Source organism: Lepisosteus oculatus, chromosome 20 (assembly GCF_040954835.1).
Source record: "Lepisosteus oculatus isolate fLepOcu1 chromosome 20, fLepOcu1.hap2, whole genome shotgun sequence".
NCBI classification, from domain to species: domain Eukaryota; kingdom Metazoa; phylum Chordata; class Actinopteri; order Semionotiformes; family Lepisosteidae; genus Lepisosteus; species Lepisosteus oculatus.
The window spans coordinates 16,225,742-16,329,254 of NC_090715.1; the positions used below are offsets into that span (position 1 = coordinate 16,225,742).

Genomic DNA, 103,513 nt, shown 5'->3' on the forward strand with positions numbered 1-103,513 from the left:
AGAAACTTTGTCTATACTTTTGTTTTTTCTTCTAATCCTTCTGCTTTCACAGCAGGTGCTGCACGGTGCTTTTCTGCTGTGTGAGGGCTCTCAGCCCTGCAGTGCTGTGGGTGACAGTAAGGTGGCTTTTTTGGAAATAGAAGAGTTCATAACATATTGCACATGTTCACAAAGATGGGCTCCTTTGCCTGAAAATGGACAGGAAATTAAGGTAAACCCTTCCCTCAATACAGCATTTTCTTTGTACCTTTCTCTATATGACTGTATTTTGGGTCTAGTTATTTCACATTTTTTAGCATTTTGCACTGTGCACCAAGGTACCAGTGTGAGCAGGCATCCGAGGCAGGAGATGGCAGAGTGCGGTGTCCCCCCCGATCTTGTCTAGCGGTAGGAGAAGCTCCACGACCTCAGTGCCTGGGAGCTCTGTGGCACTGGGGAGGCTTTCAAGACCCTGCACTAACGCGAGGAGTAAAGTTGCAGGCCGAGCAACGTCAACATGCTGAACGCTGGGAGATTCAAAGCTCTTTTGGCTTCTGTGCTCCAGGAGAAGGATATTGATATCTCTGATATTTTTGTCTTCATTTTTGACTAAATCTCACTCTCCATCCCCACAAGGGGAGCTCAAGTCAGTATTCAACTATTCAGAAGTAAAACACACTGTTTGCTGATGGCACTTACGATGTGGGTTGTGATCTGGGGATTTTCAATTTGAATAAAGGTGACATAGAAGCTGTTCATAACAGCTCACCTTAACTCTACCCCTGACCCTACTCAGAGCAGTTGTGGGGTAAGGAATCAGGTTTTTCCAAACCAAAACAGATGATTATTCTTTTCAATTGAATTTTATTATCTTACTTGTAATCTTTATTTATCTTAAATAGCCTAATTTCACTGGGATTTCAGAAAAGTTACAAACGAGAGTTGGCCATCTGGTCCCTCAAGCCCCTTTGCTTGTAGCTAACCGATCTGAGGATCTCATTCAGGAATTTCTTAAAAGAATCCGGGGTATCTGCAGCAACAACACAGGCAGGCAGCTTGTGCTCTACCTCCACCTCCAAGAAAAGCCTCCTGTTCTCAGTTTCAAATGCATTTCTACGTAGCTCCTGCCTCTGTCCTCTGGTTTATGTGTCGTCGTGTGTTCCGGAGGAGTCCTCTGGGTTGTCGTTGCCGGTGCTTGTGAGAAACATTTGTATCAGGTCTCCTTGTAGTCTTTTCTGTTCAAGATTAAAAAGGTTGTTATTTTTAGCCCATCAATGTAGGACACTTCTTTTGTAGGATCCTGTTTTTACTGCTTCCCAACAATGTCTGTGATATGTAAATGACCTGTACTGCAGCTGCGCCACTTTGTTTCCCAGAACATGTTCTCACTCACTGATCAAAAATCAGTAAAGAAATTTGTGTTTTCAATGACTTCCCTTCTAAAAATGTTGAGTCTATGGGTACTACCCCTGTCTTCAGCAACAGCTGGGTGTGTTTTGTTCATGACCTGTGAATATATTTCTTGCTCCTTCAAGTATAATTAGTAGATTGCCTTAAAACGGTGGAGATTGGTTTATGTCAAGGTCTTCCTTGTAACACTTCTGCCATTTCTAGGATATATTATCCAATACAGGGCGTTGTCAGTGGCTTGGCGGTGATTTCTTCCTTGCCAGACACCTGGGTGGCTCGAGTTCAGCTTTCTTGGTTGGATAATAGTCCTGTTCTGTGGTCAAAGGAGACTGGAAGCAGTGAGATGCCCAATGGAGAACACTGCCTTCCCACAATCCCCTTTCCCAGAGTTCACCTCTTGGGTGACCTTGCATGACCTACCCGAGACGTGGCCTCATGACATGCCAGTCCTGCCCCAGCTTCTCCTTGTGGTGAGAGTGAGCGGCACCGGTGTGCAAATCTGCGTGTCGATGATGTACGGGGCGGGGGGAGATGATCTGAAGTTCTTCTTAGCACACAACAGACGATTCCTGCCGGGGGCTGAGAGAAGTTTGTGTTGAGTCTGCTCTAATCAAATGAAGACCTGAAGAAAAAGGCCACAATCTGGCAGAGTGGTGTTCAAGGTGAATGAGGAGGCACTGAATGTGTGACTGTATGAATGTGGCACATGTTAAATAACAACATGAGGTTTTTAAATAACAGGACTCTGCTCTTCCTAAGAGCACCACATCTATGCACAAATTAATTGGTTCACGGCCCCCTCTCCTTGTGCGAATGGAAAGCCATTTAGAGACACGCGTTTTCAAAGAGGTTTCTAATTGTCATCCCCCTTACAATCACGAGGAGCCAAGAAATTGCATTCCCCTTTGCCGCACAATACGGTGCCCGTGTCTGACGAAAGTGAAAAATGTCGCTGCCATTAGCATGACAATAGCAGCTAATTCTGCTCCTTCCCTCCCCTCCCCCCCGGCTCTAATCCTCGGTTTACAAGGTCTTATCAGGAGGAAGCTATGGAAGAGGCAGGCCGTCGCTGAGACTGCCCTGTGCCCGAGGCGGCGGCTCCCCTCCCCTCGCCGGTTGTCTGGTGGAGAGCCTCGCAGCCCCGCGGCCCGGTGCTAGAAGATCAGCCCGTTCCTGGAGCGCACACAGTTCAGCACGGCAGCGACGCTCCAGGATCTCTCTCCCACAGCAGCCCCAGACAGTGCTGGAGCCCTGAGGCCACTGCGCCCCACAGCGAGACCTGAGCTGTCTTTGGAAGGCAGGCCGGGTACGGAGAGCAGCGGTTCGGCCCGCTCCTGGTGCCATATCAGGGAGCCCTTCGGACGCGGTCTTAGAGATGTGCTCCAGCTCACAGCGCCCCGCCATGCTTTCGAGCAAAGAACGCAAATGAATTCGTCACTCTGTTTCTGTCGCATTGTGAAACAGACATGAGTTTGCTGTAATATGTGTTGGGTGGAGCGGTGGCATTGCTGCCTCACAGGACTGGGTTCAAATCTGGACCTTGGGGTGCTGTCTGTGTGGAGTTTGCATGGTCCCACAGTGTGAAGACATACCGGTAGCTTACTGGGCTTCTGAGAAAATCGGCCCTGGTGTGTCTGTGTGCCCTGTGAGGGACTGGCGTCTCATCGAGGTTGTACCCTGCATTATGCCCGCTGCTTGCTGGAATAGGCTCCAGCTCCCCGGCAACCCTGAAATAGATAAAGTGGTTACAAGAGTATACAGGAACATAAAAGCATATAAAAACAGTAGACAATTGACCCAAATATCTCATCCAGACAACCCTAGGGTATTGGCTTCAATAATGTGGCCAGACAGTAATAATGTACAGTAAATAGTGGCAGCTTGTTCCACACTCCCACTTCTCTTTGGGTAAAGAAATTCCTCTTTTAACTGCATTTCCACGCCGTTCCCCACTGGTTTCCTCTGGTTTGTGTTTCACTGTTCCTTCTGCAGAAATCGTCCGTGTTGACTGTATCGATGCCCTTGTAATCTATGGGAATACAGGACAATGACTACATTACAGCTACCGAAACTAACACTGAAAGACAAGATAAAAAATGAATGTTTAGTACAAAAGATGAATATTCCATCCCTTCCTGTCAAAAACCAAAGGGCACCATGTTTTCCCATTTCATGAGTTAACGTACTGTACTCTGTCATGAATGGCTCAACAACCAACAGAGTCTCATGCATTTAGCATGATGAGGGCGGGTGAAAGTGTTCAGTCAGTAAATGTCTTTATCGTCTCATTTCTACAGGTGTGCAGATGACAGAGTCTTGCAACGCCGGTCTGACTGTCAAGGCAGAGTAGGTGCCACACAAGTCATTGAGCACAACGTCAGACGTTTACTCACACAGAGCAACCTGACGGGTCATTCTGACGCGCTGTCTTCAGCGCATTCAAAAGCTCTCCTCTCTTCAGCCACAGTTGTTAAAAAGATGCTCTGACTTTCAAATATGAGGAAGGGTGTTTCGTTTTTTTAGAGGGAAAAAAATGAATTAAATCAAAGAAACTCCAGCACAGCAGCCGGAGATGACAGCGATCTGGCCGAGCGGATATGAGCATGAAGGATGTTCAGATTGAATGAAGTGTCAAGATACATCAGGGTGGATTAGCAGACACCCACTCCTCCCCCCCAGCTCCTGAGGAGAGATATTAGATTGAACTAGTCAGGCTGAAGCTCGGGAATGATAATTGAATCTGTTAATATAAATCAAAATCAAGAAGAGACTGGTTTGGAGGCGCAGGCCGGACGCGTATACAGGGATACTGCTTATGCCTACAACTGGATTCAAATTTAAAAAAAAAAACAGCATTCAAAACCAAAATATTTCGTGTGGCAATGCGGACTTATTAATCAATTTACTGTGAAATTTACAACGATCATATTGACTTAAAATGTAAACACTAGCAAACACACCATCATCTCCCGCTCAAGTTAGTTATTTTTTTGTTTTTAGTAGCATTAAACAAATTCGTGCAAACAAATTAAACGCGTCTAACGGCGGAGGTGTTCAAAAAAGAGGTCATCGATGATTATTGTACGTTAGGAAAAAAGTGCTTGGTTACGCATTCCGACCTCGGCCGAGATGAATCGCACAGCAGCCCCCCAGCGCTCCCTCCTCCTCGGCCCGATTCCGGCCGCCTGTTCGGCGGGGTGTCGGGAGGGGCTGCACCAGCACCGCCGCCTCTCCGGCACCGAGCGGCCAGCCGGCGGCGCAATAGGAGCGCTGATTGCGCTAATCTAGCGGGCCGGGCTGTTCGCTGCGCTCCCCGGCTCGCCTGATAAGAAAGCTCCGCGCTGCGGATTACACCGTGTTACGGGGGAGAGGTGACAGTTGCATTAGCCGCCTTTGTCATGGAAACTGCCCGTGGTTCCCTGCGAACCGGGGGGGTTTGTCAGCAGACCGCCCCGCCCCGGCTCCAGCCTGCAGACCGCCGGGAATTCACCCAGCTCGGCGGGACACCCTGCTCCGCGCTGCCCCCCTGTCTCACTCGGTAGCTGCATATTCGGATGAGTATCTGAGCGAAACGAGCGTTTCTAAAATAAAAACCCAGCAATCGGAAACTCACTTTAAAGCCGGCCCCCCCACACACACACACACTTTTTTTTGCCAATTTTGCAAAGTATAAAAAATGCAAAACTCCGGGTCGGCGTAATGCTCTTCATCATGAATTGTTGCAAATGCACAAGAAATCCAATAATATTGCTCAAAGGAAGATCATCAATCATTTTTTTAAATTTATCGATACCATTTACATGTAAACTATTTAAAACTCTGGCACTGTGCTATAAAGCCAGAAAACTCATCTTTTTATCTTACATAGAGAGCGCAATCAAATCCATTTACTCCTTAATGCAGTGTGAACTGGTGCTGTAGTAATCGCAGCTGAAATTAATGAAATCTCGGAGCATAATGGAGAGAAGCAGTGATTGTATGGGAAGATGAGAGAAACTCTGCACACTGTACTCGGAGTTAAGCCCTGCCAAATAGTACCTCAGACAATGCAGGCAACAGCCCAATGCAAAGCAGTCTAGTCTGAGTATTATCTGCAGTAATTTGTTATTTTCTATCTGGAAAACTGGCACAGTGAGTGAGATAAGGATTTATCAGGGGGGGAAAAACAAGACTCCTGGAGTAAGGAGTATAATTGATTTGGGGAAATAATCTATATGGTACTGGTTTTTTATTATCTACAGTTTACAGCAATGCAGAGACAACAAGGAGATTTCCTCTGGTTTTTGTTAACCCCATTTCTTTAGAAGAAGTTTGAAGTCTCTAGTCGGAATGCTACCCCAGCACCTGAACTTTTCGGAGAACAGGAAAGAGGCTGGTGTACTCATCAGTCACCTTGCAAGAAGGATTCTGCTCCTGCTTTTCATCTCAGGAGCAACAGGAATTATTCATCGCTCTGCTTGCAAAAGAATCTGCAAGCCAGGAGTCACAGTTTCTAGGGTTCTGAAACAGAATTCAGCCCCAGGCTGAAGACCCCACCTCACCTGCTGTGTTATAATGACAGTGTTCAAGGCGGAATCTGTCGGTCATATGCAAATGTTTTCAACGCCATATCCTTAATGAACTTGAATTCATTAGCAGTCCGTTTCAGGTTTGTAGCCTTAGACCCTAACTGAGCTTCTCTTCAAGACGGCTTGTCTTCCTTTGATCAATCTACAGCCACAGACTCCACCGGAGACAGTACGTCCATCAGCTGTCTCTCAGTTACTGTGCAGGCACAGAGAAGGTGTCTGTGCAACAAAACCCCCCAAAGAAGCGATATATGGAATTAGATTTATTTAACAACATCTACAGAAGATATAATACAACAGTGGTCATTAAACACAACCATTTCCTGGGTGGGGCATTAAAAAATACAAATATTAAATACTAAATCCCAGTGAACCCCTGATATCCGTCTCTCAAGATTACTATTTCTCTCGCCTTTCAGGCCCACTTGGCAACTTTTAACAACGACTATTTTTGGCAGTACATCACAGATTCATTACACCACAGCACTTTCTGGACTGTCTGTTGCTTGTGAACGAAATTAATATTTTGTATCTTATTACTTGTCTTATACACAATAACAATCAGAACATTGAGCATAGAAAAATCGACAAATACAAACAAATGCACATTCTAACACCCCTGTTTGTCTAGGAAGGAGATGTCTACTGGGGGGTCTTCGGTTTCAAAGGCACAGGGGCTCAGTTTCACTTGGAGGGAAAGTGTGTCGGAGATGGAAAACCGAGTTGCTGCCGCAGTGAGAAACTTCCTGTCCATCACAGCCCATAGCCCAGCAGTGTGGTTCCCGAGGTTTACTGTGCCTTCCGTCCCTCAAATACGAGTGAGGCAGCTCAGGTCAGCACCTCTGGATAGGTGCAGCCACACCACAGCCATGTGGGTATCTGGCTGCATGAATAGAGTGGTTTCGAGCTGACTACTGAATGTGAGCCTCTTGGAGACCTGGAAACGTCAGCAAGATGCAGAGGCACTGTGCAGGGAAGGCCAGGGTGGTGGTTTTGTGTGGGTTTGGCTAGTTTGACGACGCCTGCCCGAGAGAAGGGTGATCGTGTGGCAGAGAGTGCCAGTGATCACTAACAGGCTAAGCGCCCTGGAGAAGAGAGAGCCGACGGGCAGGTGAATGTGCCCGCTGTCTTGCTTCTGTACGCACTCTGTGCTCTGAGTGACAGCCACGGGAACAGGGTAAACATGAAGCACTGTTCACACAAGACAATACAAACAGCACACCAGCAGCTGCCCTCAGCCATGTTACTGTGGCAGAGGGCCTTGGCTCTACAGGGAACACTACAAGAACACGTATTAGATGATTGCAGGGTGGCTCAGGCACCGTGGCAGAGAACTGCAGGTACTGCCCTCAGTGTGCCCGGTGGTGGGTCAGCAGGGTGTGTCTCCATATCGCCCCCTAGGGACTCAGATCTTCATCCGCAGGCTGCAGCCCCTCACTGGCCAACCTCCCAGAGGGCTATGTGCTCTGGAGCTGTGGACACACACACAGGTGAGTGACACCTGCCTGTCTCTATACTCGCACCCAGAGACCCCGCTGGCAGCTTGTGTAAAACTCACACACAACGATAAGTGATGGAAGTGAAAATGCTGTCTTTGTTTGAAAACAAAAAGTGACTTTCTTACGAAGTCTTATGGCGTACAACTAACATGGCCTGAAGCCTATTTATAACACAAAACTCTTGTTCCTAAATTGTATCTGCACTAGTTATAGTTAGATTTTTGGACTGATTGGAAAAACAAACTTAATACGTACAGCTACTAACAATCTTTGATTATCAAACAGAGCTGCTGAGGAATAAATTGGTAGTTTTTCCTTTTGACAAAATCCAGTGTGATATTCATCCTGACACACAGGTCTGTACAACCCATGTGGACATTTGTATAGCCAGGCTCTCACAGTCAGACTCTGCTGGTTTTATTTCTGAGGCCCCAGATACTTAACTGAAACTTTAACTGGTCGAAATTTTTCATTTATTTACATTTCACATCAGTTTTAGATATTAAACTGTTAGAGGCTCCATATTAACTGTTAAATGTTATAAGAACCATAAAGTTACTAGAAATAATTATGAAAAGGGTTTGTAAATTGCAATTCAGCAGCTCGGTTACAACCTCAGGTAAGAAACTGATATCTCAGCTGGATAGATGGGGCTAGGATTAATAAGCCCTGTCCTGTAGCTACCATGCCTCTGTCTGCACAATCTACTTGCTGCTGTGTGCTCCAGGAGGAATGGCTCAACCGGATTAAACTGCATCTTCTGACTTCATCAGCCTTGTCTGGCTTGACAGTCAGTGGAGGCCAGGCTCACCGAACTGGCAGATATATCTGTTACGAGTTTTACAGCGCTGGTCATTCCAGTTGAAGGCACTGGCTGCCTGAAGCTCCACACAGTTCCCGAAGCTGCAGGGGGGAAAGGGACATCTAGTGGTAAGATGGGAGAACTGCACACTGAATCATTTTATTAACGAAGAACAGGGTGTAGCTAAGAAGGCTCCACAGCCGAAACGTTGTGTTTCTTTTCTTTTCTTTTCAGCATGGAATAAACCCATTACCTGTTGTATTACTATATCTATGGAGCCTCAATAGTTTGGCTTTCTTCCCTAATCCCTAAACTGTAATAAACTATTAGATCTTTTTCTAATGAGCTGAAAAAGCTTTTTTAAAAATTCAAATAAGGGATAACTGAGTAAAAGCCCTGCCCTTCCTCGAGAACCCATTACTCATTACATCGCTCTTTCCAGGCCTCCTCACTCACCCCTGGTTGTCTGGCTGCCCAAAAGCAAAGCTGGTGAAGCCAGGGGTCTCTCCGCTGTCCCAGCGAAAGGAGTCCTTGGACATTTTATAGGTCAGGCCTGGCAGGAGAGAAACGACAGCTGACACATCTCCTCTACCCTTGTTAGTGCAGGCTTGCAACAGAACAGCTCAGCTCACTGCAGGTCACAGCGCGACTGAGGAGCACAGCCTACAACCAAGACAAAGAAATGCTCACGTCTGCCCTTCACACTGCAGCTTCAGGCTTCCCTTTGTCCGGTAGAATCACGACCATCAATCACTTTTATTCTCAAGAATAATAATGCGCCTGTCGACACAGAGCATACTTACGGCACTTAAATTACACAAGAAGAACAGTACAGTGCACAGGACATACTTTCAAAACCGGCTATAAATGAGAAATTAAACATCAACAGAGGCTGTGTTTTTGATACGATCAGGAAGCGAGTTCCAAAGACAGGGAGGCTAACACTGGAAGTGCTTGAACTGCCTAGAGCCAGCGGGCTGCAGTGAGTGTACTGCAGTGTCAGGGAACAGTACACAGGACACAGGCCACGCAGAGGTCAGTCCTGGTAGACTGGTAACTAGTGCATGTTTGTCAGCACAGGAGAAAAACGTTCAGATATTGCATGTTAGTCATCAAAGCTGTGCATGCCAATGCCGAGCAGATACTACAGGCCACAAGAGAAACAGAGAGACAGAGAGCAGAGAGATGCACCACCTATCCAGAAGTTCCGGGTTTCAAAGTCAGGGTCTGTGACCTCATTGGTGGTCTCCAGCTGGCTGAGATAGAAGGCCAAGATGTCCTGAACCTTCTGGTTGTGAATGTGAGCCAGGATCCCTCCTTTTTCCTAAGGAACAGCAAGAAAAAGCACAGAGGACAGAGGGTTATCTCTGTCCCTGCAGTACGCTCACAGTGAGAACGTCTACATTCCGACATTATCAGGGAAAAGTAAACAAACCGCTCATTATTAAGATCCACGAAATAACCTTATCAAGGGAATAAAGCAATTGCTGTAAATGTTACTTGCTAGTCCAGCTTGGATTGTAGCGCAGCAGCGCTCCGTGACTGTGACTGCTTGTTGAAGAAGCGGAAGAATTCAGCCCTTTATCCCACAGTACCACACCTGACACCTGAGTTTGGCTCCATAGTAGGTATCAGCCTCTGGAGACACCATGAAACACTCGCCGTCGATGCGCACGTCACAGCTGTGGAACGGGAACTGCAGCTTCTCTGGACACAGCAAACACGAGTTACTGAATTGTTCTCCATAAACGTGAAAAGAAATGCTTTTTCAGTGCTTGTACTTTTTTATGTACTTTTTTGTTCTTAAATGAACACAGCAGATAAAAAAGATCGTTTTAAAGGGGAAAAAACATGAAAAGCATTTCAATGACCGAAACATACAGAAAGCAAGGTATTTTGTAACACGTGAGTAGCGCAATAGCTCCCACTGGTGGACACTTTGCAAACTGTAAATCAAAAGCCAGCAAGGTGGAGAGAAACGCTACCCTGCTGCTGACAGGGGGAGAGGGGGAGGAAACTCAGTAGAACTCCTGCCAGCTATCAGATCTCCTGTCACAGCCTGAGGAACAGACAGCGAGCCTGTTCCTCAAGCTTCTTTGTGATGCCCCTAAATGTCCAGTAACACGTTTTTACTGTAAATATCTAGGGTGGCACAGTGGCACAGTGTTAGCCAGGCTGCCTTACTGCTCTGGGGCCCTGGGGTCAATTGCAAACCTGGGGTGCTGTCTGTGTGGAGCTTGCGTGTTCTCCCTTTGTGGGTTTTTGCCAGATGCTCTGGTTTCCCCCCACAGTCCAAAAATATACTGGGAGGTTAATCTGGCTTCTGGGAAATCTGGCCCTGGTGTGGGTTTGTGTGCTCTGGGATGGCCTGGCGTCACAGGTCCCCAGGCTGCACCCTGCCTTGTGCCAGCTGTTTGATGGGACAGGCTCCAGCTCTCCTGCGACTCTGAATGGAACAGGGCAGTTGGATACATGGGTAAATGGAAGAAAATGTCTAGACATGTTCTGCGAGTTGCTCCTGAATTGGTAACACTGTAAGTCACTGGTCCTGCCAGTCAAGCCCTTCGAATCTGAACGAGTCCAGCTGCCCACCCACACACCCAGGCCCACCCAGGTCTCTTACCTGCGCACTCAGCTCCCCCATATCCCACGTCACACACACAGGAGCACTCCTCCTCCCTGTAGCGCCCGTGGACACACTGCACGCTGCACCTCACTGCGACACACAAACCAGCCAGCCCTGTCAGCCTCAGGAGCACACCCCACACCCACACCCCACACCCACACCCCCCACCACACACCCACACCCCACACCCCACAGACAGAGGCTGCACCCCCCCGCTCAGCCCACAGTGCAATGCATGCCACCTTGCCAATCCTTCTTAAAGTGCCTTTCAGTGCCAGCGCCCCTGCATTTGAATGCCTGGAGAAGCAGGCCGCCGGCTGGCTCTCACCCTGGCAGAAGCGGCCGGTGAAGCCGGGAGCACACTGGCACTGGCAGGTGGAGACGTTCAGGCGCCCGTGCAGCCCGCAGCTCATCCGGCAAGGGTTCCGGGGGGTCTCTGCAGTGGGAGGAAGATTCGGTTTAGGAAAGCATCGCTTCAGGAAGATGTTTGCTTGCAGCGCGGGTCGAGTTCGCTGCTTTGGGCATCCCGGGTTCAGGCCTGGGCACGTCGCTAGCTGACTGTGACTGGGATTCCTCCAGCAGCAGAGTGCAATTTCTAAGCGTCGCCAAGGCTGAGGAGAGATTAGCCACCCGAGGTTAGCCGTCCTCAACTGCTGAAGGCCCACACTGCGTGCAGGCTCAGCTGCACAGTCATGGGTTCGAGCCTGGTTCATGGCACTAGCTGACTGTGACTGGGATTCCCCTGGCTCCTGTGCACAGCTTGCTGTCAGGTGAGGGAGGGGATCCATTGGCTCTCCTGGGCTTGTGACAAATGTGGGACTTGCTGAGCACCTGCAAGCCTGGAGCCACCTCAGTGAGGAAGGTGACCTCCTGAGATGCAGAACGGGCGTCAAGTGATGAATGACCCCTCAGGACCACATCTGTGTATCTCATCCTCACCTCTGCTCAGGCGCGGGGATTGGTGTTTCCAAATCCAGCAGGTGTTTGAGAAACAAAATGTGAATCCGTATCGGAATATATGGTATTGGGGTACCCCAGGATTAAGGGGAGGCTCTCACCGCACAATCCGCCCACGTGGCTCCACAGCCGGAAGCAGCCGGACATGGCAGATGTGCAGAGGGTGCAGTACGCCCCCGTCTTGTAGGGCACCACCAGCCTGCCATTCACTTTCCAGTTCCCCCTGGACAGAAAAAAACAACACAACATGGTACAGATGGGTACACCTGCTTCTTTTTAACATATTTTTTTCTATTTATTACTCAACCAATCTGGAATATCACCAGTTGTTTACGTCTCCGTTCTCAGCAATGACAGCTGTAACCCATATGAGGAGAGCAAGAAAGATAAGATAGGCTCCTTCACACGTTACAAGCTCAGCAGCAATGGACAGGCAGAGAAACGTGTTCTGCAATGACACTGTGAGCCTGCAGGTACCCAACATGTTGCAGGCAGACAGGAGGAGATCTAACTGATTGATCGCAGCCCTGCTCCTGGAGCCACTGATCAAAATGTGCGCTGCCACTTGGAGAATCCCAGTCACAGTAGGCTAGTACATGACCCATCCTCAAACCAGGACACCTGGATCATACGACACAACCCACACTTGGAGCACCTTATTGCATGAGCCACGCAGAGCCCATAGTCTTGCTGCTTTTTGACATATAACTATTTACAGAAGCAGAACACAAAACCACAGTGTCACGTTCAGTAAATGAAATATCACTTTGCTTTGGCCAAGTTTTGAAGTCATGATAAAGCTTAACTATTTCACATGGCTTTTTTCATATTAAATCCGTCTCTATTATTTGTTAAATGCTCAGTGGAACTGGTCTTTGTAGACCTGTAGACCTTATGACATTGTACTGTATACACCTGGTTGTATAAAGCAGAAAAAGTCAAGGTCAATTAAGGTTGACCAAAGCTGAAAAATGGCACACTAGAGTAAACCAGCAAGTTGGATCCAACAGCATTTGTAATACCCTTAATGCCATAATGCAAATGTGAAAAATAACCTGAGTAATTTAAACTTTTTATCCCTTATGGTGTTGATAATTGAGAACACTGGAGACATACTGGATATGCTCAGGCAAATGCAAAGACATGGACCAATTTAGATACCGTACATATACAGAAATACAGGAGAACAATAAATCATGGCTCATAGTTGTCATTCACAGCAGTCAGTTGCGTTTGGAGTTCAGATGAACTGCACATTTTCTGTACAGAGTCGCCGGAACAAAACCCACTGAAAGGGTTCCTTCAGACCATGCAAATCTTATTCCCAGGCCCTCCGAGACATCTGTAATCTGTAAAGCTAATGAGCACTTCATCTCTCGCCCATCAGTGTAGATTTAACCATGTGTGCCAGGCTGTATTTGTGCATGCTCCAGACCAGAGGGAGAGAGTACTGACACTGCGTGCTGCAGCAGACTCACCCAGGTGAATAGGCACAAACGAACAGCTCTCTCTGTAACCCAGCTCTCTGACAGACATCCTGCGCACACCCCACTCGGCTGGAGGTGGCCCACACCATCTACAACACAGAGTAGAGGGGGACAGACAGATCATAACCTTTTACTGAAGACTAATGCCACAGAGACATGTGAAATAGTGCAACTAAGCACGAGCAAACTTTTTTCTTTAAATCTAAAAACATTTCATTTTTGCAATGCTTTATTCCAGTAACACAAAACCTCCTTTTCCAAAACCTGCAACTTCAAGGTTAATTTTCAAGTTTATGTTTTTAATTCTCGCCAATTTGATCTTTAAAATATCGTGCTTTTTCAAGGCTATATTTGCAAAATTACTTAATGGAAGAAAAGTTGATAATGTGTGGCCACTGTGATCACAAAATGAAATCATGAATATAGCACAGGCTTTATTGCTGGAACTGTATATGACATTTGCCCAGATAGGTACTCCAATTCGTTCTCCAAGTTCAAAAGCTGAAATAAATACAGGATGACTTTAAAAAATTTAGAGCCTGAAAAAGGATAATACATATTGTATGTTTGGCAATACAGAAGGCTATGACAGAAATCCATATTCAGTTTTGGAGGTTTTGAAGTTCAGTAAGACGAGGGCAATCACATCTGGCATGCTCACCTGTGTGTAGTGGTGACACGTTCTGTTCACTCCACATTGGCCACTCAGGTAGTTGTAGTCCTGTCCCTCCTGGAACCAGAGGCCAATGACCTCAGGAAAGGAGGTGGAGCCGGAGGCGGAGTCATGGATATTCCAGCCCATGTGGTCAGAGTGTTCCCCCTCCAGGGCGGAGTCCTCGGGGCAGGAGGCAGCCCTGTCCTGCGCTAAGACTGCCAGCTTCTCGCTCCACTCCTGGGAAACAAGCAGTACAGACCAACCTACCGCTCAGATACTTTTTTATACCTCTTGAAAATGGAAAGGGGAAAACTGTCTTTTAACATTTCAGTATCGGCGTTCCAGAGAAAAATCTATTGCCAAACTAGTTTCCTAATCCATCAGCTTTCCAACAGAAAATGTTGGAATAATGTAAACAGCTTCAGCCCCTAGGCCTTTTGACCATGTGTTAATTAAACCAGATCAAATAGGTTGTAAATAAAACTCCAGCGAACAGCCTGTCTTAGATTACAGAATACCTGGCTGATGAGGTAACAAAGCCCCGTGAAGCTCCCAGGGGAATGGAGCTCTGATTCCACCCCCTGAAGGAGATCTGATCTGGGAATGTAAACACCTCCATGTGTTTCACCATCTTCCAAGGTAATGAGGAGGAGCGTAAACCAAGTGTGTATTTCCCAGCCTTTCAACATCTCGTTAACTTATTTTTGATTTCAGTCCCTAACTTGGAGGTGAGGAAAGAGGGGTTAGCCAGCCGACAGGCTGCAGGGTCAGCTGTTAGCAGCTTGGAGTGCTGGGAATCCACAGTCTTTGCCAAGTGGGAGATTCTCAGGCCTCAGCAGCTGCTCACTGGGAACACAGTCAGACACAGCGCACTGCAAGTCTGGCTCTCGGGAGAACCTAGCAAGACTACGGCGTCAATCTGCAGAACAGACCTTCAATTAACACCCAGTCTGACAAGAACCGTGAGATTCTGAAGGAGGCGCTTCAGAAAACATGAAGATGCAGACTTCTCCCACACTGGACCCCTTCATGACCACTGCATTACATGGCAGCTGCTGCAATGTGATGTTTTGTCAATTAAGATGAATGATAAATTGCCACCATTACTATCTGTGTCGATCAACTGCCAAGGAAGCCTCTTTGACAAAACCCGATGGCTGTGTCTTTCTCCTTTTTTCAGCAAAATGCAGTCTTTTTGCTAATGAAGTGATGAAATGTAATTTATGCTTTGGAGCCTACTCTTATTGAAGTGCAAGTTGCATCAATTGCATAAGTAGCATAAATGAAAATTCATTTCTCATGCAATTTTAAATGATCTGAAGATGCAGATCTTGGTAACCTGTACATTTTTTAGATACGGCTGATTGTCCTTTCCTGACTAAGATGAAGGAGGCTTTGTTTTTTGCTCTTTGGATGTGATAATGAGGACACGCAGGCAGGAATGCATAAACAGCTGAGAGAAATTCCCTCTCCTCAACTGTTTCAAGGTCACAACACAAAACCCATCTGTTTTCAAAACAACTGTAGAGAAGCACAGAGGAAAGTGCTTTTAAATCGGGTCAGCCAAGGGGTGAAATAGCCCACCATCAAACTGTGCCAGGGCGAGCTTTTACAATATCAACAGCCCAGGCTGCAAGCTGCTAGATCCAGGAACTCAATTATACTCCAGGTCCTGGGCAGGACCTTCTTAAACACCAGCCGTGCACAGATGACAATCTTGGCTGTGCAGACAGGGAATACCTCGGACGATATAATGACTGCACTGGAAAAGTGCCTCAGTATCACAGTGTCAGAAAAACTGAAACTGACATAATGCAGAAAAACTGTTTTTCTGCATTATAATGGTAAGTGTGCATCTGCTCCAATGTGAAAAAAATATAGAGCATTTATTCTCAAAATGACGGAAGAAGGCTTCAGTTTGTCAGAACTGCTCACCAGAGCTACGTCAGTGTGCCGATGGCCAAGTTAAATGACAAACTGCCGAAGTGTTTCAGCCTGGTGTCTTAGACTCAGTGTGAGGCGGCACTCTGTGTATTAACTCATGCCACTGGGTTCCAGGTCAACATGAAGAGCTTTGCAGAAGATATAGTTTCCTGAAAGGTTTCCCATTTTATAAAATGGGAGTCGACAGACAGCTGGAGAGGCAAAGGACTCTGCCAGAGAGCAGGGACAGTCATGCACATAATCTGACTCCCACACACAGAAACCAGAACTATGGGTATGCTGTCATCATCTCCTTCCCAGAGGACATGCTTAGGACCTCTGACATTTTTCAGGAATCCTTTCTCAGCTCTTCAGTGCCTCAAAGAAGCATCTTCTATCAACAACGTTTTTTAATCTCATGAAAGTATCCTATTACACCTTGTTCTGCACAGTTATCTCTCTGCATTTCTGTTTAGATTGTCTACTCCTCTGACTATCTGAGTTAAAAATGTAAAAATATCAATGCAACACAGGTCGTTGCACATACAGTGCCCTCCTTGAGTATTAGAACACAGTCAAAATGTACTACTTTTACAGGCAGACAATTCTTATTTATGATCATGGGATTAATATATCATGTGTTTTACTTTAGGGGAATTCCAAGCATAAATTTGATCATATCAGGATTAATTGTGAGGTTTAGAGGACCATCCATCCATCCATCCATCAATTTTTAACGGCTATATCTAATTCAGAGTCGCGGAGGAGCCAAAGTCTATCCCAGCAAGCAGCAGGCGCAAGGCAGGGTACACCCTGGACTAGACGCCAGTCACACAGACACAGACACGCACACACTCACACCAGGGCCAGTTTTCCTGTGGGCAGCAATGCTCTCCACTACACTGTTGAGAGGAACATGCTTCCATACCAATTGAGAGGTGCTTTACCATACAGTGTGACAGCAAGGAGAAAAGAGTGGAAAACCCCAGGCTGGCCAAGTCAATGGCCAGATGTAAATCCAATAATACATGTATGGAACAAGTCAGAACACCCCAGGAACAGGCAAGAAGCGAAGTGGCTGCAGCAGAGTATCCAAAATGATCACACAAAATGCTTGTTGAGCTCAGTGAGTCATGGCTCACATGCAGGTATTGCCTCAAAAGAATATGCAAGCAAATACAGACTGTACTTCAATGTACTTATGTGTACTAATGTGTCACAATATTTATGGTCACTTGAAAACACTGTGTAGAGCACAGTGGTTTTGCTCTATTATGATCAAATGTATGCATGAAATCACAAAACAATAAAACATATATCATATTGTCCTTATATGAAGGCCCTTCTTAGTCAATGTTGTTCAGACCACTGTAAACTGCTCCTTAAGGAAGCCTTAAAATGTGTTGGGAATTAAGCACTTCTTGTGATGCGCTTTATCACAGAGAGCAAAACCAGACATACATTGTGGCTCTGAAGAAACGTGATCTGATACACATTATCCAAAACTAACTTTATAGTCTTACTTAAGAATTTCCTAGAGTGTTTTCTCCCGATTCCCTCACTCACTTTGTTTTAGATTCCAATAAAAGGACTTGGTCTTTAAGCGGTTAATTACTGTGCAGGAAAAGAGAAACCTTGCTCATATAAAAGCACCTTTAGTCGGTAGAGGCCCATTAACTTGTTAATCATTCCTAACAGAAGCAGACACACTCAGCTGGGCCTGTGTGTCTGGAGGGCTCTGATAAATGGCACTGTCTATAAGGAAGCACAGGAAAGTCTGAAATAAAATATTAACCCAGTCTTGTGTGGAACTCCTTTGTGTGACAAGGAAAATGAACATGAGTTTTATATGGATGCACATATTTTTTAATATACACTAGAAATGCTGAATGCAAGATGTTTTCCCTTCCAATCCCATATTAGGAGGAGAAATAGCAGTTATACTGTATTATCTTAATATATATTTTATATTTTTATCATTTCAAGTTCAGATGTCAGAATATCACATTTCAAATATGGTTCTTCCATGCACTTTAAAATACATGCAGTGTTGCAAAGTTTGATTTCATTGATAACATGCAACCAAACTTTATTAAATAAAAATCACTGTGCACAAATCAACAGTTCTTCCATTCAAGTATATTATGGTAAAAGACATCAGGTAAGGTTGTGCTGAATGTTGCATGTGTCAGAACACATCCCAGTGCCAAAGGATTTATGTACCTCAGTTTTCAAAACAGAGCTTTGATTGCATAGTTTTAGTGTTGAATGTTTTACAGCCAGCAGTAAAACTATGAAAGTTTTACTCACTACGAAGAAAGCAGGGTCTAAATCTTGTATAGATGTTAAACATTCAAGATCTAAAATATTCAAGTCATTAAAAAAACCCTCCCCTCTCCATCCACTCAGTATATTCTGTTAAGAATTGTGTGTTCAAAATCCTCCCCACCTTTATCCAGGAATAAGACTGAGTTGGGTCAAAGTCTCGATGAATCATTCTCAACACAGATAGATTTTAGACCCCCCACTGCTGCCACATTCCCATTATAGTTTAATTCTCAAGAAGTCCTAAATTAAAAATAGAAATTGAATGTAAAGTAAATACTACTAGATAGAAAACCTGTAGTGGATTTTCAGCTGTTAAAGTTCTTGAACTCAAAGGTGCGTCATGCAGCAACAGTTTAATGAAGCATGAACATTTCTATGGAGCATGACAGGTTAGTAAAAAGACTTTCTAAAAGGGTGTGAAAAAGACAAAGCAACTGACAGGACATCAGAGCTTTTCCATAGATCCCCCATCACACCCACATGCCTTCCGTGCTGCGATCCGTGGGAAACCCAGTGTGGGCAGCAGGAGAGCCCTCTTCCACACACACTCCAGGCTGGAGAGAGGCACTTTCTTAAACTGACCCGCTACACCCCACACAATCAAAACACAGCAAGAATGTTCCTGCTTAGATGATGTTTCATTTAAAAGCTCTTTCTTTCAGTCTTTAAGTCAGAAATGTATAGGATTTGTTTCCCTTTCCAGTGTTTTTTTCTGAAGAAGATACAGGAAAAAGAAGCAAAGATGTTAGAAGTAAAGAACTTCTAAAGAAATGGGGGGAAAGACATCTAAAATGGGTTTAACATAGTAATCTCTGTACTACAGGCACAGACGACGATGCGGTTTTTAAATGGATTTCTGCTCACTCGTTCCACTGACAAAGCAGTAACAGCCCTCAGCAGTGTGAACAGTGAAGCACAAGTCAGAGAACACAAATGGAAACTACGTGGAAGTGAATTTACATTAAAACGCTGAACAGAAGCCACGTCTTTGCCCAAAGAGTTGTGGGAGTATGAAACAAGGTACCCAGCCATGTTGTTGTGGCTTCACTCAAAAAAAAGCTGAATGAGATCCTTGGATCAATTAACTATTAACTATTAACGACCCAATTGGCAAGATGGGCCTCTCTCTTCTGTAACTTTTCTTATATTCTTAGCAGCAATTTTAGAACTGATCTAAGTACTTAACAATCCACTTAAGTTGCTCTGAATTCCACAGGGAAAGGTTTTCAAGAATAACCTGATGAATTCTGCCCCTTGAGCACCTTGACTGCTTTTAAAAATCTGTGCATAACGATAAATATTTAGGAATACAACGTGTAATTCTTAGAACAAAGATATTATATATATTATATATTATATTATCTAAAATTCTATGTTCTATATTGGAATAAAAACAATGAAACAATAGGAAGATGAAAGTGTAAAATGTAGCATGTTTTCTATATAAGCAGTAACCAGTAAGAAATTTAATGATGGGTCAGATATTTTATGAAAATGGCTGTGGTTTTTGCAGTGTGAAATGTAGCATATTAAAATGGCATACAAAATTTTTTTTTATGGCTGCAACAGTATAGCAATGAATTCCACTGTACAGGTCACGGTATCTGTGTTATGTAGTTTTCCTGGATCACTATAACAGGTGGCAGAACTGTGCCCAAAATAGTTTTGATATGACACTACACCATATGTTCTGTATTGTAAATCGAAAGTGTTTACAGAACAGGACAGATTTATCACAGGTATGTAACACTATTGACTGTATTTTAATGTAACACATGGGAACAGAAACCTTCTGAGTACTCACGTTGCTGTACGGTTTGCAAACATCATTTTACCTTCCTATTAAAATCTAAGAAGGGATTTGTTTTCATTCTTTCAAATTAAATAATTCAAAATATATCCACATTTAGGGCGTGATCATTCTTGCCTTTCATTTAATGCACTGAAGGGCATTGTGTCCACGGTGCGAATTTTCACTTGCATGCCTAGTCCGTTTCTATTGACCTCACACTGAGCTCTCACAGCTCTGTTGAAGCCGCTGTGTTTTCAGTGTGAACAAGCCCTTCACATGCTTAAGATACTCTCCCTTTCTTCCGAGCTGCCACCTTTTCAACAGCACAAAACTGAAATACAGTAGGCTTTTTTCCCACACAGGGTGGCACAGTGGGGATCGCTGCATTGCAGCGCTGAGAACCAGGGTTCGAATCCTGTGTGGAGTCCGTATGGTCTCCTCGACTTCACATGGGTTTTTTCCGGCTGCTCCGGTTTCCTCCCACAATTCAAACACCTACTGGTAGGTTAATTGGCTTCTGAGAAAAAACTGCACCTGGTGTGAGAGTGTGTTTGTGCCCTGTGATGGACTGGCGTCCCACCCAGGGTGCGCCCTGCCTGGCACCCACTGCTTGTTGGGATAGGCACTGGCTCACCTGCAACCCCGAACCGGGAGAAGTGGATCAAACAGGATGAATGGCTGGACATTTCCACCCAATAGGGCTGTGTTTGCAGAGTCAAATTACATAGGAATGTCACAGCCACCCTTAACATAAAGCAACTGGTAGGTTTTTAGTCACTTACCTCCTTGTTCCCTCATTTATTTTCCTGTCCTGCGTCACCTGTGGGTTATATCTGGTTCTGGCACTCAATTCACAGTGTTTTAGAAATCTGCAAATATGTCTGTCTGAAGGGCAACGTGCAGCAGGTCAATTCAGCCTGCTTCTCTCGGGACGGGCGGAAATGCATACTGAGCTTTTATACCAAAGTAAGGGCCTGAAAGCAAAGAGGTGCCATGGAAAAACAAGGGCGGTTTTTGTGCTGTGCTTCAAGCACCTGCTAGCCCTCCCACACACACATACCCTTCCAGCAGCTAACGGACGTTGTGGAGGCAGACGGAAGTCTTTGCTTTCATGCTCTCTATCAGCACAGCAGCGTAGGGAAAAAAATTCGCTTAGGCAGTGTCTTATACTGTATCAAAGGATCAAACTCTGCATTCATCTTCCAACTTTAAATTCCCATCTCATAGCCTCAAGCAAATAGTTTGTTTTAGTCACATATTAACAATCCAGAACAAATCTGAATTCTCAACTGGAATGACTTTCATCCTCGGCGTTTGAGTTTCATTGGTGACTGTGCCACAGATATGGGTATCTCTTTCCTGCAACCCACGATCTCTCATTCAGAAGTGCCCAGTGTGACACTGCTGTGGGTCCACAGTGGCTCTCTGGCTACACCAGATCACTACAGGGATCATGCAGTCTATCCGCGAAAGACGATCTCGTCACACCTGACAAAACGCTGACAAGCATGACACTCTTTTACAGGTTTAGTTTGCTTGTATCAGGCTCTGCCAGCACAGCCAGGGTGCTCTGATCTGGGAGTTTCTTCTGAAATGTAGCACCTCCAAAACTCAGCTACTACAGGGTTAAAGCAGAGAACCCAAATGGTTTCTAAAATAGTTTTGAAAGAGCTACTCTGCATAAAATGTGTTAACTGGTTCATATCCATATGGCTCTCTTACATACAGCTTAGCTGTGCTCATTAAATCGTCATTTGAAATTGGACAACACAACAAACTGGTCATAGAACTGGACACCTGAACGTCTTCGGACATGCCGATGGTCATTTCAAAGCTCAGTGGCACCAAAAGCTTTCAGCTAACTCTTTCATCTCTTCGCTGATACGTGCACATTGATGTGCCAAGTGCGCGTCCGTCCTCAAACACTGAAAGCAGCTGAAACGTACTAACAAGACAAGTACATAAATAACAAAAGGCGACGCACGCACCATTTTCTGCATGTTTGCTGCCGTTGGGGTGACTCGGCTTCTCAGCCGGTTGTGCAGTGAAACGATACGAAAGTGCTCCTTAACTCCGAGCTCTGGCAAGAAGGAGAGCGCAGAGTTACAACAGCGCGGAGGGTCCGAGGTCTTCCTACAGATCTCCATGGAAACGGAATGCAGGGGATTAAAAGAACAAGAAAGATACCGTAGCAAAAGCTTGACTTGTTTTTGTGGGCACAAAGGACTTCCATTACGGTGTTTATCGTTTAAGTCCTGTAAAAAGTTTTCATTTGTTTCTGAATTCAGTAACTAAATGTAGCAAGATGTACTGCAGCAGCCGCGAAGTTACGTTTTTATTGAAAAAGTCTCGACTGAATGCTGTAGGTTAGATGGTTTTTCTTTTGTTACATAACTTTTCTACAACAATTTACCGAAAGGGTTAAGAGTCCGAGAAGGTTAGAGTCTCTGTTTTATTCGTCTCAAAGGGCAGAATTGCCATTAGCACTTTTCCAGGATTGAATTAATGAATCTATAAATCAGTGATTAAAACCTTAAAACCTAATGAGTCAACGAAAATCTACAACCATATAGACATATAATATGCAATGCAGTTTAAATAGCCCACGAATTAGAGCTTTTCAAGTTTCGATAACAGAAATGAATTGAGAGTCTATTATTAGAGCAGTATCCCGTCACTGGTGCCCCGTGTTTAACAAGCAGGCGAAGTTTCCAACTTTCTCCGTTAGTGAGCCGCAGCCCCATCACTCCTCGCTTCACGCTTCCCCGCTGTTTACAGTGAAGTGGTGCTGGAAAAATTAACAAAAGCAGCGATTTTTCCGCCTTACCCCTAACAGGTGGGCTTGCGCTGTCTCCTTTCGCCTCTGATACCGAGCTCCCCTGGGAAACCGACAGAGAGACCGTAAGAAGAAGGAACATCCACCCTAGGCAGTGAGTCTTGATGTCGCCCATGATCAACACCGTAAAACCGGCGACTTGCGCCAAGCGCCTGTTCTCAGACTTTGGATGTGCGACACTGTCTTCTCCCCTCTCCGGCCGCTCTCTGCCCCCCTGCTCGCTCCCGCACTCGCGTCGGGTCCCTCCCCGCCGCCGCGTCCCAACGCCCCCAGAGAGGTGAAACACTAACCGCACACCCAGCAGCGGGCCGCTGGCCGTGAGTTATCACCCATCCGCGCTGCCCGGTGGTTCAGAGTGCGGTTTGGATGCTCCGATAGGGAAAGAGGCTCCCAGGACAAACGAGGCTTTGTGTGAATGTCGGTCGGTCCTTTCCGATGGAGGCACTAAACACAGAAGCTAGGCCTGTTAATTGCTAGGTGCCAAGAGAGGGGAGTATTTTTATTGATCTCCGCACTTTTCCACCCGGTTACTCAAGCCTACATTGTTGCTTGTAACAGTAATAAAGGCTGCTTTTTATTTTTTCCTACCACATTTTCACAAAAATGTTAGTATCACCCGTGTAGTGCTGTCGAAACCGTTGCAATGTTAAAGTCATCTGTCTTTATTTTCTTTTTAATATAGGCAACTCTGATGTGACAAAAATGTATGGCACATACAGTATATCGTCTGCTACTATTGGCACGGTAACTAAAAACAACAAAGATGTTTAAAATACGCGGAGTAGAAATCTTTTTTTCTACTTATTTGGAGTTTGTCTTCTGAATGTTGTCCCTACATTTATGAATAAACTGCAAAGTTTATTCATCTGCTAAAGATAAAACTAAAGCCACTAAAATATGAAACTGCAAACTTTTAAAGCACACATTAATTAAACAGGTTTCATTTTGAATGAAGAGGAAAAAGATTCAAAGCCTACGCTGAAGTTTTTTCCTGAAGACTTTGATATGTCAATAGAAAAGGCTGGTCAGGTGTGCCCGGCCGATCACATGACCAGCAGAGCGCTTGTGCCCAGGAGTGAGCTGTCCCAGGACACTGACATCTTCACCTGCACACTGCAAACGGCATGCAGATCGCTCGATTCCCAGAGGTCACCTGGACACAGGAGTGGGAAAGGCGGTGCTGAGAAGGCACTATGTCAGGGCTGTTCACTCCTAGTCCCATCTCAGCCCTAAATGAGATAAACCACCTCGGTTCTGTTCTAACTGAACCAGTGCAGCATCTTTCCCCAGCTTATCAGGTGCTGCTGTTTTAAAAAGCCCTAATCTGCCCACAGACAACACATGTCCTCCTGGAGCAGGACTGGACAGCCCCACTCTCGGCAACACAAGATGAAAGAGGCAGGATGGCACCCAATGCTCTGGGTTTTATTCTTGTATTCCCTGTGGAACAAGAAAGGAATAGTCAGATCTCCCTTTTTCTTCCCGTTTGAATTGCACCATATGGCACTGAGGCACAATGTGCGTGCCTACACTCCAGAAAGGATTCTGACACTCCAGGACAATATACAGTAGCTAATCTTGTTCCACATCTCCCTCTCTGCAAGTCAGACGCATCAGTGTACACATCACTTGGAAAAAAACAGGTATGAGCATGACAGGCGGATGTGAAATTGTACCCATCATGCTGAGTGAAGGAAGTTTGAGGAATACAACAGCCTCCCACACCTCAACTCCTTAAATCTGCAGACATTACTGTGGGTCAGGCTGTACGGAGACTCACTGACAACCGACCATGCAGTCTCCTGGTTATAACTTTGCTTCTGGACACTGGTCCTGGATCAATTATTTACATCCTGTTCTTAGTTGAATGTGATGAGACTGCAAATAGTAATTCAGCCGCCTAAATTTAAAAAATATTCATTAATAATTTTAAAAATATTCAGAGCATTTTCTTCAGATCCACTTAGTTTGGAATAGCCGATGGCATGTTTTTCACTCAGTGTCTCGGCTCAGCTATGAACCCCCGGTGACGGGAGAGAATGAGGAAGTTCACGCAGAGCGCTCTGATCAGCTCTCCTTGGAGCTACAAGTCTTTTAAGACGATGCAGCCCACTGGAAAACCTCAGGGGGGCGCTGTATTGCTGACAGTTCTGGCCACTCATGTGGCCCAAATTATATTTGCTCCTAAAACACTCTAGCTAAGTGCTAATTCCCGCATCCGTGACAATTTCCCTACAGTTTGATTGCCTATTTGATACTTGTAGTGTTAAAATAACGAAAATAATGAAGCAAAGACTTACCGGAATGGGAGCGTGATTATTTTTTTGTACTTTCGTATTTAAATCTGCAATGCCAGCGTCTACGCGAAAAAAAGGAAATAGAGAACAACATTTCAAAACTGCACACACAACGTATGACGTGGACTTTCGCGATAAAAGTAAGTTATGGAAAAGACAAGTGGACAAATTCAAATCTCAACTAGCAGCAGTCGGTTTTCACGAGGCCTAATACAAGAGGGAAACCGGCAACCGCTCCGTGTGAGCTACGTCCTGGCTGAACACAAGCCATTCAGGCATCGAGAAGTCATAAAAAAGCGTTTGTTGAGGCTTCTGACTTGCTGTTTGGAGATTTCCAAAACAAACATTTTTGGCGAGGTTCAAAGACCTGTTGCCTGAAATGAAAGAGTTTCTCAAGGCGTCTAAACATCGTGAATATGCCCAATTGGAGGATGACCAGTGGCTTCTGGATTTAGCCTTCCTCACAGACTCGACCGAACTGCTGAATGAGCTGAATGTCGAGCTGCAGGGACAAAATAAAAATGTCATCGACAAGATCAGCAGTGTCAACACATTCAAAAAAGAAATACAAGTGTTCTCAAGTAAGCTTCTCAGAGTCAATGCTCACATTAAGGTAGGATATTCTTTTTTCTAAAATGGGGAACATTACTGGTTCACTGTAGCCTGAGTCACTTGCTTTTATTTGCTGTCATTTTAGTGATGGGTATCGTTATTGTACTGATGGGCCCACAGTCTGTTTTCCCCATATCAGAGTTTCAAATTCACGCTGGTAGATCGGGCTGGACAGGCAAATGAAAAAGTAGATCTTACATTAAAAAAGGTTGGGCACCCCTGCTTTTACTATTGCATAAACACTATGTTATGCAATAGTAAAAAGTTATGTTACAGAAAAGAACCAAAATGTCTTGCTAACGCCTTTGGGCCTCTGGTATGATAGAGGCCACGTGGACTGTAGTTGCTTGTTGTCTGTGGTGTTCACAGTCTGCAGTTTCTAACCTGGCAAGATATTACAGCCACACAGGATTCGTCAGTGATTGACAGGCCACGATCTGCAAGACCAGGAATCATGACATCCTGCGGAGATCGGCAGAGAGGCCCGAGTACAATAGCAGAGGCAGGAGTGTCTAGTCACGACAGAGCTTCTCCAGCCTGACTGCAGGGCGGTATATACTGTAGATCCTGGAACGTCACTTACTGTCTTTCCTGTGGGCTCGTCTACAGTAGATGTGACGACATTCCAGACGGACAATAGACAGCTCATGTAAAACAACTTTTAATGACAAGAATTCATCTCAGTCTGTTTTGCTGTGGATACCCTACATGCCAGAAATGAGTTGCATTGAAGGTATGAGGGATAGCACCTGGGGCACAGAGGCCAGTGGAATGTGATAGCTCCCAACAAGACAGCACCTGCAACCTGGAGCAAAGCATGCATCACAGATGTGCAGCTTGCATTGCGTTCCTGGTGCCCTCTTTACTAGACCGTCTGCTTCGCAGGAGATTCCTGCAGACCAGCGCTTACAATGATGATCATGTCAAGCAGTGTAATGAATCTACCACTGCCATGCCTTTTCGATAAAATGTCAGTGCAGGTATTACAAAACAGATTTTGTCATCTTCCTCCTAGATTGGTGAATTTGTTCTGCAATAGGTGTTGGGTTTCTTTAGATGCTCTGGTCTCATTTCCATAATAGGACCTACTACTGCAGATGGAATTGCTTTCAGGACAAGACTGCTGTCCTATAAGATCTGATACATTTGCCATTTTTAGTGTACTGTGTCATGTGGTCTGTGTATATAGGGATGACATTAGGAATGTCAATACTTCTTCAAAGGAGATGTTTAATAAAACAGTCCTGGTAAGGAAAAAGGTTTGTGTCTTTTAAACACAGTTCACTGAAATACCCAACAATGAAGTGGAAAGCTTTCTCCTGTAATAAAAGCCTCTTGAGCTGAGAAGACATCTGCTTGGCATCCATCCTGATAAGTTATTTTTAGAGATCTGTTAGGAGATACAGTATCATGCATTTTGAAAGATTTTTGTTCGTGGACTAATGGGCATGCCTTCAGAACTACTGGGATCATACTTATTGTATATAAAAATCCAAAGACTGTGCCTCAACTCACGTGGATCTTTCCTCTTTGACCTCAAAGGAAAACCTTGATTTTAACATTCAGTCATGGGCAACTTTGTTTTCAGAAATGTCTTCTACAGCTTTTCATTGGTCAGTTCAGAACCTCCTGTAACGATGACAACTCTGCTTGTTTCAAACATAGGAACATTATGTTGCTATTTATGGAGAAATGAGTCCCACTGCTTTTAACAGCTATTCTGTAGTCTTGTCTTTTAACCACGGGGTCTCGTAGGCTTGCAGGTAAAATGTCTACACTGCTGGTGAGAGACAAGTTATATAGGACCTGTCAGGTTCCAGAATGTGAAGATGCGTGAACAGTTCAAACAGGATAATTTCCATTGTAATTAACATTAGTAATGATATTTAGGGATTCCTAGAAAGAACTACATCTTTGAGACCCTTTAAATACTTAACACCAAGCATTTAGCAAACATGGACATGGAGATATTCGATGATGTGGGGGCTAAATTGCCTTTCAGATGTTGTCCCAAAGGGCAGCATGCTGGTGCAGTGGTCAGCATTGCTGTCTTGCAGCACTGGGGCCCTGGGTTCAAATTCAGACCTGGGGTGCTGTCTGTATGGAGTTTGAATGTGCTCTCACAGGCTGAAAACACAGTGGTGAGTTAATTGACTTCTGGGGAAATTGGGCCTGGTGTGTGTGTGTGTGGTCTTTGTGTGCCCAGTGATGGGCTGGTGTCCCCTGTCTTGCTCCCCCATGACCACAAAAAAATTGTCAAAAAAATTGTTTGGCTGCTTAATTGCTGAGTGGAGAGCTCCTAGTCCTGGTTATCCCTGCACGGGTGTTCTGCTTTATGAGGTCAGTTAATACACACGGCATTTCTCGCAAGCAGCAGCTTTCCCATGTTTAGGTTTTCCAGTTAGCAAATAGTGGCTGAGAACTTCAGAATGACAGCTCCTGGCAAAGCTTTTAAGAAACAAGTTCATTCTTCAGTTTGCTTTTCTTTTGAAAGTAATATCTGGGCACTTCATATTTTAAACATGAGAACAGCTCTCTGTGGTGTCCTAGGGACAGATGACTAGATTATAACACTGCATGGGTTTTTTTTAACTACAGCTGCAATTTTCTGTTTCCAATTATGGTGGAAAATAGGTTCTTTAAGGTACAATCTCTTATGACTAATCCTAGAATAGCTGAAAACTAATAATCATTCACAAATATATTTAAAATCACTCAATGATTCAAGAGAGAAGGGTAAAAGGTATGAAATAATATAAATACATGAGAAATTATATTTAAATTGAGCCCATAAGGAAGCCAGTCTAGCAGATTAGCTATAATGAATATCAGTTCATGCATAATTTTTTTTTTATCTGCAGACTTGGAAATTTGGAAGAGAAACGTTATTATTTACTTGTTTCTTCCTTGTAAAAGACGAAAGACAGGCTTAGCAAAGCTGAATTATTCTGGTGCAGAGCAGCAATGCAGAGAGGCCAGTCAGACTCCAACAACAGAAACCAGCAGTTTCAGCTCTTCTCTAAAGGCCTAAGGTCGTGTAAAGGAAAAATCCCTTAAAACTAAGAAAGCTGACCCAGGAGGAACATGAACCATCATGGATCAGCCAGAGACCAATTCAGTCCAGCTATAACCATTTCAAAGTTAGATGTAACCATGATTGACATTGCATGGTTATTCCATCTATCTGGTTTCTAACCGCTTCTTCCAATTCAGGGTTGCGGGGGAGCTGGAGCCTATCCCTGCAAGCAATGGGTGCAAGGCAGGGTACACCCTGGACAGGACACCAGTCCTTCACAGGGCACACACAGACACACACACACCCTGGACAGGACACCAGTCCTTCACAGGGCACACACAGACACACACACACCCTGGACAGGACACCAGTCCATCGCAGGGCACACACAGACACACACACACACCCTGGACAGGACACCAGTCCACCGCAGGGCACACACAGACACACACACACCCTGGACAGGACACCAGTCCATCGCAGGGCACACACAGACACACACACACCCAGGACAGGACACCAGTCCATCGCAGGGCACACACAGACACACACACACACCCTGGACAGGACACCAGTCCATCACAGGGCACACACAGACACACACACACACCCTGGACAGGACACCAGTCCATCGCAGGGCACACACAGACACACACACACACCCTGGACAGGACACCAGTCCTTCGCAGGGCACACACACACACCCTGGACAGGACACCAGTCCATCGCAGGGCACACACAGACACACACACACACCCTGGACAGGACACCAGTCCATCGCAGGGCACACACAGACACACACACACACCCTGGACAGGACACCAGTCCATCACAGGGCACACACAGACACACACACACACCCTGGACAGGACACCAGTCCATCGCAGGGCACACACAGACACACACACACACCCTGGACAGGACACCAGTCCTTCGCAGGGCACACACAGACACACACACACCCTGGACAGGACGCCAGTCCACCGCAGGGCACACACAGACACACACACACACACCTGGAAGCTAATTTACCCTATCGGTATGACTTTGGTCTATGGGAAGAAACCGGAGCACCTGGCAAAACTCCCTATAAACACAGGGAGAACATGCAGACTCCGCACAGACAGCACCCCAGGTCCAGAATTGAACCCAGGGCCCCAGTGCTTCGAGGCACCACTGCATAGCTATGATTGTTATTATTACTAGCATCCTAATTGGCTCATCAGTTCTCTATTTTCTTTCACATTCCTTTTGAAACCTATTGCCCTACTCAAGTTCTGGCATATGTGTATCCAAAGTTATTTGTTTGCAATAAATCAAAATAACTCAATATTTATGAAAAACGCAGAGCTGGGATTGCCCTGCAGAGGGCAGAGTCCTTCCGTGTACAGGGATTGTACTGTGAAATGAGAGCCTTGGATGTTCCAAGTGGGGAACACAGCACACAGCAATAACCAGAGTTGTTGATTCTGCACACAAATGTGTTTATTTCATGAAGAGCAGATTGAGTTTACCACAAGCAAATACATTTGGAATTTAAAGGCATATTTTAAAAACAAGTAAAGATGATAGTGTTTTACCGAACAGGCAGGACTGGGCCTGCAGATTGCTATTTGAGAATAAGCCAAGCTTTTCTCGGACAGACTGTTTTATATGGACGTTTGTTTTACATACATTTTACAACAAAATGGCCACTGTTGAGGGAGAAGCCGATGTTGCAGATGATGATGATGAAGGGTGATCACTGGGAAGTATGTGTTTGTGGGATGTTTCATTACGGCTACTGCCAGCCCTCAAAAAAGCCCATGACAGACAGCAGTGTTACCTGAGAAACACAACTCAGTCCTTCTCATGGCTACACAACATGCTTCCTCACACTGTGAACAGCTATTATCACACAGTGCCATTCACTGACCTATCCACCCATCCAATTTCCTACTGCTTCTTCCAAGTCAGAGTCCCGCAGGAGTCAAACTCTCTCCCAGCGGGCGCCATGCACAAGGCAGGGTACACCCCGGACAGGACACCAGTCCATCACAGCGCATACACAGACGCACACAAGCACTCGTGCCAGGGCCAGCCAATGAACCTGCCAGTATGTCTTTGGACTGTGGGAGGAAACTGGAGCTCCTGGAGGAGACCCAAGAACACATATGACCTCCACGCAGGCGGCACCTCAGGGCCCAGTGCGTCACCCTGCTGCCCTCATTCATCCGCCCATCATCAGACATACACCTGCTCCTTATAGGGATTGCAGCTTTCCAAAGCCCGTTCCAGAAGCACAAGCGTGCCAGGAGGTTTTTGCAACTTATGTACGAAAATACAGCGAAATGAAACCGAGGAAGATGCCAACAGAGAGTACACCCAGGAGCTCCCTGCGCTGCTGAAAGACGGTTTGCGTGCACGCTGGAGGATGAATGAATTATTTCAGGATCTCCGGAGTGACGGCTGCGTGCGTGTGCTGTCACGTCTCGGTGGACGGCTGCTTAAGCAGAGCTTGAAATGAGTGGGTCCCCAGCCCACAAGCACCCACGCCCAGCTTATGCGGGGCCGCACTCTGTCATTTCAGCGAGCGTCGAAATAAACCAAGAGCACTGACACTATAAATTGAGTGCCCAGCAATCTCCAAAACAGAGATGTCCTGAAGCTAAAAAATCTCGGGCCAAACATTTTTTCACAATCCCATCTTTAATTTATACTAAATTTCCAGTGGTAGATGTAGGAAAATGTGACCCCTGTATTGGTTTTAAGTGCCACATCCCTATAATGCGTTTGCCGTCTTGCCCTGATTCTTTCTGGATTTGAGTTTGCAGGGTTCCCTTTACCGAGCGATACGCAAGCTTTTAATTAAAGAAATCACCGTTGCAATCAAGGACACGCTGCATTAACCTAAGTTTTGGATTCACTGTGTCTCTTCGCGATAGAAAAATAGTTTGTTTAAATGCAGATAATGAAATACTTCCTGCCTTTGATCGGGCGCTTCGCCACCAGTCACAAAAAAAACGTTTTTTTGTTTTTACAGGTTAGCTAATTTAATCATCGAGTACTGATCTGAGCTGTATGAATAAGAAGATTTTTTTAGAAGTCTTAACTTTCGCTGAAATGAGGAAATGACTAATGCAGCCACATAGAATTCGCGTTTATACAGGAATTATGAAGGATTCAGAATGGTCAGTGTGGAAAGTTAAAATATTGTCTGGAAAGAGATGAAGAATCGCAGACCGTCCCGCCACTGTTCTGCATGAAGTTAGGAAGTAAGATGATCCGCTAGCGAGTGGTGGATTGAGTTTTTCCTCTAAGTTTAAAAATACCACAACGGGGCGGCTTTTATGAGGAGAGAAATTTTGCATGTGCTTTCCAAACGAGCAAGGGAAAAAAATATTAACCGCGATAGCTCGACTGGAAGATGTTTTAAGTTATTTTAGTCTTGCTTCTGAGCTCTGTCTTGCGCTTTCTAAGGTGAACGAGAGTTTAAGTTCAGGCAATTGAAATGTATGAATTATTCAGAAAGCATTTATGATCTCTGTTTTGTAAAGAAGACTTTTATGTTTCATGTTCGTCGAATTTACAGGATTATTAACTGGAAGGGAAGAGAAACGATCAGCCGGGAGCCGCTCTCCGGGGAGAGAAGACCGGGTATTGGTCGTGTGTAGTCCTGTGAAGATGATGTGGAGGCACGTTGTCATGGTGAGCCTGAGCCTGTCTCTCAGTCTGATCCACTCTTCTTACCCACAGGTGAGTGCTCGTCGTACGGCTTCTGCAGTGCACAGTTCAGCACGTTTAAAGGCGTTGATACACCGCGTTGATCGCATGTGCTTTAAAAAAAACTTCATTCTTGTATTGCAAAGACCCGTTTTGCATGTTCCGAGCCTACTATATAAGAAATGAGGTGAAAATCTCGAAACAGTGTTTGAAATTATACTCCATGGAAGGGCTGAGCTAGGTATATCCGCTGCAAACATTTCACAGAAGATGCCGGCACGTTTTCTATTTGGCTTGTGTCTGCACTCAGCAGTAACACTGCACTTCAAAATCGCTTGCAAGATACTGTACTGTATGTAGAGATTTGTAGACATTCCTTAAAGTGTTTTTTTCTTATGCACAATGCACTTAAATAATGTTTCCTTTGTTTTATAGATGATGCATATTAATGGGGTGTTATAGCCTGCTAGATATTAATTATACTGCTGAATTAAGATCTCGTGCTGCTACACATTGCTGTCTGCAAAACAATACATTGCATCTCACAAAGTTATCTAATTTGAATAAGATTAAATTAATACAAGACATAGATCTGGTTCAAGCAGCTCAAACAGAAATCTCAGCTCAAAACCTGACAAAACCCCCTGCTGTTTCCTGGCACTGGTCTGAGTGAGCACTTGACTCTGATAAGCGTTAAAAGTTTTTGGAAGCATTAGAAAGACTCTGGTGTTTCAGGAGGAGATTAGGAGAGATTTGCAGCTGAAAAGAGGCCTGTGAAAATCAGTATTGAATGTCAGGCTTTACGAGGCGCTGTCTGCAGGGCGTTTACTGTGAGCTGGGAGCGCTGGTGCCCAGGCATCTCCATCACAGACGCCCTCATGAAAACATCTCCTCTGTACCTCCTGCAGACTGACGAGAGAGCGACATTTTAACAAGTGAGCATCGAAATCTCACACGCAAGCCTGACACTGTCAAGACCCTGAACTATTTATAGACCCTGAGCTCTGGCTCTTCTTGTGCAAGGGGTGAGGGTGGGCCTGAGTGATCGCAGTACCTCTGTGCCCCTCAATCGCTGCAGGCAGGATCGAGAGCAATAGGAATGAAGACCACACTCACTGATTCCCACATCACACATCAAACACATACTTCTCACAATGAAACTATAACAGTATTTTGCGCCCTTCACCTCCAGATCTTTTGACCAGTGAGAGAGCTGTCTCAGTTTGAAACTGGGCGGATTGCTTCACTAGTCTGGAGCTCAATAAATAGAGCAGAAGCCTGGAGGGAGCTAGATTCATTAAGTCTTGGAGACAGCAGTGATGGTAGTAAAATCTCTGGAAAAAATTAGACTTAGTTTGTCATGTAGCTCAGAGGACCCATTAAACTTTTGATGAAGATCGTGAAATTTGTGCATTTAAGGGAGGATCATAGCCCACAGTGAACTCCACACTCGAAGGTTGTCTTTTTAGCGATTCCACTTTTCAAGACAACTGAGCTTAGTTGCAGGGGCAGTCAAAGCGTTTGAGTATTAGATGCAAACCTGGGCCCACAGTGGGTGCACAGGGGGAGTGAGAGTACAGAGAGGCTGTTCCAATCTGTCCACCTAACCAGACACATTCCAAGCTCCTCAGCAACATAGAGGAGTGCACCATGTCTCTGCAAGTCCCTGGAGGACTCTGTACTGCCGACAGCGCTGAGCCAGTGTGGAACAGCTTGTGACATGACCCAGGAAACCCCTCACAGGGTCTTGGCCACAGAATCCAGCCTGCACTCAGAGAAACAGATCTTCCCGACCTGTTAAATCTTTCGGTTGGATCTGTCTGAATTGGGCGGCTTCAGCGAGCATGGAGAGTCTGAGTGCTCCTTGTGTTGCTCGCTCTGGTGATGGGAGGGCTTGTGCTGTCTTAAAAGTCTCCTTCTCTCCAGGGCGGCACACACACACGCGCACGCACGCACGCACGCACACACACACACACACACACCACACACACACACACACACACACACACACACACACACTAGTCAGAGGTTTCCCAGTAGCAGGGCTCCACATCAGTATGTAAACCCCACTAACACAGCAGCTCAGCCTAGCACCCAGTCTTCTTCAATTTGAGAACCTAAGAATCTGTTTGGTGTCATAATAATAATGATGATAATAATTTCTAAAGTGCTTTATTCCATACAGGGTCACACACACAGGCATGCTCACACCAGGGCTGATTCTGCTAGAAGCCAGTTAACCTGCCTGTATGTACAGTATATGGGAGAGAGTGGGACTGTGGGAGGAAGCCAGAGCACCTGGAGGCACAGGGAGAACAGACTCCACACAGATAGCTCTCCAGGTACACGACTGAGCCCAGCACTGCAAGGCAGCAGTGCTAGCCGCTGAGCCTGCCTACCACGCCTGTGCAATAGGAGTCAGTTTTACTTCTTAAAATATGGAAGAGCTATCTCTGACAAGTCAATATTTTCTATCTTAGTAACCTCGTTTCAGATAAAGAAGGGCAGTCCTTTGTGCATCTGTCTGTATGCAGCTTGTATGTGCCTTGGGAATAGTCCTGGAAGGGCTCAGCCCCTGACCCGGGCCTGTCAGACAGCCCAGGTGTCTTCCTCACAGCCTGCCGATCTCATCCACCATTCTGGTTGCTCACCGCCTTTGAGGAGCCCAGAGTGGCAAACCGTTTCCCTGCTCACCGCGCTACGGCGAGGCATGAGCGCCAGAAGAATTTTAACAGCCTGTTAATTCGGGACAACATTCAGCATACCCTCGACACTGTTTGGGCTGGCATACTGTCATGTCCACAGACTTTTCAGAAGTAGAAAATAAACAGAGAAGACCGACATCCGTATTTATTTTGGGGTCCTTTTGATCCTGAGTTCTTTTGCAGTGCGAGCTCAGTTGAAAGTTTGTTTTTCAGGGGAGCGTCAGGGATGGAACAGCCTGGCGTCTCTGAGCCTCCTGTTTTTTTTTCAGCGCGATGAACAGAGAAACTCCACTGCCCCCTCTTCACTCCGCGTTTAGAAGCTCCCTGCTCAGGTTCTGGTGCCCCTTGGCGCAGGTTAGCACAGACTGGCCATTCTGCTCAGAGACAGACCCTGTTTTCAAACTGGCCCAGAAGTCACCTGAGCCCACTTCCTTCTGACACCTCCCCCGCCGCTCCACACACACACACACACACACACACACACACACACACACACACACACACACACACACACACACACACACACACACACACAGGGCTGTTTCATTGTCCTCCCACGCAGCACCATGATCAATGGCGTCTTTCTTCCTTGCCCTCTCCTGCACACCCAAAGACTTCCTAAATACAAGCGCTTATGGAAAGCTGGGTTTAAACAGAATTAATCGGCATGTCTTGTGGGAATCTAGTGGTGAAAAATAGGCTACTTTAAACGCACTTCACATTACAGCGATGTAAATGTGCAGTAAAGTGCATCTGAATGACAGAGGTGTTTTCAAGGGTCACTTCATTCTGACTGAATTTGAAGAACCCACAGGATAGTTAGGATCAGTCAGCTCTCTCAGTTTGCAGCCAAATGCACAGCTGCACAGATTCCAGGCTGCCTGCTGACTGCTGGTGACATCAGTAACGGACAGGCGTCTCCTCCAATCAGTGCTGAGCCCCTGCATGTCGCTGCAGAGCTCGCAGTGGGTCTGCAGACGAAGGGCTCAATGGTGGGTGAGCAGCGGGCTGTGTGAGTACTGGTGAGTCCTTGTGGAAAGACAAAAATGACAATTCCAGCTGGGGTGGATCCTTAAGAAATATCCTAAAAAATGTTTAAAATCACATATTTTCATGGAAATGATCATCAAAGGGTGGCATGGTGGCCCAGAGGACAGCTTTGCTGCCTCACGGCACTGTGGTCCTGGGCTCAATACTTGGGGTGCTATCTGGTGGAGTTTGTATGTTCACCCTATGCCCATGTGGGTCTCCTCTGGGCGCTCCAGTTTCCTCCCACAGTCCCAAGACATGCTGGTAAGTTAATGGGCTTCTGTAGAACTGGCCCTAGTGTGAGTGGGCCTCTGTTTGTGTCTGTGTGCCCTGTGATGGACTGGCGTCCCATCCGGGCTGTATCCTGCTTTGTGCCTGTTGCTTGCTGGGATAGGCTTTGGCTCCCCAGTGACCCGGTACTGGATAAGGTGGTTAGAAACTGGATGGTTGATAATGTGAACCTGTAACAATCTGTGGCTAAGGGGAAAAAAATAATAATGTGAAAAAATGATCATTTATAGAATTGCTACGTCCATCTTTATGAAAGAACTGTTCACCAACTGCCAGGGGACATCCATTATAATGCACACCCCTGAAGAAAAAACACATACAGGGTAAGACAGGAGTAACTGTCCCGTGGGGTACAGACCTTTGCTTGATGTGAGGAGGAAGATGGAGGTAGACACAGGCCAGGGCTTGTGAGTCCTGCCCACATTACCACCAGGCTCACTTTCCCTTCTTCCACGAAGAACAGTAGTACAGTACGTAGCCCGCCACAAAACTGCTGGCCATCCCTGAGCCTCCTGAAGCAGCCCCGTGCCCAGGCTGTGTTTGTGCTCCTCCTGCAGGACTGTCCCAGCAGGCAGGACCTGATGAGCTCCCTGCGGCAGGCTCACAAGCTGCTGTCTGCCCATGAGGCTTCCTATCTGCAGAGCCTGCGCACGCTGAGGAAGAAACTCAGCCTCCTGCAGGGCGCGGCACTCAGGCTGGCCAGCAGGAGCAATGGTAAGTCCCCAGTGCTATTTGAGAGTGGGGCAGGGCAGAGTAATGTGAGGCTGCCTTGTGTTTAACTGCATCTCAGCTGGAACAGGGGATACAAACACAACTATTACACAAAACATGTTTTCTCTCTCCATCCAAATTGTCCTAGAAGACACAAAAGCCCTTCTAGATTGAACTCAGACAGGGTCTAATTGCCAACTCATTATTGTATTGTAATCTGCTGCTAGCTTCTCTCTTTTTAGAAGGAAACGGTAACATTAGTTCTGGAGGAAATGTCATCTTACACTAAAACTCTAACAGCACCATGAAGACGGCCACCATCAATCACGATAATTAGCAACGAGAGAGGGGAGGTCACAGGAAGAGTCTTTTCTGAAACTTATCAGATTGGGTCATGAATGAATGCACTGTTGGGAGCAAAAGACAGGATGCCCTTTTTAAAGCATTTTATAAAAGTCTTGAAGTTCTCAAATCCGATGTAAAACATTTTCTGGGTTTAGTTTTTGATTTCTTGAAGACCAGCACTGGCCAGTGCGGTGACAGCTGGGTGTGTAGATGCAGTATATACTGGGCTGGTGGTGCTCCTTCACTCAGCGCTATGAGCCTCCTGCTCCACTTCATCACCGCCTGCTGTGGGTGTAGCCAGCTGTCCTGGGACCCGTGTCTTCCCCCCGCAGGGACTTGTCCCACACTGGACACACCCGCCAACGGCAGGAAACTGGGGAAGGCGATGGCCGTGGGGCACGAGGTGCACTTCCTGTGCGAGCCGGGGTTCGAGCTGGTGGGCTCGGAGACCAGGGTGTGCCAGGAGTCCCTGAGCTGGAGTGGCCAGCAGCCCTCCTGCACAAGTGAGTCCCAGGACTGTCCCCTCCGTCTCCTTTGCGTTGATCCTGTTAAATGTCACAGTGTCGCTCATTTAATTCCACTCTCTTTCCAGCTGGGCTTTGTGTAAAAGGTTTAGGTTCTGTGTCAAACCCTCAACCTAACTGCCCCTGAAACTCTTTACTTTTCTCACTTTAAACGTCTTCTGACCTAAGAGCCATGAACATGCTGGAAGTGCTGTATAATCTCATAAGACCCATTCCCTAAGTAAGCTTGTCTAGACTGTGATTACCATATATGGAACCAAAACAAAATAGAAAGGAAGTCATTAGGCAGAGGACAAAACCCTCCTGAGCATGTAAGCATTTTTCTCAGTGTGATGTCGATATTCTGTCTTATTCTTAATGTTACTTTAGACCATTAGATGGCTGACAGTCTATAAACTTATCAAGGTCACTGAAATCACCAATGCGCAAATCCCTTTGTCCTCTGGTCTCAGTGGGAGCTCAAAACCCTTTTGTTCTGTTTAGATATAAATGAATGTGCTCAAACTCCCTGTCTGAATGGAGGAACCTGTGTGGATGAGGTCAACCAGTACATCTGCATGTGTCCCAAAGGCTGGACTGGCGCCAACTGCCAGACCCCATCACTGACCTGTAAGTACAGCGGGGCACATGCAGGACACCAGAGGTCAGTGAGCAGACAGACAGGTGGCCAGCACTTATGCAATTGGCACACGCTCTGGCCTTCGCCATTAAAATGTCTGTTTGCTGAAGACAGCTCCTGGAACAAACTAAAACCTGAATGAATTATTGTGTAATTTTTTTAATAGAAAAACTAGAATGTTTTTTAGTGGCACAGTGGTGCAGTGGTTAGCGTTGCCCTGCTGGGGCCCTGAGCTCTTCTGCCATGTGATCTTTAGTGACCCAGCAATCACCACCTCTGTTTAAATCTGATCTGAAGCACTTCACTCCCTCCTCCACAGTGTCCCTGGACAGAACAAGGGGCACTGGTTTGGAACCCTTGTGCTGGGGGAGGAGCACCACCTACTGGTCCTCCAACCAGCAACATGTGCTTTCCTGAAGTGCTCTTTCACCAAGTACTGTCCAGGCCCTGTCCTGCTTAGCTTCTTAGACCCAGCAAGAACAGGATACAAGTCTGTCACACTGAAATCAAGCAACAGAAAGTTATATTCATCTTCAGTAGTAACTTCGAAACATTCAGCCTGTTTTTTCTTGCTGAACACTGCTGTGCTGGCTTTGATGTCCTTGACTGTAGCATTTTTATTCTGCAGACAGGCATGTTAAGAGAAAGGGTAAATGAACCTGACAAACAGGTGCCAGGTTTTAGCAGTTAGCTTAGGATGCACAATGTAACGATGTTAGTAAAATAACCCAAAGTGATCAGAAAGCATTGAAATCTCTTCTTCCTCCGAACCCACGAGCACCGATATGACTGCATGAGCACGGAGACGTTGCCTGTGGCCCTGCTGGCCATGTCTTCTCTCCCCGCAGACTGGAGCGTCCTGACCAACTCCTCCTCGGCCTCCAGCCGGCCGTCCCGCTGCACCCAGCTCCAGGGCTCCACGCACTGCACCTGCGAGGCCGGCTTCACCCTCTCCGGCCGCGACAGCAGCCTCTGCACGGGTGAGCAAGAGCTCAGCCTCGACCGGACCGACCTCTGCACACACACGGCACCTTAATGCTGACTGGTATCCTCGCTCTTTGTGCAGGTAGGGTTGGAAATACGTCTGCCAGCACCCAGTGGCTGAGTCAGGTCCAGGTTTATTGGCTGTTGCATAAAAGTCACTTTTGCCTAAGCATGGTGCACTCTGATTTGGTGTTGTGCTTGCAAACAAAACCTGCAGCTGGTGAAGTCAGGAAGACTTCCTGCTCTTATGCAGGGGGAATCACATTCATGCCCCTGGACTCACTACATCCACCACTGTAGTGCCCATTCCCAGGACAGCGCAGCGGAGCCATTGCGGTTTCTCTACGTGGCTGAAAGTGCAGGGAAGTGCAGAATCGCCGTCTCACGTGAAGCTCAGGGAGGCGCGTGTGGAACCCTGGCCAGAGACGCAGTCGGCCTGGCGCGGGAGGCTCCGTGGCTCAGGGTGGCCGCCTGACCGCTGTGGACGCGCGAGTGTCAGTATGTGTGTTTCAGACATCGACGAGTGCGAGCTGTTCCGCTCCGGGAGGACGGGGCGGCTCTGTGTGCACGCCTGCGTCAACACCGCCGGCTCCTACCGCTGCGCCTGTCCCGCCGGCTACGCCCTCGCTCCCGACCAGCGCCGCTGCAGAGGTCAGCAGGTCACGCCGCGCACGAAACACGCGCCCGCCCCGTCCCGCCGCCTGTCCTTTCTAACGCGGCTGTCTCCCCCGCTGCCTGCGTACGTGTGCAGATGTGGACGAGTGTGCCAGCCGCCAGCACAACTGCACCCGCGAGGACGTGTGTGTCAACACGTACGGGGGCTTCCAGTGTGTGCGCCCCGAGTGCCCCCGCCCGAAGAGCAACGCCACCTACGTCAAGACGTCCCCCCTGTGAGTGCCCTTCCCGCCGCCTCTCTCCCCGAGCAGCAGCAGCACCGGCAGCCCTGAGACTGAAGCACACCGAGCGCCTGGGGCTGCCAGTCCATCCCTCTTCTGACCACTGTGTCCATCAGGGGCGCGGGGGAGCGGGGTACGCCCTGGATGGGCCGCCCTCAGACACAGGCACACACACTCGCACCAGGGCCAGTGGTCCCACGAGCCAATTATCCCGCCAGCACGTCTGTGGACTGTGGGAGGAAATATACAAACTCCACACAGATTGAACCAGGGCCAACGCTGAGCACTGCGCTGCTCTCGACAATATTAAAAATACACAAAACACACAAAAAAGATTAGACACACATGTGACACGCTGAGAGGATGTCAGAGGGCGCCCGGGCGGTGTTGTCATGAGGTCCCCCCTCGTCTGCTGTGTCCCTGCAGGCGCTGTGAGCGCAGTCCCTGCCCTGTGGACCAGCAGGCCTGCGCGCAGGCCCCCAGCTCCGTGTCCTTCCACTACCTGCCGCTGGTGTCCAACCTCTCGGCGCCGCGAGTGCTGTTCCGGGTGTCGGCGGCGCGGGTGCTGGGGGACAGCCTGCGCTTCGGGCTGCTGGGAGGCAGGGGGCGCCGCCACTTCACCGTCCAGCGCTCCGACCGGCGCACGGGCCAGCTGCTCCTGGTCAGCCCGGTGAAGGGCCCTGCCATGCTGGACGCGGAGATGGAGATGACCGAGCTGGAGAGGGGGACCGTGCTCGGCCGCTACGTCACCAAGGTCACCCTTCTCGTGTCGCCCTATGACTTCTAGCGCTGAAGGACGGACAGACACACAGACAGAGGAGCCCAGCTCACGGCAGAAACCACCCCCGTGAGAAATACTCTCCATCTTTCCGTTCGTACCGTTCAGGATGCAAGCTTTCTTTTCCAAAGGAAGACCTTATTGCCAAAGTTCTACTACAGACTACAGTTCTTATTTAATCTAACCAGATCTAATCCTCTGAGGCGATAGCTAAGTACTCTCCAGCACACAGTCCGAGGGCACTGCTGTATAAATTACATTTCCAGGTGACCAAGCTGATTGCGATTATTCTGCGATTATTTTTATTAGTATGAAACTCTGAAAGGTGTATTGGGTTTTGTAAGTGATTGCTGCAGTGAAGATGCATTCTGTCTGTGACGGCAACAATGTTGATAGTGGTATCTCCAAACCACAGAAGCCCCTGGTGTGGATCGTGTCAATAACCAAGCTGGGAGGTTAATGTAGCCATCAGGGTGCAACTTAAAAATAAACCTCAAGCAACGTGGGGTCGGTGGGATGCAGGTTCACCAGAGATATTGGCTTGTTGACTCGAGCAGACAGGCTTCCTTTGAACTCTCCCACGGTTCCTGGTCACCATTCACCAGATGTAGTTTTTTTTTATTTGTTTTTGCATTTGTAATTCTAACTACAACAACACCAGCAGAAGATTGATGCTTCCCAGCAATACTGCAGGAACTCCAGTTACGCATTTCAATGAATAAAGCTTATTTTATAGTTTATGCGTTCTTAGTTTTGTTTTCATGTGGCAGGGTGTGACCCATGTGATTAAGGTGTGCTATCAACATTAACAGTCCAAAACATGAATACAAACCTTAATGAGGTATTTTTTTGAGAGGTGCAAAATAGTGAATAGCACATCAATCTGATTTCCAGCAAGTGTTCTGAAACTTAAGTAGCATTATGATCACAGATTTTCTAAACCTCAACAAAAACAAACAATTAGATACTGTGATTAAGGTCAACTAACACTTTCCGAGCCATGGTCTAGGGACAGGATGCAGGAACACTGCTGCTGGAGGTGTGGTCTTCCAGATGAGATGCCTACATGTTCAGTAAAGATCACACAGTGCTGTTTGTAAAAGATGGAGTGTTTAGCCCAGTCTCCCGTGTAAAGTCCATTCTGGGCCTGCTCAACCTGGTCTCCATAACTACACCCTTTAAATCAACTGACCACCTTTCCGCCTGCTCCCCTGAGTGGGGTGTTGGGGTATCAGGAAACAGCGATTGCAGGGGATCACCCAGCCAGGGCTGCACTTCAGCAGCAGATCATTTGAGGGGCTTTGAGGCGAAAAGCATGATGTACAAGCAAGGAATTCTTATTCATTGTGTCGCCTCTCCCCCCTCCCCCCAGATTCGAGCCAGATGAAGATGAAGCCTCTCTGATTTGCTGTCAGTAGTCAGGAGTGTATCAGCCCACTCTCTCTGCGCGGGGCACAGTGAAGAGCTGGCTTTTGAGAGGACACAGCTGAAATGTTGCACGTCAGTGTCAGACAGCACAGCTCTCCTCTCGCAGAGAGCCCAACAGAGGAGCAGAACTAAAAAAGAAGTTGTGTGGGTGTAACTCTGAAACACAGAAGTGCTGAAGACCTTTTTCCCCGGGAGAACGACTTGTTCATGTGAGGAGCTGGAGGACAGCGAATGGACACATCAAGCTAGTGGCAGAGTTGCTGTGGAATTAGGGGGTAGAGGGAGGCAGGGCTCAGAAATGCGGTCAGGGCAGAATGACACTGAGGAGGGCATCACAGTCCAATAGCTGAGGACCCCTAGAAGTGTCCTGGCGTTCATGTGTGCACTGCCAGTGGCTCAGTGCCCGAACTCCCATCCAGCCACGCGAGCAAGTGAACAGCTACACAGTCAATGTTTCAGGCTATAAACAACATAGCTCTGTCCAAGGACAAGGGAGGTAAGTAGGAAAAAGAACAGAGAGTAGAGAACTCAATCAGCTTTAGGGAAGATGGAAGACAGAATGTGCATTATCTATTTCTCTCTCAGTTCTGCTGTCACTACTTAAGCACACCCCCCTCTCACTTATACTCCCCCTTTCAGCGGCTCCAGACAAAAGCATTCCAAGTGTCTACAGAGCGTCTGTCACACGGCTAGCAGTTTAAAGGACACTGTTGAGATGAGTCATTCCTGAGAGGCTCTGGCTGCAGCCCATAGCTCTTCCCCCACAGTCCCCTGCCACCACACCTCTCGGCCTCCACTGCTGCACTGCTCCACTGTGACTGGCACACATCCGGGCTGGCAAGCCTGAAGAAGTGCCATCATCTCTCTTGTTCAGCACGACCTTATTTGACCACCAGAACCAACCCCCTGATCAGAACCAGACTGGGACTGCACGCTGTGACCACACCATGTTTCATTCTATACAGACACGTTGCTGATGATCCTGGCCTAAAACCCTCTACATTTGTCTTCAGTTAAGCAGTCTGCTCTTGCTGTTTAAAGCTAATTACAATTAGTACTATAGGAAAAAATCAATACGGCAGCATCAGCAATCAATCAACATGACTCCTAGATGAAATTCCATCTCTTTTAGAAAACTAGACCTTTAACACGTTGTGCATCCTTAAATAAATGTTTGGAAAAGAGGGAATCCTGTATCCTGTGAAAGATAAGGTTTCAGCCCAGGGCCTGCAGTTATTAGAGCCTGATCTCAGTGACTCGCTAGCTAGCTCACCTAAATGGGTCCAAAACAAAGAGGTGGGATTTCAGGATGTTTGCATCAGACTCAGTCGCCCATTTCAGACGACCACCAAAGCGCACCCTGATGTTTTTGACTTGCACTGCCATTTACACCCAAGCCCTGTGAGTGTGCGAGTGTCTCGGCGTTCCCTGGGGGGAGTCAGGAAGAGCTGGCACTGGCCCAGAGCTGCAGGAAGGGCTGGAGGGGGGAGGGGGCTGTAGACTGGGACGCTGCCACAAAGAGGGCCTTGTGAGAAGTGGGCCCGCCTCTACAATGGCCCCGCTGTGGCCGCCCTGGCCTGGGAGCTGGTAACGCCAGCCAGGCGCAGCGCAGGGGAGCCCAAAGGTGGGAAAGGGTCTGAGCTTCGCACCCCTGTCTTCCCATCCCAGTGTCAGGGACGGAGGCCCATAGAGCAGCGAGGGAGGGAGATAATCGGACAGCCTTCATCCTGCAGTACAATGGCTGACAACAGGAGTGCCAGAGAGAGAATCCCGCACCCCCTGTCTCACCCCAAGGCTCTCCACCGCATTTACACTTAAATACACTGCCAGGGTGCAAAACACAAAATGCTGGTGGGAACGCAGGCTTTAAAGAACTGTGATGACTAATACTTTCACTCACTGTGCATCAGGTTTAGATCTCAGTACCATGCTGTGGAGTTCGAAGGGACCTAACCACTTTTAAGATGGAGTTAAACTTAAAGAAACGTAAACAAGTCTCCTTTCATAGCTCAGAAAGGTTTTCATCATACTACAGCTCTGCCCAGAAAACAACAAAATCACCGACCGGAGCTCTACCAACAGGGAAACTGCAGATGCCCAGCTGGGAATCACAGAGCGTCACTGCCACCTAGTGTTCTAGGAAAGGAGCTCATGGGAGACTGGACTGTGCCATTAAATCAGGTTTGAATGGAAACACAAACTCATTTCGACCATTGGATTGGAAAAAAGACTTTCCCAAAATAAACTGACAGGCTGTTCAAATCTTAAAATATTTCAGAGGTATTCATTTGAGAAATTTTGATTGAACTACACATCAGTTTTTTTCATTCCACCCATCTATTTTCTAACCACTGTTTTCAATACAGGGTTCGTGGGGATCCAGAGCCCCTCCTGCCAAACAGGTCCAAGGCGGGCTACACCCTGGACAGGACACCAGTCCATCACAGGACACACACACACACCCTGGACAGGACACCAGACCATCACAGGGCACACACACACCCTGGACAGGACACCAGTCCATCACAGGGCACACACACACACCCTGGACAGAACACCAGTCCATCACAGGGCACACACACACACCCTGGACAGAACACCAGTCCATCACAGGGCACACACACACACCCTGGACAGAACACCAGTCCATCACAGGGCACACACACACACCCTGGACAGAACACCAGTCCATCACAGGGCACACACACACACCCTGGACAGAACACCAGTCCATCACAGGGCACACACACACACCCTGGACAGAACACCAGTCCATCACAGGGCACACACACACACACACCCTGGACAGAACACCAGTCCATCACAGGGCACACACACACACCCTGGACAGAACACCAGTCCATCACAGGGCACACACACACACCCTGGACAGAACACCAGTCCATCACAGGACACACACACACACCCTGGACAGAACACCAGTCCATCACAGGACACACACACACACCCTGGACAGAACACCAGTCCATCACAGGGCACACACACACACCCTGGACAGGACACCAGTCCATCACAGGGCACACACACACACCCTGGACAGGACACCAGTCCATCACAGGGCACACACACACACCCTGGACAGGACACCAGTCCATCACAGGACACACACACACACCCTGGACAGGACACCAGTCCATCACAGGGAACACAAACACACACTCACCCTGGACAGGACACCAGTCCATCACAGGGCACAACACACACACAGTAGCACCAGGGCCAGTCTTCCCAGAAGTCAATGAACCTGCCGGTACGCCTTTGGACTGTGGGAGGAATCTGGAGCACCCGGAGGAGACCCACACCGGCACATGGAGAACAGAAACCGCAAGGCAGCAACGCCAACCACTGCCCCACCATGCTGCCCTTCTTTCATTCCTTAACGGCAAAAACTCACTTTATAACGTGCTCCACTTACTCTGCATTCCAACAAGAACCCTTCTATTGAGGCTTCTGAGGGGTCACTGTAACCAGAATCGCTTCAGAATAACGGCCTGTACTGCTCTCTTCAGTTGGGCTTGGGATTTTTGTACCAGGGCATTCTTGTTTTTAAATACTCATAATGCTTAAAGTAGCCATTTAAAAACAAAAACAACACACTTCACAAAATAAAGCTAGAGACGGTTCATTTATTATCATCCGTGTTCCAAATAATTAAAAAATGCTCTGCTGTATTTTTTTTCCCATCTCAAACTTGAAAACATCTGGTGTTCGTGGGCTGTAGCAAACACCTGGCAAGACCAAGATGCATCTTCCCCGAACACCTGAGGCCAAGCCAAGACAGCTGCACTGGGAACCGGGCAGTCAAAACAGGAGGCAGGGATGCGTTTTGTACTTGAGAATTTTATTTAAAATAAAGTTTAAAAAGCCAACAGGTACAGGTCACCATATAAATACAGAGCACACAATGAGAGGGCAGGCATCGGTGTTTGGGTGGGAAGATGAGTGCTTAACCTAACAAGGTAAACAGGCCAGATGGCCTCTTCTCATCTGAAGCCTCCTACTCCGTCACAACCCCCGTGCCTGTGGCCACAGAGACACGCTCTCCACGGTTCTGCTGACGTTTGAGCGCAGTCACTTCTAAACCATGAAATTATTCTGCGGAGCGACACAGACTGGTGTCAGGTTAGTAAGCTTAAGGACATTCAGAAACTTTGCCACTGTCGCTCCTGGAGGCTAAAGTATTGCCTGTGTTGTGTTAGTCAGTCCGACTCAACCTGCTCAATCACTGCTGTACATTAGTCTGCAATACAGAGAGGGGTATGTAGCCAATGTGCAATAGAAAACCATCTTCAGTCTTTCATTTTTTTGCTCAATACCCAAACACTTCTGCCCCATAAGCACTGACTCATAAGGTACAATTATGTGCATTTTCTCAAGGAAACCCAAAGTGCAAAACCAGACTGTGCTGCTTTCTTCAGTTCTCCTGTAGAAGACAGCAAACATCACACCACATATAACACAGCTCAAAAGTTTTCCAATTTATGCTCAAGAGGAGTATACAGGCATATCTCGCCGTCATTAAACCATTAAAACTAAATTTAATAAAAATGGGAACAACAGGATTAAAAACAAATATATACAAGAAGGATAAAATTAAAGCTCCACAAAGACAGTCTGAATGCTGTACTGGTAGTGTTCGGAGAACGGAGGGACATTTGGCCTATGGGCAGATGTTTAGGAAGTGCAGGGGTGACTGTCAGGCCAACAGTCACACCTTCCTCTCATCCACTCTTTGTAACCAGACTGGCCAGTCCTGGAGCTGAGAAGCCACAGGACCCGTTCTTTTTATTGAATCTGAGCCAATAAGGTGGCAATCTGTTTAATAATTTGGTTCAACATTCACGAACTAAAACGACAGTACCATTTGCTCCAGGATATGATATGGGGAGTTAAATAAAAGCCCTTCAAAATTCATTCCAGGATTTATGTACAACCAGCTTACTGTTTGGAGCCCCCCACACACAAAAATAAGTTACATAAGTAAACAGCAGGTTGTGAAGAAGACTTGGTTCCTAATCCATTTGAGCACATCTGCCTACTCCTGATCTAGACGTTCCTGTGAATCCTGCAGGAGTGGGTCTCTCCAGGATTTCCACACACTGTATAGATGGTGTGCTCTGGAGAGACAGACTCTCATCGCACACCTGGCCATGACAAGAGACCTCATACACACAGGCACGTAGCACAACATAACACAACATACAAAACCCTCTTACAAACACACCAGGGTCTACAGCATGGCCTCACGCTTGTGCCTTTGGTTGACTTCTATATAAGAGTGCATTTTCTACACAATCCAAGGCAGAATAAAGAGATCTATAATAAAGTTAAAGTACAAGGCATACAGATCTGCATATACCAATACCAACATCTGCATGATCTCTCTGATCTGCACACACCTTCGCCGGCTTGGCAGTGCAAGCAGAGCTCTCGTTTAGAATTACATGCAAGCAGCTCCAGCTCCTACATTAACACCAATCTCTCAATTTATGCAGATGGTAGCAGTGTGCTAACTTGCTTCTTATTAAAAAATTCACACCTTACATGTCTGCATGGTAGTGCATTACCATAAATCTGTGTTATTACCAACGTTCAGACGAAGGAAAGAATCCTGCCTCTTATGTACACGTCCCTTGAAAAGGTTATTATGCACATGAAGTTCTAAGAAAAATTATATTAATTCCCCAAAGTCATGGCAGGGATTTTAATTTCTTCATAATTTAATGTAGCTTAATTAGATGTACCTATATTAAAAAAAAATGTCCTGCTACACTAAATATCTTGTAAGCTATTCATTATTTAGCCAAAACTTAAAAAACATGCTTAGGGGCTGCGAAACCAACAATAATGCACTAACTAAAAGCACATGTCCCCTGTAGAATCGCCCTCACCCCTCCCCGCAAGTACCTGGGCGCTTTTCTTAGATCAAGGACAGTACATCTTCCTAGAGCTGGACACACACAGACTGCGGGGCACAGACTCAGAACAGACAGGTTTCACTTCAACTGACAACAACCTACAACAGGACCTAGGATCTGTCAGTGTCCAAGAGGACATAGAACCAAGCTTCAAAAACAAAGTAGCCTTTATTTGTGTTACATTCTGTTCTGGTCATGCAAAGTATATCACTATGTCTTTTGATTTTTTTAATGACTCAATGTCCCACAAAACTAAAGTGGAGGGGAAGCCTCATTATTAACCTGATAGGAAGATACAGCTGTTTAACAGATCACCAGAGACATGCAAACACACCACAAATGGACAGAAGATGAAAGCAACTTTGGCAATGAAAGGAGAGGATAAGGAGTATTTGATGCCTTTATATCCCTAACAGATCTGTGCCTGTGAATTTCACTGTCCAACACCACCGGTTCTCAATATTGGTCCTGGGACCCCCGTTTCTGTTGGTTTTTATACCAGCTGGGCCCTGAATCACCACAGCTAATTGGTGACTTTAATTATCTGCTTGCTTGTTTAGATGTTGTCTGCATTCTGTCCTTGGCTTCTAAAATACCCTAGCTAAGGTACATTGCCAGCAACATCAGTACACAGACCTTTACAGAACCACTCCTCAACATACTAATCAAGAGTTTTTTGGAATTTCTGACGGAAAAAGTTATCAATGGAAGATTCGTTTATGATGAAGAGACACGGGTGGGGCTGACAATGGATCAGATGGCCACAACAAACATTCGTTTTCTCCACCTGCTTAAGCCCAAGCTGTCACATTTCAGCTAACAGAGCAGAGCAGGTCTGAATCTAATGAGACTTCTAACTAGTGAGATCTGAAACTCACCCATTAGCTAGCAATAACACATCCTCTTCAGCATCTGAAGAGCTGAAAGCAAATTTAAAAACAGGGCTAAAGCAGAAAATGGAAATTAATCAGCCTGGTATTAAGAACTCGGGAAAACTGTCAGGCTGGACCCAAAAGTAGAGATAACAGTGGTTCCCCAGAACCAGGACTGAGAATCATGGTTCCACACTCTGTTTAAATCACCATTTCTGTACATCAAGCACACCACCCCATAGACACAGGGGAATAAAACGTTACCAAATCTATAAACACAGAAAACAGGATGCTCTTTTGGCATTTCATAAGCTTTGTCTAGAAAAAAACAGCATCTTAATTAGCTTGCATGTATACATAAATGAGAACCATCACTACTTTGACTTACTAAACGGTGCCTCAGCCACAGAGCAGGACTCGTGCGACTCGAGACGGGGCAGAGAGAGAGTCAGAGGTGGTGCTGCAGCTCCTGTGAATCAAGGTGGGGTGATGAAGAGTTGAAGAGTGAAGTGTGATAAGGTCTCTGACCCCTTCGCAGCTTCTCTGTGCCTCTCCTGGAGTGTAAGCCGACGGCTCTTCACTGCGAGACGGGCGATGGCTCTCTGCTGGGCCATTAACAAACTTCATGTTTTTAACTTTGAGGAAGATTACACCATGGAGTCACTTCATATCGACCAGGTCTTTACAGACAAGGATGCTGTGATAGAATAATGACGTCAAGTTAAGATCTTCAACCTGAGCTTCTATCAGGTGATTAAAGCCAATTTATACAGCTGCTGGAGTTCCTGGCAGTGCTGCGACAGAAGTAGAAGTTGATCTGAAGGATCCACAGACCTAGACACAGGGCCCTTACTCACAGCGTCACTAGCAGATTCTTCCAAGCTCCGAAGGTAGAAGCAACAAGCCTCACTTGGAGTGGCCATTAAAAACAAGCGAGGGGATGAAATGATGCCCCCCTTGTCATTGGTGAACAAAGTAAATGTTCAGAGCTCAGAGTAGGATTCCTTCAGATCTGGAGAGCTGCCCAGTGCTTCTGAGCTCATTACAGCATTATAACATTCTGCAGAATCAGTGGAACAGCTTGCACATTGTTCACAGAGATTGCTTTGGCTTCTTATTCACTAGACTCCCTTCCTCTGAAGATGGAGACCGCCTTGAAACTCAGGAAGGCTGCATCTACACTGGAGCAAGTGAAGCCCAGATCTACACAGGTCTATTTCAGCAACATCCCCGACCATGAGACCCTGTGCTCAAGGAATACAGGGCATGTCGGAGACTTTTCTGGGATATTGGCAACAGTTGTGGAAAGCGAGCCGATACAAACATCAATGAACTGATTACAACCCAAATCAATTTCTCAGGCCTGCTCTTCAACACCCAGGTTTGGGACCGGTCAACCAGACGTAGCCAGAGCTCTGGCCCAGACGGTCTCTGGGGTTAATGGTGGTTTATCAATGCCCAACATTTTTATGTTCCACCAGCAAACCACCGGGGAGATGTAGAAGATAAACTTCAGATTTTACAAAAAGCGACGTTAAAAACTCCCCCAGCTTAGACAAGCTGACAGGTGCCACGCAGGAGAGTCACCAAGAACTCAGGCATTGCAGTCCTTGTGTTAAAACAAGTGACAATGCAGAATGCAACTCCTCTGCACAAACCAGTTTAAAAACAGGACATTTCTTGTCACAACACAGGCATTCAAGTCAATGCACTTTGACCTGACGCCACGCCTTTATCTGGTAAAAACCTTATTCCGCCTGGGGACGGACAGTTCAGGCGTCATCAACGCCACCAGCCGACTGGTCTTAGATTGTCACAAGCGTTACGAGAGATTGTTGGACAGACTTGACCGAGGAGTTCGAACATTCAGGGGGAAGGATGGCTTCTCTGGTTTGAAACGACGCGTTCTTCTCTCGGGCTGGTTACGAACCCTGAACCGTCAGGGTCGTTAACAGCCGACACGCAGCAGAGGTTTGGTGTTGCAGAGGCTGCACTTTGTGCAGTGCGAGAAGGTGAGGGGGAGAGCGGGTGCGAGCAGCTCCAGCGCGAGAGAGACGGGAGCCTGGAGGAGCGATGGGGATGAGGGCTCAGCCGCTGCCCCGCCTGCTCTTACTTGCCCTGGAAGCTGCTGAGCTCCATGTCGTCCTTGCGGCGGCGCTGCTGGGCAAACAGGGAGCTGAAGGGGTACAGCTTGGCCTTGGCGGGGTACCGCTGCCCGCCGATGTCGACCTCGTAGTCGCCGCGGTTGATGAAGTCGGGCGTGACGACGGCGGGGGGCCGCGGCGAGACGAAGCCCAGGCAGACGTGGCGCTCCAGGGTGTAGCTGTAGGCGCTGCTGCTGGTCACGCCCACCAGCTGGCCGCTGCGGTAGATGGGCTCCCCCCACCAGGGCCACAGGTCCAGCTCGGCGTCGTGGTCCTCCAGCACCAGCATGATGAAGCGCCGGGCCACGCCCTCCTGCCGCTGCTTCATCAGGGCCTCGCGGCCCAGGAAATCGGTGCCCTGCGTGGGCACAGAGCGAGAGTGAGCGAGAGTGAGCGAGAGTGAGCGAGAGTGAGCGAGAGTGAGCGAGAGTGAGCGAGAGTGAGCGAGAGTGAGCGAGAGTGAGCGAGAGTGAGCGAGAGTGAGCGAGAGTGAGCGAGAGTGAGCGAGAGTGAGCGAGAGTGAGCGAGAGTGAGCGAGAGTGAGCGAGAGTGAGCGAGAGTGAGCGAGAGTGAGCACTGGAGTGTTGGGATGCTTTCAAACCTGGAAATAGACAGAAACACAGCCCCCAGATTAAACTGAGAGAGGAGGAGGTGAAAGTACTTCAGCAAGTCCGACGTCTCACCTTGTCGAATTTGACCCTGAACTCGCGGCCACACTCCAGCGGGGTGGTGAAGGTGTCCAGGTCCTGACCCCAGAAGGCAAAGAACTTCTCGATGCGCAGGCTGCGCAGGGCGTAGTACCCCGAGTTCCGGATCCCATACTTCTGCCCTACGGACATCACCTCGTTGTACACGTGCAGCGCATACTGAGAGGGGGGAAGAGGAGGAGGGTGAATTCACACAGTCTGCTAGAAATGCATCCCTAAGTCCAACAGTCTGGGATCGCTTGTGAATTCTTCTTGAGTGACTGTGCAGGCAAAAGACTCTCCAGCTGTGTTCAGAAATTTAAATGCAGCTCACATTTGCTCTTGATTTGCAAAACTGTAGCAGGGTGACTAGCTTCTGATAAGTTTAAAGGGATGCCAGGACGCCGAGACCAATAGCAAAAAAACAAACAAAGATGATTAAGTACGGAGTGTGAATCTTAGACTTTCCCTGGACAGCCCTTTCTTGAGACGTCTGGATGCTACACTAATAGAAATCCCAAACAGTCTGGGCTTGCTGGTATCTGGTATCGCACCAATGACTTTTCACTGTCGCTGGCAAGCTCACCCTAGTCTGCCTACGCAACCTGGGAGGGCGACGCACTCGCACAAAGGACCAGCTCGCCTGCGCCCCCCCCCTTTCTACACCCTCAGTGAGCTGCGTGCAGGGAGACAGGGGGCGCAGCTGGCATGAGGAGGAAGGGGGGAGGCGGCTGTACCCTCTGCTCTCGGAGCCTTACCTCAATGGGGATGTAGAGCATGAATCCAGGCTCCCCCGTGTGCGTCATGCTCATCACGCGGATGCCATTGGCGTAGCCCACACTCATTTCCTGCCAAGACAGCACACTCAGAAGCACGCCCCCTAATGGCCAATAAATCACCGCCATGCCCAACCAGCAGAAGAAGACCTTGTGCAGAGAGGACCTAAAGAACACAGTGCAAAGCCGGGACAAGCTGAATAACCTGGAAGGCTACGATGAACAGATGCGGGCCCGGGTGATGTCACGTACATTGTAGCCAATAAAGAACAGCACTCTTTTACCAAGTAACCCTGCAGCCACAGATTCTTAGTTTAAGGCAGGAGTCTTTCTCCTGGTGTGTGGAGGGGCTGGGGGGGTGGTTCGGTGTCCAGTCCACACAGAACCGCCACGCTACACTGTGTCAGGACTGGCGCGCCGCAGGAGGGAGGGAGGGAAGCCCACCTTACAGAAGAGCGAGGGGAAGTGGTCAGGAGTCATGGGGACGTAGGACAGCTCCGAGAGAACGTCCATTGCACGCGGTCCAATCAGGTTCAGGGCTGGAAAGACCGGAGGACAGAGGTCAGAGAGGTCAGAAAGGACCCGTCACAGGACACTGGACAGCCACACTGACTTCTGAGCCGCACCTCAAGGGCATGGAACAAAAGAGGCGATTATATTAATTAGCAATTAAATCTAATCTAGAACCTTTTAAGTTTTCTAAATGCAGGCAATCCGGCTATTCTGACTGTTCCCTTTAAAACTTATGTCAGATGGTTTTACTTGTATTATGCCATCTGGTTCTGGTAATCAAAGTGAGCTCAAATTTCTTGCACCGTTTTAGCTTGTGACTTCTGGGAATACACACATCTATTTGATTTTCCACAGTGAAGGACTGTAAACACGTAAATGTAAAACTATTTTGAAGGATTGAGTTTATCCCAAGGATGAGCTCTACAAAATGAGTTAGTGTGAAGAGACTAAAGCAAAACATTTGAAAAGTTAGTGAGGTTATCTTCCACGTGAGTTGCATCACAGCCTGCAGACATAACACTCGAGGAAAGGAGAGAGTCAGACGTTCAAACACCTGCCAAAGCCCTTAGCAGAACCCATGACAAGAGCCAGGTGCGATCACACCCCTCCGCGGCGACAGGGCGGGGCTCTCACCTGTGTACTTCCAGGTCACGTCCTCCAGGTGCAGCTGGGGGTCACTGCGCATGTGCTTCCTGATCCAGGCCCAGCAGTGCACCTGCTGGTCAGTGGGAGAGATGATGAAGAAGCTGGGGGAGAGAAAAGCTGGGATGAGCTGCTTTTTTCCTGCGCACACACACACATCAGCAAGTCGCTTCAGGATTGCCTATCCGGGCAGGATACACCTGGACCATCACACACGGACACGCACACTCTCACACCAGGGCCTGTTTTCCCAGAAGCCCATTAGCTCACCAGCATGTCTGTGGACTGTGGCTGGAAACCAGAGCAGCCGGAGGAAACCCATGTGAACGCAGGGAGAACACACAAACTCCACGCAGACAGCACCCCAGGTGTGGAATTGAAGCCAGGGCCCCAGCGCTGCGAGGCAGCAGTGTTAATCACTGGGCCACTGTGCCACAATAAACTGTATATCCTTACTGTCTTGTCAATGCTTACATGCACTGTCTAGAACATGCAAACGGTCAACATAAAGTCTTCTCCACCGTGAGCTTCATTCGGTGTTTCTGGTTTGATATCAATCACTCTGGGGCTGCTTCTTGGGAAGAAGCATTCCCGAGAATTCCCTTCATTTCCCCTCCAGGCCCTCACGCTCTGAGCGCCAGTCCGCGCAGCCTGCCGGTCTCCCGCTGAGCCCCAGGGGCCCCCGTGCCCACCCTTCACCCCCCACCCTGCGCACCTGTTCTTGCTGAGCCGCACCACGCTGCAGTCGTTCTCGTAGCAACCCCGCTCGTTCAGCATGCCCGTGTGGACAATGTGCCCGACGGGCACGTCCAGGTCATTGGCGCAGAGGTGCTGGAGCAGCTCCAGGGCCTGGTCCCCAGTAGACTGGCAGGACAGAGAGAGAGTGGTGAGCAGAAGAATCTTCCCCACTCTCAAACAACCACACAACTCTGTAGACGGAAACCGGGCTCAATCTACAGCCTTCTGATTAAATTCCAAAGGATTCCCACAATACCATAAAACTGAACACCCCAAAACAACAACGTCTCCTCAACCCTTTTGCTTTCTTTTTCACAGAACAGATGCTCAGTACAAACCAACTGCTTTTATCAATGGTGTTAGTAGTGTGTTACTAGTGACAGCAGTACTGTGCACATTAGTCACAATGGTAATGCACTATCTAAACATGTTTTTATGGCGATTATGTGCTTTCCTCTGCTCTCCGAGTTCTTATGGAGGTGTGGAAATGAGGTTTATGGCTTCCAGGAACAGAGGCCCCGTGTGAGCTCAGCCCAGGATTTAACCCCTGCCCTACAGCTGTGTGTAGTGTAGCTGCACCACAAGCCCCTCCAGGCCCACTCCTGTTCTCTGGCTGAGCATGACGACTCCTTGCCATGCAGTGCCTGGAAGCCAGGCTGAAAGGCGTGACTCACGCTGAGCTCGAACTTGGTGAAGGAGGACATGTCGATGACGCACACAGCCCCCTTACAGCACTTCACCTCCGCGCCCACGATGTCAAACCAGTCGGGCTTGTAAAAGGTCTTGCTCTGATCCAGGGCCAGGAGGTCTGAGGACAGAGCATAGACAGGAGCACACATCTCACCTTTCTGGAGTAAAAGCATGTCACGTGGCCTAGAGGCATCCATGAGCGGGAGTCTCTCTAATCTAATCTTGCAGTCTCACAGTTATTATTCAAATTAATTCTCTACTGTTGCTTTTCCCCATGTGAAAGGTAAGATGGCGAACTCTGTATCATCTTAAGCCTCAAGAATCAATGAGCCAAAGTGCCGAAACCGGACATATTCCTGAGCGCAGAGCGCAGGAGGCTGATGGGTGGGGGGGCGTCTTACCTTTCCCAGATGGGACAAAGTACTTGGCCCTCTCGAACCCGTGCTTCTCCATCCAGCGGGCTCCCTGTGCGTCGAGCCGGTCGTACAGAGGAGAGGTGCGAAGCTGTCGCCCGGTCTGGAAGTCCCAGCGTGGCACCTTCAGCTCATAGATCAGGGCTGCAGGCACACAACGTGTCCCGAGCTGCATCAGGCCTCCCAGCGACACCTGGAGCCCAGACCCCTGACCACTGCCCCTCATGACAGCCCCTACAGCTCACTGGCACTGAACACCACTATCCCTACTGCACAAGGGCAACCAAGAACTGGCAAACCGATGGGGTGCAGCAGACACCGTTTACCTGCACCCCATTAATTAACTCCTGGTGGCCCAGGGCATCATGAAATGGCCTTTAAAACGCAGCACTGATTGGAAGTAGGTCCCCACCTTAGACTTTATTCCAGGCTTTGATGATGAATTCTAACTGAAAATGTTCTCAATTTAACATGAGAGCTAAATGATATTTGTGTCTTCCTGCCACTTACACAATTCTGTGTTCAGCTGAAACATTATATACATACTCCCAGTCATGTATAACATGTTCATGTTATTTCACTGCGTCATTGTCTCCAATAATAAATAAATCCAGGTGTGACAGACTACCGATGGCTATATGCTGTATGTAAACTGCAGTAATTAAATGACTAATCGCGATGATCGTTTAATAAGTGGCTTTAAAAGAAGCTTTATAGATCTCCATGCTGCATGTCTGAAACGCGGGTTTCGAGCTACGCTAGCTGGGCTGCTGTCCCCACCGGCCCCCGCCGGCCCCCGGCGGCCCCCGGCCCCCGCGGGCTGTACTCACGCATCACCTCCATGACGCGGTGCCGCAGGAAGGTGCGACTGCTCTGCAGGTTTCCGAAGCGCTTGATGTCCAGGGGCCACACGTTGTCCGAGGGATACCCGTACGTCATCCACTCCGCCAGGTACCTGCGGGCGACGCCAGAGGGGGGCGGCACTCAGAACGCGCTGGGGGCGCGCGTGCTGCCCTGCGGAAACCTCTCCAGGACGCGCGGGCGTACTCACTTCCCGGCTCCTCCGGCCAGCGACAGCCCCGACGAGTTCATGCCTCCCAGCACGAAGTACCCGCTCACAGTGGGCGTCTCCCCCATGAGGCAGCGCATGTCCGGGGTGAAGGATTCTGGGCAGTTGACCAGCTGGTGGATTTCACAAGAATCCAGGCTGGGCATGCGGCGCAGGAGGGCGCTCAGCATGGGCTCTGCGGGCACAGCAGGGCGAAGACACGGGTTTGAACGGGGAAAGCAGCACGAACAAGGCCGACACTGGCGAAGAATTCAAGGCTTAAAAGCAGACGTGGATCACAACTCTTTAGAGTCTTTAGACTCAAAAAAGCACTTGAAATTAGTAAAACTAAATTTCAATGACAGTTTGTGAACTGTAGTTTTTAAACAGATAACCTTACCTACTGCAAGCACCCTGGAAGAAACAGTCTGCCAGGTCACTACGCTAACTGTGTGTTTAAGGCGTTTTAAGCAATATACGTAAACATTTTAAACTGAAAACACAAGGCACTTCTGTACACAAAGGGTTGTGGGAGTACAAGCCACCAAACCATGTTGACGAAGCCAAGACCCTGGACAAGATTCTTGGACCAACCTGCCACTTTAAAACGAGGCTAATATACCAAAAACATCAATAACAACCATCTGCATCAACACACGTGGCTCTGTGTCAGTATTAGTGTGCCTGAGACGGAAACCTTGTTTCAGGCCAGTGACTCAATGAAGTCATTCAAAAAGCAAGGCCACAGTTAATGCAAAATAATTCAAAGAGTTCAAAAAGTGCAGCCTAGTATAATTTAATGACATTGAAATTAACACATCGGCTCTGTGAACCAAGCTCAGTTCTGATGTGTTTGACAATGCCAACTTTTATTTTTCACACAATCAGCTGGAATGATTGTTGGGATAAAACTGTTCGTTACTCATTGCATATCCCGTCCTCCCAATGAATAATTCTCCAATGCCCCCCCACAATTCCCCCTCCCCCTGTTCTTGCCCTCAACACGACGAGCCGGCGCCCCCGGTGCGCACCAAAGTGATCCCAGTCCTCCTGCAGGCCCTGGATCTCCAGCTGGTTCCTGCCCTCGGTGAAGATGGGCTTGGGGTTTTTCTCGAAGCCCCCCGACAACACCCCCCCCTGCCAGGCCCGCACGTAGATCCGCCCGTCCAGGTCCATGACCACTGTGGGCACAGAGAGAGGCGGGCGCGTCAGCGACGTCAACACAGAGGAGTCAAACGAGGACGTCTGCCTTTCCAGCACAGACCCTGAAACCTACCGACTTCAGACGAAACACGCAGGAAGCATTAAACGACAACACTCCACGACGTGCAGCAGGGCGGACTGCATGAGAATTTAACACCCGTCAATTCGCTTATCCCTGATTCAATCTGGCTAGCCAGGTTAAGTTCAACTGGAAAAGGAGCTTCGCAGCAAACTAGTGAGCAAGTGAGTCTTACTGACAGTTTTGCTGCCCATTTCATTACGGGGAGGCATGATTATCATGGGGGCAGAGAGGGAAAGTGCAGGCTGATGCCTGTTTTAGCTGATTACTATACACTTGCGATCACTTACCAGGCAAAACAGTCAACAAGCTCATTTAAATTAATTTAAAGCCAACGCAGTGGTACTTTAATTATCGGGAGGGTTATTCGTGTTTTTTAACCATACAGACTATATACTGCGGTGCACTATATGACAGTATGGGGGTGGTCTTGGCGAGATGTGAATTTGGCCAATGGAGAGGATTCTGTGCACCGAACCCTCACGAATGTCGAGACCCTTCTGTGCTTCATCTCCTGATATTGCACTTCCAGCAGCAGCGCTGCCCGGACTCGGACTGCAGCCCTTCACAGCTGGTCCCCCCACCCTCCTGTCCCAGGGGGCGCCGGGGGGCTGTCTTACCTGGAGTGTGCGGGGCCAGGGGCCGGGGCAGGGGCTTGGTCAGGAGGTAGAAGTGCTCGCAGGCGTGCAGGGGCACCGACACGCTCTCCTCGCTGGCCTGGCCCAGCTCGTACGCCCACTGCCAACACAACACAGTCACCAGGCAGGCTGGCACAGGACACCCGCACCGCTACAACACGCACACACCGCTACAACACGCACACACCTGAATGACCTGCTTAAATAGCAGCATTTACAAATGGTTTCAGGATTTTAGCCCAGCATGACTCTGAGACCCATTGATTTTTCCCTGAACATTTAACGGTGCCTAAATATTTATAGAAAATGTTTTTCCTCATTTAACCTTCCTCAATAAAATGTCAAAAGCTCATTTATACAAGCCAGTACTACAGTACTTAGTGTTTTACATCATAAAAGTGGCCCAAACTACCAGATTTCTTCTGCAGTGGAGAAGCAAGTCTTGTTCCTTGCTTGTGAAACGACTGTAATTTGTGTTGGGGTAATTACTGCGATTTCCTTGCTCGAATACCCCAGCGTTTCGCTCCCGAGCCCGTGGAGCACATGCCGTAGTGCCCACGCATGCTGCCCTGCGAGCTGAAGGAGGCCCACCCACCTGCCCTGCGCAGTTCACGAAGTAATCGCACTCGATGGGCCCGCGGTCCGTCTCCACGCCGTGCACGTGGCCCTTCCGGACCAGCACGTGGTTCACACTGGTGCGCTCGTGGATCAGCACGCCTGTGAGACAGCGCGGGGAGGGGCAGGAGAGAGGTCAGAGCGCAGCGTCACCGGGGGGTCCAGTCTGCACAGAAGCACACAGGTGCTCCTGTGGGGTTTTCTTACTCTGCACTGTGGCTCTGGCGCCCTCCCTAGAGAAATAAGCCTATGCAAAGAGAAAAGATTACCCCAGAAATCCAAAACAAATGATCATCTTTAACCACTAAGGAACTCCCATGTGTCGGTGGCACAGGGGTGCAGTGGTTAACACTGCTGCCTCGCAGTGCTGGGGTCCTGGCTTCAATTCCAGACCTGGGGTGCCGTCTATGTAGAGTTTGTATGTTCTCCCCACATTTGTGTGGGTTTACTCCAGGTGCCACAGTTTCCTCCCACAGTCCGAAGACACATTGGTAGGTTAAGTGCCTTCTGGGACAACTGACCCGGGTGCGAGCGACCTGTGACCCCGAATTAGACACAGCAGTTTGGAAAACGGATGGATGGAACTCCCATTTACTTGACAGTTCAGGTGAAGAGTCCCTTCCCACTCAAACTCACCGTGCTGGGCAGAAGCCACCGCCAGGGCATGGTTCACATCAGGCGGCGAGACTACAGCGTCCCCGGGCACATGGACAGCCCCCACCAGGTCATGAATATTTACCAAGGGGTGGAGCGCCGACACCTGTTTGGGGGTGATGACATCACACTGGATCCCTATCACCCTGACAACAGGAAGAGGACACAGGTCTACAGATCCACCGAGACACAGAGCAGCAGCTTTCCTCTGACCTACACGGGCGTACAGAGTATCGGCCCCTGCCTGGATCTCTTCCACACTTGGCTGGGTTACAACTTTAACCTGCAACTCATTTGAACTGGATTTTTTTCTGCATAAGTAGCAAAATATATTTAACATTTTGATGGGGCATAATCATCTTTATTGTAAAATAGTTTAAGGCGAAACAGAAACTGAAATATCCAGCTTGGAACAGTATTCACCGCCCTGAGACCTCGACCATTCAATTTTGAGTTGCTCCCCCTTTTGCAGCAATTACAGCCTCCAGTCCTCTGCAGTACATTGTAACCAGCTTTTCACATCTTGCAGGTTTGATTTTTCACCCACTCTTCCAGAGGAAATTCGCTCCAGCTGTTCCAGGTTACTGGGGGACCACTGGTGTACAGAAGTCTTCAGTTCCTGCCACAGATTTTGTCTAGACCTTGACTGGGTCACTCAAAGACTCCCACCTACTTCTCTTCAAGCCAGTAAGGGGTTGCTTTGTGTTTATCCTGCTGAAATACGAATCTCCTGATGAGCAACCCATGCCATTAGTCGGCAAACACCATGCTTTAATGTGCAGATGGCGATTTGTGAGTGAGGAGTAGTTCTCTTCTTTCTCCAGGCACAACACTCGGTATCGAGGCCAACGAACCCAATTTTTCATCACATTTTTTTCCACATCAATGCCGGAAAAAAGCCGACAGGCACGCCAGGAGTACTCACTTGAGGCGGGAGGCCAGGCGTTTCAGCGAGATGAGGCGGTCCTGATTCTGGGCCAGGCAGAGAGACCCTGTCCTCACGTACCCTGGAGAGGACAAAGGGACGTCATTCCTCCAGCCCAGCAGAGCCTCCAGCGGCACAGAGGAACTCCGCCAGTCACTGCGTTAGGTTATTCCACAAACACCAAGAGTGAGAAAACTCGGGCTCCAGGAAATAATGCATGGCTCTTACTCAAACAGTCCAGACCACTGGTCTTCCAACGCCGAATTAGGGCTTTAAAGTGAAAAGTACTTAAAATCCATGTTGTAACGAAAGGTCTCAAGAAGGTTAAAATCAATTCATTTTTTTCTGCTTTGCAAAGAGGGTATTTCCGAGATGCCATATGGATCTGGACACCTCCCCCTACCCAATTATAAGCTGATGATGGGTTATGGACTATTGTGTTCTAAACGCGCACTGTCTCTTTAAGAACTCCTGCTGACAGACTGTGAGTCGTGTCAGTGCCGAGACCGGACTCGGCAGCACCTACCAGTCTTCACCCCAGTCTCCGCCTCCAGCTGCTGGTAGAGCCTGTTGGAATAGTCTGCCATCCGGCTCTCGACGAACATGTGCTTGACGGTGCTGACGATGCCGGCACACAGCCGTGTGGTCCCCGCGCCCAGCCTGGCACACACAAGACGGATAAGATCACGTTATTGGCCATATACAATTTCCTTTATCAAGAATTTGTCTTTTCGCAGACCCCAGCTTGCTCTCCATGAGATGCACAGACAGGGAGAGAAGCTGGGGGTCAGAGCACAGGGTCAGCCATCTATACGGCACCCCTGGAGCAGCTGGGGTGAAGGGCCTTGCTCAGGGGCCCAACGGAGTAGGGATTCCTCTACCGGCTGCGGGATCCGAACTGGCAACCTTCCAGCCACAGGCGCAGATCCTGAGCCACTGAGCCACCGCTCCGCCAGAGGAGGATACGCAGACAAGAGGCTACTCTGACAGCCTGGACCCCACTGTGGAGCTGAGAGTTAGAGGGCTGCTCTGCCTGTGTAGCGCACACACAAGAGTCAAGTCCTCGGCTCTTTTCCTGGTGCGTTTGTAGTGCATCTGTAGTCTTCAAAACTCAAGGTGCTCACTTTTGTTGCAATGTGAGCTCTGGATTCTGCAACTGCAGAATTTACAGTGAACAACAAGCCCTTTGCCATAGCAAGAGAGAGGCAGACTTCCACTGCAGAGCAGAGATCTAATTCAGATTTTAAAGATGCAAATTCCTCCTTATCTGCAGATAACACGTGTTGGATACATTAACTAATTTTTCATTCTTGGACATAGGACATTTAAATAGGTTTGCTTTTCATCTGTAAAACTTCTACATCTCCACCTGGTCCCTTTCACATGTACAGGAGGACATTTTTGATAAAGGCTGTTTTACTTGTGCCTCTGTAAACATGCAATGACACATTATGGAATTATGGAATAAGATTACAGGTATTCGGGGAGAACACAGAGACCTCAGAAGTATTTACACCTACACAAATAAATCCTGTGAATTTAGACAGCATTTTCATCCCAAAACACAGGACAGAGCCCACTTCATCCACTACGCCTGTGATCAGGAGTGTTACCTCACTAACTGAATTAAGGGAGAAAGACTGTGCAATCCCAAACCTGAAGTCCAGCTACCATCCTTACTCTCATCAGCAGTGCCAGGGAATCTTTAATGGCCAAGTAGCAGCAATGTACTGCGCCTCCAAACGCACATCGCCTCTCCCCCTTCTCCATACTGGGGCGCTGGTTTGGAAACTCGGGGTTCACAGGACGGAACACCACCATCGAGGTCTCCCCGCAAGCAGGTCAAAGGTGGCGGCGGAGCTTACCTGCCCTGCTCCAGCAGCACCACGTCCTTCCAGCCCAGCTTGGCCAGGTGATAGGCCACCGACATGCCCACGATGCCCCCTCCGCAAATGACCACGCGGGCCTGGGAGGGCAGGGGGGTGGGGTGCGACTCCCCCGCGGTGGCCAGGCTCCTAGGAGACCCCCATCGGCGCCGCACGCCGAGCAGCAGCTGGGGGAACAGGGCGGAGGACAGCAGGGCCCCCGAGCTGCGCGCACCGCCGCGCATGGCGCCGCCACCTGCAGGGGCAGACACACGCAGTCAGCCCTCCGCGCAGCGGGCACAGGAGCACGAAACCTGTACCTCCGAGATCCGCTCTCGGAGATCAGGCCTTCTGTGCCTTTGCAGGTAGTTAGGCTCTTGCAAAACACACTGCGTGCCGTGCGGTCCGCCACAGCTCACCAGCCTGAATTCAATCCCGAGCACCGACCTCCGCTTGGAGGCAGAAGGAAAAACAAACCTGCGTCGCGTTCGCCCTTGCGAGTGAAGCCTCCCAGGATCTGAGTAGTATCCCCGGCCCTACTACAATGACAAGCGGTGCAGCAGGGGGGCGGGCCGCCCGGCGGGCGGTGACCCTGTGCCACACGGGCGGCACGTAGCGCAGGCAGCCCGGCCCGGAGCCCGGAGCCCGCCCCGCCCGCGCACTCCCCTGCCACAGGCGTCTTCTGGGCAGCTGGAGTCATCACTTACCAGCTGAGAGAGCCGAGGTGCGCCGCTATCGCAGCCAGGGTGAATCCCCTCTTTGTCCCCCGACGAAACTCCAGAGAACCCCCCCCGCCGCCGCTCGCTGACCCGTTCAACCCGAGCTCCGTGCCTTGTACCGGCGCTCAGCTCGCACCTGTTGGCAATCTCTGAGGCAGCCCCAGCCGCCGGCCTTCCCTGCTCTCTTCTCCTTTCCCAGACAGCTTCCGCGCTGCTGCCTGCCTGCCCCGCACGTCCTCACGAAAGCACCGCGACCCGCCGCGTCCCCCAGGGCAGCCAGGCGGCACTCGGACTAACCCGTCTTCCCTCTACGTCCGGGCCTAAATCCGGGAGTTAAATCCCCGGACCTCGCTTCTAATCCCGGAGCTCAAGAGCATTTGCAGGATCGACGCGGTCAAACGAAGCTCTACTGCGGAGTGACCTGGGGGAGGAGAACCCGTGCGCGGCGCGTCACGCCTCTGCGTGGACTACAACTCTGCGCCGTGACGTCACGACGAGCGTGGCCAATGGGCGGGCAGCACGGTGCCACACCCTCCTCTGCTCCCCAGCTCCTCCACTCACGCCCGTCGACACATGATATTGTTTTCAAAACATCACCCAGGCAGCAGTAACTTTTGTTATCGAGGTGAAAGGGTATACTATACCGTTCCTCTTGCCTAAGACCAGAGGCGCGCAATAACATTTCCCGGCTATTTAGGTCTAAATTAATTTCCCTTTTAAATAATGTTCACCATTTGGGCGGCGTGAGTACATGACCGGAGACAGTAATTTTTTAAAAGTTTTAATTTGTGAAGTGCACCGAGTGCTGCCCGTTTCTGAAAAATAAATAAAATAAAACATCTCACCAGCTCGAAACTTTGGAGGTTTGGGGGGGGTCGGGTGTATCTGAAGAAGGCCGTGGCGTGTCGTTGAGGTTTCTGCAGCACTCTTTTGCTGGATGTTGTTGCCTTGCTCTTGGTGTCCCTTCCTAGGCGATGTGTCCTTGGTGGAGCTGTGCCGTAGAAGGTCATCTGACCGCAGCAGGCGCTAGTGGGTACTGACTGTCCTCCCTCTCCAAATGTCATTGCTCTCAAAAACAACTAAAAGTTGTCGACCACTAAAGGCGGGGGTCTTTGTTTTTGAATAAAGTCCAAAGGCAAGGGGTGGTTTTATCAATTACACTGTCCTTGGTGGGTTTGTTTTTCATTCTTTGGTGTAGAAAAGCCCGTCATTAAAGAACTGTCCCGACGCGAACTCACTTCAAATGGTCTCCAAAACAAATTCGGGCAAAGCTTAATTTAAACACGTGTGTGTGTGTGTGGTGATTAAACTATAGATAATTCTCCTGGTTATTGACGGAATCTTCAGATACTGCGGGATTTGGACTGACGCAATTAAGAGTCCAGAGCTTCGCCGCCACAAGCGCTCGGTACCTCAGAGCTGGGTGCTGTATCTGTTGGAACAGGCCAGAGCCTTAACTACTGAATCCTCTTTTAAAATATTTACAATGGGAAGAGCACCAGCAATTTCTTTCAGTGATGTTGGCCAAATAATGTACCAGTATGTCTTTGGACTCTGGGAGGAAACTCCTGGGAACGTAGAGAGACCGTACCAACTCCACAAAGATCAAACCCCACTGCACCTCAAGTTCATAAATCTCACCATGACCCAGAATCCCAGAGGCTGTTCTAGAAGGGCCACTTATTCTCAAGCACGATTTCAGGTTGCGAATAGGGGAAGATCCCTTAACCCATCGTGGTAGCTTTGGTTGCTACAAACTACCCACTTATGGATTTTCCTTCCACTTGTTCCAGTTCAAGGTTGCAGGAGAGCTGCAGCCTATATGGAAATGCAATGGGCACAACATGAAGTCTCATCCCGTGGTTTTCCAGAGGAACCTGTTGGTTCAGCTCCAAAAGCACGACTTGACAGCGTGTTGCAGACACCTCACTGTCATCTCCTCCCCATTCATATGTTCTGCAAGAACAATAGCTTGAAAACCATTGAACGGACATGCTCAATTTGCAGTTGTGAAAGTTGTGATCCTGCCCGCGCACACACTTATAACAGTCCAAAGGCACATGAGCTTCATGTTAAAACTAAACAGGTGTTCAACACTGATCAGCTGTACAAAGTGCCTGATTTGCAAAGACCCATGCAAGCATGTCACAGTGTGATCAGCTCAATTACAAATTGGTGTTTGTGGATTTCTAGAACATTAAAGCCCGTTAAGTCAGCCAGCTGTAGATGCTGGAGTGTCCAAGAGTTTTCCCCAAAGCACAGTTCCTGCCACAGTCCACTGGATTCCACTCAACCATCTGGTCAGGGAGAATCACGTTACATCTCGGAGGCATGTTGTGCCATTGGTCAAAATGAACAAAGCCACCCGGAGCCAAGATGTAAAAACCTGCAGACCATTTTATTAATAAATTGTCCCATTTCATCTGTACAGAACCAAATAAAGAAATAAAAACATTTTAAAAATGCACATGATGTTATTAGTCTGTCACATCTCAATATTACATGGCATAATCAGAAAAAACAATGAACAGCACATCCATGACTATACACAGAAAAATAATTACAAAACTGCTTTATTTTAATTTTAGCAAATTTCACTTCAAACGGACAATAGACTAACTACTGATCTGTTAAATGACAGATGGTATTCAACGCCGTCTGTACAGGAGGGGAAAGGAAGGCTGTGTGAAGCAGTGCTGCTTGTCTCTTTGGACAAGAAGTTCCTGGGTTCCAAGTCATTTCCTTTAACACTTCCTACCCACAATTCCCACTCCGCTGCCCCTCAGTCCCCTCAAGCCCCACCGCCGGAACAGCTGAACCCTACTAGAAAACAGCGGAGGAATCCTGGGGCGGGGTTGTTTCTCAGTGTCTGGTCACAGATCTTGGGCAGCAGATGGAAAAGACCAGAATCTTGGGTGATTTCCGGTCCAGAGAGGCAGAAATACAGAGGTCAGGGAGAGGGAAGGACAAGAGTGTGCTGGCTAGTCAGTTGAGAAAAAAATCTCAATCCCACTGAAAAAAATTGAAAGCAAATCTCTAAAGGCCCCAAAGTTTGCTACTTTAATACACTTGTAACAAGAGAAATGACCAAAGGTCAAAAGGGTTAGTCTTTAAACACAACTCCCTTAAGAAACAGTGTACAAAGTCATTACCAAACCTTCCTCCACCACCTTTAATATCAGCGTGACCTTCACATTCGTTTGTGTGCCAGCCTGACCCCCCGTGAGCCACCAGCTGGAAACCTCCAGCCAAGTTTAAACCTTTCCCCTCAGTGAAAACCGGGCTCTGGCAACTCCTCTAGGTTGAGCTTGGATGTGAAGAGGTCCCCAAAGTTGTCCACTGCAAAGGTAACGCATCCGCTACAGAGCAACTGGACACCAGTGAAAGCCCAATACTATACAACTGCAAGATCAACTCAATAAGGGCACACAGTCTAATGGTAGTAAAGAAGAAATATTATACTTTAGGTCAACAATTGTTTTATTCTTCAGCTCTCAAAGTGGCCCCCTGAGAAGTAAAACAAAACCCCCTTCCTTCTCCATACAGTTCAGTTTACAGGACCATACAGAGACATTACTACAGGAGCTCTGCACCTGCTGCAGGAGTCCTGTATCCTGTGGAAAACCACCCAGACCCCATGGTTTTTATATGTGCGAGCAGTCTGCCACAGCAAACACTTTAGAAGTTATGAAAAACTGCACGAATGTTTGGAATGCAGAGCATTCACTTTTACTTGGCAAATATTGGCAGTTGAGTGAAATTAGCAACATACTCCTTCTGTAGGAGCAGCCAGGAGTTTCAGTCCACACCAGGCTTGTGCCATAAGTGTACCATGGTGGACCAGGTTTAAACAAAAGGAGTGGGGAAACAGTTGTACTAATGAGTCCATTTTTAGGTAATCAGAATGAAAACATTAACAGTCTTGCCATGTGCAGGTACTTCAATGTCTAACCATTCCCAGACAGCTGGACAATTGAGACGGGAATCCTCCAGAAGACTGGGACACAGGCCAAACAGATCATAATGCCAATAGTTACAGTTCTTCTGCTCCTATCAACTCCTCCCCAGAAACACTTACACTTTACATGAGGAGACTGTTATGCTGAGTTAACAAGGATAAGACTTTAAAAAAGTCAACACTGATGTGCCATCCAAATCAAAGCTGCAAGGAATTTAGAACACCGAGGAGCTGAACATGTAAAAGGAATTCTTGTTTAAAAACGTGGAGCGCTGCCTAAGTACCAACTAAGTGTTACAGCATACTTTCAGCACTCTTGGGTTTCAATTGCCATATTCAGACCTCATTTCCCAACTTTATCAATGAGGGAGAGAGGAACAGTACATGCAGGAATCCAGCCTCCTTCCCAATACTGATAACTAGAAGGGGGAGGGAACAAGAGACCGATTACCATGGAAACTTAAGCAGCATAATAGTAACCATGGAGACCGTCTCTCTCTCATGTGAGTCAACACTACAAAGACTGTTCTCCACTAATCCAGTCACAAAAGAAGGGGCCTGCAGGAGAGGAGTACCAACCCAGGAACAAAAATACTGACCCTAAGACCGTGACAAGCGCACACCGAGAAAAAGTAGGTTCGGGCTCTGGCAACGCCTGGCTTTATCCCCTAACCAGCACACCCCTGGGACATCAGGCACCCTCCCTGGGTTATTTCTAAAAAGAACAGTCACCTCTCCTGCCCGGCCACCTCACACCCGTCTCCGAACCGGAGGGGCAGAGCTTGGCGCCGCAGAGAGAAAGAGAAGGCAACTAGAGAACAAGCAAAAAAGAAAACCAAATCAATAGCAAAACAATAAATAAGGCTATGACTGAACAAAATATTAAAAATGTGCAATGATTCCATTAGCATCCAAAAAATGCTTTGATTTTAAATGTACACTTTCCCCACACAGCTGCTTCTTGTTCATTTTTCTTGAGATACTGGGCATCTTTCCTAAAAAGGTATTTCTGCAGTTGAAATAAAGATAACCACATATCCTTGTGAAATGGGGTAGGGGCAAAAAAAACAAGTTGAGAGGGTAGGGTGCTTTCTGTTTCATGCAGGAACTACCCCCACATGAAGACTGGAAGATTGCATCTCCACAAGAGGTTACAATACATTGCAGGGATATAAAACAGCTGTTGACAGCAATATTACTTCCAAGCTCTGTAATAATTCTGCTTGTGCAGCAGCCCCTGGGATGTCCCTGATCAGGCAGGGAATCCGTCACCCAGGCCGCCACAGGAAATGCATAACTGATACTGCAGTAATGCAAAATCCCTCAGCACACCAAGGGTGCAACCCTTCTGCACATTTTTCCAGATAAAGAAAAGAAATGAAGCAAATACAGAAAGGTTTTCAAACCAGTTGGGTCACCTTCCACTGTGCAAAAAAAAGTCCATCTCTCCACTACAAAGTCAAGTCTGGCACAAGTGTCCGGGTGATCACACTGGAAACGCCAGCCTTTGCTTGAAAACCAGAGTAGCTCCACTCTCGCGCTGCTTTGGAGTCAAAAAGTTACTTTTGGGAACAACCTTGACCTTTTTTACTTAGGGGCCATGAAGGTGCAACAGTATAGCCCCTTCGTCTTTCCCCAAACAGGAGGACGTTCCCTCAGAAGTTAAGGGGGCAACCAAACATTCCAACCCCCCCAACTCCTGAATAAGAGCTCTTATCCACTTAGTGGCTACCAAGAAACGAGAAAGAGGCAACCAAACAGGACTGGGCTATCAGATGTGTTTTGTTTTTATTGGAACAGCCGGTCTGCAGGACCTTTGGCCAACCCTGGTTTCCAAAACAGAAATCTACCCACAGACCATCACAGGCTCAGATGAGCGCAGTCGTACTCCCAACAACAACGAAAACACAACAGTCCCTGGCAGGCAAGTGGGAGAGGGGCCGGGGGGCAGGGGGTGATACAATATCAGTGATCGATTCAATCAAATCTCGACTTCTTTTTACAAGTCATACCCTGAAGCCAGATAGCAGAAAAGCTATGGTCTTTTCTTCCCAACAAAGTCAACAAAAAAAGTCTCAACCTTCCCAAAAAATCTGAAGCCCTTGTTTTGGCCCAGGACATCACACCACTGAGAAGGGGGGGGTGATTGTGCACAATAGTTGCACCAAAGCTGCTGTGTGAGAGTCCCCTGGCCCCTGCCCCCCCCCCTCCCAAAAAATGAAGAAAATTTGGCATGGGAAGACAAAAAAATACAAATCAAAACAGTCTACATGCAAAATGATGCTTAAAAAAAAAAAAGTCTCATCTGTCATGAACTGAACATGAACTGCTTGAGTCTGTGGAGACCGGGGGGAAGGAGCGACTCAGATACACGCAATACAGGAGGAAGATGGGGCTACAGGTCACTACAGAAGCCTCCTAAGAGGCCAGACAGGAAGCAGCCTGCCCCTGGAGTAAGGTGGGGGGGGAGGGGGGGGGGGTGGTCCGGCTTCGCTGTCGGAGAAGAGGGGATGGGAACTGGAGGCCCCAGCCTGGCCATCAGAGGGCGCCGCTGGGCTTTAGCTTGCATGGTGGTCTTCCAGGCTGGGACGGGCAGAGGTGAGGGAGGGTGGGATGGCGAAGAGAACGGCCACTGGGAGCCCCTCTGACTCCCTCTACCTGTCCTTGAGTTCCCGCGTCACGCGCTTGGTGATGCGGCCACACAGCAAGCCCACCAGGAAGAGAACGCACACCCCCAGCGCGATCATGAACAGGATGTAGTTCTTGGAGGGCGAGATCATCACCTGCATGGCCAAGTCTGAGAAGCCCTCTGCTGGAGCCACCTAGGAAAACACATCCCAAGGAACGACAGCAGGAAAAAGGAGAGCAGGTCAGGAGGAGGGGGAAACTGTTAAGAGGCGGGCCAGGCTCGAGAGCTTGCAGCACCCACCTTGGCAGCGTAACTCCACATCTCGATCCGGTCCTGCAGTCTCTTCTTGCACTCCGGCTGCAGGCGAACCCGCTTGTCATTCAGGGCCTCCATCAGACACGACATCTCTGAGAGAGACCGAGAGACGGGCTGAGGCCAGCGTCCTGCTGTAGGTCCCCCGTACAGCCCGAGCTGCACCTTTTAAACACTCATGTCAAAGTTTCCCCTTCACAGCACCCAAATACCACTGCAGGTCTGGCAGAACTTGCTTCTCAATTATGGGCTTTACACGAGCTTTTGGAGAAACTCGGCACCCATCATCTGACTGCACGATGTGTGACCGTACCTCGGCCGAGCCAATCCAACTGTCCCTTAGGTCAGGATTAGGCAACGCTGTGCTTCAAAGCTGTGGGCTTTCTGGAACCGATTTAGTAAAGAAGCCACGTTACCCATTTTATTATGCCTAAGTGTATAAATTGTAAACCGAGCCCTGGCGTGACGTGCTGAACCCAACAGGGGGCAGGAGCGGCGGCGGCACTCACGGCGGCCTCGGCCAGGGGGGATGGCGGCGCAGTGATGCTTGATGTCCAGGGCGCAGGCCGTGTGCAGGACGGGGTCCACGAATATGTCCGCCTTGCTCTCCTTCAACATGTTCAAGACCTCCTGCAGAGAGAGGGGCAGCCGTCAGAGGGGTGATCTTTCACTGGTGAGGGAACAATCAGTCTTTGCCAACAGGACAATGCGTCTGCCTGCAAACTTTAGTCTAGGTACTGGAGAAGGGCAGAAGAGCACTAGTCCCCCACCTCTGTCCCTCGTCCAACCACTGCACACTGGGCTTCGGTACCGAGCCGGTGAATGGCAATGCTCAGGATACCTGCAGCATGCACTTCGATGTTAAGTGTAGCGAAGGGGGGCTGTTATCAAGGACACAACGGGGCAACAGAATGACGCCGAACAGTCACAAGCATATTGAAGCGGGATGGGGGACCAGCAGTGTCTCACCTTCTTGCAGGGCTCATACTTGATCTTGAGCAGGTTGATCTTGAGACACTCCTCCACCTGGCCAGTCTGCTCCTGAGCTGCTGCCTCCTCGGAGCACAGCCGGGAGATCTGAGGAAACAGAAACCAGAATCGTCGTCGCCCTCCACTGAGCCAGGCCCCTTCTCTCACCTGTATTAACTGCAGCAGTACACGCAAGCAAATAAGTGATACTAAGAACGTCTTCCCCAAGCCTGGGTAAAACTGGGGATTGATTTAGTGTCATTGATTTGATGAGAATCCTCATTGAAACAGACGCTCAGGCGAATTGTTAGTAACTGAGCCTCCTCGTGTTTGTAACCTTAGTGATCTCAAATGCTCAGAGAACTCCGGATGTTCACTTTACAGAACTGCTTCTGTTGTGTTGGCATTCTTCCAACATGTAACCTAGTCCATACTTTGATCACACCATCCAAAACCCATTTATGTATTAAGAGTCACCTAAGGACAGAGACCCCAACTGTGTCTGATTAGACATAGGGAACCACAGCAGCTTGTGTTATGACCTTAGATGACCTTTCCTAATATAAATGAAGCGATCACTCTCCCGAGAGAAGCTGGCAGGGCTCCGACACCAGACATTTCTGTGCAAACACACAAGGTCTGTGTAGCAGCTACAGGTGAGCTTGTATACCTTCAGACAACGTGGACTAGATGCTACTTCCCTGCTGCAGCTCTAGGTTAAACTGCTGCCCGACCACAGTCGTCATGGTGAGACGGTCCCGGCGGTCAGCGGGCGGTCCAGAGCACCCAGCCTCACCTCGTCAGTGCAGTGCACCTGCAGCTGGGGGTCCAGCCTGTAGTCCAGCGCCGACTCCTGCAGGATGACCCTGATCTGGTCCTCGCAGTCAGGGGAGAGGCGCTGCGGGGGCAAAAGGCACAGCCGGCCATCACAAACAGCACAGCCGGCCCTCAAGAGCACAAAGCCCTGCAGACATTCCTTCCCTTGGGAAGTACGGCAAACGCTGTACATTGGAGGGTGAGGGGACAGCAGCAGATCAAAAGACCAAATCTGCAAACCATTTAGCTATGGATAAATTGTTATTGCAGTTAAGTCATGTCAGAGGCCCATCCATAGCCCTCGATGTGTTTTAAGTTGCAGCCCAGCTCTGGACACAGCTGGAGGATGGCTTCCAACAGGGGCTCTACGAGTGGGAAGAGAAGCGATGTTGGCCAGCTGGGCCAGGCCCCTCACCTGGTCAGCGTACTTGAGCTTGAGACAGGAGATGACCTGGCCCTCCAGCTCGCTGTCGTCGTGGGCTTTGGTCAGGATGCTCTGGCAGAACTTGGGGATGTCGGCCTTGCAGGCCTTCCGCAGCACAGGATTCAGGCGGTAATCTGGAAAAGCGACAGACACAGGCGGCTGACGCGTCTCGCTGCAAAACGAGCGGCTCCTAACGGGGGGAGCGAGCGAGCGTGGCGGTACCTGTGTTCTGGGTGATCTGCCGCTTGGTAATCATCTGCTTGCACTTGGGGTCCATCAGCTCGCTGTTCTTGTTCTGCTTCAGGCACTGCAGCACGTTCTTCGTGTCGGCATCAGTGCAGAAGCGCTGGACGGCGAAAGAGAAACCCATTAGCACAGCGAGAGGGAGCCCACTGGAACCTCTTGTAGAACTAGAAGACGAAGTGATGAAAGGACACCAGGGCACATGAAGAGTTGAGCCTGGCTCACCTTGATCATCTGCTTGCACACCCGCATGAGAGTGTAGTCAAGCTCGGGGTCCATCATCTCCACCTCCTGCAACCTGAACACCTTCTGGTGGCAGCGAGATGTCAGCTGCTTCTTGTTCTCTTTCAGGCACTCGATCACCTGGGGGACGGAAGAGCCAGAGAACAGTCTTTCCAGCATTTTACCAACCAGGCTGCGTGCCTGCTCTCCCTTGACCAAGCAGCGCTTTGCCACTTGCCTCTAAATAACTGGCATGTGCAGAGCTATACAACCTGGGTCACCTGCATCCATGCCAAACCATGGCCGGATATTGACTAGAGTTCCCTTCATTTAATTGAACCCCTTCTGATGAAAATCCTACACGTTGTAGAGGATAAGTTAAAACATATAAGGGAATGGAAGCTACAAAAGCACAGATCACCAATAAAAGCAGGGCACACCGAGACTACGAAACTTGTCATTTGTGAATTATCAGACTATCTTAATTCCAGTCCACACTGCATCAGAAACCATCATGAAGGAAATGTTATGCAAGTAAGTATTGTCCTACCTGGGCATTGCCAAAGGCCACATTTTGGCAGTACTTCCCAATGTCCTGCTTGCAGGATTCATACAATTCAGGCTCCAGGCGAATATCTTCGGTCTGCAGAGAACAAGCAAATTCTATAAAAATACTAAATCAACCCACTAAGGCTGAAACCAAACCATCTACTGGTCCTTTGGAAACCATCGCAAAGCTGGGCTGCTGATCAATGACAAAACAGTTTGTCAGCATGCAGAAACCTAAATCTGTAGCTCTCAGAAGCAGACATTCATCATGAAAAAGGAGGGCAGGTTTCTAATCAAGTTAGATGACTGGTAAAACATTAACAGCGGGAAAAAAAATGCATACAATATGTGCGAACCAAATATCTATTCATAAGCCTGTGACTTTGTAGGAAACTGAATTGCCCAGTACCGTTAATTAGACACTGCAGGTCACTGCCATGCCATCTCAGAAGAGCGTGCAGACACTAATGGACCACCAACAAACCATGAATAACCAATAACAATGTTTAATTTAAGGGTGATCTAATTTTTTAACGAGGCGCATAGAATTTTAGGGCTTGACTAAAATGAGCGATGGACGATAATTTCCATCAGTCTATGTATTAGGAAACACGTAGGACTCTCTGGGATATTGCTCAAGGATGGCCTTTTCCCTTCTCTCCCATTAGAGAAGCCGGAATCGCTGCGGCGCGCCTGGCTGTGCTCCACCTGCCCAAGCCCCCCCAGCGCCTCACCATCTCCAGCTCCTCCACGCGCAGCTGCTTGCGGCACTTGAGGGAGACGCGCTGCTCCTTGACGTCCTGCAGGGTGTCGTTCCGCACGGTGGTGCTCAGGCAGATCACCACGTCCACTCTGCACGGAGAGAGAGAGAGCGCGCACACCCACGTCAGACACGCCACCCACACCAATCACACCGCATCACCCAGACCGCCCCCCTGAAAGACAGGTAGCAGCTCCACTCCTGGGGAGTCACTGCCATTGCAGGGTTGGCCATCACCAAGTAACCAGTGACAATCTCACAACATTCGCTACTTGAGCGTGCATTTAAAGCACTCCTGTGGTCTGGAAACCGACTTTGGAATAACAACATCTGGCGTTATAACATCACACCACGTTAATCTATTTAGTTTTGTCCTCCCCTATAACTGCTGTTGCTGCTGTGCCAAACTGGACTAACACTGGGAAACGTCAAATAAGACATCACACACAAGAGAACTGCTTTCCCATTAAGTAAGAGGGGAAAAGCAGGCTAGACAACCCCAGCAGCCCACTTACTTCTTTTTTATGTTGGGACACAGTTTGAGTACATCTTCCTTACACGCCATCTTGAACTTGTAGGAGAAACGGAAATCCTTCATCTGAATCTGCACAGGGAAGAGAAACAGAAGGGCAGTAGGGTCAACAGCGCAGCACTATTGTGTGGCGAGACTACAACCGCAGGAACAAAGGAGGTCCAACGAACAGGACTATACGGCCTGGAGACCCTCATCTGGATATAGCTGAAGACGGGGAACGATAATCACTATTATCCTTTGTCTTCAAAGGACAGTGCTTTATTTCCCCACAACAACCTCAAATTGCAGCACAGTACGATCATTTTAGAGCAATAAGCCCATTTCAAAGAAGGGCTCATAATGTGAATTCTGCATAAGCAGATAGTAACAGGTTAAGACAACCAAATGAAGTAAACTAAAGTTATGTGAAAACTCCCGATCCTTATAATACAGGTAGCTTATCAAGGCAGACTTACAAGACTACTGCGAGACACCTCCTTCCTTAAGACACGAAGGAAGCAGGTGCACATACACAAAGGGAAACTGACAAATCTATCTGCTTCCACTCGTGCTTCTGATGAGACTCAGACACGTCACCCCACAGATCTGCTCAGCCTTACCAGCTGGAAGTGGGTGACTCCCACAATGCACTTCTCATTCATCTCCTTCTGATGCTTGTTCTGCACCAGGCACTCCATCAGGTCGCCTGTGTCGATCTGATTATCAGCCACCTCCTGGGAGACACAAGCAGAAGAACGGCACAGTGTTTGCAGAGTCAGCAGACAGTGCCCAGGCGCCCAAGTGGCAGCTGGGTGGAGGTTGTTGAAACAGGAGGGGCACACTCACATGGCAGTAGGTCTGGATGACCGGTTCACAGGCTCTGATCAGCAGGGCCTCGATCTGGATGTCCTGTTGGCAGCAAGAGGTGTCACTACCAGAACGCAGCTAGGTAATAAGTGCGGTGGTATTTTAACTCTGCTCTTAATACATCTTTCCTGAAATTTTTAATATTAAATGAGGGGTCAGACATTTCGATCACAAAACTCCTAGGAACGAGAAAGCTAAAACAGCATTAAAGGTTGTATTTTGTGCTGCAATACTAAAAGAAGTGGACATGCATGGTATACCAAGCTCTGAGAATTACTGGACAGAAAGTCTCCATCATGCAAGATGGCCCTCACAGTCACCCATTATAAATCCCCCTGACAGCAGATCTACAGACACCAGTGCCCTCCTGCAGCCCCACCTCGGACTCCAGCTCCGTGAGGTTGCCAACCACATCCCGGCACTCAGCCATCAGGTCCTCCAGGTGGTCCTGCAGACACTCCAGCTCCTGGGGCAGACGGGACACGAGTCATCCACCTGCACACTCCTTCTGCTGCACCACACCGCCCGCCCCTATACTCTGTTACCTGTCCGACAGCAGCCTGCACCCCCCCGCGCCCCTATACTCTGGTACCAGACCCCCCCTCCACCGCACCCCTGTACTCTGGTACCTGACCAACAGTGGCGTGCACCCCCCCTGCTGTACTCCGGTACCGCGTCCCCCCCGTGCCCCTGGACCCCAGTACCTGGCCCGTCTCCGTCTTCTCGCTGCACCACTTGCCCAGGTCCGTCATGCAGCGCTCCTGCAGCGCGGGGTCCAGCTTGACGTCCAGGGCGCGCTGGTGCAGGATCCGCTGGACCTCGGCCTTGCAGTCGCGGGACAGCTGGCAGCAACAAGGGGGACAGCCGTCAGCATGGGGCACAGACAGAGCAGGCACGCAGTGAAGCCATCCTGCTGGCCATGTCTGCGCTTCCTAATGCTTATGTATACAGGGAGGGCATCAAAGAACTGGTCTTTAAACAAACTATTCCTGGTGCACAAACAAACCATTCCTGCAGGTGTTAAACAAATACTTGCGTTGTAAACCTGCCAATAGACTGACTTGATATGACCTCCTCTGAGCCTAATCCAAATGTGCATTTCACCCCCACTCGGCTACCGCTCTGGTCCCCTGGGAAACGTGTCCCCTGTGAAGCCACGTGTGCACACGGAGAGCCACGCACATGTGGAGGAACACGGGAAAGGTGGACAGAAGCCACTTTAAATCCAAAGCCCAGCCCTGGGGGAAAAATGGATACATTTTCACCAAGAGGACTGGACCGCAGTGGCTCTCTCACTCCGCACGCGCAGGTGTGACTTATGACCGATATTTTTCTCTAGGACGGATACGGGGACGAGCCAGAGGGATGCGCGGGGCCCGTTGAACACGCTACAGCTCCGGGCGCCGTACCCGCCTGCCCTGCTCCTCTGTGCGGTAGGCATGGCGGTAGAGGCAGGAGAAGATGGCGCCGGGTGGCATCATCTCGTTGGTCTCGTTCCAGCCGTGGGTGTGGCACAGGCGGGCGGCGTCGCCTTGGCACTTCTTGTAAAGGATGGGGTCCAGCCTAGTGCAGACAGGGAAGTTAAACGTGCAGATTGGCCACACAGTACACCCCAGTGTCCCGCCTGCACCACCAGCACACTGGAGAATACACAGCGCTGCAAAGCATTGTGGGCAGCCTGGACTAGGTGGAGACTAACAGGCCTTAAAAACGTGCCTTTTCGCCCGACATGGAAATCTCAACACAAGCCCTGTAGAAACTGCTGAGAGCAAGCTATCAAAGAACCTCGGCTTTACAAGTCATGTTTAGAGCAACGTCACATCATGGGCTTTTTTTTTTAAAGCGAGACAATTTAGTTTTACATACAAAACTAGAGACAGCAAGACTGCACATCACAATCGGAGGACACTGTGTGGGTAGTCACAGGCCTATTGCCTGTTATTAGCCTGGCTAGAGAGAAGGAAACAAATCTCTCGTTTTCATATTCATCACCAACCCAAGGACTAAGAAAATCTTTTGCAAGAGGAGCCCACTCCGCCAACCACAAGTTTTCTAGCTCTTCACAGAGCAAGTAGAAGAGGCACTATTTGAGAGAGCGAAGAGGAATCTGAAGCAACCCACGTCCCGAGAGCAGCTGTGCAAGACGGCGTCGCGACCTCCAGTCCCCTTGCTGCCAGTGAGCCCGGGGAAGCGGAGGGCAGAGCAGGGAGGAGACACTCACTTCCAGTCCCGCGAGATGAAGTACTGGAGCTCCAGCAGCCGGTGCTCACAGTCCTCCACCATCTTCTCCGTGTAGAGATGCTCCATCAGACAGGACAGGATCCTGTGGGCCAGAGATTCGAGTGGTCAGCAGACAAAGCAGAGCCAACTCTCCCTTGCACTGCTGGCTCCAGCTGGCCAGAGCTGTAGTTTCAGGCAACACGTAGGGTAACCCAAGATCTTCGACACGACAACGATACAAAGTCACCCAAAATAAGACTTAAGTCTCCTCTCACCGTGCATATCTTGTGTATTTTTTTATGTCATTCTGCAAAGCACTTTGAGAAGCCACCTTTAAAAAAGTGCTATATAATAACGTTTTTTTTATTATTTTGGAACATCTGACAAACCACACTTGGGAAGACCGATTAAAACCTCAGGGCTCTTTTACAGAGTTCTAAAATGTGCTGCTAGCAGTTCTAATTAGCAGCCAGCAACAGCAGCAGCAAACAGACGGTGGTGTGAAAATGGGAGATGCTCTTCTGAAGTCAGCACAAAGCTCACATCCAGAAGAGAGCTGCACTCTCAATATTTCCATCTGCAGGCATGAGGTTCGACTGTGTTCAAAAAACATTGGGAGTCCTTGTCTTTAATGAGTGTGGCTATCTGACCCATCTGGGTTCACAGGGCAAAAAAAAACTCCACTAGAATCCTGCAAGGTAAACCCTAGAATTGATCTAAAAAGCCAGGGACATTCTGCAGACACGTACTTGATTCATTGGCCATTAATATGATTTGTAGCTTCAAGCAAAGTGCATTAGAACCCAACTTCTGGTCAAACCAGCTCTGCAGGCCTTTTCGGTAATCTGGATTAGGCCTTCTGTAGTTTGACCTGGTTGTCCTCTTACACTTATGGATTTTAACTGATTCAGAAGTAAGCACTATACTTCCAGTAGCGATTGTGTGCACAATGGGTGCAGGAGTAATTCACTGGGGAAACACTAAACTGGAACAACTACAGGCACTGGAGGCCTAGAAAGAAGGCGGCAGGTACTGACATGGGGTCACCATTGCGGATGTGCTTGCAGGCAGTCTGGATGACCGACTCGCAGGCCTCGTTCAGCGCCCGGTCGATCCGGTAGTCCGCGCCAGGGTCCGTTTCCTGGATCAGATTCTGCAGCTGCAGGGACACAGAGGGCTCCTTCAGTGGCTTAGGCCACATGCAACAGCCCAAGACTTGGGCAGGATGGAGTTAAGGAAGGAAAAGGTGCAGGATTTCTGCCTTCGTATCGCTACTTAAACATTACCTGCACACGGCAAAATTACCAAGATGAAAGCACCTCTTGCACAGACGTCACCTCATAAGCATTTAGGAGACCTACATACTGTACGTGTATAAATCACTATCCGCCTTGAAGAGGTGCTACTGCGTGAACAGTCAGTCACAGGTGTATATGAAATACAGTACACAACACACCCCGGAGCACAGAGACTCGTGGCAACAGCCAGCCCAACCTTCTACCCTGATCTCTCAGAGGAACCCCAATGTCTTGACTTCTGCCCCACCTGAGCTTCCACCCTGCGACGCGAAACCATGCAAAGCCGGCCCTTTTACCGGGCCTCAGCAGACAAACGAGCGATCAAGGGTGCGAAGTAAACAGCTTGGCCAGTACAGGACCCAGGAGATGCTCGAGTCCTTGAGGAACCCCCTGAAGAACCCCAGGCCCGTCTCACCGACTGCTGGCAGAGGGGCTCCAGGCTCCCCTTGTCGCCGCGGCCCACGCGCATGAGGCAGTGCAGCGTGCGCCCCTTGCGGTGCAGGCCGGAGCAGTGCGCCTCGATCTCCCCGCGGCAGTGCAGCACGATCTCCGGGCTCAGCGAGAAGTCCTCCATCAGCATGCGGCGGTAGTCCAGCATCTCGCCCTGGCACTCCCCGCTCACTGTGCGGCCTGCCACACACAAAGGGCAGAGGCACAGCCGCAGTGAGACGCCGGCCCGCCCCACGGGCGCTCCCTGCGGGGCGATTCGGCGAAAGGATCTGGGGCTGGAAGCCGGAAGCGTCAAGGTTATATTTAATAAAAACTAGCTGTTGCAACAGCAGGCCCCACACCTCTGTAAAAAGACACCGTCCTTCAGATGAGACGTAAAACCGAGGTCCTGACTCTCTGCGGTCATTAAAAATCCCAGGGCGTCTCTCGAAAGGGTGTGACCCCGGCATCACGGCCAAACTTCTGCCCCCCCTGTGGCCTTTACCCTTCATGACCTCCTAATAATCCCCATCTTTGAACTGGCTTCATCACCCTGCTCTCCTCCGCACTGAGAGCTGGTGTGTGGGGAGCAGACTGGCAAATCATCCAGGTGGGGCTGGAGATTGGTAGTGGTGGAGGGGATCTCCATTAGGGGCAGTGCAGTGGCTCTGTGGCTAAGGATCTGTGCCTGAGGCTGGAAGGTTGCCAGTTCGTATCCCGTGGCCAGCAGGGGAATCCTACTCAATTGGGCCCCTGATCAAGGCCCTTCACCTCAACTGCTCCTGGGGTGCCGTACAAATGTCTGAGCCTGCGCTCTGACCCCAAGCTTCTCTCCCCGTCTGTGTCTCATGGAGAGCAAGCTGGGGTATGTGAAAAGAAATTCCTGATGCAAGAAATTATGGCCAATAAAGTGCTCTTCTCTTCAAGCGCTTTGAGTGGAGTGTCCAGAAAAGCGCTGTACAAAAGTGTCAGCAATCATGAATTACCTCTGTGCACAGCCGACTCCAGGCAGAGCAGCAGGTAGGAAAGCCGGGCCTCTCTTGCCCGGGGCAGGTTGTTGTCCACGCTGCAGCGGTATTTGCGCAGGTCCACCTTGCAGGCCTTGGCCAGCGAGTAGCTGACCTTGTAGTCCTGTGCGATCAGCTTCTGCCGCGTGGTCAGGGCATCCCGGCACTGCGCAGAAAGGCAGCTCTCGTCAGACCCGCTGGAAACCAGACCGCTGCTGGTGCCCTGGTGCTGCCCCCATGTGGCCACCGGCGGTCTTCACGTACCTTTTCAGACATGGCCTCCTCAAACTTGTGGTTGAAGAGACACTTGTAGACTCTGCCCTCGCCAGCCTGGGTCTACACACAACAGAGACAAACAGATCACACACCACACAAAAGGAAGCAAGGAGGTTTGTAAAATGTGGTAAAAAACGGTACAGCGTAGCATGGGTAGGAGCAGGACATTCCAGCTCATCCAACTGACTCAGCTGTTCTCATTTAAAGAGCACAAAAAGGAAGCTCTACAGAACTAGCAGCCTGTTTGGTCACTGGCCCAAGGATCTCAGCATGGTGCTTCTTGAAAAAAGTCCAGCTCTTACACCAGCGGTAACCCCTGATCTCTGGAAATCAGTGCGCAGAGGAGAAGAGAAAAACCTGTCAAGTTAAGTGACCAAGATGGTTCAACACTTAATGTTAGGATGTCTACATCCCAGTACCTCAGGTTTGCACTCATTTGCCTGTTTTTAGGTGGCAAAAGCCAGTGAGCACATCAAGTTTAGCACCCCAGCACCCTGCACCTGGAATTGCAGTGTCAGAGGTGAGGCAGAAGGTTTTTCTACTCAGTAGAATTCACTTAAGGAAAACTGAAACTTCCTTTCTGGAATCCCACTCAAACCTCTCCCTTCAGAGGTGCTGTATTCACCAGGAAAGAGAAGGGCAACCCGGTTTCGTAGGAGCAGGTGGGATGCGATGCTGCACCGGGCTACGCCTGCCTGTTGGAAGCAGACTGATCAAAAGGGCTCTGGGGCCTTACGTTCTCGCAGAAGCGCTCCCGGTCATCGCGGCAGGAGAAGAAGAGGTAGCGGTCGAGGTGGAAGTCGTCGGAGGAGAGCTCGGCCACGCGCAGGATGGCCTTCTTGCACTCCTCCTTGATGCTGTGCCGCCCCTCCTGCTGCTCGGCCTCGCTGACCAGCCCCTTCTCCAGGCACGCGATCACCTCGCCCTGGGAGTGGACGTCCTGCGCGGAGAGGGAGGGGAGAGGGTCTTGGCTCAGCTCTGTGACACGCGGACACGGCCCGTCCTCAGGCCTGGTCTCGCCACTCAGCGCAAAATCAGCATCACGAGTCTCAAACACTACGCGCCAGACTGAAAATTTGAGACATGAATATTTCATGCGATGTTCAAAGCAGTGGAAAAAAAATAGGTTCTGAGCAGATTAGGCTTTTGATATGGGTTTTACACCACAGACGGGTTTAGGCTGTGCAATACCAGAGAATACTGGGGTTTGTAATATCCAAGTCAGAAACGACTGGGGGGGAGGGGGACAGACCACAGGTACAGAGGTCTAGGCACCCATAGGTTTCCTGGTGTCTATAATTCTTTTGCTGCAAACTACCTTATATTTCAGAGGCTGTTTAAAAAGACAAGAGCAGGTAAGGTCTGCCACACTGCATATTTCATTATACTTGGCTCTTCCAATAAAACAGCCCATTAAAATCCATCTACATTTTATTAGATTGGTCTCGGCAGTGCATCCATCATGACACACACCCTGACCGCGAGCAGCCTATTAAAAACCCATGTCTTCTTGCCATTTCAGTGTATTTTAATGTCTCAAAGTGAATCATTATTTCACGTAAGCTACAATATGCCATGGACAATGACTTCAGTCAAAAGCACTGTCTCTGAAAGGAATTGTGTAACCCAAGTCCTTGAAAACAATGTTTTTCACACAGACTGTTCTTCAGTGGTGATGAACTTGGAGTACATGCAAAATGCACTTTTACAAAGGATTGCATTTAACTAAGGCAGTACAGTGGTGAAGTAATTAGCTTTGCTGCCTTGGAGAGCTAAGTTCCTGGGTTGAATTCCTGGGGTGCAGTCTGTTTATATATTCTCCTCGTGTTTGCATGTGTTTCCGCCAATCGGTTATTGGGAAGGTTTGAGATGCATCACACTGTTGATGCAGATGAGCTACACAGGACTGGACCACTGCTTAAACATACAAGAGCACAGAGAGAGGTTGTTTTTTTCCCCCATGATTCGAGGTTTTCAAAGGACAATGTTATCATCACTTAATGATGGGACTTGTTTAGATTGTGCATTTTTTATTTTTGCCATTCGGTTTTTCAGAAATCTACCATGAGCCCAGAGGCTCCTTTCAAAATAATCAAGAAATCACCAAACTCTTAAAAAAAAAAGAACTAGAACCATTGAAGGAAATTATCCATGACCTCCTCCATGATGGGTCAAGATGTGCCCATTTCTCAAGATGAAGACATCCGCGGCTGCAGCGAGCACCAGAGCACCGTCTTCCTCGCCATCGGGGCGTCTGCACGCGGCGCGGGCACGGGGTCGCTCTTACCTTCTCTCCAGGGTTAATGCTGCCACAGCGGAGGGTGTTGATGTCCTCTCGGCACTTGTCCATGAAGCCGCAGATGAGCCGGTAGTCGCTGAAGATGATGGTGGTCATCTTGGTGATGTACTGGTGGCACTGGTACTCGGTGATATTCCCTCGGTGGTCCACCAGACAGGACACCAGGTAGCCCTTCCCTCGCTCTTCCTCAGCACACTCCTTGATCTGCCAGCAAAACCACCAAATTAACACGAACAAGACCCCCTGGCGAGAGCACCGCAGGTGAGGTGCCCCTTCCTGCTCACAACTAAAATTGCTCACTCGCCTCCGAGATGGTGCTCTTGCACACTTCCACAGCAACGGACTCAAACTTGGGATCCGTCGTCAAGTTGTACTTGTAGTTCCACAGCAGCTGTTGGAAAGGTCAGAGGTCACTGTCAAAGCTCAGAGGGAACCAGGCACATGATGGCTTTAAAAGTAAAGACAAGACACCGCCTGCAGACTATTAATAGGTTAATGGCTTCACAGAATCCCTTATTTAGAGTGACCTCATCTACAGAGTAATTAACACACTGGGCAGTAGTACTCACATGGTTTTTATCTACAGATGAAAGTAATGGAGAAAGTCACATGAAACACTCATGTGGTGCTTTAAAAAGACCAAATTTGCATTTTACATACCACAAGGAGCAAAGTGCAACATCTGCAACTATGAGAGATTTAAAATGGCTACTTCAATCAAAATGACATCACTGTGTAGCCTGATTAAGATGGAAGTGAGCTTGTTAAATTTCACATCGGGACAATTCAACTGACACCTTCAGCTCCGTCAGGTCATGGAGTTATCAAAACTGGCTGGCATTTTACAAGCCTGATACATTTACAAGCAACCTACAGGCAGTCTGCAGGAGGCCTAAGGGCAGATAAATCAGAGTTTTACCACTGATAAGCAAACATTCAAAGAAAGCTTCCTGATAAACCTGCAAGACACTGCTGGTAATTTCAGACCCATTCGCCCACACTGTGCTCCCAAAGGTTAAAAAGCAATAAAACTTAAACACCTCACCTACCCTATTTGATCCAACAACTGACTATTTTAAAATGTACATGACACAGAAATACAAAACTGATCTTGCATTTTAGAATAATCAAAAGGCATGGCTGGGGTTTTACTGCTTCTTATTCAGAATACAGATATTAAATTGTCAAGAAGGGAAGGCACTAATATTTCATTTCAATGGAATATTCATATTAAAATGCTTAGTCTTACTCCCATTGTTATAACCTAATGATTTAAAGGCATATTAGACTCCAAGGCCTATTAGGCAGGGGATTACAGACCTCAAACAGCTTGAGAAGGAAAACAATTTACACAGATGAAGCATTCGATTCATTTAATGAATGAACGCCCAGGGCGTTTCTCGAAAAGAGTAGGGGTGTAACCCCGGCGTCCTGGCCAAATTTCCCCATTGGCCCTTACCAATCATGGCCTCCTAATAATCCCCATTTCCTGTAAAGTGCTTTGAGTGGAGTGTCCAGAAAAGCACTATATAAGTGTAAGCAATTATTATTATGATAATTATTTAAAGTATCGTGCTCAGGAGAAACGGGACTCAGGCAGCAGACGTTGCCCTTCTTACTGCACTCTGAGGGGTCTCTGCTCAAGCCGCGCTTGAGACAAGGGGCTCCGACACCCCAGAGCAGAACAAGACCCCGAGCGCGCAGGAGCCGAAGACACCGCCTCTCTGCACGAAAATGGGGGTCCTGAGGAGAGAGAGATGAAGGGGAGAAGCACTACTTACATGGTTGCAGTCTGCAGCAATCTCCGAATCCTGTCAGGGGAGAAGAGAAAAAAAAAATCAGTCGGTTCAAGTAGAAAAACACCAGGTGAGCTTCTCTTAACAGTTTTCAACCAATGGTAATTAGGGTTCACCAAAACAAAAGGGGCAAGATTTCTTTATTCCTACACACGCAGGTTTAATGACCACTGTATACAAAGCTTTTCCCGCTGCTACAGGCACCTGCGTTACACAGCCCCATCCCGCTGGGAGCTGGACAGCCTCCGCACGCATCGACACCCCGGCCAGGGAGGGGGCGCTCCAAACAAGCACAGAGCGAGCGCCCCGGCAGGCACACCCACACTCCTCCTGAAGGGAATCGCCAGACTGAAGGGCTGAACACAGGGGTGGGGTTCAGCTGGCACCCATTAACTGGACAGGCAAACCCGCAAACACTCCTACCATCCTTTCACAGAACCCCCCCCCAGAGCCAGAGCCACTGGCAGAGTCGATCCCTTCGGCTTTGTTTGACACAACCGGGCCCACAGCGCCTCAGCTCTGACTGGCGCCGCAGTCCAGGCAGGTTTCTGAACAGCCGATGCGCTCATTCCAGAGGGGCTTACCACTCACCTTCGTCCGCAAGGAACAGCTGAGCGCAGCGAGCCTTCGTCAAAGCACGGTTTGGTACAAAAGGAAAAAAACTCACATCCACCATGTCCTGCAGGAGCAAGCGCAGAACGAACGGACGCAAAAACGAGACCTCAGGAAACGAGGGCTGGTGACTTCCAGTACCCCTGAATCAACCTCATTAGTGCAGCCCAGTCTTGTGTGGCACTGAAGGGCCTCTCTTTAAGGCAAGGGTGGCACAGCAGGCATACTGATCACACCGGGATTAACGGTCATGCTGTCATGAGGTAACTCAAAACTCCACCTGGTATTAAAAACAACTGCGATCACGGTCACACTCACAAAGTCGTGGGGATTTGACAAAGGGAGGGTACCCCAGGAAGCCTGAAGAACGGGGGGGTGTGATGCAGGCTCAGGGACACATGGTCTGAATCACTGAACAGATACCAATCAAGCACACATGCTGGGAAACTCGAAGAGTGAACACGAAATTGATTAATGCAAATCGCATCATTGCCATAATCCCGCTCTCGCAATCAATAACCCTGCTCAGGGCTGCCTTGTTCACTGCTCAGCTCTAATGCACCCTGTACTGCTTCTCCTTCAGCTGGGCAGCCTCTACCCACAAACTGGAGGTAGGGATTAAAAATCCTTCAATCTCACCCCCTTCTCCACTCTTATTTTAGAGACAAGAGCTCCAGTCCAAACCAAAGAGGTGTCTTTCAGGTTTTCTGCATGAGCAACGCCTCATCCTCAAAGGCTCTAAAGAGAACTGTCCACTAATAATCAAGGGTAAGGAAAAACGCATTTTCAAATTAAGGTCCATCGTCCTTGCTCAAGCACAAAGCTGCTGAGGGGCAGAAAATACCAAACAGCCGAGAAGCTTGAGCGCCTTATAAACATGTGAAAAAACACAAATGCATTTGCAGCACAGAGTTGCTGGGGAGCTCAACCTCCACAAGTGGCTTGTCACCAACAAGGACTTCTGCTGGGACAAGAAACAGGAGACCAGTACAGTAAAAACGACAGACGGATCTCTCCTCCTGAAAGCCTGGCAGGGTCCCGGCCCTGAAAACATACAGGCGTTCCATCAGCGCGATGTACAGTACATACCGCATCAGCTGGAGCCGATGTGCAGCTTTACTCTCAGAAGCAGGTTAGCAAAAACTGACGTGCTGAAACTTGCCGAAAACTTGCAGAACCCCTGTTTATGTGGATTATTGGTCTCCATATTGGAGTTGACGACCAGTTGTCCCCAGAACAGTTGGCAGAAGCTTCTGCACACCAGCCGCTTTCAATTTCAGCGGCCATCAAAGCCTGAGGGGACTGTGCTACAACTGATACACTTAAAACTTAGGGCAGAAAATGATTTGACAATCCTGACATGTTGCATCTCTTCTGTCCAGTAATAACCGACATCTACACGATACTGAGGCCAGCCCATCACCGCAGGTCTGCTGTGCTGATGTACTTGGACAGACAGAACTAATCATGACTTGGCTCCAGGCCCAGTCAGCTCCAGTCACTGCTGTAGTACATGGAGTCTCCTTCAGTGGCAGGAGCCCTGTATTAAACACCTGCACCACAAGGATTAAAAAAAACAGATCGCCAGGATAGGGGAGGGAGGGAAAAGTGTTTTATCCCCCAACCGCTGTAAGCAGTAACAGAATGGCTTTACGCCCGTGACCAACAGTCACTTCCCTGGCAAGACACCAACCAAAGGGAACACCACAGCTCGACACCAGGTGCTTGGTAAACGCCCCACCTTCCAGCTAATGGCTGTTAAAAACCACTTGGCGACATTCATTGGTACTAAAAGGTTTTCTTAAAAAAAAATCACTCCCATGCCCTACCACAGACAACTCATTGTTCTCTGTCCCCCAAATCGGCAGTTAAGTGAACTACACAAACAAGACACTGCAGTCAATTGGTCTTAAAAGTCACAGGGGGAGGTTAATTCCACACTGAAAAGTGAAAAATGCAGTGGTATCGTTTTTTCAGTAGTTCAAGTAGGTAGCTGTGTCAGCGTACATAAGGCTGCAAGGGAACAAGTCAAGTTGTATTCCCTGCTGACAAAAAGAGAGGAAACGAAAACGTTTCGGCTGTGGAGTCTTCTTGAAGTGTCAAGGCTCCACAGCCGAAATGTTTCTTTTTTCCCCTCTTTTCAGCAGGGAATAAACCTTTACTTTTTTTTTCCCCAGTGCTGAATTAACCCCTCTGTGCTCCTTTGTAGCCCACACGCTATCACCACCCCCTTCAAACCTCTTCAACAAAGATGGCGGTGCTGCCCCCCGTCTCTCCATGTGCAAGCACACCCACTGGTCTTTGTGGGTGCAGCTTCCCAGACTCTGGAGCCCCACAGAAATGCACAGCTGGCTGGCAGGAGTACAAATCGGCACGCTCCCATCCACGAACACCAGCTTCTGGGAGAAATATGAACCTGCCTCATTTTAAGGCCTGGACTGACACCCTGCAGATACATCAAGTCTTGGAGTCTTGGCAACCTGCACACCTCAACAAGAGCAGAAAGCAGTCCTGCGCTTCACACCATTTATCCTGGAATGCTTATTTCATGATGAGCAACAGAACAGAGAGTTATCACACCCAGAACCATTAGAAACAAGTGCTATTGGTTCCAATACACTTTTAATGGATCTCAGTAGTTCCAAAAGCATGAAAGGTCGCACGCCCTCCTTCACTTGACTCGCATTAAGAGTGAAACAGAACACAGCAAGCATACCAGGGTTTAAACCACCCGCTACCCGTTAAGAATCATTTTCAAATTTAGCAACAATCTCAGAATTAAGGGAGTGTAAAAAAAAGCAGTGGCCAGCAAAGACAAACCAAAGCTTTCAGGCTCTTTTCTTGTGTTCATGAGAAAATCAACCATTAATCAAAAATCAAACATTAATGAGAAAGTCAACCACAGTTCATTTCTTTCAGATTTCCTCAACTGAGCTTCTCTGATCTTTAACAAGACACTAAGTTCGCCTCTTGCCTGTTAGTCTCATCTTTCCAGTCCAGAGAGCCAACAGCTCGTCCTGTGTTGATCTGTGGTCAAATGCCTTCAGATTTCACAGGAACAGTGACAGAGCTGGCTTTGCAGAAGGGAGCTTTCAGGCTGCCAAGAGCAAACACTGAGTCACACCAGGAAAACTGCAACGTCCTTGAGCCGATCTCCGGCCTTGCAAATAAGAGAGGCAATGAACAAATGAAAAACATCCTGTTTGCTGTGCATGATTGGCGTGACACTGAGGTGGTCTCAATTACCTCTCTATGGCCCAGGTAGCAGAGGTCAGCCCCGTTCCCATGGTCATGCACAAGCAGGCTGAACTGCTTTTAAAGCCTCCATTACGACAGGTCTCAGTCCGCAGACAGCAGCAGCTTGGCTGCAAGGAGGCTTTGTCTATAGGAAATCGATGGTGATCTGCTTAAATCACAACACAAAAGGCTGCCCCCCTCTTCAGCAGCGTTAATCTAGTTCATTAATTAGAGTCCAGCCCTTTGAAAGCTTTATAAAAGCTGTGCATCCTTAATGTGCAGACTAGTTTTACCTTGAGTCATTTTCTAAAAAAGGTATCCCCACCTTTATGCGAGGGAAAGAAAGGCTTCCTTTTAAAAAAAAAAAAACGACAACTAGCCAGATTTTGAGTCTTTAAACAGCTCGAGAACCAGGTATTTATACAAAAATGAAAACTTAACCAGGTGTTAAAACAGAAGCGCAGATCTCACACTGGCATAAATATCTTGAAATAGCACGGGTTGTAATGGCTCTGGCGAGGCAGATATACCAGAGGATCAGCTTCAGTTCCGAATGACTGACAGGGAGCGGCAGTGGCAGCAGGCCATGAGAATCGGGGGCGTGCCGCAGGTACGCTGGCAGGAAATCAAAGCTTCGTGCACACAGACACAAAGCCCTGCATCACCTTCCCAGGAGGAACCCAGTGCGCCTGGGGTGCAAGGTGTCAAGTGAACCTCGGAAAGCGAGAGGGAATTTGATCTCACACCAGGCTTTATAAATTCTGGGCACTTCCTGCTCCTTAAGAACGACAAAAGGTTTCTAGCAGCAGGTATAGACAGCAGTTCAGAAGTGCCTTCTTCCTGTGCTCCCGTCTGCCAGTGCATCCTTGTGCCAACTTAAGATACCAGCCAGTCCCTGCCAGATCACAGTGCTGTGCCTCAGGTGCACGTCAGCAGGACCCCAAAACAATGCATCAGATCAAAGTTCAATGATCAATTAACCACAAAGTGCACACCACCTTTTACAGTTTTCTTATAACCACAATAGTTCTGAAATTAGGAAGTACAGCTCCAATCTGAAATAACTTTGATTGGATGAACTAAACAATGATTAATCCAACAACACTATTAGATTCAGATGGCCCCAAGTGTCAAAGAAACTCCAAGAGAATGAAGCTCAACGAATCAACACCTTACCTACCTCCAGTGCGGGCAGGAAATGGGCACCTTTGTTTTTAATAAAAAGAGCAGTGACTCAATGTGGAGAACCCACATAGGCAGAGGAAACATTATGTTTTCGCACAAATGCGGCAACATCACATCCTAAACTGAGACTCGGGCACTAGATCCTGAAAAAAAAGACAAGCGAACTCCAACCCGAGGTGCAGGAGTGATTCAAGCCAAGGAAGCCGGAAGCCCTTTACTCTTCTCTTATACTGCCGCTCCACAGGCGTTTTAAAACCCGATGCAATGCTGGAGCGGTATATGACAGTGTAATCCTAACCCTGTCTCCCGACTGCTTCATCCCGCCGGGGTCGCGGCGAGCCCGCTCCAGTCAGGTGGACCCCTTCCAGGACGGGATGCCAGGCCTGCTTTCCCAGTAACCCTGCCAGCATGTCCTTTCCCTCACTCCTGCTTCCCGTGCTACACGGAACGTCACGAGGAGGGACAGAAACACCTGCGACTGTCCGCTGTGGAAACGGCTAGAAAGCGACGATCGTGGAGAAGGCAGGGCTGCTGGCGAAACAGCGGGAAGAGGACAGACCTCCTGCGGCCCCAGCCCCGCTCCCGCGGGAGAGTCCCGCCCCGCCCGAGCCCAGGGAGACACCCCGCACACACGGACTCCTGCCCCAGAGCAGATTCCAGACGTGTGTGACGGGGGCCGAGGTGGGGAGAGAGAGGGGAACCCCAGCACGCACGCACAGGACTTCTCTACCAGGCTACACATCTTTGCAGTGCCTTCTCCCCAACTCTTTCACAACCGAAAAGCCCTTATTCAAACCTAAGGGTTACAGCCCTGCAAACACAGATGCTCGCAGGCAAACCGAAAGCCTCCTGTGTGTACAGGCCTAGGATGTTACATGTCCTTGCTCTGGTGCTGTGGAAGCAATCCAAGACAGACTTCGGTTCAGGGAATTAAATGCACCAAACCCGCAAAACTAGAGGAAACATGCTACCAATAACAGGTTTGACTGCCCAGTGAAGTAAAAGCACCTCTACTTCAGTTTTCTAGCTCCAAAGCCATCTAATCACCAGCACTTTGTCATTCATCTATATAGTACCCATGTCCAGGTCTATTTTAATAGACCTGCATATTACCACCTATGATACAGTGGTAAACTGCAACATTTAAAGTTAACGTTTAATCCATAGCCACTGGAATTCAGAGAGATCAGACATATCAAAAGTTAATAAAAAACAGCACTAGGGGATATTTAATATTATTGAACAACCTTGAAACACCAACAACAGTCATGAACAGTTCTTTCAAAGTTGTTGCATAATGAAGGACCCATACAGCTTCAACAAAAAACACTTCCTTCAGACCCAGTAACATGGCAATATTCTACCTGAACTCATTCTTCCCACTGACATTTTACAGCAAATAAAAATAACATGAAACTTACGTCCTGTTCTCCTTGTGGCAGACATTTAATCTCATATACATAGAACCTCCAGGTGGTGGATTAAAAAGCACTGAGGTTACCTTACATAAAAATGTAACTGCTATCTGATTCATCCTCTTCTGGCCTGAAAGAGACCCCATGTTGTCAACCAGTGTGATAAAGTCGCCCGTCACACTAGTAGGGAGGTATCAGCGTTTAGTAGATGTTTTGCAAAGAGACATTACAGTGATGTTACAACTCTCTTCCAAATGCACCAGACACTGCAGAAGGCCTGGCCGGGATTCTCCTCCGACTCGCTCTGCCAGTACTACAGCTGGAAAGCAAGCACACTTCAGGAACGAGATGGGAGGAGAAAGAAAAGCAACAGGGTGGAGTGAACCGGAAATTAAGCCAAGAAAACTTCTGGACGACTTGATGCCAAAACTCGTCTACCGAAGAGCCAAGATGCTACAGAATTTTCCACCCACGATTCTCCAGCCAGGACTTCTTGATCTCCAGAAATTACAACAGTCACAACAGCTTAGTGCACAGAGCAAATGAACCTGCAGAACTACAGCATGGGCCGTGTTGCAGGTGTCAATCCCCAACAGCCACAGACTCGAGGCTGTCCTGAGAAACAGGAACTTCACAGGCACCTGCCTTCCTCTGCTTTCACCCTCCCCATTCCCAAAATTTCCATGTAACAGGGGGCACTGGGGAATCCATTCCAGACTGGCAGGAACCCGGTTTTAATTTCCAAGAAATCTGCGATGACAAATCAGTTGAATACCAGAAAAACAACAATTGGCCCAAAACAATGAGACTGGCAAGTTTAGCCCTAATCCTATTATGCACCAGACATCGGAACACAGCGATCCCCCAAACAGTTATGGGGCCACAAAGAAATGAGGATGTTAAGCCCCTTTTGTGATCAAGCCTCCAATTAGTTAGGCCTGGCCTCCCCCATCAACCGGCTCTTGGCCAGCTCTCCTGAAGACTAGGCTCTGCCATGAGCCACTTCTCAAAGGCCTGCATTCTCAGTCAGCACAAGACCCAGCTAGCACAGCCAGACAGAAAGATGTCACCATAAGAGACATTCGACTGAGTCAGCTTTCTTCTCATGTCATGAAAAGGTTTGAGCCTGGAATAAATAACACCATCAAGCCTGCTTTTGCTAAAGCTCAAGGTGGCTGAAGACCTCTTACTCCTCAAGAGGGACCTACCAACTCCTATATTTATGACCTTATGAAGAGGTCAAGAGGTAAAAGGGCAGGCATACACATAAGAGAAGGCAAGGGAGGCCAACCTTAAAAGCAAAAACCAGGAACCCACACGGCAGTGGGAATGTCCAAACTGCGACAGTGAAAGGGTCGAGAAACAATTGGCCATCGTGTTGTTTCATGCAATGATCACCTAACATGGGTTTTCTTACAGTTTTATTCAAAGGTTTACATTTCAGTATAATAATGCCACACTGACAAGGAATACGCTTGAGCAGCCCAGTCAAAGTTATAAAAACTGTGGTGGGACTTGACAATGACAGCCCATCGGTCCCTAATGAATTGGAGCAATTCTGCCGGGAAGAAAAGACAATTCTACCATTCCACCATGCAAAGCTGTTTAAAACAGGTTTAAGCCACTCCAGCCTAGTGTACTCTACAGTACAGAGAATGCAAAGAGGGCTTTTACTCCCTGATTGGGCCACAAGGTGAAATTTAATCAGCCCTTTTAAGAACTGCCTGCTGATTATAAATGTGTCTGCATGATCATTCTCTCCTCATCATCAATAGGAAATCTTATGAATGCTGTACAATCCAGCAACACTGACTCTCACCGATGTCAACTTGAAGCGCACCCTCCATTTTTTATTCCTGCAATGAGAGGTCAGGAACTACCACAAACAAACCCACATAAACTTAGAATCATTTAAATATTTAAACACCGATAAACACTTTTGGTAGGGGTTACGTGATATGGGTGTGATGTTCAGTAATTGCAAAGTTCACAAAGTCATGAGAGCAAGTACTGAAATTGTAAAAGATTAAGCACTAGATCACTATAATGTTTGGAAAATATATAACTACTTGTCTCAGTGAATTCAAATCAAGGGCACATAAAAACACTGCTTTCAAGTGACTGCTGCAGCCTGGCACAGTAAAATGCAATAGCCAAAACCCCTCTGCAGAACACACCAGACCAGCCTCTCCTGCTCCTTCTTGGGTGAGCCTTCAGCTTCAGAATTACACACAAGTAAGGACAGAGGTCAGGGGTAGTGAACGTGAACTTTGCCATTTCCACTCCAAGACTTTGTCCCAGTTAATCCTTAATACATCATCTTCAGAAACAATTTACTTTGCAGGCATAGAACAAGTACTAACTGCATTTGACTACCTGCAATTTAAACTATGAAGCAGGCGTCCCCAGTTCTGGTCCTGGAGAAACTGTAGAGACACTGATCTTTAGTCCAGATGGGCTGTTAATGACTTCAAATCAGCTCATTAGTGACTTTCAATTAGTCACAATCCACCCCACCCCCCCCCCAACAATAAGAGCCGTTGTTACCCTTTTAAATACATCATATCGCTTTATCAAGTTTGATGGGTGATAAGAGTGGCGAATACAGCAACACTTACTACCTAGTCGTTGCTTCAATCTGATACACTTTATCTGTATTTTGAAATTGATAGAATTTGTATCCATGTGACTGTATGCAATCAGTAATAGTGAGGATTAAAAACCCTTACTATTAGGCTGTTTAAATTCAGAAACAGACTTAAAATAACACTTATAGTATTAGGTAAATATATATTGCATAAAACACAGCTCAAAAGTGAGCTACTTTGATTTCATTCATATTATAATGATTTCTGGTGGTGGCATCTACCACTGAACATTTTATAACGCTCCCTTTGAGAGACGCCGTTCAGAGTCAAACACTATAAAATGAAAAATTCTGAAATATTGAGAAAAGGTTTTAAAAGCAAAGCAGCAAATAAGCAACCACCACCTTCCGGCCCACTTAACGTAATACATAAAACAGCAATTGTGTGTTGTTAGATGCAAGAAATCTCAATTTTTACAGTGATTGGTGCAATTCCCTTCACACTGCACTACCAAGATCAAACAAAAGCACTCCCACATTCCCAGATCCACAGTCGAGAGGAAGTTTGCATGGAAATCATGAAAGCATACGGTTACTGCAGTGTTTTGTTGGTGGATGAGCATGTTAGGGCACAGTTTCGCAGACAAACAGAATGGCGCCCATCTGTGAGGATTTGTCCATCCGAGAGTGTGCGCGAGACGGCCTTCCCAGCCCACGAGTGTAGAGCTGTGGGTCAGTGTTAGGAGTGGACTGGGACCTGCCCAGTGGGAGACTGGTGATGACACCCAGAGCACTGAGGGCTTGTGAAAGCATTGCCAAGCCCTGCTGCAGTCAGTATCAAACAGCAAATGGGAGCAAGAAAAAAAAAAGAAAAAAATCAACACACGGACAAGATACTGATGAGAACACTCCAACAAACATTTGAAGAAGAGGACCTAAGGTTTCTCCTGTCTTCAGGAGGTGAGAGGAAATTGCCTTGGCCACAAATAAAACCATTTGATCAATTACCAGTTAAAACCGTAGCAGGACAATAGACAGGTGCAGTTAATCAGGCTTAAATAAATGAATAAATACACTGTTCTGAGCCTGAAGATGAATTAGTTCCCCTTCAGTGGATCAATTAATTAAAATTATGCAAGAGACCGCTAGGCAGGCAGAAGAGGAACACAGGACTGGCAGAGAAACCCGCTCAGACTTCACAGATGCCTGTGGATGAGATGAAGACTCGCTGTGAAAAGGCAGGACAAACAGGATTCCTATAAATCAATCTTTCTACCATATACCACACACTTTGAGAGTTGGCTTTTAGAAAGCATGCACTTAAGATTCTGGAAAGCAATAAAAAACTAAAAGACCTTCCAGGAGCAGAGTAATAAAGGAGAGCTGCTGTAAAGTGCCAGATTATGCTCTAGAGTGTGCTCTTAAAACTCCAAAATTAAACATGTCAGAATGCTTGATGAGATGTTAAATCAAGTTTCTGGCTACATGGTTATTAAAAGATCACACAGTACTATTTGTTAGACTGTGGTGTCACAACTACATTCCACACTATACACAAAACAGTCTGTCCTGAAGGTCAGACTTAACCTCTCAGCACTCGACCTGATCTGGTGGAGTGGAGCTGTAGACACAGGAGAGCTGCCATGTGTCACTCAGGTGGGAACGTTTTTTCTTTATACTTCGCGCGTTCAAGGAAACCTCTCCTCTGCATGTACCCCAAAAAGCCGATTCTTTCGGAACAGCATGAAGACCCATTCCTAAGGGTCAGTATGTGCCACTTCCCCAACTATACTGCCATGAGGACACTGGGGTGTCAACACACAACGGTCACTCCTGACCAACGCCTTCAGCTCACTGCCAGCCAAACCACCCACAAGTATCCGTTACAATACAAAAACATAACTAACAGTAATGTTGCTACAAACAGGACCAAACCCAACCTCCACCTAAAATCTGCTCTGGCCAGGCCACTGAAATGTTTCCTCAGAATATCTTCTCATCAGTAAATTGGATAAACATAAATAAAAGCCAGATCTGTGGATGGGTAAGCATTCATCCTTACAGAAAGGACACGAGAGGGTAAATTGGGAGGAAACCAGTGTACCCAGAAAGAGGACACCCAAACAACATGCAAGCTCCACATAGAATGCACCCCTGCCTGCACTGACCCTTATCCTGGACATCCTGTAGTGTTAAACCAAAATACATCTGGACTTGACTGTAGTCCAATGTAGGTCCAAGATAATGCCCATCATACACTCTTTTTAGCTTTGCCCAGAAATGCAGGAAGAAGTTACATAAAGGGCAGTTTAAATTGAGTACCATGTTCATGAAACCTTTATAAATGTTTCCAGCCATTTTAATCATAAGACCAGAATTGCCTGAAGCCAGAAAGCAGCTTTTGTATCTTTTAGACTTTACTGCTGCAGTCCTGTAATGGGACTCCTCGAATTTTGCAGCATGGTAAGTTTGTTTTGATTGTTTTAAAAAGCGATTTAAGGAAGACCACAGGCCTAAACATAGCCAGCCACTGCCAAGTAGCCAGCAACCAAAAAAGGAACAGTGACCGGAGAAAAAGAGGGAAAAAAAAAGTCTTAGCCTGCCCACGCCAAGAGAATAATTAACTCTTCAAAGTGTTGCCCTGCAGCCTCAGGAAAAGGGCTCTTCAGTATCAGCACACAACATCAGCTGCTGGAGGAGAGAGGTGAAGCCCCTGTAATCTGCACCAAAGGAGAAAAAAAAAAACCTCACTGGCCTATACCGCTGAGTGCTCTCCCACTGACCATTCAGGACAAACATTTCATTTCGGTATGTAAAGACAGGCCTGGACAAAATGCAATGGATATTTGTGCAGTATGTAATCCCTTTCACTCTGTCCCCCCCAAATAAACTCATAGCTGAAATAAGTCCAACAGGCCACCTTTCAAGATGCAACCAGTACATGGACTGCAGCGCTGCGGTTAGCGAGGAAACACTCTAGAGGCGCCGAGGATCTCCTGCAAGACTTCACCACAAGCCGATACTGCTGAGATCTAACAGCAGAAGCCGTTACCAAGTTCCTCTTAATATACTAGAGTCCGAGAGCGTGACTACAGAACCCAGAAGGACTCTGATGAACAGTAACCAGACCAAAAGCCATGAGTTCCTTACTGCTGACCTACAGAGAAATAAGGGTTTGCCAGGCAAGCACAAAGGGTGACCAGAAGGACGGTTTCTTATTTTCACCATGAAAAGTATTCTGATCCCATCTTCCAAGGTGACTTTGTAAAAACAGAAGTACAATTGTCTATGTAGACATTCACACACTAAAAGAAAAGGCTATAAACCCTTCATGTCACAAGTTCTTAACTGTGACTGAAGATTCTACTGTATATCATTAGCAAGCCGTGGATTATTTCTAGTTCCAATTATTGCCCTGACTCTGCACATAAGCTGTACCCCTCAAATTAATAATTCCATTAAAGTTATGGCAATAAAAACTACCCACCCTGGGTGAGCCAGCTCACAAGTCCTGTGAACTCCAAAGCTAGGTTAGCTTGGTCAGAGACTGCTGCTTGTCCCGTCACGAGTTACAGAGAAAAACACCAGCCCGAACAGGCCAGCGACTCTGCCTTTTAGCAGAGGCTGTGGATTTCAGGCAACACGGAGGCCTGCGGGGAACAGGCTGGAGTTCGGGACTAGGTTCTCAAAGGCACGGGACAGAAGATGGTCTGAGGTTGCTGCACAGCAGGATTTAGACGCGTCACTAACTACACAAGACTGGCACAGGTGTTGAGATTCTTCATTAAGTAGTAAGATAACTGCAGTCACACTCGTGGCCCCAATTCCTAGAGGCCGGCATAGTAAGATTTTAGCCCCAGTAAGGGATGTTTTTGCACACTCGGATGACTAAGTCTGGTTTCCACCAAGGCATACCGATATCCATCAAGTGTGAAAACCACAAGAGTTTCGGAAGACACGAAAGGAGATTAGCCATTGCAGGAGGTGTAAAAGCAGCACATTTCTGGGAGAGGCGAATACTTATAAAGCTCTGCATAAGTGATATCATTACAAAAGGCGTCCCTTATGCTGTGCTCTTCTCCTTGAAGGAAGAGTTCCAACCTGTTCTCTCCAGGTCAACAGCACGAGAACTGGAACAGCCCACATCTCTCAGTTGAGAGCAGCCCTGCAGCAGCTGTTCAAGAACAGACAGCACAAACAGGCTGAACACCAAGTCTGCGTGAAGAACTGAGCCAAAACGCTTAGCTCGACACGGAACTGGTACACCTCAATAAAAAAAAAAAAAGATTCCGAAAAAGATTTTTAATTTTAAACTAGAGCAGTTAAATTAGGCAGATTCCAGCACCTACTGGGCCAGAAAGCTAAATCCAAACCACTCGCCATCCAGCAAACAAGGAAGCTACTACACAGCACAAGCAGACTCCCAGAAGAACAGAGGCAGTTTTGACATGATCTAGTCAAATCATTTCACCCAATTTGCATACATTTAGACACTTTATGCTGAAAACCCTCCTTATTCAACAGAAGCGGCATTACTGTTCGGAAACGGTCTCGGATTACGGTTAAGTATGAAAAGCAATGGAGATGCAAATCTTAAACATTTTCAAGAGGTACACTTTAGAGCCCCCAAAATTAAAACAATCAATGATTGATTTGTTTTGTTTTTTTGTGAACAATAGTGTTCACAACTGTACTTAAAAAAGCTACCCAGCAACCCGACAACTTAATGGCAGGGTTAAGAGCAGGGTCCTCCATAGTAGGAACATTCTGGTTAATGATATCAATTACCCTCAAATTGGTCCCATTTAATGTCACAGCGCAGGAGCATAAACACAGCTGAGGGTTGGGAGTTATTAACAGCCTCTAAATGACCAAAAGAAACCATCAGGCATCGTGAAAACCAATTTTCAAGACCCAGAACAAATTCAAGACCCACTTCCACACTGACAGCGTCCATCAGGAGAAGACCTTTGTCTTTGCTGAATGTGCACCCCAATGCCGATAGCCACTCACACACTCCTTGCAGTCTCATTCTTGAAAGAGCCATTTTGTTCTACTGACAAAGGACAGGGTGGACAACGAGGAAGAGGAGAGCGAGCCATTGTGACAGACCACCGTGTTATTTCAATGGAATATCTACCGCCCCTCTTCCCAATACCCCCCTAGAGTCACCAGCTCCAGAAGAGTCCAAGAGGCCAACAACCTGGGCAGAACGGAACGAGGCACAGAATGTATTGGCTTCATTCCCTTTCCAAGAACAGACCACCGCCTTTCTGCTCGATGCAGAACAAAAGAATAAGAAGACTGCATCCGACCGTTACAGACAATGGAGCAGAAACCTGGTCGTTATTTAAAACCATAACTTAAGGCTTTACCTTAAAATGAATGAAAATGCAGGAGAATACGCTCATTTCCTAATGATACACAGAGCCACCTCACAGCAAGCTCTGCTCTCCTGCAGCACAGTGTACATCCCTGTTTTACAACAGCACCGGTCTGATCCTTCCATGTCAAAACAGAAATTAGCTTCAGAACCTAATCTTTGCCATTCCTTTGCAGTGCTTCAGGGCGAATGTTACGGGAGTCAGAACAGGGTTTAATCAGCACGCACCAGGCGTGTTGATGGTAATGTAAGTGTAAAAAGCCCAGAACAGGCAGAATAATGTTGCAGCATTTCTGCTGATTGGTGCTGAACAGCTATACTACTCAATCACACTGCTTTACAAGTTTATAAAGCCTCTTGATTGTATCCTTATCACTGTCAAAATGAGAGTGCCAATCTTCCTTCCACATGTACTTTTAAAAGCAGATGGCGATATTGTAACCACTACGTAGCCAGTGTAGGGACAATGTATTTTATTTCTTAACAAGTCACTTCATCACGCGTGTGACGGTCAAACGGTCTTTTACAAGCAGCTGAATCTTCAGAGGGAGAGAGACAACGAGGAAGCATTTCTACACCGCATACAACCAAAAAACAACAAGGTTAGCAACTTGTCCCAAAACGCAACATACACCCTGGTTTAAAAACACCACAAGGAGAACCGTTTACACGGCCTGCTCCGCCGAAGTCGGCGCTTTTGTTTTAAACAGAAGACGCAAAAGCTTTCAAGGCGACTTTTTGTGGGTTTTTTTTTTTACTGCCCTGAACGCGTGACGCCTCGTACACGTCTCGCAGGGAAAAAAAAATAGCGGGGGCAAAATATTTCTTGGGACCGCTGCCTTGGTCTATTGCCAAACTGTGTTTTTATATATATATAGATATAAATGGCATTTTCGGGCCCTGTGCTGGCTGGCGCGCTGTCTCCGAGGCGCTAGTCACCAGCCATTACCTTGGTAACCCGGAGGAGAGACGAAACAGGATTTCCTCTCCCTGCGGTTCACAACGACGACTTGAGGGAGGCAGGGTCCCTATGAGCCGAGGCGGCTGGCCGTGTCGTGCTTTGTCAACTGCACACCTCACCCTGAGTTTACGGTCGTTGCAAGCTGCGTCAGTAAGGTAATTTACTGCAGAAGTTTGCCGTTGAATGCCATTCGAGTTGCCAGATGTTGGGGGAAAAAAACCCGAAATCCTGTTCAAGCCCGTTGCTTGCTTTTCACCGTTTCACGGTTCCCCCCCTCCCTTAAACTCGAGGCTTTTCGCAAAGTGAACACGCTTGGGCCGTGGACAGTAAAAAAAAAAAAACCCCACCCGCGGCGGCGCCGTGGGACGACAACTAAATGACACGTCATGCCCCACTCGCGAAATGTGGCACGCAACCTATGCATCGCTGCGGTCAGTGCCCCCAACACAGAAGCTCAACGCCGTGCCCTAGAAACACCGCTGAAGCGCTTTCTTGCGAGGAAAACGCCAAGCAAGTTTCATGAGTAAAAGTGAAAAAGGCTTTAATGTCAGTCTTTGCATACTCCTTTCCCTCTCAAAAAGGATTTCAAGTGCATAGATAACTTAGACGTTTGATGCCCCTCCTCCCTTTAGTCTGAACTTCTTATTGAAGTTATTTTTTTTTACTTTCTTCCAGGAGTAGCCCCGTTCAACAGCGTGACGAAACACCGTCTCCAACTTCACCACCCCAGCTAGGTTACAGCACTGCAGAAAACCCAGGTACCTCACGGCGGTTACAATCACACAAATACACAAAAGGAGGCAAGAGACTCAGACCCGGCTCAGTTTATGTTCCTCTCTGGCAGGGAAATGCAACAACTCCTCTAACAGGCGCTGTACAATCCTGCAAACCTTCGTCCAGGGAAGACACGTATACTATCGTGGACGAGCAATCTCTGAAATTCAGCCTCCCTGTAACAGCACGCCTCAGTGCTGAGAGAGAGAAGCTCAGCAATGCCATTTAAAAGACTCACAAACTGGGCGTCTTGAACTGCTGGCCATTGAGCTGCTCGTTCATTATGAACACGGCACCTTGCTGCCGGTGCAACTCGTGAGTATCAGTTGATATTGGTCACTGGTCGTGCAAGGACCCGTCTCCCACGGTGACAAACCCACGGGTCTCCCCCACACTGACCACACCACCGTGACAAAGACACGCATGCAGCAGCCCCCTTAACACGCAGGGCTGTGGTGTCTCTCTCCAGCGGGGGCCTCGTACCGCACGGCGGGTCCTGCAGTCCCCGGCGGGGGTGGTGTGCGTGTCCGTCTGTGAGGGACGGCGCCCCGCTGCTCCAGAGCCGTCCCTGTCGCATCCACACCAGCCACCCAGTCCCCCCCATCTCCCTGCAGGCAACACCCTGCCTACCGGCCCGCAGATCCCCCCGCCTCCGCCGCCGCCGCCTCACCTCCTTGCGGTCCTGCAGGCACTCCAGCACGGCCAGGTTGTTGCTCCAGGTGTGCTTGGGGCAGAGCCGGGTCAGGTCCTCCCGGCAGGCCTCCTCCTCGGCCAGCTTCCAGCCGGTCGCCCGGCGGGGCTGCGCGGCCGGGGCTCCGAGGCCCACACCGCCCGGGTTCGGCGGCCCGCCGGGGTTCTGGCCGCCCAGGGGGACGCCGCCGCCGGGGACGACCATCGGATTGCCCCCCTGCCGGGCGTCCCGGGAGGCGGACAGAGCCAGCAAGGCGGGCATCAGCAGTAGGAGCAGCTGAACACGTCTACACGCCGCCATCTTCGGGGAAATGGCTACAGCAGGACGGCGGTACGCCACTCCTGTTTAAAGCGTCGGCGTGCGCGCTGTGGGCCGGCCCACCCCGCTCCCTCCTCCCCGACCCCCGCACGGACGGGCCGGCACCGCGGGAGCCCCAAACCGACGGCTAATGGGGCTGCCAGCGGTCTGGGCTGTCAAAAACATTAAATTAGTTGTTATTCTACGAGGGACGGGCCTAGTAGTAGTAGCCGTAATTTTTTTTTCTCTCCTTAAAATAATAAAAAAAACACAACACACACAACGTCAGCTCACTGACGTTACAGTTAACCGGTGACAGTAAACCCATAAACTTAGACGACCCCGAGAATCAGATATTGATCTGGTTTGGAGCCCGTTGTATTAGCTTTGAGATAAGTTCTGATGCTGTAGCAGAGATAAACGTGTCTCTAGTGCATTGATAGTTGGGGAAATATGAGAAGTTTGCCTTATTTCGAAGCCCTAGTGAATTCTATTTTACAATTTGTTCAAAGGGTTCTCTTTTTTTATATAATGAACGTGTCTGAATAGCCAGTGCCATCGGCAATAATTGTTTTAAAAATAAAACTATTTTTTTAAGTTTGTTTTCAATTTCCTTCGCACGATTGCATGGGCTATTCAGACACATCCACCATAAAAAAAAGAACCCTTTGAACAAACTGTGAAATGCGGTAAAGATTTTGATTATTAAATGCTCACAAAAAAAAATTAACGGTCCTTTTCTGCTACGCTGAACTTTTCAAACAGGCGAACTACGGCTGTTTAATTTCGATCATTGTGGTTCTAACTAGACATCGAGAGAGCGGG

At 48.3% G+C, this 103,513-nt stretch overlaps 4 protein-coding genes and 2 long non-coding RNA genes across 10 annotated transcripts; 2 read left to right on the forward strand and 4 right to left on the reverse strand.

The window, feature by feature from the left end:
- Nucleotides 1–860: 860 nt before the first annotated feature.
- LOC107079980 (uncharacterized) lies at nt 861–4,211 on the reverse strand. Of its 2 annotated transcripts, XR_011182825.1 has the most exons (5): nt 3,783–4,211; nt 3,288–3,418; nt 2,982–3,116; nt 1,810–1,968; nt 861–1,214 (listed from the first exon to the last, which is right to left on the reverse strand). It is a non-coding gene; the product is annotated as an uncharacterized lncRNA (long non-coding RNA). The 2 variants fall into 2 exon arrangements; XR_011182824.1 differs by having other exon boundaries at nt 2,982–3,418.
- A 1,996-nt stretch (nt 4,212–6,207) lies between these two features.
- Nucleotides 6,208–23,071, reverse strand: LOC102689294 (C-type lectin domain family 18 member A-like). Its single transcript, XM_069181314.1, has 12 exons — nt 22,854–23,071; nt 22,015–22,106; nt 13,990–14,220; nt 13,320–13,417; nt 11,943–12,064; nt 11,213–11,320; nt 10,882–10,974; nt 9,859–9,965; nt 9,453–9,582; nt 8,715–8,811; nt 8,268–8,359; nt 6,208–7,429 (listed from the first exon to the last, which is right to left on the reverse strand). The coding sequence occupies exons 1-12, from the start codon at nt 22,975–22,977 to the stop codon at nt 7,392–7,394; spliced, it is 1,332 nt and encodes a 443-aa protein (XP_069037415.1). The 5' UTR covers nt 22,978–23,071; the 3' UTR covers nt 6,208–7,391.
- Nucleotides 23,072–32,085: 9,014 nt separating this feature from the next.
- On the forward strand, nt 32,086–42,111 carry LOC102689088 (fibulin-7). 2 transcript variants are annotated; one of them, XM_006641246.3, is made up of 9 exons: nt 32,088–32,246; nt 32,359–32,522; nt 37,072–37,228; nt 37,903–38,073; nt 38,578–38,703; nt 39,562–39,693; nt 40,211–40,348; nt 40,449–40,587; nt 41,020–42,111. In XM_006641246.3, exons 2-9 carry the CDS (start codon nt 32,451–32,453, stop codon nt 41,378–41,380), a joined length of 1,296 nt encoding a protein of 431 aa, XP_006641309.2. In that variant the 5' UTR covers nt 32,088–32,246; nt 32,359–32,450; the 3' UTR covers nt 41,381–42,111. The 2 variants fall into 2 exon arrangements, with proteins under 2 accessions (XP_015223444.2, XP_006641309.2); XM_015367958.2 differs by lacking the exon at nt 38,578–38,703 and having other exon boundaries at nt 32,086–32,246.
- Nucleotides 42,112–46,640: 4,529 nt separating this feature from the next.
- Nucleotides 46,641–64,944, reverse strand: pdpr (pyruvate dehydrogenase phosphatase regulatory subunit). 3 transcript variants are annotated; one of them, XM_015368188.2, is made up of 18 exons: nt 64,804–64,944; nt 63,240–63,495; nt 61,901–62,034; nt 61,375–61,456; nt 60,432–60,595; nt 59,776–59,897; nt 59,163–59,280; nt 58,292–58,441; nt 57,264–57,456; nt 57,043–57,167; nt 56,201–56,356; nt 55,784–55,917; nt 55,087–55,235; nt 54,363–54,475; nt 53,661–53,755; nt 53,199–53,288; nt 52,438–52,620; nt 46,641–52,112 (listed from the first exon to the last, which is right to left on the reverse strand). In XM_015368188.2, exons 2-18 carry the CDS (start codon nt 63,482–63,484, stop codon nt 51,720–51,722), a joined length of 2,646 nt encoding a protein of 881 aa, XP_015223674.2. In that variant the 5' UTR covers nt 63,485–63,495; nt 64,804–64,944; the 3' UTR covers nt 46,641–51,719. The 3 variants fall into 3 exon arrangements, with proteins under 3 accessions (XP_015223674.2, XP_015223673.2, XP_015223672.2); XM_015368187.2 differs by lacking the exon at nt 64,804–64,944 and adding an exon at nt 64,095–64,407; XM_015368186.2 differs by lacking the exon at nt 64,804–64,944 and adding an exon at nt 63,947–64,407.
- Nucleotides 64,945–66,337: 1,393 nt separating this feature from the next.
- LOC102688686 (Golgi apparatus protein 1) lies at nt 66,338–102,905 on the reverse strand. Its single transcript, XM_006641244.3, has 26 exons — nt 102,371–102,905; nt 85,532–85,561; nt 84,055–84,141; nt 83,739–83,954; nt 82,188–82,391; nt 81,440–81,511; nt 81,155–81,341; nt 80,155–80,369; nt 79,479–79,600; nt 78,443–78,544; nt 77,631–77,784; nt 76,926–77,063; nt 76,601–76,687; nt 76,201–76,263; nt 75,975–76,088; nt 75,356–75,444; nt 74,815–74,932; nt 74,082–74,174; nt 73,535–73,672; nt 73,289–73,412; nt 73,058–73,200; nt 72,623–72,724; nt 71,827–71,934; nt 71,367–71,487; nt 70,846–70,952; nt 66,338–70,738 (listed from the first exon to the last, which is right to left on the reverse strand). Exons 1-26 carry the CDS (start codon nt 102,689–102,691, stop codon nt 70,571–70,573), a joined length of 3,423 nt encoding a protein of 1,140 aa, XP_006641307.1. The 5' UTR covers nt 102,692–102,905; the 3' UTR covers nt 66,338–70,570.
- Nucleotides 100,479–102,376, forward strand: LOC107080000 (uncharacterized). The gene is made up of 3 exons (XR_011182850.1): nt 100,479–100,567; nt 101,602–101,684; nt 101,771–102,376. It is a non-coding gene; the product is annotated as an uncharacterized lncRNA (long non-coding RNA).
- Nucleotides 102,906–103,513: the final 608 nt, after the last annotated feature.

What these genes read in the sequence shown, in the direction of transcription:
- LOC102689294 (XM_069181314.1), bottom strand. Translation starts at nt 22,977, where the DNA reads ATGGGCGACATCAAGACTCACTGCCTAGGGTGGATGTTCCTTCTTCTT. An exon ending in CACCGGCCGCTTCTGCCAGG is followed by an intron (nt 10,975 to 11,212) that starts GTGAGAGCCAGC and finishes TGTGTGTCGCAG; the next exon opens with TGAGGTGCAGCGTGCAGTGT. An exon ending in AACCCGGAACTTCTGGATAG is followed by an intron (nt 8,812 to 9,452) that starts GTGGTGCATCTC and finishes CTCTCCTGCCAG; the next exon opens with GCCTGACCTATAAAATGTCC.
- LOC102689088 (XM_006641246.3), top strand. Translation starts at nt 32,451, where the DNA reads ATGATGTGGAGGCACGTTGTCATGGTGAGCCTGAGCCTGTCTCTCAGT. An exon ending in CCAGCAGCCCTCCTGCACAA is followed by an intron (nt 38,074 to 38,577) that starts GTGAGTCCCAGG and finishes TGTTCTGTTTAG; the next exon opens with ATATAAATGAATGTGCTCAA. An exon ending in CGACAGCAGCCTCTGCACGG is followed by an intron (nt 39,694 to 40,210) that starts GTGAGCAAGAGC and finishes TGTGTGTTTCAG; the next exon opens with ACATCGACGAGTGCGAGCTG.
- pdpr (XM_015368188.2), bottom strand. Translation starts at nt 63,484, where the DNA reads ATGCGCGGCGGTGCGCGCAGCTCGGGGGCCCTGCTGTCCTCCGCCCTG. An exon ending in CTGGCCGGAGGAGCCGGGAA is followed by an intron (nt 57,168 to 57,263) that starts GTGAGTACGCCC and finishes CGTCGCCCGCAG; the next exon opens with GTACCTGGCGGAGTGGATGA. An exon ending in TGCTCTACATCCCCATTGAG is followed by an intron (nt 52,621 to 53,198) that starts GTAAGGCTCCGA and finishes CCCCCCTCTCAG; the next exon opens with TATGCGCTGCACGTGTACAA.
- LOC102688686 (XM_006641244.3), bottom strand. Translation starts at nt 102,691, where the DNA reads ATGGCGGCGTGTAGACGTGTTCAGCTGCTCCTACTGCTGATGCCCGCC. An exon ending in AGAAGACGGAGACGGGCCAG is followed by an intron (nt 76,688 to 76,925) that starts GTACTGGGGTCC and finishes CGTCTGCCCCAG; the next exon opens with GAGCTGGAGTGTCTGCAGGA. An exon ending in TGGCCTTTGGCAATGCCCAG is followed by an intron (nt 73,673 to 74,081) that starts GTAGGACAATAC and finishes TCCGTCCCCCAG; the next exon opens with GTGATCGAGTGCCTGAAAGA.